The sequence below is a fragment of the Schistocerca nitens genome, chromosome 1 (genome assembly GCF_023898315.1).
Source record: "Schistocerca nitens isolate TAMUIC-IGC-003100 chromosome 1, iqSchNite1.1, whole genome shotgun sequence".
NCBI lineage: Eukaryota > Metazoa > Arthropoda > Insecta > Orthoptera > Acrididae > Schistocerca > Schistocerca nitens.
In genome coordinates, this window is record NC_064614.1 from 712219046 (window position 1) to 712347218 (window position 128173).

The following is a 128173-nucleotide window of genomic DNA, read 5'->3' on the forward strand; positions in this document are numbered from 1 at the left end:
AGGAAGATGGCGGTTTGATGGGAGTTGAGCTGTTCGGAGAGGAGACGAGTGAGGTGAAGGAAAAGGTCGTCGGCAGAGAAGGACGGTCGAAAGCCACACCGGGTAGCAGGAAGGAGGTGGTGCTGGCGAAGATGCTGATGGATGCGTCGGGTAAGGATGGATTCCAGGACCTTGTTGAAGAGCAATGTAAGGCTGATGAGACGGTAGGAGGAGACAGCGGATGGCGGTTTGTCGGGTTGCAACGGACGCGTGCCAGGGCCGCTATATGTCTCGGGATTTAGTCGGCCGTGTGCGGTCGTGGTCGCTCAGCCTCACTGTCTCTGGAGATTCGAGCCTCGAGCACAGGAGGGGGAGTCACTCAGGACCTGGGCAAGAATCTGAGACGCACGGCGCACAGCGGGCGCTGCACTACCGAGACGGAGATGCGCTCCAGCTCCTGCCTGGAGGATACCGGCAGCACCTGGAAGCGCCGCAGCAGCGTGGCGAGCAGCGCAGACATCAGCAGCAGCGCGTAGCGGCCTCCGGGGCAGTTGCGGCGGCCCGCGCCGAACGGCACGTAGCTGTAAGGGTGGCGCTCGGCGGCGAGGAAGCGGTCCGGGTCGAAGTGGTGCGGCCGCGGGAAGTGGCGGGCGAGCCGGTGCGTCAGGTAGGGCACCACCACCACAGAGCTGCCGCGGGGCGCCAGCAGCCGGCCGCCCGACAGACGCACCCCCTCGTCCAGCGCCCGCGGCAGCGCGAAGATCACCGGGAACAGGCGCATCGTCTCCTGCAAGCACACACACACAGACTCTCAGTCTTGCACAGTGACTCTACCTGTGAAGGAGACAGTGAAATATCTAGGGGTAACCTTGGATGAGAGGCTAACTTGGACCCCTCATATTAAGAGTATCTGCTCCAAGGCAAAAAGCACTTTAATGAGTACTAGGAGGGCTTGTGGCCTAAGCCCCAGGGGTATGCACTGGATATACACCACAGTGGTTAGACCTAGGATTTCCTATGGGGCGTAGTGTGGTGGAAGAAGGTAGAACAGCGGGTTGCTGCTAAAGAGCTTGCTAAGGTGCAGAGATTGGCCTGCTTGGCCATAAAGGGCGGAATTAGCAGCACACCAACCGCTGGAATGGGAGCCATGCTGGATATACCTCCACTTCACCTTTGGGTGAAGATGGAGGCAGCAGTTGGGGCATACAGACTTAAAACTGACCAAAACTGGGTCTCATTTGGATATCCAGAATCACACACTAACATAGTGAATGAGGTAAATACAGGTATGGTGGGGAAATGCCTGTCGACTATGTAATAACTCCGAACTGCTTCTACAAGCCTTACAACATAATAATTGGAAGTAAGGAGCAGTGGGAGAAAACAGTTCGACACGGTACGGGGGACATCGTTTGGTTCACCGATGAGTCGAAAACAGATCGAGGCGTTGGGGCAGGGTTGTACGGGGTTCAGCCAAGAATGGAGAGCAGTATCTCTATAGGGAAACTGGCCTCTGTATTCCAAGCCGAAATTACTGCAATCAGGGCATGTGTGCAGGAGAATATCAGTAGGTGCTACAATGACCGTAGCATCTACATCTATTCAGACAGCCAGACAGCCCTGAAATCATTGGCAGCTCCTGCAACAAGATCTAAGATTGATGCAGATTGCCACAGGGCTCTGGTGGAGCTACGGGGAAGCAATAGGGTGTACCTAGTGTGGGTCCCTGGCCATTCAGGGATCTGTGGCAATGAACAAACCGATAGATTGGCTTAATGGGGGCAACAACTCCATTTATTGGACCGGAACCTGTCTTGACAATCACCAAGGCTATTATCAAATTAGAACTACGGAACTGGCTTAGGAAACAGCACGTAGGATATTGGACCAAGGTCCATAAACAAAAACATGGTAAGGTAATTATCCCCACGCCATGTTTTAAAAGAAGCTCTGTAATCCTGAGATTGAGCAGGAAAGAGATTAAACTCATGACTGGACTGATGACTAGCCATGAGAATTTCAAAAAACACCTACAGACAATGGGTATAATGGAAGAGGACCCTAAATGTAGGATCTCTGATGAGGGTGAAGAAACTGCATCACATCTTATCTTTGAATGCATGGCGTTGGAGAGTAAAAGATACAGAATCTTCGGGACAACTAGACCTGAAGAAATTGTGTATAACAAAAAACTGGTAGAGGGACTCCTTGCACTATTTAAGGGCACTGGTTGGTTTTACTAGGTATACAGGGAGCGATACCGCACAATAAACCTAGTTTCGGTGCGCGCAGTGGCGGGTTAGCTCTCCTGTTAGAATCAAATAAATCAAATCAAATCTTGCACAGTGGCGGTGAGTTCAAAATTTTCCCATTTTGGTACAATGTGATGGCCTACAGCCGTTTGACTTATAGGTGTAGTAATCATAACTAAATTGAATTTATTACTTACACATGGTGAATCACCAACTATTGCCACCTACAATAACTCCGAAAGTATGATAGTAGTTGAAACGTTTGTGGGACAAATGTTGCATGGGACAAATGTTGCATGGGGCAAATGTTGCATGGGACAAATGTTGCATGGGACAAATGTTGCATGGGACAAATGTTGCATGGGACAACGAGGGCCATAATATGGCGTTCGTTTTTTGTTGCTAGGTGGGGTCGCGTCAGAGATATGAAGGAAAACTTTGTTATTTTAAATGGCATGCTATAGTTTGGTACATATTGTCTGATAGCAGCTATCGAGAAGAATCAAATGGTTCAAATGGCTCTGAGCACTATGGGACTTAACATCTGAGGTCATCAGTCCTCTAGAACTTAGAACTACTTAAACCTAACTAACCTAAGGACATCACACACATCCATGCCCGAGGCACGATTCGAACCTGCGACCGTAGCGGTCGCGCGGTTCCAGACTGTAGCGCCTAGAACTGCTCGGCCACCCTGGCCGGCAGAGAAGAATCCAATGATGTGTAACAGTCAGGTCTTTGAAGGTCAACAAAGGTCAAAAAGGTGGCATGAACGTCCGTGTACAGAAGGTGTTCGAAGTAATGACCAACTGGTATCAATGCTGTCTTGCAATCTTATTATCACGGATTAAGTAGCATTCCTTATCACTTCAGCACTTATCGAAGCACATGCTCCGACAATTCTCTCTCGTATATAGAGAAAATAGTAAATATTCGCCGAATACAGCGTATCCGTCTAACGTGCCATTGACATGTAAACACCCATTCGACGGTTTCGCAATACAACACTAATAAGAACGGTAAGACTAGTATCGCCGAATCAAGCGAATGTGAATGATGCATTTCTTTGAAGAACAAGTCAATATGCTTCTCATTTACAGAGAATGCCAACGAAATTCAGTGAGAGCTAGAGACTTATACCCTGAAATTTATCCTTAACGTACTCACCCTTCACGTCGTACATTTAAATGTGTGTATGATAAATTGAGAACAGCTGTATCTTTAACGCATCGGAAACATATCCGGCAAAGGAAAGCTACTAACGAACAAATGTAAATTGGTACTCTTACCACTGTGGTTCGAGATCCTTGTGTTACTTCGTGTCAAATCACAAGGGAATCTGGCATGAGCCAGAGTAGTGCTGTTCGTGTTCTACATCGCCATAAATATCATTCTTACCATATCAGTCTCCACCAAGTATTAACTGGTACGGATTGTATGCATTGAATTCTCCCGATGGGCTCAACTTCAGATTCAGAGAGATGACACATTTATTAATTTGATTTTATTAACTGACGAGGCTACATTCACGAACCATGGAAATGTTAATTTGCATAACATGCATTATTGGGCAACTGAAAATCCATGTTGGCTGCGGCAAGTTGCACACCAAAAACTGTGGTCGGTCAATGTATGGTGAGGGATTCTGGGGTCAGAGTTATAGGCCCCTATTTCATCGAAGGAAATCTTAATGCTAGGAAGTACACGACATTCCTAAAAGAAACATTAGGTATGTTACTGGAAGAAATACCTTTAGGAACAAGGAACAGAATGTGGTGTGAACACGATGGGTGTCAGGCACATTTTTCGCTGATGACTAGAAATGAGTTGCAGAGACAATTCCCAAATCGTTGGATTGGATGCGAAGGAGCTGCGTCGTGGCCGGCTCGTTCGACAGACTTGACGCCTCAGGATTCTTTCATGTGGGGATTCGTAAAAGACATTGTTTATAAAGATGTTCCAAGTACTCCTGAAGACATGCGAGAGAGAATTGTTAGAGCATGCGCTTCGATAAGTACCGATGTGATAAGGGACAATACTCAATCCAAGATGAGAAGATTGCACCACTGCGTTGATACCAATGGTCATCACTTCGAACACCTTCTGTAAATGGACGTTCATGCCCCCTTTGTGAACTTCGTTGACCTTCAGAGACCTTACTGTTACACATCATTGGATCCGTCTCGATAGCCGCTATAAGTAAATAAGTACCAAACAATAGCATCCCATTTACAAAACAAAGTTGACCTTCATATCTCTAAAGCCACCCCAACCAGCAACAAAAAACCAACGTCATAATATGACCCCCGTTGTCCCATGCAACGTTTGTCTCACAGACTTTTCAGCTCCTATCATACTTTCGGAATTATTCTTGGTGGCAGTGGTTAGTGACTCACCCTGTATAAATGCAATTGTTTGAATATATTTAAATTTTGTAACTGATTGTTTGACATTGAGAGGAAAACAACAAACTGAAGGGAAAAAACAACGCTAGTAGGAGGATTCAACCTGCGTCATAGAATTGGCAGTCAGTACACTTGACCACTTTTTATTTTTTATTGATCTGATTTTATTCTGTATTGTTCGTTGTATTTGTTCGGGGCGGACGTCTCATGACACCCGTTCAGGTTCTTCGTTGATCCGTTCACTCGTTTTCTTTTATTACAGAGGGCAGCTAACCCTCTGACCGAACACGATGAGCCACCGTGCCGGCAGACCATTTGGCTGTGGGACTCATTCGTGAACCACTGCTCGAAACTCACCCACACTCACCCATAGATCCATAGAGGATCCAAGCGCTACTGATATTTTTATGCCTCCCTTCCTGCTAACCCTCTGACTGCTGCGGACAAGTGTTTATCATATAACTTACGTGTCTCTTTGTGTGCTACCATTTGCAAAAAGTCTCGTTTTTATACAGGGTGTTACAAAAAGGTACGGCCAAACTTTCAGAAAACATTCCTCACACACAAATAAAGAAAAGATGTTATGTAGACATGTGTCCGGAAACGCTTAATTTCCATGTCAGAGCTCATTTTAGTTTCGTCAGTATGTACTGTACTTCCTCGATTCTGATGATCAAATTGTAAATTTTCACAATCAACATGCGTGGGCTGACGAGAATCCGCACACAATTGTGCAATCACGTCATCAACACAGATTTTCTGTTAACGTTTGGGCAGGCATTGTTGGTGATGTCTTGATTGGGCCCCATGTTCTTCCACCTACGCTCAATGGAGCACGTTATCATGATTTCATACGGGCTACTCTGCCTGTGCTGCTAGAACATGTGCCTTTACAAGTACGACACAACATGTGGTTCATGCACGATGGAGCTCCTGCACATTTCAGTCGAAGAATTCGTACGCTTCTCAACAACAGATTCGGTGACCGATGGATTGGTAGAGGCGGGCCAATTCCATGGCCTCCACGCTCTCCTGACCTCAACCCTCTTGACTTTCATTTATGGGGGCATTTGAAAGCTCTTGTCTAAGCAACCCCGGTACCAAATGTAGAGACTCTTCGTGCTCGTATTGTGAACGGCTGTGATACAATACGCCATTCTCCAGGGCTGCATCAGCGCATCAGGGATTCCATGCGACGGAGGGTGGATGCATGTATCCTCGCTAACGGAGGACATTTTGAACATTTCCTGTAACAAAGTGTTTGAAGTCACGCTGGTACGTTCTGTTGCTGTGTGTTTCCATTCCATGATTAATGTGATTTGAAGAGAAGTAACAAAATGAGCTCTAACACGGAAAGTAAGCGTTTCCGGACACATGTCCACATAACATATTTTCTTTCTTTGTGTGTGAGGAATGTTTCCTGAAAGTTTGGCCGTTCCTTTTTGTAACACCTTGTATATTTAACTGTTTATGGAATGTGACGACTGGTAAGACCACATGATTTCCGATGCTCAAGGATGGAGACGGGCACATCGCACGTGACCATCCACCAAAGATAAAAACCAATAAAGTGAGAACGAAATAGATATTGTTCTGCTCTCAATTTTGAATAAAATTTCGATATCTTATCTACATTTCATAAGCAACAAAGTTCGAAAAATGCTCAAATGTGTTTGAAATCTTATGGGACTTAACTGCTAAGGTCATCAGTCCCTAAGCTTACACACTACTTAACCTAAATTATCCTAATGACAAACACACACACCCATGCCCGAAGGAGGACTCTAACCTCCGCCGGGACCAGCCGCACAGTCCATGACTGCAGCGCCTCAGACCGCTCGGTTAATCCCACGCAGCAGCAACAAAGTAAGGAAAAAAAAAAAAAAAAACGTACGCAAAGTTTACTGAGCCGTGTATCGAATCGTGCTACACCTTGTGTTTAGATTGCATTGGTTTTCCTTTCTTCCCCTGACATGTCTGTTTGATATGCTGTATGTCATTAAGTGGCTGGTTGGTTGTCTTTTCCCTCTGCTATCGATATCTGCGTTTTTGCTTCTGGGAAACTGCTATGGAGGAAGTGAGATCTTCGACCGGTTGTAACCTCGTGTGGTGGCGCGGAAGTAGGGGCGTGGCGCGCAGGCAGAGAGTGTGGTGGACACGGGAGGGCAGTGTGGCTCTCCAGCGCGAAGCCGGCGTGGTCGGTTGTACCGAGTCATCACGTGATGTATTTCGGTTGTGTGTAACGAGCGGGTCGAGTTGACGGAAGAGCTCCCCGCGTGTTGGTTGTATACAGAATCGCCCCACGAGTAGTTGCTGTTCATTTCGCCTTGGTGGGACGTTAACAAGCTTCTTTAAATCCTCCGTTTCAACACTGGAGTTTAAAAGGAGACACCTAACATGAAGGAGCGGTCACTACCCGTCAGCGTTGCAGAGAAGACGTGAACTCCGGTGACAGAGCATGTTGTCGCGTGACCGTGGCGTGTTGGGTACGCTGGCGACGCGTGCGCGGTCGGATGTGTGGATCCTTGCCATCGGAGGTCGTGTACTGCCTGTTCGAGCATAATTGCAAGTTAAGTTCGTGGAAGATTTAATCATTTAGTAATAATTTTGTGTAACCAGCGTCTCTACTGCCTTGTGGCCTCCGGTGACCAGGTTTCCTGTCCCTGGTACCGGTGTAATTGAAGACAGTGATCTTTCCTCCTCCTCTCGTTACTGTCCGATGGGAGGTGTAGTTTAGGCAGTTTAATGATTTCGCTATTCTGTCGCGGGTTCTGAGTAAATTCATGCTTCTTGTTAGTTGATCATGTGGTCGCTCATTCAGGACTGTGTGGTGTAATGTTTCCTTGCACGAGGTTAGCTCTAATTCTGTCAGCAAGTTAAGCCATCTTATAACAAATTTTTGCTGGCTAAAAGTCGGTTCAGTAACCAGCCTAAGAGTGACAATTGTGTTTACGGGCGTATTTAAATTTGCCAGTATTCTATCTAGCTTGAGCATCCCTAAGGGGGTGATTTGTGGCCGCCTTACACGGGTCCGTCATATCTGTTATGTTCTAATGGTATTCCAGGACACTTCTGTTTAATTTTTTTTTAAATTTCTCCAAGTTTGTAGATTCCTTTTATTGCCATTAATCGTGTGTTTGCTGAGACCTGTTAAATTTTTTTTTTAATGCCGATGTTGGTAGCTTCACTACCTCACCTTACCTTACTAACAAAGTTCTGTATTTACTTTAGTAGCCGGTTTACTAATGTTCTTTAATTTTTTTAAATTACAAAATTGTTAAGGCTTTCGTGGCCACTTGTTGACAAACTGCCTATTGGCTTCTGTATCGGGTTCTTCGGCCGACGTTCATCTAATGATTTTTCTGACGTTTCGCCAGCACGAGTGGCTGGCATTGTCAAAGCTTCACCCTCCATTGCCGGTGGTGAACTGGAGCCGAGCTCGCGGGCGCAGACTATATGTACCTGGCGCGCCAACGTCCGAGGGCTTCTCCGCGGTCATTTCCGGTGCGGTTCTCCTCTTGCTACCTGCGGCGGTCGTTCGCTGCAGTACGGGAAGCCAGGATCCGTTGACCTTAAGGCTTTCCTCTTTCTTGTTCAAACTGTTCGCTTGTTTTTGTATTTCTACAGCTTCTCTGAACAAGCGCGTGTGATAGTGGTTCTCTACAGCCAGAACTTCGGGTCGGCGAAATTTATTACGTGGTCGGTCTCATTCAGTGCGTGCTCTGCCACGGCCGATTTCTCCACCTGCCGCAACCTGCAATGTCGCTTATGCTCTTTGATCCTGGTGTTGATGGATCGTCCAGTCATTCCGACATAAACTTTTCCGCATGTGCATGGTATACGGTATATTCCCGACATTGCAAGTGGGTCTCTTTTTCTCCTTCGCCGATCTAAGACACTCTTTGATCTTCCTTGTCGGTTTGAAAATCGTCTTTACGCCATGTTTGCGCAATATACGGCCGATTCTGTCCGTCACTCTGGGAATGTATGGCAGAAAGGCCGTACCCGACATTTCTTTTTCTGGTTCCTTACTTCGCAGAGTGTTTGGCTCTGTTAAACTTCTAATATAATTTGTGGAGTACCCATTGCTCCTCAGGACAGTTTCCAGGTGTTACATTTCTCGTTTGAGGTGTTGCGGCTCACATATTCGTCCTGCTCTCGTTACGAGCGTACTAATCATGCCTCTTTTCTGGCTCGGGTGGTGGTTTGACAGTTTGTGCAGGTATCGGTCCGTGTGTTTCGGTTTTCGATACACGCTGTGTCCCAGGGTTTCGCCGTCCCTTGTGACCAGCACATATAGAAAAGGCAGTTTCTTGTCCTTTTCTACTTCCATGGTAAATATTATGTTGGCATGGAGGCTGTTCAAGTGTCTTAGGAAGTTACCGAGCTGTTCTTCACCATGGCTCCACACCACGAAAGTATCATCGACGTACCTGTACCACACCTTAGGTTTGCAAGTCGCCGAGTCCAGTGCGTGTGCTTCGAATTGTTCCATGAAGAAGTTGGCCACCACTGGGCTGAGAGGACTACCCATGGCGACGCCTTCCAGCTGTTCGTAGAAATCGCCATTCCACGTGAAATAGCTCGTGGTGGGACATGCATGGAAGAGCTTTCTGATGTCCTGCGGGAAAATGGAACTGATGTGCTCCAGAGCGTCACTGAGTGGCACTTTCGTAAATAACGAAACAACATCAAAGCTGACCAAGATGTCGTTTGGTGCAAGTTTGTTTCTTCAACTTCTCAGTGAAATGTCCTGAGTCCTTAATGTATGTGTCGGTCTTCACCACGTGTGGCTGGAGCAGAGAGGCCAAGTGTTTTGCCAGTTTATATGTCGGTGATCCAGGAGCGCTAACGATCGGTCTCAGTGGAACGTTGTTCTTATGGATCTTGGGTAATCCATACAGCCGAGGTGGTAGGGCTTCTGTGTTGCGCAGGTTTCTCTGTATGTCCGCCGGCAGAGAAGACGCCTTGATTAATCGATTCGTATTCCGTGTGATACGCTGCGTCGGATCTGCGCTTAGTTTTCGGTACGTCGTCGGATCTAATAGGTCTCGGATCTTTTGCTCATACTCTCCGGTCTTCATTACGACGGTCGCATTCCCCTTATCGGCAGGCAGTACCAATATACTGTTGTCGGCGTTGAGATTCTTAATGGCTTGTACCTCTTCTTTCTTTAGGTTGCAAGCTGGTCGTTTCGCTCGGCGCAGTATCCTGGCTGTTTCCGTGCGTATTTCCTCTGCCCTTTCACAAGGAAGGGTCCGAATGGCTGCTTCGGTGTTGGCAATGATATCCTCCATAGGTATAGTTCTCGGGGTCATAGCGAAATTCCCTCCTTTTTGAAGAACAGACACTTCCTCTTCGGTCAATTGTCGTTCGGTGAGGTTGACCACTGTGTGTGACATGTCGGGAATCGCCTTGTCGGTCTGCTTCCGGCATCTTTCAAACTTTTTCTTCTGTCGCTTTAAAATTGTTGTATTGCCATAAATTACTTTGACTGGCGTTAGCGGCGTGTTTTAAAAGGTAGTTTATTGCCGTACTGCTAGCTTCTGTGTTTTCTTTAAAAAAATTTAAATTTTTGTATTGCTATAAATTACTTGATTGCCGTTAGCGGCGTGTTTTGAAAGGTTGTTTATTGCCGTACTGCTAGCTTTCTTTGTTTTCTTAAAAAAAATTTAAATTGTTGTATTGCTATAAATTACTTGATTGCCGTTAGCGGCGTGTTTAAAAGGCTGTTTATTGCCGTACTGCTAGTTTCTGTAAGATACGAATAAAACATTTGTGAAAATCTCAACTCGACAGTGAACTACTAGAAATTTGGCCCCGTTTCCCAACTTGTGGTGTGGCTTGTAGTAACCGTAACCACTGTGTGTGTCATTTACAAAGTGCATTTTTACCTCTGTAAACTTTTGAAAATTTCGTGCAGCGTTTAACTTCATGGCCGGCTAAGGCGTGCCAAACACCACTGGTGCGTCGTGTGCGGGCCGCATGTGGGCCACGGTTCACACTGCCCCGCCTTTGCTCGACCCTCTTCGGAAGTACGCGGGACAGCGCGAAACTTTAGTGAGTATTGCGGTGTGGCACTTTCCAGTCGGTACAACCTCATTTTGGCAGAATCGTGGTGTCAGCGCTGTTTGCTCTTCGCTATTTGTTCGTGATATGAAGAAAGTGCACACGTCCAGTGACTGTTTGCAGAAAAAGAGGCGATCTAGTGTCACAAACCTTTAAAAATGAATGGGAATGACAGAAGAGAGGGATGAGAATTCTCAATATACTCGGTGGCGCACGATAAGTCACCGGATTTGTTTCATGTTGACAAGATCTGTAATTTATTGATGTAGAAGTAAAGAATACAGCTTGGAATTCAATATGACTTCCGTTTTGGTTTTACAACTTCAAGTCGCACTCGTGCATTTGTGACGATTCTCCGACACAAATCTTCTGGAATGGTGCGGCATAACTCCACAATGATGGCCCTAAGTTGCTCTGCATTTTCGGGTTTTCTGTGGTACACCTTCTCTTTAAGGAACTCCCAAAGGAAGAAGTCACGTGGGTTAATGTCTGGACTGTGGAGCAGCCACATCGCTCTTCCTGCACAAAGGTCTGGAAATCTGTTTGTCAATACCCTAGGGCCAAGTCTTCCGTGTAGGAAATCAAACTCAACGTTGGCAGCATGGGGGCGTGCTCCATCCTACATGAACCATTGTGTCTGCAATGGAAGACATGAAGTCATGAGTTGACTAAAGAACTGGTTTCGCAGCGTGTAAATAGCGTTCACAAGTAACTGTAGCATCAAAGAAGAATGAACCGATGATTCCATGGCTTGACATCGCGACCCACACACTCTCTGCCCGTAGGTGACTTTCATGTTGATTATTCGCAGAGGTTCACGTGCCCAGAATTGAACGTTCTCTTTGTTCACAACACCGAACACGTAAAATAAACTTCGTCAGAAAACCATGTGTTGTGTAGCACTGCTTCTTGGTTTTGCTTGATTGCCCACCTTGCAAACTGCAGTCTCCACTCCTTATCTCTCGCAGTAAGCTTACGTGCCACAGTCATCTTGTATGGATATAATCGAAGGTCGGATTGAAAAATTCTTTGTACAGATCGGAGTGAAATTCCCAACTCGGCAATGGCTCTTCTTGTTGATTTTGTCGGACTACGGGTCAAAGTCACTCGAACTGCTTCAATGTTTTGCGGCGAACGTACGGTACGTGCATGTGGCCGCTGACACTCCAAAGCAGATCCAGTACCTTCAAATTTTTGATGTAATCTGCGTATTGTCTATGGGCTGGGAGCCCACCGTGTGCCGAAATGAGCACGAAACCTTCTCTGTGTCAATGTAACGTTGTTCGTCGCCGCGAACAGTAACACAATCTTCGTCTTTTGTGCGACGGTCAACCGTCCTTTGCGCGCCATCGCGGCAAACAAAAATGGTGGACTCACAACGGAAGCGATGAACTCGCAACGACATGTTGCGTAATTTCCATGAACTGCACGAAGTTGAGCGCACAATTTGAGCGCTATTGCCCCAATAGTATACCTGTAGGATCAAAATTCAATCGGGTGACTTAACGTGCACCACCCTGTAAATTACACAGCGGCATAAAAGACGAGCACTGCACATTTATTATGAAGCGTCGTTACAACACCATGCAGAAAGAATTTAAAGGCGTTGTTGGCAATCAGAGCAAAAAATTGCAACGATCGTCGGGTGGAAATCTTTGTCTGTACATAAAGAAGCAGTTTGTGTTAAATTTGCAGGCATTAAGTACTGAAGACATTGGTGGTATGGATAGTGAAATTTCTGCAGTCGCACGCATTATTCCACTGTCAGTTGCAACAGTTTTCGATGGAACTAAACGAAGAGTATGGAGACTTTATACACTGAAGAGCCAGAAAAACTGCTGCACCTGCCTAGTATCGTGTAGGACCCCCTAGAGCACGCATAAGTGCCGCAACACGTGACACCATGAATCCTGCAGGGCTATCTCGGGGTGGACATCTCCTTTGAGCCGCGCGCGGAGTAACCGCGCGCTTTGAGGCGCGATGTCATGGATTGCGCGGCCCTTCCTGCCGGAGTTTCAAGTCCTCCCTCGGGCATGGGTGTGTGTGTTGTTCTTAGCATAAGTCAGTTTAAGTTAGTGTAAGTAGTGTATACGTCTAGGGACCGATGACCTCAGCAGTTTGGTCCCTTAGGAATTCACACACGGGACACAGGGTCTCCTCTGAACAGCAGGTTGCAAGCATCCCAGATATGTTCAATAATGTTCATGTCTGGGGCGTTTGGTGGCCAGAGGAAGTGTTTAAACTCACAAGAGTGTTCCTGAACCCACTCTGTAGCAATTAGGGACATGTGTGGTGTCACATTGTCCTGATGGAATTGCCCAAGTCCGTCGGAATGCACAATGGACATGAATGGATGCAAGTGATCAGACAGGATGCTTACGTACGTGTGACCTGTCAGATTCGTGTCTACACGTATCAGGTGTCCCACATCACTCCAACTGCACATGCCCCAAACCATTACAGAGCCTCCGCCAGCTTGAACAGTCCCCTACTGACATGCAGGGTCCATGAATTCATGAGGTTGACTCCATAGCCGTACACGTCCATCCACTCAATACAATCTTACATGAGACTTGTCCGAACAGACAACATGTTTCCAGTCATCAACAGTCAACGTCGGTGTTGACTGGCCCAGGCGAGGCGTAAAGCTTCGTATCGTGCAGTCATAAAGGGTACACGAGTTGGCCTTCGGCTCCGATGATGTATCGTTGAGTGGTTCGCACGCTGACACTTGTTGATTGCCCATCATTTAAATTTGCAGCAATTTGCGGAAGTGTTGCACTTCTGTCACATTGAACGATTCTCGACAGTCGTAGTTGGCCCTGTTCTTGCAGGATATTTTTCCGGCAGCAGCGATGTCGGAGATTTGATGTTTTACCGGATTCCTGATATTCACAGTACATTCGTGAAATGGTCGTAAGGGAATATCCCACTTCTTCGCTACCTCGGAGTTGCAGTATCCCATCGCTCGTGCGCCGACTATAAGCCAACGTCCAAACTCACATAAATCTTGACATTATAGCAGCAGTAACCGGTCTAACAACTGCGCCAGACACTCCTTGTCTTATATGGGCGTTGCTGACCGCAGCGCCGTATTCTGGCTGTTTACATATCTCCGTATTTGAATACGCATGCCTATATCAGTTTCCTCGACGCTTTGGTGTATTATGAAACGACGTACAATACGATGCAGAAAGAATTTAAAGACGTGGTGGCAATGAATGAGCAAAAAATTACAAAGATCCTCAGACGGAACTCATTGTCTAAACATAAAGAAACAGTTTGCGCTATATTTGCAGGCATGAAGTGCTGAAGACATTGGTGGTATAGATAGCGAAGTTTCTGCAGTCGCACGCATTATTCCACTGTCATACAAAATTGTTAAGGCTTTTGTGGCCACTTGTTGACAAACTGCCTATTGGCTTCTGTCTCGGGTTCTTCGGCCGACGTTCATCTAATGATTTTTCTGACGTTTCGCCAGCACGAGTGGCTGGCATTGTCAAAACTTCACCCTCCCCACCGGCAATGGAGGGTGAAGCTTTGACAATTCCAGCGACTCGTGCTGGCGAAACGTCAGAAAAATCATTAGATGAACGTCGGCCGAAGAACCCGAGACAGAAGCCAATAGGCAGTTTGTCATTCCACTGTCAGTTGCAACAGTTTTCGATGGAATTAAACGAAGAGTATGGAGCCTTTATATATTACTGAAAGTTACATTGATTACATCAACGGGCATGCCTGGAACGATTTTTCGATTTAAAACCAGCTGTCGTTGAATTTATGAAGGAAAAAGGAGTGCAGGAAGGAAAATAAGAACATACAAAGGGATTGCATTTTAAGTGGACTTGACTGAACACTGTCCATGGTAAGACATTGCAAACTGAGAAACAACTAATTTCTGATGTGATATGGATGCATTTAAAAAGAAAATAGCAATGTAGTAGGCACAAATTCTGACAAACAACACCGTCCGTTTCCCTAAGCTCACTGCCATTAAAGAAAATGCGAGGTGCGAAGCACTCATTGTGACTCCCAATGGTATTTTCCTAAACGTTTGGAGGACACTGCCAATCTTACATTTGTTTTCGAACTGTTGTTGAGACCGTTTGCTGTTTCAGCTGAAAGTGCCCCCGTGCATGTACAGACGTAATTGACTGATTTGCGAGGTAATTTGTCGTTTAAGGCCTAGTCCTTTTACGTTTTAACTGTCCAAGATGTCTACGTTACTTTTCTCATTTAGGATTTCCAAGTCATCATAATGAAATTGTAAAAGTGCTACAATATTTCGTCAAACATGTGTGTGTGTGAAAGACATTTTTTTTTGTTATGAAGCTAAATAAGCCCAGATAACGTGGTAACGTGAGTGCGAGCATCTATGAAATTATCTGTGTCACCTGTGTTGACAATTTGTACCAGATAAATATTATGTGTCTTCAGTACGCTAAAAATAATGAAATAAAACTTAAAACGTGGTTTTTTTAATCTATGTTGTTGAGAAATGTGAATTATTAAGCCAATTATATGCAGTGCACCGGCGCTCCAGTTTAAATTCAGCGCATGTGTTCTCCCCTTCTCCCCATCCTCTCGCCCATTCAGCGTGGCGTGGCGGTGGGGGAAATGAGCCAGCCAAGACGAGCACTGTGGCGCTCGCGCCAGGCACGGACCGCGACCCGAATTTTTCAAATGATTCAAATGGCTGTAAGCACTACGGGACTTAACATCTGAGGTCATCAGTCGCCTAGACCTAGAACTACTTAAACCTAACTAACATAAGGACACCATGCACATCCATGCCCGAGGCAGGATTCGAACCTGCGACCGTAGCAGCCGTGTGGTTCCGGACTGAAGCACCTAGAACCGCTCGGCCACCGAGGCCGGCCCGAATTCTTCACCATCCCTGGTTAACTTACTTTTAATGCAGCACAGGAATATGGTAAATAACAAAACGAAATTCAGTGTTTTATCGAGCGAATACGTCAGACTGTAAGACACCCCAAATTAAAGACTTTCGCGTAATAGTTTTCTTAAAATCGAATAATGGTATTTGGTAGTGTCCGGCAAGTTTTAGTGGACAGAACTGGGTACACTGTGGACGACTGCCCGATGGCTACGAAAATAAATAGCTTGAGAACGAAATGAGATATCCTTATTCTCTCAATTTTAAATAAAATGTCGATACCTTGTCTACATTTCACACACAAAGTTTACGCAAAGCGTTTTTTTACTCTGCGAACTCCAAAAGTTCGTGCAATGATTCACTTAATTTTGTGCAACACAGTAACTATTACGAATAACGAAAAGAAATTGAGTCCTTCATAGAGTGAATATATCAGACTGTAGGGTTAGAAACTTTTTTCACTTGATAGTTTTCTCTTAACTGAATGATAACTATTTCATACCGGCCATCTCTCAGCACAGGTAGCAGCTCAAAGAAACATACTGGCCTGATGCTGTAAACAACGTAACATCCTCAGTATTGGCATGAATGAAATCACGTCAGGACATGCGCAGTCGAAAAAAGAAAGCTGCATCCGTTCTTTGAGTTTATCGTTATGGTTTCTAGCTATCGCGGAAAGAGCGCTATAAAATATGATTTAGTCCATTTTATTTGCAAACTGGTACACATTCGAAGACAAATGGCGTAATTTTAATGCCATTTCCGGCTTGTATTGAAAGAGAAATGATATAATTTTAGCGTGATATTTACAGTGTCGCTGTAGCACATTAGCACAAGATCGCCAGCCACCACTGCTCTTTAAGCATATTTTCATCTGCAGAATTCGCGACAAACACTCATTCCCTGTTACAGCTGGCTCAGGTCGTCCATCAGACGGCTTCTGGACCAAGGGAGCGTTTATATTCTCCGTACACAGCCGGAAAAAAATGAAACGCCATCAAGAACGTGTCTATTTTATTGACAAGTGATGTGAGATGTAGTTAATTATTGTAGGAATATATAATAAATTCTGACCAAACAAAACACACATGTCTCGGTAATGGCTACCCAAACGGTCTGATAAACAGTACAGGCCTACCTCCTTCTTCCGTCAACACAGACGTGTATTCTCGCATGCAAATGATCTTAAAGGAGCCGAATGGCATCCTACGAGAGATTGATCCAAGCACCTTACACCTTCTGTTCCAATTCGTCAAAGATTCTTTGACACTCTGGAGAACGAATAAGTTCCGGCATCGCCATATCCCGTACGTGTTCAATTGGCGAGAGCTATGGTGACCGTGGTGGTCGCAGCAGTTGTTTAACTCCATGAAGAGCACGTTGTGTTACAGCAACCGTATGTGGATGAGCACTGTTCAGCTGAAGAAGCACGTCACCCTCCTATCGAAGAAGTGGCAGTAACACAGGGATAACAACCTGTGAAATGTAGAACACCATGAAGCTTGTTGTGGGGCCTTTGTGTCATGGGGGAATCCACACTGAAAACAACCGACACTGTCGGTTCTTTCACGACAGCAGAGTATCCATGCTTGGCAGTGGGTAAGTAGTAGTTTGCCCAGAGGTATGCATGTAAGCAAATAATTGTCAGGGGTCCTTGGTAACACATCAGGTGCAGCTTGTACCCAGATTTCTTCCCTGGGTTATGTTCGGTGGACCACTGCCGGTCTCACAATGGGTCGATCTTGATGTACTTCTGTATTACACTGAAGAACCAAAGAAAGTAGTACACCTGCCTAATATCTTATAAGGCCACGCGAGCACGCAGAAGCGCGGCAACACGACGTGCATGGACTCGACTAGTGTCTGAACTAGTGCTGGATGGAATTGACACCACGAATCCGGGAGGATTCTCAATAGTATTCATGTCTGGGGAGTATTCATGTCTAGCCAGCGGAAGTGTTTAAACTCACAATAGTGTTCCTGAACCCACTCTGTAGCAAATCTGGACGTGTGTGGTGTCGCACTGTGCTGCTGAAATGGAACACGTCCGTCGAATTGCACAATGGACACGAATGGATGCAGGTGATGAGACAGGATGCTTACGTACGTGTTAACTGTCAGTCATGCAGGGTCCATGAATTCATGAGATTGTCTCCATACCCGTACACGTCCATCCGCTCGATACTATCTGAAACGAGACTTGTCCGAGCAGGCAACATGTTTCTAGTCATCAACAGTCCAATGTCGTTGTTGACGGGCCCAGACGAGACGTAAAGCTTTGTGTAGTGTAGTCATCAAGGTACATGAGTTGGCATTCGGCTCCGAAAGCCCACATCGATGATGTTCTGTTGAATGTTTCGCACGCTGACACTAGTTGATGGCCCAGCACTGAAATCTGCAGCAATTTGCGGAAGGGTTGCACTTCTATCACGTTGAACGATTCTCTTCAGTCGTCGTTGGTCCCGTTCTGGCAGAAACTTTTTCCGGCAGCAGTGATGTCGGAGATTTGATGCTTTACCGGATTCCTGACATTCACGGTACAATCGTGAAATGGTCGTACGGGAATATCTCCACTTCATCGCTACCTCGGGGATGCTGTGACCCTTCCTTCATGCAACGACTATAACACCACGTTCAAACACACTTAAGTCTTGGTAACCTGCCATTGTAGCAGCAGTAACCGATCTAACAATTGTGCCAGACTCCTGGTGTCTTATACACGCGTTGCCGTATTCTGCCTGTTTACATATCTCCGTCTTTGAAAACGCAAGCCTACACCAGTTTCTCTGGCGCTTCAGTGTACGTAGGCGTGCAGAATCTGGCCTACAGGTGTAGAACGTTCCACATATCACGGGTGAAAGCAACGACACACCACAGATAGATTGTGCCCAACACGGGCAGCAACACGGCGATATGTTCACTGAGCTTGCCGCAAGCCCATAATGTGTCCTTGTTCATATGGATGAAGCCTTTCAATAAGAGTCCGTACTCATCGAATGGCATGGTTGTACCCTAGAACGAATGTTGCACACAGTGTGCACCTCTGAGCTCAGCATAGTTACTACCTGCAGAATCGAAACAGAAGGAGCACAGGCAGAACTCCAAAGCGTCATCTGATCGAAGATGACAAATAAATCACTAACGCTACATCCCCTCAAGTATGCACCCTTGTACCGCTGAACACAGTCCTTGTGGGTGTTGTATTTTTTTCTGGCGGTGTATATCGGTCTTCAAATTTCTCGACTAACTTTCAGGGAATAAAGTAGAATAAAGAGTGAGTCTTCTGAGGGCTTCCCCACGTGGACGGACTGGCGGTCTGACACGCTGCAAAGAGCGTTCCAGCGAAGGTAAAGGTGGACCTTACTTGCTGCTACCAAAAGATTGGACATCATTCGCGAGTCCACAGGTAGAAGTGGCAAGCCACAAGAAATCGAGTGAGGCAGGACAAAAATGAAAATACCCTCCACTCCGGGCGTATTCGAGAACATTTTTCCATACAAGCGACATATAATTCGGCAATTCTCTGCCTGTCCTCGGGCTCTTGATAAGAACTTTGAAAATAAATGTGACGGTAGTTATCGTGAAAAGTGGTTGTTTTTCCTTGTAAAACAAGTACCACGGAGACATTCCTATGTAACAAAAATATAATTTTGAAACTGCTGCTGAATATTAAAAGAAGAAACAATTTCTATTAAGGTAATTCGTGACGTCTTTGAAAGCTTTTTATAAAAGCAGAAAAATCTAGACCTTTTGTATTGTTCTACTTTTAATGAAAATATATTAGCTATTAATCTGAGCGTGACATATGAAAATATAAAATGTATGTAATTTTGTAGTTAATAACTTACAAAGTAATTGATGTTCCACTGGAATAAGTGAGACACGATCACAAAAATATCATACCATTTAACGTAAGGCACTGTATAACTGCGTATGTTCTATGTTATATGTAAAGAAAACTGACCATTAAATGTGTGTATGTAAGAGTATGGGTGAAATTAGATCCCATTTAGGTGGGAACAGAATCGAAACGTTTACATACCAAATACATGTTTAATAACACGAATTATATTTTATACTGAAGTCTTTGCCAGTTCTTTACCAAAAATTTAATGTTCTGAAGCAGCATTGAGCACTGCATTTCTTGTTAAGATAGAGTATGGGTGAAATTTGAGCCCATTTAGGTGGGAACAGAATCGAAAAGTTTACGTACCAAATACGTGTTTAATAACCCGAACTATAATTGATACTGAAGTCTTTGCCAGTTCTTTACCAAACATTCAGTTATCTCGCAAAAGATAAGTTTTCATCTGCTTGTTTACTGGAATGTTATCGCTTCTGTTTTCGTATACTTTCACCAGCGTCAGTGTTCTCTAGTAATAATGATTCACCCTGCATGCAAATTTTGCACTTGAACCTCTGACGCTCCCTCTCATCTTTGCGCCCCAAGTGGCCGCTTGTGTCACTTGGGCATTAAAGTGACCCTGTCTCCATTTAGAGAAGAAAATAACGGACACTGACTTCCCTGACGTTTGAAAGAAACATTATTTCGCTCATTTACACGCACACATAAGCGTAGACTGCAGGTCTGTCATCACAGTCGTAGTGCTAAGTGAAATACTGATAGCGGTGAATGCACACTACGATTTTGTTTCATGTAAATTATCATAGTTGTAAGCTATCCAAAAGAGACATGCTAAGCATTAATCTTGCCAAGTTACTATCACATTAAAACTTTTTATGTATGCTACTGTTATCGTCAAATCCTAGGCAACTGTGGGACATTAGAAGTGTGAGTGACAACAAATTACGTTTGTTTAAGGATTTTGATAAAGAAGATGAGACCATTCTAATAGATGGAGCAGGAAACAGCCTGGCTAAGGAGAGAAACTACAGTATTAGGGGTGACGTGGGTGGAACAGGAGTAGCAACTTCACACAAAAGTGTGAGTTTTGAGGTCCTACAGCGCCACGACCAGCCCTGAATTAACACTACTGTGAACTGTGTGAAGACAGAGCTGAGCAGCCTACTGCTAACTGAAATGAAATCTCGTATGGCTGCTGTGCCTATCGCTTCAGTTAAGAGATGGGAATATACTAGACATGGCATAAACCAGAACAAGAGGGGGAAAGATACGTAGGCTGAACTTCTTACAGAAATAGTATGGTGGCCACCGTCACGCAAAGTAAGTCCCTGTGGTTAGTGGTGACAGGGGCGTATCTTCTTCTACATTAGAGTCAGAAGTCAGGCACAACGTTGTGAAAAAAGGTAAAACAGCAGAAGAGCCCACAAAATGCTTAGGAATGCGCAGGAAAATCAGGTTAGCTTATTTCATCGGAATATGAGAGGCTAGAGTAACAAGGTAAAAGACCTTGTTTGTTTGTAAAATTCAGAGAGCTCTGAAAAGACGTACATCCTGTGTCTATCTCAACAGCACAGAGCCACAGAATTGGGGAGTTTACATATAAAAGACTGCACTCTAACATCTTATTCATGTAGAACTAACATGGGAAAAGGAGGAGTTGTTACACATATTAAGACAACACAAATTATAAAAGACTGAACAAGCAGATTTTGTAGCCATTAGCACATAGAGATGTGTGATTTTGAATTAGTGCTGAAAAATAGTTCCCTTTTAATTTTAATTGTGTACAGATCGCCACCGGAAATTTTTGAACTGTATATGAGGAGTATGGAGTCCTTACCATGCTGTCAGACAGCAGCAAGTAACTGATAGTCTATTGTGATTTCAATGTAGATTTTCTAATGGATTCTGATAGGAAAAATGATCTTGAAATCTTACTTGGATTCTACAATTAGATCACAATAATTTACTTTTCAAAACTTTTGGATAAAGACCGTAGGACCCTTAATGATAAGCTCAAAACAAGAAAATAACAGTACACCCCGTAACAAATGTTCTTTCTGATCATGATGCACAGTTAGCATAAATGTGATAGTGCTTACAGTGTAGATGCTCCTCAGTAGGAGTAAGAATAATTAGTGATTCTAGCAAACATTTTTAAGAATAGTTAAGAAGAGACGAGCTTGGATGAAATTTATAATGAATCAAAAACTGACATAAAATTTAATGTATTCTATGATAAATTCGTATATTTATTCGAAAATAGCTTTCCACATAAGGTAATCAGAAAGGGCATTAAATATTCATCTCGAAAAACATGGGTCAATAGATGGATTAAAGTAGATTGTGAAAGGAAAAGGGTGTTGTCTCTATTGGCAAGAAAAAATAAGGATCCTGTAGTAGTCGCTCTCTACAAAAACTGTTCAAAACTACTGAGAAAAGTTATTAAAAAATCAAGGAACATGCACATAATGTCGGAAATCAGTAATTCCGAAACAAACTTAAGGCTATACAAAACTAGTAAACCATGAGACAGGACAATAAGTCAGAGAACAGGATAACATCACTGTAGTTTAAATGTAATTGCTACAAATGATCAGTCACAGGTATCATATATGTTTAACAATTATTTCGTAAGTGTTGTAGAAAATATAGGGACAAACAGTTCAATCGAAAAATCAGGAGTATGTTGGACAAGCAACTTGCACAAAATTCAGTCACATAAATGTCTCTATCACTTCTCCTTCCGAAATTAAGAAAATTATACATTCTCTCACAAATAAGAGCGGTTCTGCATTTGATGGGGTTTCCAAAAGAGTACTAAAGACTAGTTTCCGTACAATAAGCACTGACTTTCTGAAATACGTGATGGGTGATGCGTCTCTAACTCAAGAGCCGCGCGGGGTAGCCGCACGGTCTTCGGCATCTTGTCACGGTTCGCGCGGCTCCCCCTGTTGGAGGTTCGAGTCCTCCCTCGAGCATGGGTGTTTGTGTTGTCCTTGGCGTAAGCTAGTTTAAGTTAGATTAAGTAGAGTGTAAGCTTAGGGACCGATTATCTCTGCAGTTCGGTCCCGTAAGACCTTACCACAAATTTTCAATTTCTGACTCAAGACATTTCTCCAGAGAGATTGAAATATGCCTTTGTTAAACCCACCTATAAGGAATGTGACAGGAGAGATGTCAGTAACTACTGACTCGTTTCACTACCGATTTAATTTTCCAAAATTATCGAGAGGGTCTCACCCCTACTGAGCAATAATAACAACCTAGGTAAATAACAGAATTTCAGAAGGTATGCTCAACTCTGAGCACCATTTACACATTCACTCTGCAAATTTTTCAAGCATTAATAACAAAATAGCTCTATTTGGTATTTTGTGACCTACATAAGGTATTTGATTGTGTGAAACACAATATTCTCCTGGATAAACTGAGGTTTTGTGGAATTCATGGTATAGCAAACCAACGGATAGTGAAAAGACTGTAAGGCCCTAGGGGAGATTCTTCTGACTGGTAAGAAATCACTTATGGACTCCATAAGGCTCAGTCTTAGATCCACTATTGTTTCTCATATACGTAAACTTTCTTCCGTATAACATTCTCGTAACCCGATGTGGGTCGCGACATATTTACTTTAGAAGCTCACGCTCGGATCAGAGACGAAGCGAGTTGTTTGGTTATCTATTTTACAATACACGATCAAAGTGAAAAAGCAGTAGGGTCGAGCTGAGATTTTTCAGGTCTCTGTGGTTGGAGACAACACAGAATAACTCGGAGAGATAGATAGGAGATAGGAGATAGATATGGTGATGGAATCGGAAATGATAGTCTGGGTTGGCTTACTGGTCCGTCTTTCATTACTTCTTCTCGTGTTAGCAAAGAACGGGCAGAAGAGCACAGACACTCGTTCACGTCATCGGCAAGTACACAAGGCTTACAATCAGTCAGCCGAACAAATGGGCACCCAGGCCTATAACTTGATTAACATTCGGGTATATGCAGTTATGTATGGCAATACGGACCAAGAACCATCGGAGCGCCAGATTCTATTGTTCTAACCAAACCATTAAGCTCAAGTACTCCTTACAACGTAAGCGACATACGGATTCCTGATATTCACGCTACACTCGTGAAATAGTCGTAAGGGCAAATCCCGACTTTATCGCTACTTCGGAGATGCAGTGTCCCATCGCTCGTGCGCCGACTATAACACCACGTTCAAACCCACTTAAATCTTGATAACCTGCCATTGTAGCAACAGTAACCGATGTAACAACTGTGCAAGGCACTTGTCTTATACAGGCGTAGCCGACCGCAGCGCCGTGTTCTGCCTGTTTACATACCACTGTACTTGAATACGCAAGCCTATACCAGTTTCTTTGCCTCTTCGGCTCGTCTATCAGAGGCAGCTGTCGTTGGATCTTTCGAAATCTCGAATTCTACCGAACTCTTTAACTTTGCCTGGCTTACAGTTAAGGGCCATTATATACGACGTTTGGTGCTGTTTGCTTACAGTTGTTACGTAACTGTGTCGCTTTTTACCTCCAATCCGCAATCGGTGCGCATGAAATCAGTGTATGACCTCTTAATAGACCGACTTAAGTGGCCTGCACTGTCGGCCTCTACCTAAGTTACAAGACTTACAGCCAATATTCATACTTCGATTCTTTTTTCTTTTCTTCTGGCAACCTTTCATGATTCGGTCATTATAATACACAATAAGCAGAGTTAATTATTTTTAAGGACGATGCAAATGGTGGCCGATTGGCCGAGCGGCTCTAGGCGCTACAGTCCAGAACCGCGCGACCGCTACGGTCGCAGGTTCGAATCCTGCCTCGGGCATGGATGTGTGTGATGTTCTTAGGTTAGTTAGGTTTCGTAAGTTCTAAGTTCTAGGGGACTGATGGCCTCAGAAGTTAAGTCCCATAGTGCTCAGAGCCATTTTTATGATGCTAGTATTGCAGTCCGTCCATACATACATACATCAACATAAGAAATGGTAAATAATTAAAAGTATTATTAAATGATTTTTTGCGCATGGTCTCACTTTCAGTTTAAAAAAACGCATCATATGAAGTTCTCCACTACATCAATTGTAAGTGTAACACATGGTCAAGAAACAATAACCTGGGTAAAAGTGTCAAAAATTTTAAGTGTCTATACCGATGAGAATTTAAATTCGAAAAATACATTTTAGAACAGTAACCACAACTTACTGCAGCCACATTTGCGCTTCGAATCATTGCAAATGGCACATAGCCAAATGAGTAAATTGACGTATTTTGGGTATTTTCTATCGATAATGTTTATGGAATAATGTTCTGGGATAATACGACGTTGAGGAAGGAAGTGTTCTTTGCTCAAAACACTTGGTGCTCAGCCACGATCATCCTGTAGACATCTGTCTGACGAGTTAGGCATTTTGATAGCTGCCTCACAGTATTTTTCCCCTTCACGAACTTTGCTGTAAATAATCCACTGCACTTCAAAAGGAACATTTATGTACATAATTACAATACCAAAAGAAAAATAACAAATGGTTCAAATGGCTCTGAGCACTATGGGACTTAACTTCTGAGGTCATCAGTCCCCTAGAACTTAGAACTACTTAAACCTAACTAACCTAAGGACATCACACACATCCATGCCCGAGGCAGGATTCGAATCTGCGACCGTAGCAGTCGCGCGGTTCCAGACTGTAGCGCCTAGAACCGCTCAGCCACTCCGGCCGGCAGAAAAATAACATTCGTTACTCCCCATTAAACCATTATTTAGTACAAAAAAGTGTACAATGTTGCTAGCAAAATTTTTGATCATTTACCCAATGACAGAAAGAGTCTAACGGAAAGCGAAGTTAAATTTGAAAACGAACTGAAAAAGTTGACAACTCTTTCTATTCTACAGAAGAATTTCTATTGTTGTAAAGTGAAAACGTGGTGGTTAGGAACTATTAACTTACAACGGAACTAAAAAAATACTAGATGATCAGCATGTAGCCATATTTTGTTATGAATGTGTACTGTGAAAGTAAAATGACTCGTTAGGTCGAAAGTAAGGAACTTTGACCTATCCCAGAATCCTACCCTGGATCCATGCGCGTGACGATACGATTGTCTATAGGAGGGATGTAACACCATAAGACGACTGATGCAGGTGCAGTCACTTGATCGTGAACATAAATAAATGAAACGTATTCTGGATAAACAGACGAAGAAATCCAGTACTGTTTGTATACATAATTGGCAACAAATCTCTGGAAACAGTAACTCCCTTAAAATACCTAAGAGTAACCATTCGGAGGGACTCCGAAGTAGAATTATCACATAAAACTGTTGTAGGAAATAAAATACCTGGGTGCCACACATCGGAAAAGTCTTAAGCAAATTTGATTCATTCATGAGAGATGTCACCGTAAAAACTCTTATGCGGACAATTCTTGAGTTTTACTTATCACTTTGGGATCCTTAGCAGGTTCGATAAAAGTTTTAGAGAAATTACAACGAAGAGCCGTGCGTATCGTCGTTCAGTCGTTACGGAGATGCTCGGCTAACTCCATTGGCAGAACTACAAGAGAGGCATTTTGCATCGCGGGGAGGTTTGCTATTGAAATTCCGAGAAGCTAATTTCCAAGGTGAGTTGGGCAACACGTTACTTCCTGCCACATATGTTTCGAAAAGCGACCACAACGAGAAAATCAAACAAATTAGAACTCACTGTCAATCACTCTTCCCACGTGCCATCCTCGAATGGAACAAAAATTTCAGAGTTAATCGTTACAACCGTTTACTAATGGAATTCATGAGAGAAGCAACATTATAAAGAAAGACGAGACGCTCTGATAAAGAAAGTGAAATGAATAAAGGTTTTACTTTAAAATCGGCGTAGCTGGTTTTCGTGGTCAGTGATTCATAGGGTGATGACAGGCTGTGTATCGCTAATAAAGGTTTGGATCGCCAATACCGGTGTGCATAAAAATGCGTACAACAAATTGTTATCGGACTTCGTAAATCATGAAAAGATAATGAAGGTAGTTTATGATTGATCATGCAAATTTGCGGATAGGCTGCTACAATGGCGGCCGATCAGCTGCAACACCTTATCAAAACTTCCACGTCGCCTCGTCTCAAATTAATGCTGAAACGGATGAATACGTGTTAGGACAAGGTAGATACAATGATTCATTTTAAATAAGAACATTTCAATGTTTAAATGCTATATTGACATAAAATACGCAGACATTAAAAATATCGCATCTCCTCTACATCGGAAGGTAAGACAGAAGAGAGTGAGGGAGACAATATTTCTCAGTAAAGAGACTAAAATCATTTGATTCAACGGACGTTAGTTCACATTTGAATCACAGATTACGTTTACATAATTTTCTTACTACTTCGCGTCATTCCACACGTGCAGCGGTCGGTTATCTAATTAATTCAGTAAAAAGGGTATCACAAAACCTACGAGAAACTGGGTCTTTACTGCTACAGACAGTTGGTCAAGGTTCTCTGCAAACAATTGATTGCACAATAGAATTAAGAAGATAACTTTGAATCTTGTGGGAGAAATTCATTAAAATCCTCTGAAAAAGATAGGACTATACTACAGGGAGAAACAGTAATATACAATACTAGCGTCTTTTTCACAGCTACGGGGAGACTTTAATTTATCATAGTATAGCTAATTTGCAAGAAAAATTTATAAATTATACACACAAACCTTCCTCATGTGTCACTCTATCTATTAGTGAAAAGTGCACCAAAAGCCCTAAAACTGTTCCTGAGATTACCCCGAACACACAGACAAATCGTAGAGGGTACTATAGAAGACAAGAAGAAAAAGAAATGTATAGATTGATGTATAAGAACCAAAACGGAACAGTAAGAACTGAAAACAGAGAGAAGTTCTCGGATTAAAATGGACAAGCGACAAGAATGCAATTCTTTCTTCCCTACTGTTCAGATCGCATGTTGAGGAAATAGCGTTTCAGAAGTGGAATTAAATTTGTGAGTTTGTTTTGTTTTTTGGTCGCAAAATGAAGCAGAAGGGGCAGTTGACAGTAGGGGGTGAGGGATGGAGAGGCAGAACTATGTGGAAAGTCTCTTCAATCCAGTTCCTGAGAAGCTAGTATGATTACGTTCCATGTAATTCGCTTTTTCAACCCACAAAATGCATATCATCATCTTTCGTTTACAGACATTTCACTACACAGTTATGCTGGTTTTTCAGCTCTGATACATTTTATTCATCATACTTTTTATTCAGAATGAAAAATAGTAAATGCGAATGTTCGACATTATTCACTGATCAATAAGAGATTCCTAAATGAGCATCCGCAATTTTTTCGATCTTTTACTTACATCGTTCTGCACACGATCGTCGGAGAGTTTTTTTATCTTGCCCGTCGAAAGTCAGTGTCACATCATGGATGGACAAATTCTGTGCGACATATCTGCTAATTACCAGATTGAATGATATGAAGAAAATGCATTAAAGTGTTTCGAATTCCTTTACCAAACATAGATGGTCTAACTGATTATAATAAATCATACAGTTTGAAGCAGCTATCGTTGACACAAAAGAATCGTGTTTTGTCCAGCTTCTCCAACAAAGTTCTCCTTGTACACGACATTAAATCATGTAGCACGCCTTTGCTCCTCTACAAAACAAAAATAAGAATGCATCTACTTAAACGAAAATTTGACGGAAAAAAATTCATGCAGAAAGCATTTGAAATTTGTGTGTTATTGCGTAAGACGTGTTTGAGATGATCAAACGCATCACTAGTTGAAAGGAAGGATAAACAACGCTCACCGAAAAGTGCACCAAAAGCCCTAAAACTGTTCCTGAGATTACCCCGAACAACAAATACCGAACTACAATAAATGTTAAAGTATTGGTAAATCTGATAATCTTATACTTAGTTTCCGAAAATCTGTCTAAGTGGGACTTTTAAATGAATTGAAGAGAAGTTCTGTGGAAAACTAAGGCAATGAGAACGAGCTAACAAGCGAGTGAATTGAATACAGAAATATATGATACATAAAATATTGATGTGCTGTACCTGAAATCTGTGTACATTGTATGGGTATAGAAAATTAATTTCTGAGGATGCTCTCGCGTATGTGAAATTCGTCTCAATGTATAAAAAGGACAACACAAACGCAGTCGAAGGCACGCACAAAATAAATTCTCTCTGTGTAGAATTATAGCGTGCCACAGGCATTTGGAGTGACCGCGGCACACTTGTGCAGCTGTGTGTTGCTACACAATCGCCTGCGCTCAGCAGTTGAGTATACTGCGCAATGTTTTTTAATTAAATCATGGAGCTAGCTAAGTGGATCAGTTTATTAATAATAATAATAATAATAATAATAATATGTCACATCTCCTATTAGTCGCAAGTCTTCTGTTGTACCATATCCTTACATCCAAACACACACACGTTCTGCTCGACCCAGTAGATTGGTTTGGGCAGTTCCTCTGATAACTTTGTTTATCCTCAAAGGGCCCGATGTTAAATGAGGTCTCTCTCTCTGTCTGTCTGTCTGTCTGTGTGTGTGTGTGTGTGTGTGTGTGTGTGTGTGTGTGTGTGTGTGTGTGTCTCTCTCTCTCTCACACACACACACACACACACACACACACACAGGCGCGCGCGCGCGCGCGCGCGCGCGCGCACACGCACACGCACATCCGCGCCTTCCCAAGCTTCGCGCGGCTTCCCCCGTCGGGGGTTCGAGTCCTCCCTAGCGCATGGGTGTGTGTGTTGTCTTTAGTGTTAGTTAGTTTAAGTTGGATTAAGTAGTAAGTAGTGTGTAAGCCTAGGGACGTATGACTTTAGCAGTCTGGTCCCATAGGAACTTACCACCACCACAGTACCACCACCCCCGCCCACCCACCCACCCACCCACACGAAATTATGTAATTTTATATGGAATTAAAGCAAAAGGAAAAGACAGAAGTTTCCAATAATTTCAGTCACTCAATGACAAAAAACAAGTAAAAAATAATTACTTATAAATGAAGGAAAATTTTATGCGACAGTGCACAATTTTGTCCTGAAAATAAATTAAAAATACTTCCCTGGTCCCAACCGAGCTTTTCGCGAGGTTTCTCTTGTTTGTATGCCAAATGTCGCAACTGGAAATTCGCTCCCAGTTATTATTCGAAATTGAAACCCAATGCGCCACAACGAGTACGCCTTGCATTTGACTGAAAAGTGCAAGACGCTACAACGGGCCGCACCTAAACAGTCCGCTCTACCAGCTGGAGTAGAGAATAGCAATCACAAAAAAATAATTTAAAAAACTAGTAGTAGGTTCTCTGGCCATTAATAGTTTCGGTACAATCCTTCTCACTATGAGGTCGTATCCTGTTGTAAGGACAAACGTTTCGACCACTAGGCCTTCACAGGGTTGTGTTATTACGACATAGTCGTGGACGAGAGTCCAAGAGCACGCCGATCGGAGAAAAGCTTCCACAGCAACAGCAAAAACTCCACAGCGTACAGAAACAAATTACTGCATCGTTAGCACCGACAGCTTGAGGGCCACGAGAAAGTCGGGCCTTGGCGCGTACGTCACGAAGGTAGGACTGCGCTCGCTCGCTCGCTCGCTCGCTCAACTCAGCACACAAAACTACGTTTCTACACCTGTTAACTCGTAACAAGGTGTGTACGTACAAAATGGCTCAAATGGCTCTGAGCACTATGGGACTTAACATCTGAGGTCATCAGTCCCCTAGAACTTAGAACTACTTAAACCGAACTAACCTAAGGACATCACACACATCCATGCCCGAGGCAGGATTCGAACCTGCGACCGTAGCTGTCGTAGACTGAAGCGCCTAGATCCGCTCGGCCACACCGGCCGGCCTGTGTACGTCCAAGCAAGAATTGCATCTTCTACTGTAATCCGTTACTATGATGTCTTACTGTTATTAGTCCTACAATGATCGGAATTCCGTAGGCCTAGTTACAATTTGTTACGGCTGTACTGGTTACAATAAAAATGGTTCAAATGGCTCTGAGAACTATGGTACTTAACATCTGTGGTCATCGGTCCCCTAGAACTTAGAACTACTTAAACCTAACTAACCTAAGGACATCACACACATCCACGCCCGAGGTAGGATTCGAACCTGCGACGGTAGCGGTCACGCGGTTCCAGACTGAAGCGCCTCGAACCGCACGGCCACACCGGCCGGCGGGTACAATAAGATTAAAATCATGGCAAAATGATTATCAGTTGCATAAGGCACCACTTCTTGTATGAAATGAAGACTGTTAAGCATAAGAGACTAAATACTAAAAACAAGCCGTTATACCATTTACATCGAGTATTGATCTTAAATTAAATTTTGTTGGCAGACTTCATAATGGCAAATTCCAGTAGAAGATGTAATTCTCGTTAGTACGTACACGTCCAACTGAGAGTTAACAGGTGTAGGAATGCATTTCGTCTGCTGAGCTGAACGAGCGAGCGAGTTCAGGCCTACCTTCGAGAAGTACGCGCCGCGGCCTGTCTTTCTCGTGGGCCTCGCGGATAGCTACTGTGACGTAACACTCCAACTAGCTTCCGCTCGCGTGTACCGCTAGCTTACATCACTGACTTTTTCACCCCCTTCGGCAAGATCCATTTCCCTGTCCGAAGTGTACGTCTTCGAAATTGGTATCCAGTGGATGAAATAGAAAACTGGAAACACTCACTTCTTGGCGGTTAGCGTGCACGGAAAATGAACTAGACGTGACGTTGTCCACGTAACAGCTGCATTTGCCGCTACTCGACTCTGCGCCTGTCTCAGCGGTTTCGGTGCAAAGTCTGTGCCTCGTAAAGCGGAAGGTGTGCAATCGAACCCTGTCCCGGAAACAGGTGAGAGTTTTAAATGTACTGCATTTTTCCTGGAATGATAAACAGAGAATGAATAAAATACGAAAACTCCACAAACACAACACATTACCATGTTTATCACGGTATAGGAAAGACGTTGCCATTCAAAACATTCCCCCTGCAAAATAGTAGCAAGTTACGATACCGGTGATGGATGTGGATGGCAATCATGCACCCTTCTCTCTGAAGTAGAACACAATGTCCCAGCCGGCCGAATTGGCCGTGCGGTTCTAGCCGCTGCAGTCTGGAACCGCGAGACCGCTACGGTCGCAGGTTCCCATTTGAACACTGTCCCAACAATGTTGAGATCGGTGACTATGGTGGACAGAGGAGATGCAACAGTTTGTCCTCGTGCTCACAAATCCAGTCCCAAGCAATGCGAGCTGTGTGAACAGGCGCCCTTGTCGTTTTGGAGGACAGCGTCACCATTCCGGAAAGAATGTTGTACCTAGCGATGGATCTGGTCAGTCAAAATAATCAGATAACTCTCAGCAGTAACACGATCTTGCAGAGTAACCTTAGGGCCCACGGAATACCACGATATGGCTACCCAAATCATAAGCTAATCCCCGCCATATTCCACTCTTGGGGCTTGGCCAGAAGTTGGAAACAGTGTGAAACAAGACTCATCCGACCAAATGACATCTGCCATTGCTACAGGGTCCAAGCTTTATGGCTTCGGCACTATGTTTAGCTGTGAAGAGCGGTTGCATCACTGATGTGTGATTTTCGAATTCCAGATCGCCCTGCAATTCCCTGATAATGGAGCTCCCTTCGTGTTGGTTTGGCGCTTACAGGATTCAAGAGTGCGTCATACAGTTCTGGAGTGACTTTTGAAGCTGTCGTTTGCTTACTTTTCGTCGTAATCCTCTTCAATGCCGTCTGTCACGACCTCCCCACACGCATTTTCGTCCTTGCCGTGAGCGGATTGTGTTTTTCCGCTTCCCTGTCTGCGGTATAAATCTTCTATACGGTGCCTCTGGGATCACCAAGCGCTTTGGCCACATTCGTTACGAAAGCTCCCACCATACGAGCACCGACAATTTATCCACTTTTGAATTCACTTAGCTCCGACATTACGCACTTAGCTACACAGAACACTGTTCTGACCACGACTGACACTTGCATAGTGCTGAGGACGCTGCACAGATGCTCTTCGTGGTCAAAGACAAAAGCGCAACCTGCAGCTTGGCTACCATCTGCATTTATGTTCGAGTGGCCTTTTTCCCGGTATTTCCATGTTTTTGTCCGAGCCCTGTACACTTATGAACAATCACCTGGTAACGTGTGAAAGCTGTCGATTAGAAAACGTCTTTCCAGGTCGAGTCTCGGCCCGGCACACAGTTTTAATCTGCCAGGAAGTTTCATATCAGCGCACACTCCGCTGCAGAGTGAAAATCTCATCCTGTCTTTCCAGTCGTTCAACTTTACACGAGATATTAGTCGCTGGCGAGGTATAACGAAACACTATGCAAAGGTTTCGTCTGTCACAAATTCCACACTCTTTGGCTACACAGCGAACGTACATCTATACGCTATACTTTCTAGGAGCAGCTATCTGACCACTTCGGTGTTAGTGCGACATGTTTGACCTGCGACATGTTACACGGCCGGACAAAGACTCTTGTATATATGGATGCACAAAGAGTGCCCGAACTCTTACGGGAATCGGCAAAAAGTGCGAGTAATGACTATAATGGGCAGGGGCACTATGAATATAGTGCGGGACAATAAGTTGCGAATGTGGGTCTCACGGGAGGCGTGCCAGAGATAAGTCCCTGCAGTCACACTGCCATCTGTGTCCTCGGTAGCTCAGATGGATAGAGCGTCTACCACGTAAGCAGGAGATCCCGGGTAAGAGTCCCGGTCGGGGCACACATTTTCAACTATCCCCGTTGACTTATATTAACGCCTGTATGCAGATAGGGGTATTCATTACATTGTAAAGCACTATTCTGTTTCCGGGAACGCTGGGGCTAGATGTATTATGAAGACGCTGTCTGAATTATTTCGATGACTGATTTTTCACATCAAAGGCATTTTTATATGCTGGAACTCACACGAATTTATGGTGATATTGTGGCTAGCACGTGCGCATTTGTGTAATATTTCATTTGCAGAGTTTTCAGCTTTATAGAGGTACCGTGTTTGCGAGTTTCAATCCAATATTCAAAGCGGAAGGCTTTGTTCTATGTTCAAGGATCAATATCGGTATTTCATTTATTCTTCCGTGCATGTAACCAATGTCACACTTGTTACTACGGGAGTTTAAGATTACACGGGGTTCCTTTTTGTACTAATACAAATGCTTAATGGAATTTCTGTCCACGTGTTCCATCAGAGGATAAATGTGACCTTCCTACAGCAACTTCTCACTTCTTCATTGAATAATAACAAGAAATTATTCTAAACTGCTCCTCAAATATTTTGATCCCACAGTCATTTTTGAAAATTAACGTATTTAGCTGGGACGCTTGCCTGTGTACATGTATTCTTACTTAAATCGGTAGCTGGCGCAAACACAGTTCACTAGACAAAATCCTTCTTCAGACAAGTTGCCATCAGCAGAAGTATTTTCAGATTCTCTACATGTATTTTACAGCAAGTAAAAGGTAGATTTGTGTTGCTGAGAACATTGAGAATTTCTGTTAATTCTGAATATGTTCGGAGTGGTTAATCCACTTCTTGTTCGTTGTGAATAGGTGACGGATGTACAAAGTGAGGTTTTACATCCTCATTGCATGTAACCTCTCTGTACGTAAGAGTCAAATACACTTGCAGATGTTATCAGTGGATTAAAGTGTGTGATTGTAATTTTGCACTCATCTGAATACATTTCCAAACTCATTTTAAATTACTGTTTGCGCAATGAAGGTCTTTCCCACTTCCAAGTACATCAGTTAGGTAGCAGTCAGACAGCGTTACTTTTCTTTCATACGTCAAAATTTTGTTTAAAAAGGGGACTATTTTGTGGGCATTGTCACTGAAGTCGACCAATTATGTACTCAATTTACTTCAAGCCCGCAGTTCGTGGGCTAGCGATGCTGCCTCTAGATCACGGAGTCCCGGATTCGATTCCCGGCCGGGTTGGGTGTTCGTGTTGTCCACATCATTTCATCGGCATCATTCGGGTCAGTCGCTAGACTGGATTGTGTAAAAATGGACTAGCTAAAACTTGGGGCTTTGTACAGGCTCTGATGACCGCGCAGTTGAACGCCTCAGAAACCAAACATCATCATCATCGTCACCTTAGTTCAAAAATTGAAATGAAAGGCTTTCAAGTGTAGGAAACTTTTTCGTTCGATTAGCCCACCTGCTGTAGCGTGGATTCTACGAGACAGCAAATTTATTTGGGTACTACCTCAGACACGACAGCCTGACAGCTGCCCGCAACTCAGATGTTTGATGGGTCCTGGCATTAAGAGTGGGCCCATCTTTCTCAGTGACGTAGCAGATGTCAGGCTATGTCATCTGAGAGACACAATAGAATCCTCATGTCCGTGGACTATTTCTTAGACCACTATGACATATTTCGAGAGCGATGGGCTGATGGACTGATTCCCACAACCACATATACATGTATGCTCTGCAAACTATTGTGAAGTGGATGGCAAGGGTACGTCACATTGTACCAGATTACATTCACGCAAGAAGTGCAGGAAGAATGTTTAAATTCATCTGTGAAAGCTGTCATTACTCAGACTAATAAAATCTGAGATTACTATTAATACGGACTGCAAGGTCATTAATACACAAGGGGAACAGCAAGGGTCCCAACACACTTCCCTGGGGCACACCCATAGTTGCTTCTACGTCTGTCGATGACTCTCCATCCAAGATGACTTGCTACGACCTCGCTAGCGAAAACTCCTCAATTCAGTGAAAACCTTATTGTGGTGTGCGTACTGTAAGACCTTCGGTACACACACCATCAGATTATTTGACTTGTCGCTCTAACGAAGTAGGCGAGTGTCAGCAATATGTCTCGTGGTCTTATCGTGGCGTGTTCATCTTCTGCCGTTAGGTCAGACGATAGAAATGCCACTTGCACGCTTAGAGTAGCAGATTGACGGTGACCAACTTTAAACAGAACTTGATTAATTTTCACACACATTTATTAAAGTAATAACAAGTATAAAAATAACAACTTGATTCTGGATGCTATTTACAATTGACAATCTGAAGTTCCTTTGGTCTTGGTACGTTAATCTTATTCTCACATATCTCTCATACTTGACAAAAGTGTCTATACATTTATCTTCATGGCTATGTACAGGAATATGGTAATCTTATTAGGCGCAGACTGAAACTTGACTATAGACTAATGCAGACTGGTGCAGACTAATGCAGATTGACTAATCGGAGGTCTGTACACTCGTTATAATACCTCGAGCGTTCAGGTATCACTGTGCGAGTGTGATCCGCGAGGAGAAAAGGTTATACGTTAGCAGCAATCTCATTGGCTGCGTTACATATTAATACGCAGATCGGCGGAAGCAGAATTTGGCCCGTCTTTATGGCAGCGCCATCTCGTAGAGCGGAGACGGACGAACGCTGCGCCTGCGCTGTTGTGCTTAGCGGGGCGCGCTCTAGTGGGAAAGTTGTGTACGCGCTGACTACGCGGGACTATGTACACAACACTTATATCGATATCTTATACCATTATACTTTTGATAGTAAGTGTAAATGTGGTACTGAGTCAAATGCTTTTCAGAAACAGATGTACTACATTTACGTGACTGCCTTGATCCAAGGTTTTTAGTATGTCATGTGACACAAATGCGAGCTGGGATTCACATGATTGATGTTTTCGGAAGCCATGCTGGTTGGCAGGGAGGAGGTCATTCTGTTTGAGATACCTTATTACGTTTGTGCTCAGAATATGTTCTAAGATTCTACAACAAACCGATATCAAGGATACTTGACAGTAGGTTTGTGGTTCACTTCTGCTACTCTTCTTGTAGATGGGTGGAGCCTGTCGTTTCTTCCAACTACTGGACATGGTTTTTTGTTCGAGGGATCTACGATAGATTACGATTAAAAGAGAGGATAACTCAGCCGCAAATTACGTACAAGTTCTGATAGGGATTTCATCGGGCCATGGAGCTCCGTTAAATTTTAACGATTTCAGCTATTTCTCGAAGCCACTGGCACTAGTACCTATTTTACTCTTCTTTTCAGTGGTACGATGATTGAAATGAGGCAGTTCTCCTTAGTTTTTCTTTGTAAAGGAACGTTTGAAAACGGAGTTAAGCATTTTCGCTTTCGCTTTGCTAGCCTCATTTTGAGTTCCTGTCGTGTCCGTGAGTGACTTGGCACTAACGTTGGTGCCATAAAAGCGTTTACATGCAGCCAAAATTTCTTCGAGTTTTGTGAAAGATCGTACGATAGTATTTGCTACGGTAGTCACTGAACTCTTCGCGCATTGCTCTCTTGATAGCTAAGTACGTTTCCTTCATCAGTTGTCCGACTGTAGCCCTATGCTTTGTTTTACACCCAGTATGCAGTGATATCTGTTTCGTTAGAAGTTTCTTTATAGTGACTATATACCATGGAGCGTCCCTCCCACCATGAACTGTTCTACTGGCCACATATCTAACAAGTGGATAGTCAATTATTCTTTTAAACTAGAGCTACAATTCCTCTACATGCTCCTTTCCTGAGCTAAAACTTTCAGGTTCCTCGTTTAGATATAACACTACTTTTCTTTATCCAGTTTACTGAAGACACAAATTTAGTTTTCCTTTGTACTGTGGCAACCTTTGTTACTATAACTGTCTCACGGTAACTCATACCACGTCCTCAATGGGATTTTGCTAAGACAGATCGCCTGCGTGAAGCTGTAGATGGCGAATGCATATGGTCAACCAGTAGATTCCTGTATCGTTCGCGGTTGTGAGACGATGACATATATTAGAGGTCCCATTTCCTAGTATGTCAACATCCAACACAGGAGGAAATCTCAACCGATTGCCTTAACGTAGCCCAGAAGACAAGCGGGTTACGTCGCCTTACGTAGTTTCCGACGGTCTCTTGCACTGTTTGGCGTACGTGCTCCGCGATTCATCAGTCCAGTGCAGGCGATCTTTTTCCGTGTTTTAGAGCGTCCAGCAGTGATAATCCCTCGCCTGTCTTATCTCTGCACCTATTCTCTCGCGAGGTGGGTACTTCCGTGTCGAATAGCGTGGGGCGTGTGACTGGGTGATGGTAGGTGGGGGGAGGGGGGGGGGCTAGATGGTATGACAGCTCACCGCTTCTTGTTAATGAGCACTAAACTCGCGAGCGGTTTGTTGCACTGTGCCTCGTCCATTCGCTGTAATAATCCACCATAATAAGTGGCGACCGCTATCGGTAATATCTTGATGACTTTGCCAGTTCACTCTGGCGGCGAAAAGGTTTCTGAGATCGAAGTAGTCACGTTGCTCCTTTCACACGGTGCCAGATGAAAATATAAGTGTGTAGCCTACCTAAGAGAAGGAGTGGCGCCCACGATACAATCATGACAATGAAACGTTCCTTTCGTTCGTCCTTGGAGGTTACAGGGCGTGAGCGAAATTCCACTTGTGGACCCTGGCAGTAATCTTGAACTCTTGAACGATGTGGCACGCGCGAGACAAATTAGTGCCTCGCGGATTTCATCTGAAACGTTCTCTGGTGCACCCAGATTAATGCGCTGCACTGCTACACTCATACAGTCAGTCTAAATAAAGATCGACAACTTAATTTCGACCCGCTGGACAGGGTGAAACTTCTCACTACTCCAATGTAAACTATTAGAGCCTTAAAACCACTTAGCAAGATTCAGACTCCAATTAGTGGACTGGAATGGAACCCCACCAAGGACTCATAAATTAAGACACAGAGGAATCACGGACGTTGTCTGCGAGTGGGCATTGTTTTAAATCAATGGGGAATGTTGAAAGTTGGTGCCACACCTAGATTCAAACCCTTGTCCCCTGCTTACTAGGCGGATTGTGGCACCACTAAGCCATCAGGACACAGTGGTCGTCGCATCTGCGTGGACTGCCCTAGCTCGCCTCCCGTCAGACCCATATTCTCAACTTGTCCGCCTACTACTAACGTAGTGCGCCTTGCCCATTATCCTCATTACTCGCAGCATTTCGTCGATTCCCGCAAGAAGTAGAGTAATAAAGGTAACGGTCAAGGGGAACTACTTAAGTAGTGTGTGGATAAGTTGAGAATTTGAGTCTGACGGGAGGCGTACTAGGGTAGTCCGACCAGTTTCGATGACTACTGTATCCAGATGGCTTAGTGGTGAGAGCATCTGCCCAGTAAGCATGAGACAGGTTCCAATCCCGGCTCGGCACAAATTATCAACTTTCCCATTGATTTAAACCAATTCCCACTCGCAGTCAATGTCTGTATTTCCTTTGCGTCATAATTCCTAGTGGCTGCTGGATCAAAATGGTGTCTTTCTTTCGGATACGTCGAAAGAACGGACACCCCACTGTATAATTCATAAATTGCCTACAGATTCTAACAGTCCAATTACATATGGCTTTTTTTTAATTCTCTGGTAAAATATGAATTTCAAATTAAGTTAGGAAAATATTAATTTCAGATTGGTGCTGAGTGACGAGAGTGGGGAAAACTTTTTTATGGAAAAATTTATTACGTATCATCGTCCAAGACGCCTCCCTGATTCGATTTTCGGAGAATGCAGTAGCCGAATGACTCAAATAAAAGCGACAGATGCGAGGAACAGTCATCTAAGAGGCTGCGCCAACAACCAGCCATTGTCACGGGAGTAACTGCCTCAACACCGTATTTATTTAGCGATTGACGTGTGTTATATTTGCATCAGGCTAGGGGTATTGAGGATATCTGATTCAGGTTTAAAAAAGACAGGAAGTTTATTATTTTCAGAATACAATTAGACATTTACATTTACATCGATGCTCTGCAATCCATTGTATGGCGCGTAGCGGAGGGTACACCGTACCATTACTAGACATTTACTTCCTTGTTCCACTTACAAATAGAGCGAGGGAAAAACGACTATCTATATGCCTCCATATGAGCAACAGTTTCACCTATATTACCTTCGTGGTCATTACGTGCAATGTATGTCGGAGGCAGCAGACAGCTTCAAATGCCAGTTCCCTTAACTTTCTCAACAGTGCTCCTCGAAAAGACTGTCGCCTTCCCTCCAAGGTCCCATTTGAGTTCCTGAATCAAGTCCGTAACACTTGCTTGTTGTTCTAACCTACCAGTATAAATCTAGCAACCCCCTGCTGAATTGCTTCGATGTCTTGCTTGAATCAGATTTGGTACGGATCCCACACATTCTAGCACTACTCAAGAATAGGTCGCACTAGCGTCTTATATGCATACTCCATTTCAGATGAACCACATTTTTCCAGAATTCTCCCAATAAACCGAAGACGACCATTCGCAGTCCTATGCTCGTTCCACGTCTACCGCTTTGCCACGTCACGGTTCATCGCACCAACTAGAAATTTTGTCTAAGTCATCTTGCATCCTACTACAGTCACAATCTCGACACCTTCCCGTACACCACGTCATCAGCCAACAACCGCAGATTGCTGCCCACCCTGGCCGCCAAATCATTTATGTATATTCATAACAACAGCGGTCCTATCACACTTCCCTGGGGCACTCCTGACGATACCCTTCTCTCTGATGAACACTCGTCGTCTAGGACAGCATACTGGTTTCTATTATTTAAGAAGTCTTCGAGCACTCACATATCTGTGAACTTATTCCATATGCTCGTACCTTCGTTCACAACCTGCAATGGGGCACTGTGTCAAATGCTTTCCGGAAATCTTGAAATATGGCATCTGCCTGTTGCCCTTCATCCATAGTTCGCAGATATCATGGGAGAAAAGGGCAATGTAAATTTCACACCATGCTGATTCGTGAACACAAGAATCTCCGTCTTAAGAAAACGTATTATGTTCGAACTGAGAATGTGTTCAAGAATTCTGCAGCAAACTGATGTTTGTAATTTTGCGGATCCGTTCTTTTGCCCTTCTTATACACAGGAGCGCTTTTTTCCAGTCGCCTGGTACTTTGCGCTGGGCGAGAGATTTGCGATAAATGCAGTGGGACCAGTGCTGTAGAGTACTCTTTGAAAACCCGAACTGGGGTTCCATTCGTAACGGGTGACATTTGTTTTCAACTCTCAGTTTTTTCTCTACGCCAGGGATGATTATTACTAATGTCGTCCGTACGGGAGTCTGTTCGATGGTCAAACGACGGTATGTTTGTACGATTCTCCTGCGTGAACGATTTCTTGAAAGCGAAATTTAAAACTTTGGCTTTCTTTTTGCTATCTTCAACTGCTACACCAGATTGATTAACAAGTGACTGGTTGGAGGCCTTAGACTGACTTAGCGATTTTACATAGGACCAGAATTTTTTCGGATTCTCTGACAGCTCTTTTGCTGATGTATGATGGTGGTAGTTGTATTATTCGGATATACAGCTTTTCACAGAGGCATGAATCTCTACGAATCTTTGCTTGTCGTCATTTGCGCGTTTCTTTTGAACCGAGGGTGGGATAGCATCCAATTCCTCAGCATTTTGCGAGTCGGGTTATTAAACCATGCTGGATCTTTTCCGGCCTTAATCCACTTACTAGGCTCATAATTCTCCAGACTACGATTTGCAGTCTGCTTAAACTTTGCCCACAATTCCTCTATGTCCATGTTACTGGAACCAAGTGAAGTCAGTTCAGTGTCTAAGTGAGATGCTACCAACTGTTTATTTGCTCTTTCTGGCAGAAACACTCTCCTAGCCTTCTTAACTGATTAATTCACTTTCGTAACCATAGTCGCTATAATGACATCATGATCGCTAATTCCCGTTTCTATACTGAGGTTGCCGATAAAGTACGGCCTATTTGCAGCTACGAGATCTAAGATATTTCGACTGCGTGTGGGCTGCCGAAGTAGCTGGTCAAGAGAGTTTTCAGAAAACGCGTTCAAATGTGCTTCGCACGTATATCTGTCTGGACCCCCTGCAAAGAATCCATAGACATTCAAGTCTATACTCGGTAGGTTAAAGTCGCCTCCAACTAATACTGCATGATCTGCGTATTTACACTCTGCTGACCGTAGATTTTATTTGAATGGCTCTAGAACTGTCGCAGTAGAATCGGGTGGTCGGTAAAAATATCTCACAGTTAACATGGTTTCACCGGGACCTGTAATATACAACCAGATAAGTTCAAAGTCACACTGAACTTCAACCTCTACAGAGACAATATTTTTGTCAACTACAATGAACACTCTCCCTCCTATGGCCTCTAATCTTTCTTTCCGATATACGTTCCTTGACGCGCTAAATATCTCAGAACTTTCCAGTTCGGGTTCCAGCCAACTCTCGTTTTCGACAATAACTTGAGCGAGTGACCTTTACTGGAGGGTAGTAAATTCGGGAACTTTGTTACGAATACTCCTACCTGACAAAATTTTGACAGTCTAAGTGTCTTTTCTCTCAACGTAGTCTGACTTTCCTTGCTGCGTATCGACTGGCGAGTGTTTATCAGAGTACCTTTAACTAACACCTAGCATAAAAAACCTCATGTGCACTCCGCACATGCTGTGCTATCTGAGCAGCTGTTCCCTTCGTGTAGGGCACCCCTGAGCTATCAAGGGAAGTCTACAAATCCCCAACAGATGACACATGTCTAGATATCTGCAGCCAAGACCGTCACAGGGTCGATGAATCCTTGGGCTGAGATCCTCGTCTCCAAACCAAAGGATTCCGATTAACTCTGGGAACAATGCTGAAAATTGCGAGCTTTGCTTCTACCCGCTGCGTGATGCCAGCAGCCTTCAACACTTCCGCTAGTAGCCTGTATGAACTGAGGGTGACCTCAGAGCCCATGCGACAGGTGTCGTTGGTACCAACGTGACCCAGAACTTGCATATGAGTGCACCCTGTACGCTCGACAGCTGCAGGCAAGGCCACCTCCACATTTCGGATGAGGCCCCCCAGCAGACATCTCGAGTGCACATTGCCTTCCTTTGCAGCCTATCTAAGGGGCTCCCTAACTGGCCTAACATGGGAACTACCGATAACTAGTAAATCCCTCCCGCCAGCTCGGACCCTGCTGAAAGAGCGGCCACCTGTCCACTCACAGCGTGAATGGGTGACACCAGACGGTCTGTCTTCGCATTGGCCGCTTCGAGCGATGCGAACGCTGTACCACCCGTCACTTATCTGCTCGGAAGGCGGATCCAGGAGGTGCCTAGGCAGCAGAGCCAGCGGCGAAATAAGCGACACCTGAGGTGTTCCATGCGACGCGGCAGATTCTCCGCCACCGCTACACCCCGAGGCAGCAGCTCGAAGGTGATTGACAGTAGCATTAAGCAGTTCGCAAATTGTGGCCAGCCCCTCCTGCGGCCGCACACAGCAAACACACATCCTATCCATTCTAGAAAGACTAACTGAAGAAGTTAACTATAAAAGCAAACAAAATCTTAAATATGCAGCTTGCTACCCTTCTGATGTGTCACCAACGGTCGTTGATGCCTCAGTGAGTTACGTAGCTGCCGTTCAGGAAAAATGAAAACTGCGCTACCGATTGCCTTGTAAGTAGGCTGTTTAGGTTTTTATGTTGGTAATGCCACGTAGTGCTGTGTATGAAAATCGCTGACTCACTGTGTGCAGTCTGTGGATGGTTGGACTCATTGTCGGAATATTCGCTTGTGTAGTGTTGGGCAGTTGGATGTGAACAGCGCGTGGCGTCGGGCAGTTGGAGGTGAGCCGCCAGCAGTGGTGGATGCGGAGAGAGAGATGCCAGAGTTTTGAGAGCGGACGACCTGGACGTGTGTCCGTGAGAAAAAGGAAATTTGTAGGACTGGATGTCATTAACTGATTATATATTAAGACTTTTGAACACTATTAAGGTAAATACATTGTTCTCTATCAAAATCTTTCATTTGATAACTATACCTATCAGTAGTTAGTGCCTTCAGTAGTTAGAATCTTTTATTTAGCTGGCATCATTGGCGCTCGCTGTACTGCAGTAGTTAGAGTAACGAAGATTTTTGTGAGGTAAGGGATTCATGAAAGGTGTAGGTATAGTCAGAGCCATTCTTTTGTAGGGGTTATTGAAAGTCAGACTGCGATGCGCTAAAAAATATCGTGTGTCAGTTTAGTGATGATCAAAATGAGTAAAGAGAGAAATGTCTGAGTACGTTCAGTTTTGCTCAGCTGTTTGAAAATCAAATAACGTAAGAGTTTTTCCAGCACTGTCATTCTTAATTTTCAAAGGGGAAGTTTCAGCCTGAATTTACACTTACAAAATCGAGCTTATACAGAAAAAAACGACCTAAATTTAAGAAATACACTGTGAGGAAAGTACAGAAAAAAGTAAACACTTAACTTGCCGCTCTGGAGATGTGTATCTGCCGAGAGCTGGAGCTTCGCTGACAGTCTTACTAAACGAACGGACGCTTGTCTTCAAAACAAAACAAATGAGTAACTGCTGCGTTACAAATTGAATGAATTTAGATCAACAAACAGCGAGATTAAACCTCTCGAACAGAAAAAACACCCCCGAAATTTAAGAAATATGCTGCGATGAAAACGCAGGAAAAGATAAACACTTAACTAGCTGCTCTGTAGATGCGTATCAGCCGAGAGCTGGAGTCTCATTCATTTTACCGAATGAGTAGGTATGGCGGTGTGGTTATTTGATTTGAATGAAAGGTAGAGCGTGGAGTTCCTTTTTATAAGGGGCGATCAGAAAGTTCCCGTTTGAGGGTGTCGCTGCTGCGTATACGTAACATAACGCGACTTCGAGATTCGGATATATAAGCACGACATGTAGCGAACGGATCAAGGTGGCATCCGTGCCTCTCCGACAAGCGTGCGATAACTGCGGAAAAGTGAACTACCGCGATGTTATTTCCAAATGCGTCCAAAGAGGACCAACGTGTTGTTAATATGGGGCAGCATGCCTGTCGATAACCGCCGTTGTGGAATGGTGCGTGACAAGGGGTGCTGTTGCTCCGTGATAACACACGTGCTCGTATCGCAAATGTCGTAACGCAGAAGTTACGCCAACCCAAGTGGGAAACATTCGAGTACCCGCCCTAGAGCCCTGATCTCTCCCCACGCGATTATCACGGCTTCGGTTTCCTAGAAAGGGCCTCGTAGGGTCGGCGATTCCTGTCAGAAGAGGATGTGCAGCAGGCAGTTACGGACTTCTTCACGCAGCGGAGCACGGTGTTTTATCACATGGATATCTTCAAACTGGTGCGTCGGTGGTACGACTGCCTCAATGCTCCCGGTGATTTTGCCTGATCGGCATACCAATTCCGGTCTGTACGACTTTCGAACAGAATCTTTTTGATCGCCCCTCGTATTGTTAGCTGCTGCGTGAAGCTGGGATTAGTTTTGCCGTTTGGTATTCTTTGGAACGTAGCGACGATAGGTGCGGCGGAACATTATTAACAGAACTGATCTGTGAGACGCGTGTTCTAAGGCCCCGGTAACGATTTCCAGCGGATATTGATTTTAGGTCCGTTATAGGTTCGGTTCACCCCAGGAGAGCTATAAAAACAAACTCGGGTCGCAATACTTATCCAGTTTATTAGTAAAGGTAGCTGCCGAAAGCAGGCTAACTACAGCCGTCTATAATTTTCACAAAGACAGAACAGCGTAAGAGTTTAAAATCAGACCAGTAGTATTTATTGACATCAACTAAACCTCGGCAAGCTCACTTCGTTCGCTGAACACTAGCTCCAACTAGGTACTGGATGCACTTATTGTATTCGATAGAGAACTCTGCCTACCGAGCCCGTGCACGTTCATAGAACTGAAACAGCCGCCCAGATGACCGGAAAACACTGTGAGAACTCTAAACCCGAGCAAGGTAATGCACGCACATGCTAATTCTTTCAAGGCCTTCTGCTCTCGAAGAAATACTTTGTGGGTCATTCCATTTCATGTGTTCCAGACCGTTTTGAAATTGAAGCCTTTCGGCCAGTCAGACTCAGTAGCCCCATGCAGGCAATTTCATTGACTCTTTCCCGATCGCGGTAACGTCACTCCACTGCAAAATGTTGATTCCAATCTGGGCTTCCCCAGCAGTTTATTCCCAACAAGCGCTGGGAACATCTTCCATCCTGACAAAATGAGTCACACTTTTTGAACCAGCGCCATAGGCCTCCACCATCGTTCATTTAGGAAGATTAGGGGAAGACTGGTCCATCCTCTCCAGACCAGAGAAAGCCTCCATCCCCCTGGATACCGTAAACTAATAATATTTGATAAACATTTCCAATGTAAATAGTTCTATTGAAGATTATTGGTGATTACACTGATAAGCTGTTTGCATCGTCTACTTTTGAGATAATACGTCAAAACATTTTTCGACATCGCGTTACTAATCTTTAATTTGTTTCTTTTTAGTTTTCAGTTTAATTTTATTGCAACTTGACTAGAAGAAGGGACCGGTTGGTAGGACATGTTCTGAGGCAGCAAGGGATCACAAATTTAGTATTGGAAGGTAGCGTGGTGGGTAAAAATCGTAGAGGGAGACCAAGAGATGAATACACTAAGCAGATTCAGAAGGATGTAGGTTGCAGTAAGTACTGGGAGATGAAGAAACTTGCACAGGATAGAGTAGCATGGAGAGCTGCATCAAACCAGTCTCACGACTGAAGACAACAACAACAATTTTATTGCAGCCAGAGGTTGCATAAATTCGCCAGATCTATTTCGCTACGTGTGCTGCCATCTAACAGACAAATCCCATGGGAAGTCTTTTACACCGTTTCTGAAGAAAGCATACGAACTACACTTCTTTTGAAATATAACTACTTGTAAATCGTGGGCACCATAGTTCATCTGTTTGAATATGTACATGCAGCTTGCGCGGTTCGGTAAGAAAGGCGAAGAAGAATAATCATCTGGCATTCGGAGTTCTATGACGGAGTGAATCAACCATCCACACCACAGACGTTATTTCTATTTAGCAAATTTTACCGAATTTTCCTGCAAAACTCGTGCATCTGTAAAGTATTCAGACCTTCCCTCAGTTTCTAAACCAATTCCATACCATCCCGTCGCTTGTCCAACACCAGTATCACTTACAGTATATACAGTTGACAAAGAAACGCAAGAAGAAAGTTCTCTTCCATTTTCCAGCAACGTATCAGACCCTGACTTCCAATCTTCAGTTTATCTAATGAACAATGCTGATCTTTGTGACCACGTACGGGACCTGCCACTAACAAAACATCAAACTGAACTACTCGGTTCAAGCCTTAAGAAATTTAATTTTCTTGCACCTGGTTCAATAACATATTTTCGTCACAGACACAAAGTACTTGTGAAACTCTTCGAAAGGAGTGATTTGCTATCACACGGACGTTCAAGGTCTCATGTCTAGAATCGAGGTGGAACTCAATATTGAAGCATGGCGATTGCTCATCGACTCATCTAAAACAAGTCTGAAAGTAGCATTATTGCACAGTGGAAAAAATACGCAACGATACCGGCTGCATATTCCACCCACCTGAAAAAGACATATTAAACTATGTCGCTACTTCTTGAAAAAGTACGCTATCATGAGTACATACGGGGTTTCGGTGCTGATTTAAAAGTCATCACCGTTCTCGTGGGAATGCAGAAATGGTACGCCAAGTACTGCTGATATATATGTGAATGGGACAGTGGAGATAGAAAGCACCACTACACAAAGAAAAAATGGGCAAAGAGAAACACAATGCAGGCAGGAAATATAAATGTCCTTCATGTGCCGTGCCAAATTTATCATGTGACCGCTTCACCTCAAGCTGGGGCTCATGCAGAATTTCATAAGGACACTAGACAACGACTCAGATGCTTTTCGGTACCTGCGCAACAAGTTGCCAGGATTGAGTTACGCGAAAGTGAAAGAAGGTGTGTTCATAGGTCCACGAATAAGGAAGCTAATTGCTGACACCCACTTCCAAGACATACTGAATGAAAATGAAAGAAATACATCGATGGCATTCAGATCATTTATAGCCAATTTGCTTGGAAATTATAAATCTGCTGATCATGTAAATGTTGCAAAGAACTGTAGCAGTGCGCAGAAAAAGGTGGGTGGCAACATGTCCCTCAAAATTCATCTCCTCAATTTCTTCTCCGAAAATCTAGGTTCAGTCAGTGAGGAACATGGTTAACGTTTCCACCAGGACATCTCGGCGATGGAGAGACAGTATCAGAGCCGGTGGAGTGCAGCAATGTTGGCTGACTACTGCTGCACACTTCAGCGTAACACGCCGAATGCTCAGCACGAATGCAAGTCTACAACCAGGAAATTCAAAACAAACACAGTTTAAGGAGTATTCCTCATTGTGTAAGGGTTTTATGTGTATAATATATCTTTAACTAAATATTACTATACACTGTATGTGTCACGTAACTCGCCATTTTCTTAGCTAATGCCATGTTCATTAGTACGCCATGTAACAACAATTGTTCTAGGGAGATATAAATGGTTGAAGGAGTATATCGAAAAATGGTGAGTGATAGAGACAAATGGTGCATATTTTGAATCAGCATGTACCAAGATATTCACCAATTTTTGTCATTTGTTTTTCAGTGCTATAGAAAGGTAAGGCGACTGTCTGAGATCGGTAAATCAATAGAACATGAGACAGAAGGGATTTATTGTGAGCGTGGCGGTCGAGTAGGAGGAGGGAGGGGGGGGGGGGGGGGAGCCAGTATATGGAACGAACTCTCAACCCAGTTTTAGCAAACCTAGTTCCATCGCATTAACAGCACGCAGTTGCTCGCTAGCGTGCCGCAGTAGTACTTGATGAAACTTTCTCGATGATAGCCATACGACGAGCACACATGTGTTCCTGGAAATGACACGTTCCAGTATGGCGCGCCTCACCCAATACTCGTCTCTTCCACAGACGGCCGTACAATCACGTGATACTCCCAACTGTTAACTTTTTGGTGTCGGCAGCACCAGTATCTCCCCAGCATAGCAACTATCTCTGATACAACTACTCGTAAGAGTAGAATGAGAGGCGAAAAATGCGAAAATCAAAATTAATTAGTAAGTATAAGCATGATGGGACTATCCAAGGAACTAAGTTTGAAATCCAACGTGTTGACCTTTGTGCAATAGGCCGCTGTTGAATGTGTTACTGGTTTGGGCCATGAACGCACATTCGTCTCTTTTCTTAATTGACTTTCTTCTTTATAATCCTTCATTAATAAATCTAAACATATTTGGATACACTTATTAAACTTATAGTTGCTTATTCATTTCGACTTCCACTTTTTCATTTCTTTTATCTCTGTTTTTCCTCTGCCATATCACTTCTTGAGTACACATACATGTTCGTTCTCTTGTTGTTTAGCAGTCCCGATGAGCCTATATTAATAACATTGCCATATAGATATGATATGATATGATAATTAATATATGAACTTTTATAATGTAGTGGTGGTTTTCAACCGAAATCGGTACCGTAGTGATAATAAAGGACACACAGACAGCTGCATGTCATGCATTTCATAAAATGGCGAGGCACAGACATTCGAAGACCTTTCACAGCTACAGTCACTGCAAAATAGACTACGGCGAAAATTTCTGTTTTGGAGGAATGCAGCTATTATCCAAGCATCAAAAAAGCCTTATTACAGCTACAGAATAAAGTAATGCATGTATTCTCCATGTGTAAAAAGAAAGCCTTATTTCACTTTCAGAATAAGGAAATAACAGAGTTTACATAAAATGAACAGTCAAGAACAGAATTAATTAAATTTATGAACTAGAATACCATGTATGAGTTATCTTTTGACTCCCATTACATCACCATATAACCCTAAGTGAAACAACCAGTAAAAAAATCGCGACTAAATACAGAAGTTGTCCACATCAACATTCTTTTTAATGTAAATTACTTGCGTTGACGCCTGAGGACAGCAGCGTACTTCCGAAACTAATCTTGCTAATCTCACTTGATAATTAATAAAGACTCATACAAACAGTGTAGTCATGATTTAGTGAAACTTTTACGTACAACTGTGCAGAGACAATAATGTCCTTTTCTTTTACAGAAAAAAATGAAACTGCTATTTTGTCATCATGTTTACCGTCTTACAGCAGCACAGTACTGTCCACGGATATAGTAATTTTGAAAAATTGTGCCAGTGCTGTTGTCATATGTATGATATTCGTACTTCGACTTCAGATCGCTAACAGTTAAAGATATTCGATCGCTTTAGCCAAGTAATATCAGATACTTCTTTGTACCAGGACTTAGACAAGACGTGCGCAATAGTCAAGCTCACTCAGATCAATAGGTTCACAAACGAAACACATTTCCTCGACCTGATATGCCTCCAAAACAATTTGGGGTAGGAACGAGTAAATTTAACAAACGGTCCCTCAAAAACTGAGGACCTGGAAGAAAAAGAAATTCTTAACGAATGGAACAAAAATCAAAGGGACACAAAATACATACTGATACGCTGCTGCAGTTAACCTTAGACGAAATGAATGACTTAATGCATTTCTGATCTTCTTACATATTTTATGTGAAACTCTTCAAAACAACACATTTTAACATTTACATTATGCTCCTTCAGGAACGTGTGTAGTCTGATGTCGAATTTTAAAAGACCTTGAATTAAGGTTCAAATGGCTCTGAGCACTATGGGACTTAACATCTGAGGTCATCAGTCTCCTAGAACTTAGAACTACTTAAACCTAACTAACCTAAGGACATCACAGACATCCATGCCCGAGGCAGGATTCGAACCTGCGACCGTAGCGGCCGCGCGGTTCCAGACTGAAGCGCCTAGAACCACTCGGTCACACCGGCCGGTCCTTGAATTAAGTTCTCGATCGGAGTGCAAGGATGTGGCGGGTACAGATGAACTGCTCTTTTCGCATCTGCGTCGAGGTTTACGCCTTGCATGATCTTCCTAAGCCGCTCCTGGCAAATGTCAGGATGGGTCCCTTGAAAAGGACGTGGCTAATTTCCTTCCCCATCCAAGAAACAACCCGAACTTGTGCTCCACCTCTAAACATCTCGACATCGAAGTGATGGTAAACCATAATCTTCTTTCCTTGTTTCTTATCGCAATGTACGAAGACATGTGGCGGAAAGAAAAATAAAAAGTATGTTTCCAGATTTTAGCTTTAATTCTCTCAACATCCAGTTAGATGCAATCTAGATTTCCCCAACCTTCAAAATTCCCGCATTCGCCTGAAAAATATCAACTGAAAGGACGTAAGACGTTCCTCTCGACGCAGTGTGTGCTCTATATTTTCTGTTGTGGTTCAAATGGCTCTGAGCACTGTGGGACTTAACATCTGAGACCATCAGTTCGCTAGAACTTACAACTAATTAAACCTAACTAACCTAAGGAGATGACACACATCCATGCCCGAGGCAGGATTCTAATCTGCGACCGTAGCGGTCACGCGGTTCCAGACTGAAACGCCTAGAACCGTTCGGCCACAACGGCCGGCTTTTCTGTTGTGATTTTGTGTCTTTCTCACTATTTGTCGTACGGCGCCGTGACTTACCTTGAGGATCCTGTCCAGAACGTTGAGCCGGGCGATGTCTTCGACGGTGACCTCCCGGTGGTAGTCCCGACTGCCCCTGCCGAACACCTGGTCCAGTTCCTGGTGGGCTGCGCGCTGCCACTCCTGGTTGAGGCTGAGCAGCGCCAGCGCCGACACCGCCGTATTGGCCGTCGTATCCGTCCCGGACACCACCAGCGTCCTCATCTGAGCAGCCCACGAGCAAATGCGACGCCATAAAGTTTCAAACGTATCGAGTAGGGTAATTCACGCACGGAGGAGGCAGTTCTCAAAACAAGCGTTGCTCATTTACCACTGATACTAAATACGATTAACAAGGCGATAAAGAAAGCAGTTACAAAATTTAAGAAGAGAATCCAGAAAGACATAAAAATAAATGAATCAAACATTACACAAATCCAGGAGTCTACAACACTCATTGCATACACGCATACGGACAACACCAGCACTAGACAACAAGGAAACAACGCCGAAACTCAACAGACAAGCTGCTCACACGGAAACAAACTGACACATACAATTGGTGACATCAAGAAACAGGGGAAAAAAAACTAGCTTATCAAAACAGTAACTCAATACAGAAGCGTGTAAAGAAGGAAGATAACAGTGACAACCTTAAAAAACGTGGCACTTGCTAACTCCGTGGTAACGGTTGTGATTCTCTATACTTAGGACAGACCAGCGAAGCATTTAGAACAAGGTACAAAGAACAGAAAATAGCATGCAAATATGACACCAGCCTCACAAAATCTGCAGAATAACTGCTATAAAAACATTACCAAACTACCACAATAGAAACAAAAATGAAAACAGCCAGATTCAGTAACAAGAAACCGCTCCTAAACCTACAAGAAATATTCTAAATCCAAAAAACCATCACAGAAAAGAAACACATATTAAATGGCAAAACAAACGTTAGCAAGCAAACGTTATTTAAACTAATGAAACATGCAGTACATAAATAACATCCCCTTTAGATACCACAAAGATAGAATCACACAAAGAGGACACCCTAGATCACCCAGTACCATACCATAGTGAAGTAAAAATTCACACACACAAAAACATATATATATATATATATATATATATATATATGTTAGGATATAATATCTACCCCTTAAATATACACACACAGAAAGAGAGCGATAGCAGTCGCTCTCACAACCACCAGACAAAACGAAAGACGATCGATCGAATCCTGTAATACAAAAACAAACGAGACGGCAGAGAACGCACATACTAAAAAATGTACATATACACTGCACAGTCAAAGAAACTGGTACACCTGCCTAATATCGCGTAGGTCCCTCGCGAGCACGCAAAAGTGCCGCAACATGATGTGACACCATGAATCCTGCAGGGCTGCCCATACATCCGTAAGAGTACATATGCTCAAGAATGTATGAACATTATTGGTGACCAAAGGAAGTGTTTAAACTCAGAAGTGTGTTCCTGGAGCCACTCTGTAGCAATTCGGGACATGTGGGGTGTCGCAATGCCCTACTGGAATTGCCCATGTCCGGCGGAATGCACAATAGACACGAATGATGCAGGTGATCACACAGGACGCTTACGTGTCACCTGTTAGAACCTTATCTAGACGTATCAGAAGCCCCATATCACTCCAACTGCCCACGGCCCACACTATTACAGAGCTTCCGCTAGCTTATAAAGTCCCCTGCTGACATGGAGGATCCGTGGATTCATAAGGTTTTCTCCATACCCGTACACGTCCATCCGCTCGATACAATTTGAAACGAGAGTCGTCCGACCAGACAACATCTTTCCAGTCATCAATAGTCCAATGTCGGTGTTGACGAGCCCAGGCGAGGCGTAAAGCTTTGTGTCGTACAGTTATCAAGGGTACACGAGCGGGCCTTCGGCTCCGAAAGCCTATATCGATGACGTTTCGTTGAATGGTTCGCATGCTAACACTTCTTGATAGCCCAGCACTGAAATCTGCAGCAATCTGCGGAAGTGTTGCACTTCTGTCACATTGAACGATTCTATGCAATCGTCGTTGGTCCCGTTCTTGAAGGATCTTGCCGCAGCGATGTCGGAGATTTGATGTTTTACCGGAGTCCTGATATTCACGGTACATTCGTGAAATGGTCCTAAGGGAATATCCCCACTTCATCGCTACCTCGGAGATGCAGTGTCCCATCGCTCGTGCGCCGACTGTAAGACAACGTTCTAACTCACTTAAATCTTGACATTGTAGCAGCGCTAACCGATCTAATAACTGCGCCAGACATTTGTTGTCTTACATAGGCGTTTCCGACCGCAGCGCCCTATTCTGGCCGTTTACATATCTCTGTATTTGAATATGCATGCCCATACCAGTTTTATTGACGTTTCAGTGCATTTACGTTCGTGGAAGAGCTGTGTAGAAAAATCTAGCACATATGCGAAGAAGAACCTCAGGAATGAAGTAAGAAACAAAAAAGGGAGTAATGATAATAATTTAATAATTATTATAGTAATACGTTAAAGCATGAGAAATGTTCATGATCCTACAAAAGAGAATTGTAAGGGAAAAAAATGGTTCAAATGGCTCTGAGCACTATGCGACTTAACTTCTGAGGTCATCAGTCGCCTAGAACTTAGAACTAATTAAACTTAACTAACCTAAGGACATCACACACATCCATGCCCGAGGCAGGATTCGAACTTGCGTCCGTAGCGGTCGCGCGGTTCCAGACTGTAGCGCCTAGAACCGCTAGGCCACTTCCGCCGGCGGTTGGGCAGAATTTGACACGATGTCCCCCAGTAGGACACGAAAAAACTCTATGAATCATTGCGAAGGCGAATAACTGCTTGCATAATGGAGGGGCCTGAAGTAGCGGTTGGGCTAGAGGTTCCTTTACTTCGCAGAAACTTAGCGAAAACACTTTCTGGCGGGCTACCAGCGAGGCGTGGGAATGACTTGTGTTCCCAAGCAGCCTTGGCGCGCAAATTCCCGCGTTTTCTGCCGTATAGTAACTGTGATTGGCTTGCTCAGGGCATAGCTCCGTGACGTAGCGAAATCGGCGCAGAAATTGGCGCCAAGAATCTCCATTGGTGGAATGGTAGTGCTCCGGCAATAGAATGGAACTTTCCGCCGGTTTTGAGTTGCTGATTGGAACGGTTAACCACGGCCACTGTCGTGGGGGCGGGAATGTTCTGTGTTCGGTTTGTACGGGTGCTCTTGTGAGGGGTCGGCTCTCGCCTTTCGGTCGGAGTAGGTTACAAGACTGAGCTCTCGCTGCTCTGGACAGCCCGCCTTCCGTTGGCTGTCTAATATACTTTTTTTTAATTGTAACTGTTTGACGGAGTTGCTGAAGTTTCGACTTCAACGTAACTTCCCGGGTACAGTTGGCAATTGAGCGTTCTGCGTACAAGCGGCCTATGTTTTCTGTCTTGAGCAGTTTTGGCTAAAGTTGACTGTATAGGAGTTACAGTGTGACTTCGCTTGTTAAAATCAATCACTGTACCGTCAGTGATTGTGTGGCGAGCGTTCTTCGTCTCCCTCAGAGGCGCATTTGTATTGCGAGGAAGTCTTTAGTCTGAAACAACCAGACCAGGATAATTAGTTTCGGGCTATACTCGCGACATTATCACCACGACGGGACGTCGAAGCAACCAGCCATCGCCTCCGGTACGCCAGATCGTGTTCTTGCAGTTAAGAAGACAGTTTGGTAATGTATGTCCGCAGCACCGGCAGATAGGGATTTTCCTTGGTTATAATCAGAGCTAAGCAGAGCCCGCCTGTTCGTCTTTCTCTAACTTTGTTCTGTCTTGGGTGTTCATTGTCTGAATTCTCACTACTGTAGCAGCAATTAATGTTGGGTTGGCTGTGTGTCTCTCTTAAGACTTGAGTTGCAAGGAATTGGCTCCACATACCACTTCGTCATAAATGTCACAATCTAGTTTAGGGACAACTTCACCTTCACAGCATTTATTTGAGTATCCAATTTGAGCCAATGTGATGTATTGTAAATGTTTCATGTGTTTTTGTTTATTATTTTGAGTTATAATAAATCATATTGTTATTGTGGACAGAACTTTCATTCTGTTAATCGGTAGAGCAACCCTATCATTTCTCACTACGTTAATGAAGCTTTCCTTTATTTAACTTATTTATCAAATGAAATTATTGCAGGTGCCAAACTCTTTTCTACTCCACTTGCAGGGTCGATTACAGTCAGTTCGCGTTTCTTTTTAATCCATGTGCAACAGCAAAAGTCGGAGTTAGAATAGGGGGGGGGGGGGCTTAGAGCATCATTTACATATGTAGATTCTAGAAGAATTTAGTATTAAATACACTGCTAGCCCCGGCACCTCACACATTGCAGATACTGTAAAATAAAGCGAAGACGGTATTCTCTAAATAAGACTTTTATTACAGTCGCTAAAGTCGGTAGTAACTTATGTAACGTCAGATAAAGAAGATGTAAATAAGAGTAGTACGTTTCAGCAAGGGTTCGTTCAACATGGCTGGGAGAATCACACAAATTCTCGTCCATCTCCAGATACAGACGCTAGGAAGAGGCATTATGCATGGCGCAGAGAGTACTCTCCGAAATGAGTCAAGTAATATAACCGATGCTTCCTATCACACATAATTCGCAAAATGGACGTGACTATAGTGCCTCCGAAATTCGAGCTTGCCCTTGTGGTGGGAAACTGCCCCTAAAAGCGGAAGAATCAGCAATGACCAATGGCATGAGGATACAGAAGGCAAAGGAAACCACACGACGTGAGGCCTGTAATTGACAAAAGCGCCATGATGATCTCTCCATTGGCAAAAGATTCCGGAATAGTTCTCCATTCGTATCTCTGGGAGGGGACTGCCAAGGAGGAGGTGAGAATGAGAAAAGGGTTGAATAACCAACGAAAGGATAACGTTCTACGAGTCGGGGTGTGGAATGTCAGAAGCTTGAACGTGGTAGGGAAGCTAGAAAATCTGAAAATGGAAATGCAAAGGCTCAGTCTAGATGTAGAAGGTCTCTGTGAAGGTAAACGGAGAGAAAAAATGGATTTCTGGTCACATGAGTATTTGGTAATATCAACAGCAGCAAAAATGGTATAAACGGGGTAGGATTCGTTATGAATAGGAAGGTAGGGTGGAGAATGTGCTACTGTGAACAGCTCAGTGATAGGGTTGTTCTTTTCAGTATCGACAGCAAATCAAAACTGACAACGATAGTTCAGTTATACATCCGACGTCGCAAGCCGAAAATAAAGCGATAGATCAAGTATATGAGGATATTGAAAGGATAATACAGAAGGTAAGAGATGAAAATGTAATAGTCATAGGAGAGTGGAATGCAGTTGTAGAAGAAGGAGTAGAGGAAATGGTTACAGTAAAATATGGGCTTCCGATAAGAAATGAAGAGGAGAAAGATTAATCGAGTTCTGTAATAAATTTCAGCTAGTAATAGCAAATACTCTGTTCAAGAATCACAAGAGGAGGAGGTATAGTTAGAAAAGACCGGGTGATACGGGAATATTTCAGTTAGATTACATCATGGTAAGACAGTGATTCCAAAATCAGATACTGGATTGTAAGGCGTACCCAGGAGCAGATGTAGACTCAGATCACAATATAGTAGTGATTAAGAGTAGGCTGAAGTTCAAGACATTAGTCAGGAAGAATCAATACGCAAAGAAGTGGGATCCGAAATACTAAGGAATGACAAGATCCGCTTAAAGTTCTCCAAGGCTATAGATACAGCAATAATGAATAGCTCAGTAGGCAGTACAGTTGAAGAGGAATGGACATCTCTAAAAAGGGCAATCTTAAAAGCTGGAAAGAAAAACATAGGTACGAAGAAGGTAGCTGCGAAGAAAATTCTGGTGTATCTAAATGAATGATTGGCGCAAAGAGGCTAACCAGTCGAGGAGACACTGCTCCAGAGAAGTACCAACCTTCTGGTTGAACCTTGTGTTTGATTATTTTATTTTTATTTCTGGTAAGTATCTATGGGACCAAACTGCTGAGGACATCGGTCCCTAGGCTTACACGCTACTTAATCTAACTTAAACTAACTTACGCTAAAGACAACACACACATCCATGCCGGAGGAAGAACTCCAACCTCCGACAGGGGAAGCCGCGCGCACCGTAATAAGACGCCCAGACCGCGCAGCTATCCCGCGCGGCCTGTGTTTGTTAACGTGTGTTTTGTACACCAAGAGTGGGATATTTCTGCCACATACCCCTTTTTTCCTAAATTGGCAACAACGTGACTCATCCCCTCCAAGGAGAGTTTTATTTATTGAGTGGGCAGTTGAGAGCTCTGAACTGAGATACTGGGTGATTCGTGTCCCAGGTGCTCATTTTTTGTGGAAAAACTAGTGTCACAACTGCAGTAGCACAATCCATATTGTGAGCGGTTCGCTATTTACTTTGCCACCCAACGTCTGTAGCTTAGTTAGTTATGATTTGTGATCTCGTTCCTCTTGTACACTCCTGGAAATGGAAAAAAGAACACATTGACACCGGTGTGTCAGACCCACCATACTTGCTCCGGACACTGCGAGAGGGCTGTACAAGCAATGATCACACGCACGGCACAGCGGACACACCAGGAACCGCGGTGTTGGCCGTCGAATGGCGCTAGCTGTGCAGCATTTGTGCACCGCCGCCGTCAGTGTCAGCCAGTTTGCCGTGGCATACGGAGCTCCATCGCAGTCTTTAACACTGGTAGCATGCCGCGACAGCGTGGACGTGAACCGTATGTGCAGTTGACGGACTTTGAGCGGGGGCGTATAGTGGGCATGCGGGAGGCCGGGTGGACGTACCGCCGAATTGCTCAACACGTGGGGCGTGAGGTCTCCACAGTACATCGATGTTGTCGCCAGTGGTCGGCGGAAGGTGCACGTGCCCGTCGACCTGGGACCGGACCGCAGCGACGCACGGATGCACGCCAAGACCGTAGGATCCTACGCAGTGCCGTAGGGGACCGCACCGCCACTTCCCAGCAAATTAGGGACACTGTTGCTCCTGGGGTATCGGCGAGGACCATTTGCAACCGTTTACATGAAGCTGGGCTACGGTCCCGCACATCGTTAGGCCGTCTTCCGCTCACGCCCCAACATCGTGCAGCCCGCCTCCAGTGGTGTCGCGACAGGCGTGAATGGAGGGACGAATGGAGACGTGTCGTCTTCAGCGATGAGAGTCGCTTCTGCCTTGGTGCCAATGATGGTCGTATGCGTGTTTGGCGCCGTGCAGGTGAGCGCCACAATCAGGACTGCATACGACCGAGGCACACAGGGCCAACACCCGGCATCATGGTGTGGGGAGCGATCTCCTACACTGGCCGTACACCACTGGTGATCGTCGAGGGGACACTGAATAGTGCACGGTACATCCAAACCGTCATCGAACCCATCGTTCTACCATTCCTAGACCGGCAAGGGAACTTGCTGTTCCAACAGGACAATGCACGTCCGCATGTATCCCGTGCCACCCAACGTGCTCTAGAAGGTGTAAGTCAACTACCCTGGCCAGCAAGATCTCCGGATCTGTCCCCCATTGAGCATGTTTGGGACTGGATGAACCGTCGTCTCACGCGGTCTGCACGTCCAGCACGAACGCTGGTCCAACTGAGGCGCCAGGTGGAAATGGCATGGCAAGCCGTTCCACAGGACTACATCCAGCATCTCTACGATCGTCTCCATGGGAGAATGGCAGCCTGCATTGCTGCGAAAGGTGGATATACACTGTACTAGTGCCGACATTGTGCATGCTCTGTTGCCTGTGTCTATGTGCCTGTGGTTCTGTCAGTGTGATCATGTGATGTATCTGACCCCAGGAATGTGTCAATAAAGTTTCCCCTTCCTGGGACAATGAATTCACGGTGTTCTTATTTCAATTTCCAGGAGTGTATGATTGTAGATTTGCTTATCGACCAGAGAGAATGGCTTCAATTTCCCCTTGGTCTATAATTTGGTTTTGCATGGTTTCATGATACTGCGGCTAACATACACTACTGGCCATTAAAAATGCTACACCAAGAAGAACTGCAAATGATAAACGGGTATTCATTGGACAAATATATTATACTAGAACTGACATGTGATTACATTTTCACGCAATTTGGGTGCATAGATCCTGACAAATCAGTACCCAGAACAACCACCTCTGGTCGTAATAATGGCCTTGATACGCCTGGGCATTGAGTCATACAGAGCTTGGATGGCGTGTACAGGTACAGCTGCCCATGCAGCTTCAACACGATACCACAGTTCATCAAGAGTAGTGACCGGCGTATTGTGACGAGCCTGTTGCTCGGCCACCAATGACCAGACGTTTTCAATTGGTGAGAGATCTGAAGAATGTGCTGGCCAGGGCAGCAGTCGAACATTTTCTGTATCCAGAAAGGCCCGTACAGGACCTGGAACATGCGATCGTGCATTATCCTGTTGAAATGTAGGGTTTCGCAGGGATCGAATGAAGGGTAGAGCCACGGGTCGTAACACATCTCAAATGTAACGTCCACTGTTCAAAGTGCCGTCAATTCGAACAAGAGGTGACCGAGACTTGTAACTAATGGCACCCCATAGCATCACGCCGGGTCATACGCCAGTATGGAGATGACGAATTCACGCTTCCAATGTGCGTTCACCGCGATGTCGTCAAATACGGATGCGACCATCATGATGCTGTAAACAGAACCTGGATTAATCCGTAAAATGACGTTTTGCCATTCGTGCAACCAGGTTCGTCGTTGAGTACATCATCGCAGCCGCTGCTGTCTGTGATGCAGCGTCAAGGGTAACCGCAGCCATGGTCTCCGAGCTGATAGTCCATGCGCTGCAAACGTCGTCGGACTGTTCGTGCAGATGGTTGTTGTCTTGCAAACGTCCCCATCTGTTGACTCAGGGATCGAGACGTGGCTACACGATCCGTTACAGCCACGCGGATAAGATGCCTGTCCATATCGACTGGTAGTTATAGGAGACCGTTGGGATCCAGTACGGCGTTCCGTATTACCCTCATGAACCCACCGACTCCGTATTCTGCTAACAGTCATTGGATCTCGTCCAACGCGAGCAGCAATGTCGCGATACGATAAACCGCAATCGCGATAGGCTACAATCCGACCTTTATCAAAGTCGGAAACGTGATGGTACGCATTTCTCCTCCTTACACGAGGCATCACAACAACGTTTCACCAGGCAACGCCTGTCAGCTGCTGTTTATCTATGAGAAATCGGTTGGAAACTTTCCTCATGTCAGCACGTTGTAGGTGTCGCCACCGGCGCCAACACTGTGTGAATGCTCTGAAAAGCTAATCATTTGCATATCACAGCATCTTCTTCCTGTCGGTTACATTTCGCGTCTTTAGCAGGTCAACTTCGTGGTGTAGCAATTTTAATGGCCAGTATTGTACATTAAGAAGGAGGCCACAAGTTTCAACTTTATGACTACTCCTTGTCTAGTTCGGTACACACAGGCGCCGCTAACCTCGTCAAAGACCTCCTGGTGAGACAGAGTGTGTGCACGCAGCGACCGCGTGAGTGCCGCCACGAGGGGCGTCTGCCCTACTGCCAGCGGGTCTTCCTTGAGCGATCCGTCCTCCTGCTGCGGGCTGGCCTTCGACCGCTCGTGGTCTCCAGCGGAGTCCGCGGCGAAGAGCGGCGTCGTTAACGTGGACATGACGCTGGAGATGAGGCGCACCACCTGGCCCTGGTCGCGGCCCGCCCTGGTCAGCGCCAGCACCCAGCCCAGCTGCAGCCACGGCTGGAAGATGCGCTCCTGTCAACAACAGGCGCCGGCGTCACCCCGCGCAAATGCAGGCAAAGAAAAGAGAGGTGGAAGAAAGGACAGGGCTCAACAGCTCGCTGTGTAGTGCGATAGAATTTATAACCACACTACTCTCTTTACTATCACAGAGACATTAGGTAATTATTTCTATACGTATTATATAATTAATGTGTTTTTACCCATTGTTATTTGCAAAATAATTACAAAACTTTTATTTTTTATGTTTCATGTAATATTAGATGGGTAAATCATGTAACTAATGAAGAGGTACTGAATAGAATTGGAGGGAAGAAGAATTTGAGGCACGACTTGACTAGATGACGGAATCGCTTGGTAGGACACGTTCTGAGGCATCAAGAAATCATCAGTTTAGTACTGGAGGGAAGCGTGAATGGTAAAAATTGTAGAGGGAGACCAAGAGGTGCATGCACTAAGCAGAGTCAGTAGGATGTAGATTGCAGTAGTTATTCGGAGATGAAGAGGCTTGCACAGGATAGAGTAGCATGGAGAGCTGCATCAAACCAGTCTTTGCACTGAAGACCACAACAACAAGAAAATGACATTGCCCCGTTTGTTCTCCTTTCCTGCAACCATTATTATTCCAATAGCAACTGAAAAACAAAGACAAACGACATGAAAAACTGTACGAATTTAACGTTTGTTTTAAGCAGTCCCATATTGTATATGATTCAACCTTAATCAAGATAGTTACACTCAGAAACTGTAGTTTGCAACAATGGGCAAATACTAAAAGTGATTTATCAGTGTAGAGAAATAAAATTATAATTTCGCCATTTGAATAAGATAATTTGGCAAAGTGTTCAAACTTGGACTAAGTTTAAAATGATAAGAGATATTAAAGAATTATTCAAACTATGAAACACTGTCTTGGCAAGGATTATATTATAAATTAGTCGTCTTAATAACGTTGAAATTTTATCAGCGAAAATGATAACCAGTTTACGAGAGTTATGAAGTTTATTGCTAACTAGACAAAAAAAGATATCCAAATACAACACACATCAATTACTGCAATAGTATATAATGTAACTAGTGAACATGGCAATGCTACGTGTTTGTTAAATATCTGTGGAAATGGCATATGCATCCTAATCACTCTTCCCCATCTCTCTGTCTATAACCTCCTCCTCAATTTATTTGTCCACTCCTCCTTTCCTTCCTTCCTCCCCTTCTCTCTTTCTCTCCATTACCTCCTCCCCCTCTCTCTATTCATATCCTCCTCCTCTTCTCTCTGTGAATCTCCTAGTCCCTCACTCTATTTATCTCTGTCTTTCCTCTCTCTAAGTCCATTATTACCCCACAACTCTTCTGTCTGTCCATTTCATTCCTCCCCTTTCTCAGTCCTTCAGTCTCGTTTATTGGTACTGCAAGGCAAACCATGATTTTGAATTCAAGTAGCTTAAAATTAGTAGGTAAATTAGTTTGGATCATTGTTATATGTGGTATGATAGAGAACCCTTGAGTTGATGGATCCATGAGGATAGTACCTACAGTGACAGTCTTTTGATTACTTTTAATCTGTAAATGTGAAGGATTACAAAGTTTCAGATGATTCAGATTCTATAATAGTATTCTAATTATAAGCCAACAAGCCATAAATACAACTTTCCTGTTTTCTGTTAAAACCAACTACAAGAAGAAAAAACACTGCTATAATAGTGAAAACCGACTGCGTGAAAGAAAACGAAACCTCACCACAAAAAATATGTAGCCTATATCTGTCTGAAAGTTTATTAGAAAAACATGTAAAAATTTAAAGTAAACTGGTGAAAAAATTTGAGATTTCTGCAAAAAAATTACCCCTGTACATATTATATACAGGGTGTTACAAAAAGGTACGACCAAACTTTCAGGAAACATTCCTCACACACAGAAAGAAAATATGTTATGTGGACATGTGTCCGGAAACGCTTACTTTCCATGTTAGAGCTCATTTTATTACTTCTCTTCAAATCACATTAATCATGGAATGGAAACACACAGCAACAGAGCTTACCAGCGTGACTTCAAACACTCCGTTACAGGAAATGTTCAAAATGTCCTCCGTTAACGAGGATACATGCATCCACCCTCCGTCACATGGAATCCCTGATGCGCTGATGCAGCCCTGGAGAATGGCGTATTGTATAACAGCAGTCCACAATACGAGCACGAAGAGTCTCTACATTTGGTACCGGGGTTGCATAGACAAGAGCTTTCAAATGCCCCCATAAATGAAAGTCAAGAGGGTTGAGGTCAGGAGAGCGTGGAGGCCATGGAACTGGTCCGCCTCTACCAATCCATCGGTCACCGAATCTGTTGTTGAGAAGCATACGAACACTTCGACTGAAATGTGCAGGAGCTCCATCGTGCATGAACCACATGTTGTGTCGTACTTGTAAAGGCACATGTTCTAGCAGCACAGGTAGAGTATCCCGTATGAAATCATGATAACGTGCTCCATTGAGCGTAGGTGGAAGAACATGGAGCCCAATCAAGACATAACCAACAATGCCTGCCCAAACGTTCACAGAAAATCTGTGTTGATGGCGTGATTGCACAATTGCGTGCGGATTCTTGTCAGTCCACACATGTTGATTGTGAAAATTTACAATTTGATCACGTTGGAATGAAGCCTCATCCGTAAAGAGAACATTTGCACTGAAATGAGGATTGACACATTGTTGGATGAACCATTCGCAGAAGTGTACCCGTGGAGGCCAATCAGCTGCTGATAGTGCCTGCACACGCTGTACATGGTGTACATGGTACGGAAACAACTGGTTCTCCCGTAGCACTCTCCATACAGTGACGTGGTCAACGTTACCTTGTACAGCAGCAACTTCTCTGAAGTTGACATTAGGGTTATCGCCAACTGCACGAAGAATTGCCTCGTCCATTGCAGGTGTCCTCGTCGCTCTAGGTCATCCCCATTCGCGAGTCATAGGCTGGAATGTTCCGTGCTCCCTAAGACGCCGATCAATTGCTTCGAACGTCTTCCTGTCGGGACACCATCGTTCTGGAAATCTGTCTCTATACAAACGTACCGCGCCACGGCTATTGCCCCGTGGTAATCCATACATGAAATGGGCATTTGCCAACTCCGCATTTGTAAACATTGCACCGACGGTAAAACCACGTTCGTGATTAACACTAACCTGTTGATGCTACGTACTGATGTGCTTGATGCTAGTACTGTAGAGCAATGAGTCACATGTTAACACAAGCACCGAAGTCAACATTACCTTCCTTCAATTGGGGCAACTGGTGGTGAATCGAGGAAATACAGTACATACTGACAAAACTAAAATGAGCTCTAACATGGAAATCAAGCGTTTGCGGACGCATGTCCACATAACATCTTTTCTTTATTTGTGTGTGAGGAATGTTTCCTGAAAGTTTGGCCGTACCTTTTTGTAACACCCTTTAGATTCATATACTACACATAGTAAAGAAATATGGCCATCTGAATGTTTATTAGAGTGTCATTTAAGACTTTGCAGTAAATTAGTCAAGAACTACTCAAAATTTTCGTTAACATTTCCTCTTTACATATTATAATGTGTATTTATATATCATATATATAAAAATACCTAACCTATATCCATCCCAATATTTATTACTACTGTGTATAAATTTGAAGTAAACCATTCAAGAACTAGCAAGATTTTTGCTAACAACATTTCCACCTTACATTCATTACAGAAACACACACACACACACACACATTTAAATATGTAGGGTATGCCCATTTGAATACATAATACTGTGTCATGTAAAAATTAGACACAAATCGGTCAAGATACTTTTCACAATTTTTGCTAGTAATAATTCATCCTTATGAATTACATAAGTTCATATACTTTATATGTATTAAAATTGGTAGCCTATGTCTATGTGAGTGTAGAGTATCATGTAAATATTGTAAGTGCATCAATCAAGCACCTTTCGAGATTTTGTTAAGAATGTTCCTGCTATGTGTATAATTTCTATATTATATACATTTTAAAAGGTATATAGCCTATGACAAACCAAATGTTTATTAGTGGATCCTGCTAACAGCGTTTCTCTATTAAAAATGTTTTCTAGAGCATCGAGTAAAATTTTAGTTTTGCTAACAGTGTAGCTTCTATTTATATTATTTTTGTATTTATACGCCACACATATTAAAAACAATGTCCGTCGCTGTAGCGCAGCGGTAGCGTTGCCGCCTACCACGCAAGGGTGCCTGGGTTCGATCCCCTGGGTGTTGTATGTCCATCATTTTCATCATCATTGACAAGCAAGTCGCCGAAGTGGCGTCAACTAAAAAGACTTGCAATACAGCGGTCGAACCCCGAACGGGATATCCCGGCCAATAAATGCCATTCGGTCGTTTCATTTTCATTAAAAACAGTATGTTTCCTATATCTGTCTTAACATTTATTAGAGTATTTACAAAAATTTTAAGGAACTCCGACATCTTTTCCAGATTGTTGCAAACAACGTCGCATTAATGTTTGTTGGACTATGATTTAAAAATTTAAACTAAATCGATCAAGAAATTTTCTAGACTTTTGCTAACAATGTTACCCCTTTATGTATTATGTATGTTCACATATTATATATATTATAGAAATAAATAGACTGTCTCTGGTTGTTCATGAGAGTATCATGTAATAATTTGAAGTAAATGGGTGAAAAACTTTTGGAGATTTTTAGTAATGACTTTAAACTACGTCGTGTCTGTATCTCGTAGTAATAAGTAATGTAACAAAATTTTCTTTCTGAAAGCAGGTTGGTTTTATTCAGGACTCCAATACACTGTGCTATTCTCCGCTCTTCTGGCTAAAAAACCCTATTTTTGCCTTCATCTCCGCTTAATGCAACGGCTTTACACCACCTTACTGGGAGGGCCTATTTGCCCAAATGGTACCACCCTATCAGTCGACGTATGTACCAAAGTCTGGCGACATCAGTAACCTCCCCGTCATCCACGTACTGCTTTCTGTGTAGTGCATCCTTCATTGGACCAAGCAGATGGAAATCGGAAGGGGGGCGAGATCCGGGCTGATAGATGACGAAGAACAGTACAATGAAGTTTTGTAAGCTCTTCTCGGATGCGCAGACTTATGCGAGGTTTTACGTTGTCACGCATAAGGAGAAGATCGTTTGCGTTTTCGTGGTGACAAACACATTGCAGCCGCGCGGGATTAGCCGGGCGGTCTGTGGTGCTGCAGTCATGGACTGTGCGGCTGATCCCGGCGGAGGTTCGAGCCCTCCCTCGGGCATGGGTGTGTGTGTGTTTGTCCTTAGGATGATTTAGGTTAAGTAGTGTGTAAGTTTAGGGACTTATGACCTTAGCAGTTAAGTCCTATAAGATTTCACACAATTTTTTTCACACACATTGGAGTCGTTTCTTCAGTTTCCCGAGGTAGCATAATACACGTCAGAGTTGATCGATGGACCATGAGGGAGGACATTAAACAGAATAACCCCTTCAGGGTCCCAGAGACCATCGCCATGACTTTACCAACTGCGGGTACGCCTTTGAACTTTCTTCTTCGGAAGAGAGATCGTGTGGCGCCACTCCATGGATTGCCGTTTTGTTTCCGGTTCGAAGTGACGAGCCCCTATTTCATCGCCTGTGACGATGTTCGACAAAAATTGTCTCGATCAGCCTCGTAACGCGCAAGAGATTCCGCACGGCTGGTCCTTCCTTGTTCTTTACGGTCCCCCGTTAGGCGGCGAGAAGCCCAATGATCGTACACCTTTGTGTACCCCAGTTGGTGTGTAAGCACTACCAACTGAGACGTGCAGTTGTCCAGTTAGGTGTTTAGCTATGATAAGTCGTCACCTCGAATGAGAGTGCTTACACGTTCCAACATTGCAGTAGTCACAGATGTGTGCGGTCGACCAGAACGTGGAGGATCGTACAGGTTGGCACGACCTTGCTGCGATGATGGCAGACGCCTCGTCCATCGACTCACAGTGCTGTTTTTCACTGACAAGTCTCCATGGACATTCCGCAAGAGCCTGTCAATATCTGAGACACTCTGGTTTTCCGCCGAAAGAAACTCAATGACAGCTCTCTGCCTCGAACGCATTTCCGTTACAGGCGCCATTTCGGAGACTATGTTTAGCGCCGCCACCATCAACCACCGCCCATTACATGAAACTAAAGGGACTGAGGTGAGAAAATTCCATGACTTCCAGCAACAAACTCCGCATTGTTTTAACGGGAATTGGCAAAGAAAAAAAATGTGTTACATTACTTTTTGAACGCCCCGTGTATTAATTGGTTACTGTATCTGAGATTCTCTATAGCGTCGAGTAAAATGGTCGTCTCTGGTTAACGTTATATCAGTGGAGTAAATAACTACAACAGAACTGATATACTGTGTTGCTGTGCCAACTGCCCCAATATCTTGATACTAATAAAAATGTTCTTAGATACAACCCTCGAGTAAAGAGAAAACAGGCAAATATACTGCTGTTTATTTACATATTTAACTCCATGAAATATGATGTTCAGGGTTTGCAAGCATATGGTGAGGTAACAGCGAGACGTATCACGGTAGCTGACATTGATCTCTTTGTAGTGCTGTTCAAGTAAAGCGTCCTTCAGACGATCGATATTATTGCCCAATATTTCCAGACGCGCAATAATATTGAAGGTTTGTACGTTAGGATGAATGGCTGTGAAACAATACTAAGCTGACCAAAAACTTTTGGAATTTATTGCGCTACGTATAAATATTATTACGTCTGTGCGCTCTACTGACGGTATCCTCAAGTAGTCTTAGTGTTCGCTGCTTGTTGTTGTGCTTCTTTACTAAAATTGGTTCAAAATAAAAAGAAAGATCATTCATATCAGAGCGCATCGAAATATGTAAAACATTTCCAGCGTTATGGGATATTAGAGCAGATTAATATAAAAAACAGAAAATTAAGAACGATTCTTAACAGTTGTTGCTAACTAAATACAGAGTGGTACAACCCTACAGCTACAAGGAAACATTCTTTAATAAAAATAATAGTTGGTGTTTAAGAACAAACTTCAGTTAAGAACTTACTTCGTGGAACTGCAAATCTCATTACAGTGTTTTGTTTATTGATTATAGTCGGCCCATTTCCATCTGTGTGTCAAATGTTGGAACCATCAGTGCAAAAAACGTTCTGATGATAATTTTTTCGATTCAGTCTCAGTTTTCTCAACAAGGTTCCGTGAGTGAATTATTGACGCTTCTTATTTCGATTTTTCATTTACTATCTCTTTTTCTTCTGCTTGCAGCAAAATAGAGCAATTACTGCAGCAGCAGTGTTTTTATTATTGTGCAATAGTATTCTACAGCAATACTGACCACCTAGGGTCCGCTTAAAGAAGGTGGTTGCTAAATGCTTTATGAATACAGAGAGACATAGAATATTTTTCAGCTACGCCAGTGTGTTCTCTATCTCTGTTCTACGCTACATACCAAAGACGTTGGAAACATAAATAGACTCTCCGAGGGCCCTGTAGACCCGGGATATTTTGAACCTTCGGCTGGACGCCATTGTGTTGGGAAGAGTCTAGCGAGTTGAAGTGTATTGTGGCTTATGGGGACACTGATCGAACAATATATACTTATTGGTGCATACGCATAGCATTTGTTAGTCGTACCTGTACTGTCTACACATTCCAATTTAGAAAAGAAAAATGGTAACGAGTTGTGGAACGCTTCATTGCACGAATAAATTTGAGAAAGGAACGAATATAACTTTCCACAGATAGGTGGATATATTTGGATGTTTTGTATTAGGGACTTTCAGCCAGTGCACTGAGATTTTCAGAAGGGATATATCATTGATTTTAATTTTTTTGACTGTAGATGCCATTTTTGACAGTACTGGCGGACATGAGGCTGGACACGTTTCATTTTGTACTGCTGTGAATTAGAACAGTTGGTGAGAACACCACACAGCCAGGTACAGGATTCACCTGCATTCTGCATATGGCACGAAGGGGTATTAATGTGGTGTACTAGATACCGGAATAATCATCTGATGCTAAATACATTTCACTTCAAAAATTTGGAGCATTGAACACCGACGTAAAAAGCTGCATTTAGTTGTAAACAAACAGTTGTGGCAATTTACTTTAACAGTGCCATTTGTTCATAAATTAAACTGCTGCTTATAGTTACGTAGATAAGTGAGACGTAATGTCGGTAAGATAACTCGAAGGAATATGTGTTGTAAGCTAAAACGTGTAACATTACCACCAAAACAGCAGCCGAGGCGCCGTTCAAGCTGTCTGTTGTTCACAATGGACCGTTAACGAGATTGTGGGGCCTTGCTGTACACCGTTGCCTACCATGGTAACTGGCAACACTGGCGTAAGTGCCACATTGGGCCACTTCTTCTGCTTCTGACCGACACACCATAAAAAATTACATGCCTAGAAAACTATCGCTGCCTCTTCCTAACGTAATACTCGTTGTGTTTGCATTATCTCATCCTCAACGCACACTACAATGGTTAAGTAATTTTACCACACCTAAACAAACATAAAATTAAATACCCTACGCGTACCCTGAAGCTTACGCTTCTGCAACACTCGCATCGCCACAGCGCCAGCCTTCTTACATGCACACTGCTCTAGAAACGGAGCACTGAGGTCATCAGTCGCCTAGAACTTAGAACTAATTAAACCTAACTAACCTAAGGACATCACACACATCCATGCCCGAGGTAGGATTCGAACCTGCGACCGAAGCGGTCGCTCGGTTCCAGACTGTAGCGCCTAGAACCGCACGACCACTCCGGCCGGCCACTGGCTGAGTTGCACGTGGATGAGGAAGACAGTAAGCCGTTTTCCATTTAAAGGAACTATCCAAAAATTACATTGAAGTGGTTCAGAGAAACAAGTTAAAACCCATAACTGAAAGTCCACATGGAGATTTGAACTCTGCTCTTCCCGAACACGAGTCCACTGTCAAATAACTGTCCCAGGAGAGGCACACAAAATTTCGCTGCACAAACTTGAGTTTAATCCCGTACAATACGGATTATTTTTTGGGTTAACTAACAAGCCTAGCTAAAGTTTTCTGGTTCCAAAAACTTTGAATAACAATTATTAATGGTGTGAACTCAAGAACATGCCTATTTAGGGGACTACAGATACTAACAACTGCTTCCCAGTATATTTATTCTTGACGAAATTCGTCGATAAAAAAATATCTCTCTTTCACGCCAATAGCTCAGTTCATGGAATCAGTAGGAGAAATAAGAATAATTTTCACAAAGATCTGAAGTCACTTTCTACGGTCATGAAAGGTGTCCATGAGGCAGGAGCGCTCATTTTCAGTAACGCGCAAGCAGCCATACAAAATTCATCTACAAATAAAGTTCAGTTTAAGAGAAGCCTAAGAGATTTAGTGATGGCCAGCTCCTTCTACTCCACTGACAAATTTCTTAGTAGACCCAGCTGATGCATATATGTTACTGATAATGCGAGTATTAGTACAACCTGACTTCTGTGAAACTTCGGTGAAATTGTGCGATCATTCGAAATAACTGTTGTAAAATGATTTTTCTCTTTGATGGTGTATGGCTGCGATAACCCAAGAATTACAATATCCACCTCAGTGTACCAAACATTTGTATGTTTTTGATAAGTTATATATGGCCTTTTAGAGGAAAACACGATTTTTTTACTTATTCCACTTGGTGATGGTGGAAGGTAAATTAATACATTTGTTTTTCTTTTTAATATTTATTGTGTATTCTTTTTTGGGGGGCTATATCCTGGAGGATCTCCACACTATTGATCAACTGAAATGAAAAGTATGTCTAACTACTCTCTGATTTTATCTGAAGTATGTCTATGCTTCTAACTGGGAAGAATACACAAGAACCGATGGATGATTTGCCAATAGCGAATCTGGAGGAAGATAAAACGAACATTATTGAAAAGCGGTAGCTGTAAACGTTCAAAACCCAGGGTAGCGTTTAAATGAATGGCCCTGAAGGAAACATTTGTCACATTCAGCTGTAAAAGGAAATCACATGATCCATCGATATTTTATAACAAACATTTCGAGTGATGGGACGAAACGCGGTTCCTAGTTGAAACCTCTGAGGCAGGGTCGCTCCAAAAGACATATTAAAATATGTTTTCAACAATTTATTACAGAATTCAAACAATCAGGGAGCATCTGGAATGTTTTCCTTAAAGGTTTCTACGATGAAATTCAACTTTCTTTAGATTTTTGACATCGACTAATGTTTTTCGAACACGTTGTAGCTAATCTGAAGCTGTGCCTTGAAATTTTGGTTAGGTACACGTAGCAAAGGTTACGGGAGATGGCTTCTACATAGTACAGATGTTACGTCCTTTAGAAGACTCAACTATATGAGCCTAAGGGGATCGTACCAACCTCCGCATGATTTCTATCGTCTGTTACAACAACAAACGGGAATCAACAGTGTCGCTGAATCTCGAATCCCTGTCCCTGTATATGTCTATTACGCTTTGATGCATCATTAGACTACATTTTACATTAATATTTTGGTAGTGTTAAATATACTCATTTCGTTTGTCGCATCGACAGTTCTAGCCACTGTGGTGAAGACGTTCTAAATTTGTAAATATATCGCCAGTGTGCAAGAATGTTATATGTGTCACCAGCAAGCAACAGTTTCACCAATTATCAGATGAAATAATGATGCGAACATAAGTCGTCACTTTCAGTTGACAGGACGTTCCTTACTTGTTAACGGCGTTTGCTAATAGACTGCGTTATTTGCAAGTTTCTTTTTGTAGCTTGACGTGCATTTTGAGGACTTTGGCAACCTGTGCGTTAGACAAAACAGCCAAGGAATGAAAAATATCGGTAAGACTCTCCGACACTGGAGAATTTCATCTCACTGGTATCAGACTGACAGTCTTCCCCAGTACGGAAACCATGAAACCAAGAGCCGCCTCTCTGCGGCACTTTTAGCTATCCCTGGAAAGATTTGTATTGGGAACTGGGTGAAACCAGAGTCGATCACTTCGAGGAAAGTGACCTCTACATTTGAAAACTTCTACGATAAAAGTCAACTTCGACGATGAGCTTCAAGGCCACTGCAATGAACGTTAGGTATTCCAGGGACTTGTGTTGGATAATTTTCGGACGCATCTAGACGCTAACCCCTGATCCACTAGCGCCACCCTGAAGACATCCACCGCCATTGCTCCTCAATGTATGCCAAGTCGCATCACCAAACACAAATAACTCACCTGCCAAATTCCGAAAATACTAATGTCCCTTATAAATATATAGCAGTACGCTTAGGAGATGAAATATCGAAGAAAGAAATAAGCTTGTCCCCCCTGCACGCTCTTCACATTGTGGAATATTCTGTCCACCAGGGAAACTTCACTTAATACAATTCTTTTCTTGTTGTTCCATGAACCTGAATGTTCAGAGAACGCGGACACTTCTCATTCAGCGATCGATGATATTCTTGTCAGGTCTCCGTTTCTGCACAACTCGAAAAGATTACTGAGCAGGACTCCATGATATGTTATAAATCGGTTAGAGACATGAATATCATTCTTGTTAAATTCTCTGTGTACTGAACCGGATAAAGAAAATGGTTACATCTCATTAAACTATATACTCATTGCCTGACAAAAAAAGTGAAGCATCCAGCAGACTTGGTCGGGTGTCAATGTGACTTCGTACACGTACACGCCATCGGCGGAACCGTAAATGATAAGGCTTCCAATTCTCTGTTACAGACAGAACAGCCACTAGAGTGCATTGCTGTTGTTGCTGCTTTGTGTTGTCGATGTAGAATGGGTGTGAACAGCAGCGACAGATTTTGATTGGTGACTGAAGGTCACGGAGATGCCGCGTAGTCCTGTGTGAAAGGATTACCAGCACCTGACAGTTTGAAAGGGGCCTCATTGGGGGTCTCCACTGGCCGGCTTGTCGAATAGTGCAATATCTAGACTTTTGGGGTATTCCGCGTGTGACAGTGGTCCGGTGTTGAACTGCATGTGAACGTGAGGGCAAGCACACTCGTCTTACCATCACAAGGGAGTATCGACGTATTGTGCACATCGTAACCTCTTCATATGTACGCGTGCAGTCCAACATTCTGTGTCATCTTGCATCAACGGTCAGAGACTAGAACCGGCCGTACTAGGCAATTACAGTTGCATACGTAGGCTGCTGTTAAAACCACAACACAAACGGCTGCGTTTGGGGTGATGCCCCGACGGGGAACCGTGTGCTGCTCGTGGCTGACGCCACATTGTGGTCAGTTATGAATCACTGTTCTGCACCCCGGATGACCATCGTCGGAGAGTAGGTGACCTGGGAAGAGATCCCACTCTTCCATTGCTTTGGAGAGGCACAGTGATGTTACACGTGGCGTCAAGGTGTGGAGAGCCATGGAGTATGACTTCAGGTCACGGCTGATTGTGATTAACGGAACTGTGGCGACACAACGGTTCGTCACGAACATCCAGCGTACTCGTATGTAACCTCGTGCGACGGTATTGTGGTGTCATTTTTCAGCAGGACAATATTCGTCCACACACAGCATGTGTTCTCTATGGACTGTCTTCGTAATGTTGAGGTATGGCCGTTGCCAGCGAACTTCCCAAATCTCTCCTCGACAGAATATATGTGGGTCTAGCTCGGATGTCAACTCTATTCAGCTCCAGTATCCAGGATATCAACGACCAGACAGTCAGCTTGGCTCAGGAGAGGATACAAAGGCTTTATGATACCCTTGCCAAATGAATCAGTGCATGCATCCTGGCCAGGGGTGGTGCAATGTCATACCGATTAGTGGGCTCTTGCTGCCAAGAGATGAATTTGACTCATTTTGTAGTGACTGAAATAGCATCACATACCCTGTCACCCGCCGGCCGCGGTGGTCTAGCGGTTATGGCGCTGCAGTCCGGAACCGCGGGACTGCTACGGTCGCAGGTTCGAATCCTGCCTCGGGCATGGGTGTGTGTGATGTCCTTAGGTTAGTTAGGTTTAAGTAGTTCTAAGTTCTAGGGGACTTATGACCTAAGATGTTGAGTCCCATATTGCTCAGAGCCATTTGAACCATTTTTGAACCCTGTCAACCCGTGAAGTTTAGTTTTTTCCTCCTCTTCTGGCTGTTTCACATTTTTGTCAGGCAGTGTCTGATGCACGGGTGAGATAAATTACTTCATTAGTTGAAATTATTATGCTTCAACCGAAATGAAAGGTCGCACAAGACAGGAAAACAGAGGATGCAGTGGTACTAGTGGGAGACCGATGAGCGGTTCGGGGACTTACCTGCATGATCTCCATGGCGCGGGTCATGGCGCTGACGAAGGCCGCCCTGCGCATCGGACACGGCTCCACGGTGTCCAGCGTGGTGCCGGCGAAGTTGGACAGCCCCAGGTCCAGCGACCCCAGGAACAGCTCCGGGAAGGGCTCCGTCTCGGCGCCCGCCGTCGCGGCCAGCCGTTCGCAGACTCGCACCGCGTTCTGGTTGAACGACGCCATGAAGCTCTTCAGCGCCTGCACAGACACTGCTGTCACCGTCCGTCACAGTCGAAGGCACACACTGATGACCCAAAACATTATGACCACTGCCCACCACGACACTGAATGCCGCCTGATCGTGTTGTGGGCAGGAAATCATGTGAGCGAGAAAAAAAAGGGTGGGGGGGAGGGGGGGAATCATTGCAGCGACGATACGGGACGCAAAATGGGGAAATTCACTGACATAAGTGACTTCGACTAATGGCAGATTGTTATGGCCCGGGGTATCGAACGAGCCCATCAGAAATGGCGAAGCTGGTCGACTGTAGGCGTGTTGCTGTTATTGTCATGTACAGGAGTTTGACAAAAATATGGAACACCGCGAGAAGTGCATGCCTGGAAATAAATGCAGATGCTAGCCAAGCTTGCAGGTAGTGCTGTTTTACAAAGGGCGCTCAAAAAGTTAAGGGCAGTCGCCTCTAATTTTTTTATTTTTTGCAGGAGGAAAATGAAATTTTTTGTGAACATACTTGGAATATTTAGCTATAAGATGGTATGGCACAAATGACTCTGAGCACTATGGAACTTAATTTCTGAGGTCATCAGTCCCCTAGAACTTAGAACTACTTAAACCTAACTAACCTAAGGACATCACACACATCCATGCCCGAGGCAGGATTCGAACCTGCGACCGTAGCGGTCGCGCGGTTCCAGACTGTAGCACCTAGAACCGCTTGTCCACCCCGGCCGGTTATAAGATGGTATATAAAAGTATTTTCTTTTATTTGCAGGTGAGCCATAATGGACCGTGAAGCAGGTGTCAGGTTGGGACAACAATCGGTGGTGGAGTTCCTCTTCAAGACACATCGATTCATAGGAAGTTGCTCCCTGTTTATGGGGAGGACACAGTTTATCGCAGCAGTATCCAGTGGTGGTTGCAGAGGTTTAAAGAAGGTGATTTCCCTCTACTGGACAATCCACGATGGGGTAGATCATCGACGGCAGTGACTGGTGTGAATAAGCAGACCATTGATCAAATAATCCAAAATGACAGATGTGTGACGTCACGACAGCTTGCTGAAATGATTCATTCGTCATTGGGTAGTGCGCTATTACTGGGACAGTCTCTAGGGTACAGGAAAATCTGTGAACGTTGGGTGCCTAGATTATTGACTAGAGAAATGAAAACAATGAGGAAGAATGTGTTGCGAGGGTCTCATGAAGACCTTTAATGAAGTGTTGAAACAGTGTTTTGACGGCGTCATTACCCAGGATGAAACATGGTTGTTTTTGTCCAAATCTGAGAGCAAAATCCAATCCATGGAGTGGGGACATCTGAGTTCCCCTCGGAAGAAGAAACCAAGAATTTCACGAACAGTAGCCCGAAATTTGATAGCCTCCTTCTTCTGGGATCAGTGTGGTGTCATTTTGACTTTTTTGGAATCTGGCTAAACAATTAACCGGGACCGTTACTATTTGTCACTGGACAAGCTACGACGTGCCATCAAGACCCACAGACCACAGCTTCAGGGTCAGCTCATCAGACTACACAGTGACAATGCCACACCCTGTACAGCCCTTATGACGCAGTAGAAAATCAGGAAAATGGGTTGGAAAATTGTTTATCATCCTCCCTACAGTCCGGACTTTGCTCCGGCTGGTTTTTACCTCTTTGGTAGTCTGAAGGCCCACTTGCGCGGCAAAACATTTGGTAGCGAGAAAGACCTTATTTCCTGTGTCAAGCGATGGTGTAAAAGTCAATCCCCAGAATTTTATCAAAGTGCATTTACATCATGGAAAGAACGTTGGGCCAGATGCGTCGCAGCTGATGGAGGCTACATTGAGGAGGCTCAATGTATATAGCTAAATGCTCCAAGTATGTTCACAAAAAGTTTCATTCTCCTCCGGAAAAAAATTAAAAAAAATAGAGACGACTGTGCAAAACTTTTTGTCACAATTGATGGAGGCTACATTGAGGAGTATGTTCACAAAAAGTTTCATTCTCCTCCGGAAAAAAATTAAAAAAATAGAGACGACTCTGCAAAACTTTTTGAACGCCCTTTGTATTTGACCATGAACGACAGTAGTGCATTGTCCTAAACATGTTGCAAGTGTCAGTAGTTGTGATGCAGTATGCCGGAGCTGAGTGAAATCGAGCGTAGTAGATTGTCAGAGCTCGTATGGTGGGTGCTCCCGTAACCAAGGCAGCCGAAGTGTTTGGTGTTTCAAGAGGCTCCGTATCGAAAATTAAAAGCGCATAGAGGAAAAGTGGAGTAACGTCATCCGTTAAGCCACAGTGGTGACGAAAGTGTGGATTGAGTGTTCGTGACAGTCAGTCATTGGAGAGGATTGTGACAAAAAATAAGACAGTGACAGTTGCAAAAGTCACTGCAGAACAGAATGTTACACTCGCGAAGCCTGTCAGCACGAAAATAACAAGTAGGGACCTCCACAAGCTGGGAACTGCAGGGCGAGCTGGAATTACAAAACCACTCATCAGTGATGCAAATGGCCGTAACAGGGAAACATGGTCTCGGAGCCATTGTCGGGTAATGAAAGGAAGTCATTCGGTCGTTCCAAACTTTTTACAGCTTCTGGGCGAGTTTACGTCCCAAGAGTGAAACACCTGACGGAGGTTCAGTGATGATTTGGGCAGATATATCGTGGTATTTCATGGGCCATATGGAATCTCCTCAAGATCGCATTATTGCCAAGGGCTGTGTGTCGTTTTCGACTGATTAGAGCCGGCCGCGGTGGTCTAGCGGTTCTGGCGCTGCAGTCCGGAACCGCGGGACTGCTACGGTCGCAGGTTCGAATCCTGCCTCGGGCATGGGTGTGTGTGTGATGTCCTTAGGTTAGTTAGGTTTAAGTAGTTCTAAGTTCTAGGGGACTTATGACCTAAGATGTTGAGTCCCATAGTGCTCAGAGCCATTTGACTGATTAGATCCGTCCTGTGCCTACATCTACATCTACATGGTTACTCTGCAATTCACACTTAAGTGCCTGGCAGAGGGTTCATCGAATCATTTTCATACTACTTCTCTACCATTCCACTCTCGAATGGCGCGTGGGAAAAAGGAGCACCTACATCTTTCCGTTCGAGCTCGAATTTCTCTTGTTTTATTGTGATGATCATTCCTCCATACGTAGGTGGGTGTCAACAAAATATTTTCGCATTCGGAAGAGAAAGTTCGTGATTGAAATTTCGTCAATAGATCTATCCGCAAAGAAAACCGCCTTTGTTTCAGTGACTGCCACCCCAACTCATTTATCATATCAGTGACACTCTCACCCACACTGCGCGATAACACGAAACGAGCTGCCCTTCCTTACACTTATTCGATGTCCTCCGTCAGTCCTACCAGGCAAGGATCCCATACTGCGCAGCAATATTCCAGCAGAGGACGGACAAGTGTAATGTAGGCTGTCTCTTTAGTGGGTTTGTCGCATCTTCTAAGTGTTCTGCCAACAAAGCGCAGTCTTTGTTTCGCCTTCCCCACAGTATTATCTATGTGATCTTTCCAATTTAAGTTGCTCTTAATTGTAATTCCTAGGTATTTAGTCGAATTGACAATCCTTAGATTTGTGTGATTTATCGTATACCCAAAATTTATCGGATTTCTTTTAGTATCCTTGTGGATGACCTCGCACTTTTCTTTGTTTAGTGCCAATTGCCACTTTTCGCACCATACAGAAATTCTCTCTAGATCATTTTGTAATTGGAATTGATCGGCTCTGGCTCTGAGCACTATGGGACTCAACGTCTGAGGTCATCAGTCCTCTATAACTTAGAACTACTTAAAGCTAACTAACCTAAGGGCATCACACACATCCATGCCCGAGGCAGGATTCGAACCTGCGACCGTAGCAGTCGCGCGGTTCCAGACTGAAGCGCCTAGAACCGCTCGGCCACACCTGCCGGCGGAATTGATCGTCTGATGATTTTACTAGACGGTAAATTACAGCGTCATCTGCAAACAATCTAAGGGGGCTGCTCAGATTATCACCTAGATCATTTATGTAAATCAGGAACAGCAGAGGGCCTATGACACTACCTTGCGGAACGCCAGATATAACTTCTGTTCTACTCGATGATTAACCGTCTATCACTACGAACTGTGACCTCTCTGAGAGGAAATCACGAATCCAGCCACACAACTGAGACCATACTCCATATGCATGCAATTTGATTAATAGTCGCTTGTGAGGAACGGTATCAAAAGCCTTCTGGAAATCTAGGAATATGGTATCGATCTGAGATCCCTTGTCGACAGCACTCATTACTTCATGGGAGCCGGCCGGAGTGGCCAGCGGTTCTAGGCGCTGCAGTCTGGAGCCGAGCGACCGCTACGGTCGCAGGTTCGAATCCTGCTTCGGGCTTGGATGTGTGTGATGTCCTTAGGTTAGTTAGGTTTAATTAGTTCTAAGTTCTAGGCGACTGATGACCTCAGAAGTTAAGTCGCATAGTGCTCAGAGCCAGTTGAACCAACCACTTCATGGGAACAAAGAGTTAGCTGTGTTGCGCAAGAATGATATTTTCTGAATTCGTGTTGGTTATGTATCAACAAGTCATTTTCTTCAAGGTGATTCATAATGTTCGAGTACAGCATATGCTCCAAAATCCTACTGCAAATTGATGTCAGTGATACGGGTCTGTAATTCAATGGATTACTCCTATTTCCTTTCTTGAATATTGGTGTGACCTGTGCTACTTTCCAGTCTTTAGGAACAGACCTTTCGTCAAGTGAGCGGTTGTATACCATTGCTAAGAAAGGCGCTATTGTGTCTGCATACTCTGAAAGGAACCTGATTGGTATACCATCTGGACCGGAAGGTTTGCGTTGTGCACGCGACGTCCTTAGCGCTCGCTTAACGGTAGTATCTGCCTTGAGCATATCTCTGCGCCGTTGCTGGGAAACTGGGGCGCATGAGCAGCGGCAAGCAGAGAAAAATGACTTACTGGCAGCAGTGTGGGGAGTTGGAGGTTCTGTTTTACCTAGGACGTTTGAGCGCTCTGTTGGACTGAACATAGTCGGAAGGCCTAGCCTGTTGAATGCTGCTGGCGCCATCACGGCTGTTGGAGTTGAACTGTCAGCTACTCCATCACTGAAGGAAGTGACCTTTGTGACCCACTGCGTCCTGGTTCCTTTCGGATACAGCTGCTGTTTGTGGTCATTCCTCCTGTATTCTGTTGCGAGCGAAGGCGCTTGGTTGTACTTATCTACCATACTGTGTTTAGCCGATTTTCTGGACAGATATTCGCGACTTGTGGAAAACGTGGATTGTAATTTGGATTTTGATTCCTGCTTACCGTATTAGTGGGAAGCATGGTTAGTTATTGTGTACACAAGCCCACACTTATTGTTAAAAATTTTCTGTAAGCTACTTGTCTGGTATATTGCCTATTCAGTGGTTGCCAGCCTTCTTTTATTTATTAATGTTTTGTATTTTATTAGAACAGTGTTTAATTTTGCTTATGGATGTGTGTTACAGGACAGATAAGACATAATTTAATGCCTTGTTTATTGAATACAAGAGCTAATCCAGAAACGGAGCCTCACTGTAGGTCTTAGTTGATCTTGTGGCTTTGATTGGATTATTTTTGGTAATGTAAATTTCTCGTACATCTGTGGAAAAGGTATCTATTTAGTAAGATAGCTGTCCAGCTGATCCTAGTACATCCACGTTACTTGTTATTGGCTGTTTGCCGAATTAGCCACCTCTGCAGCAACATATTGTGATTTGCTTCCCTGTAACCTTCTGAGATTAAGTTTTGCCTTATTTTGGCGTTCTTTGTTTCAGCTGCATATGATACCGGCCAAGGTTGCTTTACACTTATAATTACTCCCAGTTTTCGTATGGGTTACAACGGCTGATTTCTTCTAAATCCTGCGTAAGTAAATTTAAGCAATACCGTCTAGAGGCGGCTTTTAGTATAAGTTTGCTTTGGCCTTTTGTGGTACCATGTATGTTCTAGGCAGCTTGTCATGAAGATGTCACGAAGTTCACAACTTGTATCTGGGGTTTTTGATCGGTCATTGCACCGTAACGCTCACTGTGTTTTTCCGTCGGAGGTTCGAGTCCTCCCTCGGGCACGGGTGTTGTCCTTAGTTTAAGTTAGATTAAGTAGTGTGTAAGCTTAGAGACCGATGACCTCAGCAGTTTGGTCCCATAAGACTTACCACAAATTTCCAAAATTTTTCGGTTTTTATAAGCTTGACAGCCTGCCTACCCGAAGAGGTGCACTTAGACGTATGTTTTAAAGACGCTTAAAATAATTACTACAACGCATCTTGTTTTCTTAACCTTGTCCTCTCCCTGCCTTAAATGTTGTTAAAGTTTTTTTGAATAGTGAAATTTTCATCACTTAAGATTGGTCAGTGTTGCCTTAAGCTGGTCTTTACGGGTGAGTTACATTGTTCCTTAATGAAATTTGTATGTAAAATTTAACTTCTTAAAAGGGCTTTGTCATGGTAGACATTTGTCGTTGGGCCTTAAGTCGTTCGTGCGGTTGCCAAGTATAGTTATTGTTAACAAACGACGCCTTATGGCAATTAACAAGTCTTGCCCCAACTGCTCAATACTTTAAATTATTCTAATAAGAAAAGGAAGGAGATTTTATTGTGGGCCCGCCAATGTGCGGTGATCTTTGTATATTTTAAAATATCACTTTGCACCTAAGCATTTTAATAATCGAATTTACCGATTTGGTGAGCCTTGGGTTTAATTGCCTTATTTAGTAAGCATCAGTGCTCCCACTAATAAATTGTGTACTTTACTAATTGTAAAATGTTGAGTTTTTTTTATGACAAATTACTTTTTAATTATATGCAGTTTTGTTAACTCAGCACCTTACCAGTTCCCAACCTGCTCCCTACTGCCTCACATCCCATGGTACGATGTCTATTACCCAATGGGCAGGGCCGCTGTTCACACAGCTCGCATCGTCCAATGTTGCTCTTGCGAGCACGAGGACGGCTTGTCACATCGCTGGCTACCACAGTCAGGAGATGTCAATATTATTGAGTCTTTGTGGTACACTTTGCAGAGAACGGCGCGTGACTGCAGTCCACCTCCATCATCGTTGTCTGAACTTTCCACTATTTTACAGAACGAATGATATAAGATTCGCTTAGTAACCATGGGCAATCAGTATTTATCCCGAGTCGACTGGGAGCTATTTCGGATGCCAACGGTTTATCTACGCCATAGTAGACATTGTAACGTATAGTGTTTTTCGTGTTTCCATATTTTTGCCCACACGCTATGTGAATAGTGGTTTAAGGGCTGTGAAACCACGAGTAGGCGACAAGTTGTTGGACGCTCCTACCTCCTCGCAGAACGTGGAGGCTGGAGTCGTGTCCGTTCTGTTAAGCAGGGAAGGCGGCATTCTGTAGCAGACCTGGCGACACACCAAAAATATGGCGCAGGCACGAGTGTTTCAGAGCACGCCGTTCAACATCGGCCTCTGCAGAAGAAGACCACTACTTGTCCCCATGTTGATCCAACAACATCGTCAATGATGACTACAGTGAGCACAGGAGATTTGGCGTTGTATCAGTGGAAGCGTGTCACCTGGTCGGATAAAGCACGTTTATTGTTACGCCAGATAGTTGGTGGCGCAGTTTAAGCACACTGGACTTATTTTCGGAGGACGACGGTTCAAACCTGCATCCGCCCATCCTGATTTAGGTTTTTTGTTATTTCCCTAAATCACTTCCAGCAAGTTCCTTCCTCACTCTTTCCTAATCTGATGGGACGGGTGACCTCGCTGCTTGGTTCCCTCCCCCAAATCAACCAACCAGATACATGGTCATGTTCGGATACACCGTCATCCAGGAGAACAACTGCTGGTAACATGCGTCACCCCACGGATGCAGGCTATGGCGGATATTCACCTGGGTCCCCGCGACATCTTGGTAGTAATCGAAGACATCATGGTAGCTTTGGACTACGCCTTCATTACTGGGGACCACGTGCATCTCTTCTAGTGTATCTCCCCTGTCGGCGACAGCATGTTCCAGCAGGGTAACTGTGTGTCAAAAGGCCTGAATCTTTTAACAGCGGTTTCAAGAACATGACAGTGAACTCCGCATCGCTATGAATATTTAATCATACAACCACCAGTATTAGGCACGTAATCCACAACAATTCGTTTCGTAATCAAGCTCATTCATCTGGCTAAATTAATCCTTCAAAAGTGTACATCCAAAGTACTCAGGGTCAAAATACATAAACAAATAACATTATTTGGGTATGAAGTCCTCGTCTTACTTTAAAAATGGCAACATCAGACTCTGTGCCGTTAATTCATACTGCCGCACATTCTCCAAAGCGTTGTCTCCGTAAGGCGGTAAACATCGGTCGCATCAGCTTACTCTCAGTGCACCACTAGTTCGTAAATATGTGTATGGCTTTGACAGACTGCTCTGGGCCATCAGCACTGAGCTATCAGCAAATCCGCTAAATTCCAGAGATGTTGCAAAAGGAGTCGGGGGGCGAGAGACACCACACTAATGGTTATCTGTGCCAGATCGTTCACATTTGTCGTACTGACACCAATCTTAACAAAGATCTAAAAAACCATCGGAGAAGGCATTACCAAGGTCCATGACCGAAACCGGTAGAGATATAGATTTTTAAAATACTCAGCTGATGATATTTCTACAGGTGCAATCTTTTCATTTTCAAGGCAAAACTGAAGCAAGTAAGCGATGTGCAAAGGAATTTCAAATGACAGTGTATGCATCTAATCGAAATATCGGCTATTGTCGATGACGTCACCTTACTGCCTTGTCCCCAGACATAGTACAACACCTATGCTCATGACGCAGAATGATATGATAATTAACAAAATGCTGTAAATAGTGTTCACGGGTTTGCCGCCGGATGGTAATGTGCAGATTCCACAATATTTCCTCGGAGTAAGTGTCCGACATCTTCTGGTGGTTGAACTTTGCTAGTGGCTACGTACAACTGACAGCATCCGCGTGTCGACACGCCGAATATAGAACAAAAGCGCAAATAATGCGCAGTTGCGGATATCACGCATGCGCAATGATTTGCAGATAGATGGTGCCACATTTAAACGCCCTCTGCCGAAAATCGCAGAGCAATCATTGCGCATGCTTGATTTACGCGCCTGCGCATTCTTCGCGCGTATGTTCTACACTGAAGAGTCAAGGACTGGTACATTTGCCTAATATCGTGTAGGGCCCACGCGAGCACGCAGAAGTGCCATAACACGACGTGGCATGGACTCGACTAATGTCTGAAATAGTGCTGGAGGGAATTGACACTATGAATCCTACAGGGCTCTCCATAAATCCGTAAGAGTACGAGGGGTGGAGATCTCTTCTGAGCAGCACGTTGCAAGGCATCTCAGATACGCTCAATAATATTCATGTCTAGGAAGTTTGATGACCAACGGAAGTGTTTAAACTCAGAAGAGTGTTTCTGGAGCCACTCTCTGGCAATTCTGGACGTGTGGGGTGTCGCATTGTCCTGCTGGAATTGCCCATGGATGGCGGAATGTACAATACACACGAATGAATCCAGGTGATCACACAGGACGCTTACGTACGTGTCACCTGTCAGAATCGTATCTAGACGTATCAGGGGCCCCATATCAATCCAACTGCACACGCTCAACATCATTACAGAGCCTCCACCAGCTTGAACAAGTCCCCTGCTGACATGCAGGGTCCATGGATTCGTGAGGTTGTCTCCATACCCCTACACGTCCATCCGCTCGATACAATTTGAAACGAGACTTGTCCGACCAGGCAACATGTTTCCAGTCATCAATAGTCCAATGTCGGTGTTGACAGGCCCAGGCGAGGCGTAAAGCTTTGTGTCATGCAGTCATCAAAGTTACACGAGTGGGCCTTCGGCTCCGAAAGCCCATATTGATAATGTTTCCGTGAATGGTTCGCACGCTGACACATGTTGATATCCCAGCATTGAAATCTGCAGCAGTTTGCGAAAGGGTTGCACTTCTGTCACGCTGAACGATTCTCTTCAGTAGTCGTCGGTCCCGTTCTTGCAGGATCTTTTTCCAGCCGTGACGATGTCGGAGAATTGATGTTTTACTGGATTCCTCATATTCACGGTACACTCGTGAAATGGTCGTACGGGAAAATACCCACTTCATCGCTACCTCGGAGATGCTGTGTCGCATCCCTCGTGCGCCGATATCACCACGTGCAAATTCACTTAAATCTTAATAACGTCCACTGTAGCAGCAGTAACCGATCTAACAACTGCGACAGACACTTGCTGTCTTATATAGGCGTTGCCGACCGCGGCGCCCTATTCTGCCTGTTTACATATTGTAAGTAGGTTGTTTAGGTTTTTATGTTGGTAACGCCACGTAGCGCTCTGTATGAAAATCACTGACTGTGCTGTGTGCAATCAGTGGCTGATTGGCATTGTTGGAATATTTGCTATTGTAGTGTTGGGCAGTTGGATGTGAACAGCGCGTAGCGTTGTGCAGTTGGAGGTGAGCTGCCAGCAGTGGTGGATGTGGGAAGAAAGATGGCAGAGTTTTGAGAGCGGATGATTTGGACGTGTGTCCGTCAGAAAAATGAAATTCGTAAGACTGGATGTCATGAACTGATATACATATTATGACTTTTGAACACTATTAAGGTAAATACATTGTTTGTTCTATATCAAAATATTTCATTTGCTAACTATGCCTATCAGTAGTTAGTGCGTTCAGTAGTTAGAATCTTTTATTTAGATGGCAGTATTTGCGCTTGCTGTATTGCAGTAGTTCGAGTAACGAAGATTTTTGTGAGGTAAGTGATTTATGAAAGGTATAGGTTATTGTTAGTCAGGGCCATTCTTTTGTAGAGATTATTGAAAGTCAGACTGCGTTGCACTAAAAAATATTGTGTCAGTTTAGTGGTGATCAGAATAAGTAAAGAGATAAATGTCTGAGTACATTCTGTTCTGCTCACCTGTTTGAAAATCAAATAACGTAAGAGGTTTATCAGCACGTTAATTCATTAATTTTTCTAAGGGGAGGTTTCATATAGCGACCCTGCCAGGATACGAACCTGAAATTCCGTGTACATTATCTTTTACTGCTTAGACTTTGAAAAAAGAACTGCAATTACTACTGTGATGAATGTCAGGACTGTCTTTATGGAGTGTGAGAAAATCTTTTTTTTTACCAACAGTGTATCAATAAGTGTGTGAATTTGATATCTTTGTTATTGTAATTATGAAAAAAAATTTCAAATCTGTATTGGCCACTGCCCAAAACAATTTGTAAAATTTTTGTGTGGAGCATGGGGGCTATGTAAGTAGGCTGTTTAGGTTTTTATGTTGGTAATGCCACATAGCGCTCTGTATGAAAATCAGTGACTGTGCTGTGTGCAATCTGTGGCTGGTTGGCATTGTTGGAATATTTGCTATCGTAGTGTTGGGCAGTTGGGTGTGAACAGCACGTAACGTTGTGCAGTTGGAGGTGAGCCGCCAGCAGTGGTGGATGTGGGGAGAGAGATGGCGGAGTTTGAGAGCGGATGATCTGGACGTGTGTCCATCAGAGACAGAGAGATGGCATAGTTTTGAGAGCGGACGATCTGGACGTGTGTCCGTCAGAAAAACGAAATTTGTAAGATTGGATGTCATGAACTGATATACATATTATGACTTTTGAACACTATTAAGGTAAATACATTGTTTGTTCTCTATCAAAATCTTTCATTCGCTAACTATGCCTATCAGTAGTTAGTGCCTTCAGTAGTTTGAATCTTTTATTTAGCTGGCAGTATTGGTGCTCGCTGTATTGTAGTAGTTCGAGTAACGAAGATTTTTGTGAAGTAAGTGGTTTATGAAAGGTATAGGTTATTGTTAGTCAGGGCCATTCTTTTGTAGAGATTATTGAAAGTCAGATTGCGTTGCGCTAAAAAATATTGTGTGCCAGTTTAATGCCGATCAGAATAAGTAAAGAGAAATGTGTGCGTACGTTCAGTTCTGCTCACCTATTTGAAAATCAAATAACGTAAGAGGTTTATCAGCACAGTAATCCATTAATTTTTCAAAGGGGAGGTTTCAATATCTCTGTATTTGAATACACATACCTACGTCAGTTTCTTTTGCGCTTCGGTGTACATAAGGGGCGTCGACGTGCAGATACCGTCAGTCTTACCTAGCCACCAGCAAAGTTCAACCACATGAAGTAGTCGGACAGTTGCTCCGAGGAACTATTGTGAAATTTGCACGTCATCCGGCGGCAAACCCGTGAACACTGTTTACAACAAAGCCGATGGGAAAGCTTGAAGAGTAACAAAATGCTGTTTCACCGGTTGACATAATAGGTATGGAAGTAGGACTGCTGCCTCCTGGGAAAGGTCTGAATGTAAGGACGAAATGCAAGCAAACTGCTGCAATTGTATAGGAGAGGCATATCTATGAGTATCATCAACCAGTACGCCCTAACGCCGCGCATAAAACAGTTGTTTGGTGAAGAGAAAGGAAATATTACGGCCTACAAGAACTTGGCCCTTCTTGCTCTGAAACGTTCCTTTCGTCTGCCCACTGAGTTACCGTGGCGTCATGCGTAGCCGCAATGGCGGTCGGTGGCAGAATCAGTACACTCTTGCTCTGAATACCGGAAGATATTCTGAATTTTTCTTGCGTTAATGAATAGCAGTCAGCATGGGTGCATGAATCACGCATCTGCTGCAGATTTCCACGCGCAGCAACGATCGTGGAACGGTCGTTGAAGAGACGCCGTTGGTAGCCCCTTAGTTCACCTGGGCCGTCAGTAGCTCAACAGTTGCACGTCTATTCGTTCGTTCACATCTCTGCAGCCGCCGTTCCCCCCATGTCGTCTATCGGCCCAGGTAAATCAAGGTTGCCTAGGCGCCGGTTTTGGATAGTGTCATTTTGCCGCGGGCTGCATACTTCAGCCACGGCGGCACAGGAACAGATTAAAAACTTACCCGTTTCGAAAATTCTTCCGGGCTTAGCCCGAACATCAATGATTATGGCCTTTCAGATGTCATATAAATCGCTCCGTTTCCGCATCACGACAACGACAGCATTGTGAGCTCCACATGTGTGAGACTTCTTTATTGATACTCGTGAGGTGGCGGATAGGTTTGAGTATAGCTGTATACAATGTTGATGATATCCTGTATATTAGCTGTATTACTCCATTGGCGTTGGTTTTCCCTATCAACGAACAATTCGTGTCCTACTCATTTTAATGCAAATAACACTAGTCAACAGCCACTTTGCATGTGGGATATGATACATCAACTAGTATGTATTTTTGTGTGTAGAATTCGAATATACCTTTCAAAATGTTCTAGCACGTACCATTTTTGAGTTTTTAAAGGTTTTTTTTATTTTTCTTATTCAGTATTTCGCTTTTTGCTGTTCTTCTGTTTTGATGTTTCATTGTTTGTTTTTGATTTGCAAAAAATGGCTCTAAGCACTATGGGACGTAACATCTGAGGTCATCAGTCCCCTAAACTTAGAGGTACTTAAACCTAACTAACCTAATGGCATCATACACATCCATGCCCGAGGCAGGATTCGAACCTGCGACCGTAGCAGCAGCGCGGTTCCGAACTGAAGCGCCTAGAACCACTCGGTCACAGATGCCAGCAGAGGAAAGTGTGTGTGCTTTTTCTCGTCCAGTTGTGTTGATGTTTCCGAAGCTTCCCAATAGACGAATTTGCTTTTGTACATAGTTACTTGCTTGCTCTTAGCTTGTTTCTCGGGTTGCTGTTATGGCATTATCTGTAAGTTGTTGACAGTTCTCGGTGTTCACGTTCTGGATCACTCTGTTTGTCCCTTCGGATATATTCATAATTTTTCCACTGACTAGTCGGTCCTTTCTGCTACTCACTGTTTCCTCGGAAACAGAATTGTGACCCTCCCACATCTGGGTAGTACGATATGAAACAGCTATTTACACCCAGGTGTTGTCCTCAGTTACAGGGTAGCAATCAGCAAAACTCCTCTCGGTCGATTTTTGACACAGCTCTGTTATTATAATACTGATTTTTTAGTCTAAGTTTCTTAAACCCATTCTCGGGATAATATGTTGACACGTTTTGAGTTAAACAAATATTTTGTCTGTGATGCCTGATGTTAATTGCGTTTCATAAATGTTGTGAAACATAGTGCACGTAATCATACCTGTGCTAAAATTCCCCTACCACTCCGCAAAAGCAGAAAAGCCAAAATGTTCATCTCTTGTAAGCTGACCCATTCCAGATCATCACAACGTGTCGTGTACTTGATGTATCCAAGGGAGTACCCCACCCTCGGGGGCATGGGTGTGTGCTTAGCATTAGTTAGCTCAAATAGTGGGTAAGTCTAGGAAATGATGACCTCAGCTGTTTGGTCCCACGCACACAAGTGGGTACCTCGGTCCGGAAGGCGGGCATGACGGCTCGACGGTGCTGCCGCCACTGGCGGCCGCCGGTAGTGAGCAGGCCGTCGCCCACGAAGGCAGTCACCGCGTTCACGAAGAAGTTGTCGCGGTGCGTCAGCGACTTCGCCATCAGCACGCGCTGCACGTCCTCCGGTTCCGTCGCGAAGATCAGCAGCTTCGGACCCACGTACACCCTGTGGGGAGGATCACGAGACTTACGTATGCAACGGTACAATCACAACCAAAATATGAGACCAGTTATTTCTACACGGTTGGTGCAACTACGTTCACTTACTAGTCGTACATCGACACTAATGAAAGGAAACTGCTCTTATTGCTGAGAAACTGTTTGCCGTTGCATATTAGCGATTGTTTTCCGAGCTTGAACTGTTCCCTTCTTTTGTGATAAGCTTCATGAAGATTGATCAACAAAGTTTCAATGGACTCGCAGTTTACGACAGACGTGTTCCTGCACACCGACAGAAGACAAAACTGGCCGCACTCTTGAATGACCTCGCAGAAAATTACGTGTAGAAATTCAGTGGAAGCAATGAAAGCAGACATGTATTGACTCTGAAGATACAACAGGTGAATGGAATCCGAAGAACGTTTGTTACTACTGTGCCACGCAATGAATTTAGTGTACAGACGTCGATGTTAAAAATTACCTTACGAATAAGACCTACACTTGATTCCATGCTGAAAATGTAAACTCTAAGGAAGTTAAACGGTGACTTGTGGTATCAGACACCTCATTTCAGTTACTACAGTCTACAAATAACTCGACATCGCATTGCTTATTTACTCAGACTTCTCCTAAATTTGTTTCACAAAGCTTTGACGACCTTAATGTCAAGTCCATGCCTCGAAAGACTGAAAAGGTCATTGTGACTCAAGCCTGTGTAATACCAAAATTTATTAGTTTGTGCAGACACGTCTAGCTATTGCAGGACTTCGGGTGGCTAGCACCACTCAAGTTCTGTAGTAGGATACCCTTAGCATCTACATCTACATCTACATCTACATTTATACTCCGCAAGCCACCCAGTTGTGTGTGGCGGAGGACACTTTACATGCCAGTCATTACCTCTCTTACCTGTTCAAGTCGCGTATGGTTCGCGGGAAGAACGACTGCCGGAAAGCCTCCGTGCGCGCTCGAATCTCTCTAATTTTACATTCGTGATCTCCTCTGGAGGTATAAGTAGGGGGAAGCAATATATTCGATACCTCATCCAGAAACGCACCCTCTCGAAACCTGGACAGCAAGCTACACCGCGATGCAGAGCGCCTCTCTTTTTGCAGAGTCTGCCACTTGAGTTTACTAAACATCTCCGTAACGCTATCACGCTTACCAAATAACCCTGTGACGAAACGCCCCGCTCTTCTTTGGATCTTCTCTATTTCCTCTGTCATCCCGACCTGGTACGGACCCAACACTAATGAGCAATACTCAAGTATAGGTCGAACGAGTGTTTTGTAAGCCACCTCCTTTGTTGATGCTCACTTATACTACGTTCAGACGCAGCCAACGACATTTTATGTAGTATACTCGTTAGCTGTTTCTTTCATTTTTTACTATAAATTTGATAGGTGTTTTTAGTCATTCTTTCTTTTTTCACAGCGCTATTAAAACGACTAAAGTGTCGAAACCGGTTCAGCCAATAAACAATATTTCTGTGAGCACTGACTTATAACCTCTATTGTAAAACTTAGCGACCTCCCTGACCCCCGATGCCAACAACATGGCAAATATTACTGTGTAATATCGAATATTCCTTTAACTACCTTAACATGCTGCCAGCAGGCTAACCTTATGCAGCAAACAGTAAGCCAATGAGACTTTGAGCCTGTGTCACCGTCACGTCTAAATCAGAATCCTGCAATCGCTGCGTCTGGTGTGTCAAAACACGCAAAACTGAAATCAAGTTGGTCAGAATATGCTACGAGTGCAACTCCTCCCAAATATGATATCTACTGTGTCATCTACACTGACGGAAAAAAAACCGCAATACCAAAAAGTAATTAATGTAGAGTACTGAAAATTGGAACTACATTTGCCTAGATAATACATTTAAGTGATTAACATTTCAAGGTCACAAGTTAATATAAGCGCCAGATAGGCCATAGAAAATGTGAAATGCTGGTACATTAAGAACCAGTGTTACCACCAGAATGCTGAGCAAGCATGTAAACGTGCAAGCACTGTGTTGTACACGTGCCGGATGTCAGTTTGCGGGGTGGTTCCAAACCTGTTGCACTTGGTCGGTCACTGCAGGGACGGTTTGTGGACAAGCTGGTGCTATCGTCCGATGATATCCCATATGTGCTCGATTGGAGACAGATCTGGTGATTAAGCGGGCCAAGGGATATGTCGACACTCTGTAGAGCATATTGTGTTACAACAGCGGTACGTGGGCGAGCGATATCCTGTTGGAAAACACCCCTCCCTAGAATGCTGTTCATGAATGGCAGCATAACCGGTTGAATCACCGGATTTCGCACACCAGACCGTTACTCCAGGCGTAGGTCCAGTATGTCTAACACGCAGACAGTTTGGTTGCAGGCCCTCAAGTGGCCTCCCTCTACTCGACACGCGACCATCACGGGCACCGAGGCAGAACCAGCTTTCATCAGAAAACACCACAGACCTCCAATGAGCTCTCGCTTAACACCACTGAAACCCGATCTTCTTGCGACAGTACATTCTCGTGACCACCGCTGTCAGCAATCATGTACAGAGACTACATTCCTGCCAAGTCTTTATGTAGACTCGCAGAAGGAACAGCTTCTCGTAGCCCTACTATACGACCTCGCTCAAACTCAGTGAGGTGTTGATAATTGCGATTTTGTCGCCCTGAAAGGCATTCTTGACTAACATCAACTCACCACGTCCAATCTCGAAGGTAACTAGGGTTCACGGCCGTTACAGCATGCATATATTTAAGGCAAACCTGATTTGCGTCCTCACAGTGGCGCTATTGGTGCCACCCTTATGCGACTGGCGTGAAGTTTGGAAAGACATCACCTTTCGGATTTAGAAACACACCTACCAACTTTCGAGGAGATAGGGTTTAAGTGCTACTCTTGGGTGAAAAGGCTGGCACAAGAAAAAAGGTGAAGTTTATTTAGTCAATAATGAAATTACAATGAAATCAATACGATTAGCTGCTGACGTACGTTGATATACACCAACGGGGACAGTTCAGAATGTGCGCCCCGACCGGGTCTCGAAACCGGGATCTCCTGCTTACATGGCAGACGCTCTATTCAGCTGAGCCACCGTGAGCCACCGAGGGCACAGAGGATCGTGCTACTGCAGGGACTTATCGCCGGCATGCTCCCCGTGAGACCCACATTCTCAACTTACAGTCCACACACTACATTCGTAGTAACAGGCACAGACTCCATGGGGCCTGAGGGGTCCGAGACCCTTCAAAAATTCGTTTGTGGGGGGGGGGGGGGGGCGGAGACCCCCAATAACTTAAGAAAATTATTTGTTATATTATGCTTTGTAAAATCACAAAATTATGTTGGAATTTTTTATTTTCCTTGTTTGACGATAATTACCTTTTAAAATACATTCAGTAATGAGTTGAAACAATAATTATTACGTTAGTAAGCAGGTTAACTGAAAACGAGTGGTGTGAATCATGATAGTGTTACGGTGCTGGGGTCACACTTAGAATTTGTCCCGGTGCGCGAACCTGTGGGTGAAGTCTGGCGCCGGCGGGCCAGCGCTGCGGCCTCGGCGGCATCAAAAGGACTGGAGCAGAAGCGCCTGGAACCCTCCGCCTCGCATTGCCTTGACGTTTCGAGACACCATGACGCCGCCATAGCTATAAAAAGCCCACCCTGCTGTCGCAGTCATTCAGTGTGGATAGTTTCGTTCAGTGCATGCTGCAGACGTGTTTAGTGTTCCGACTTCAGCGTCTAGTGGACTATTTTATATCACTATATTTTATTCGTTTACTTTAGTCTCTTAGTTATTGTGAATTAAGTTTTCAGTGGATAAATTTGTTACCAAAAAGGCGCGCTTGGAAGTTGATCATACTGCAAGTCAACCTCCAAGAATTATTGTGTTGTCAATTGCTTCGTCATCAGGCGAGAACCGTTCACAGCCGAAACCTGGACAATTCGGTAAGGGAAGATCATTACAGAAGTCTTGGTTGATCAAATATACACGGCTGGAATATGAAACATCTATCGAAAAAAATTTTCGCAAAATGTGCAAAGAGGCAGATGCTAAAAATCTTTTACAATTTTCTTGAAAAAAATAAGATGCATTTACTTCTGTAGGGTTTTCTAACTGGCAAAAGGCTTTGGAAAAAAATCCGTCATCATGAAAATACGTCTATGCATAAATGAGGTGTTCTGAAACTAAATTCTATCACTAACCGAAGTGTGGCCTCCCAATTGAATGATATGAGGAAAGGCCATTTAGCTCTTGAGACAATTTTTACTACCGTGCAATTGCTATGTCGACAAGGACTAGCAATTAGAGGGCACGAAGATGTAAACTCAAATTTTTTTCAATTGTTGGAACTCCGAAAGAATGACATAGCTGAGTTTAAAGATTGGTTAGGGCCTTCGAGGTATAAGTGGACGTCCAACGATATTCAAAACGAGATCATTGATCTACTAGGAAAGTCTGTGTTGAGAAAGGTATTGGATTCAGTCAAGAAGACTGAACACTCTTCTAATATGGTTGACGAAACAAATGATTCTTCGATTCACGAACAAGTGTCATTTTGTATTAGTACTGTCGATGATTCCTTAATCATCAACGAAGATTTTATTGGCTTATACGAAACCCCCAACACTGAATCACAAACTCTTTTTAGTATTTTAAAAGACATTTTTGCCCATCTTGATTTGTCAATGGATAACTTAAAAGGACAGTGCTATGATTGTGCCTCGAATATGAGAGGTAAGATCAAAGGACTAAAAAAGTTAGTTTTGGATATACAACCAAAAGCACGTTATGTGCACTGCATTGCTCACAGCTTAAACTTGGCAGTTGTAGACAGTCTCCGCCATCTTGTGTCTATAAGGTATATTATGGCTTTAGCCAAGTACTTAATAAACACCGTAAGGGGATCCAACAAAAGGATGGGACTTTTCAGAAGCACATGCTGTGAAAGCGCCAATGGACAAGCTGGTCTACAACCGCTTTGCCCGACTCGATGGACTATTCGAGCTTCTTGTATCTTGAGAATATTTACAAACATTGAAGAAATTCTAGAGTTTTTTGAAACATTTTCTGCAGAGGACAAAACAGAAGAAGGTTACAAATGTGCAGGCTACCTTGAGTCAATGTTACAATTCAAGACTTATTTCTTTTTACGTCTTTATTGCCATGCAATGAACCCAGTAGAGAATGTGAATGAAAAAAAATCAGTGCCCTCATCTAACTGCTGATCTGGAAAAACATGAGGGCTTGATTTGTATATTGAATGGAAGGCGTGATAGTTTTGAACACTTTTGGGAACTGCGTTTAAAATAAAAACCTTCACAAGTTGATGATCCTGCGCTTCCTCGGAATCGAAGTATACGAAAGAAGTAGGAAAACAATGAAGTCAGCTCACTGCACACTTTCAAAACCCCAAAGGAATACTACAAGGCAATTTACATTGAAGTTTATGAAATGATGCAATCTTGCATTACTGAGTGGTTTGCTTCAACTGGACTCACACAGGTCATTGCAGTTGAAAAAGAGTGCCTGCTTTTAGTGAACAGAGGTGAAACAAATTTGGAAATATCAACTGAGTTTTTCAAAAATGACCTAGACATTGAGAGACTGCGCTTACACTTGAATGTGTTAGCCGATATCGCTAGTAAAAAACAACTGGTCTTAAAAAACATGCGTGATGTAAGAAAGTACATTACACAAGAGCCTGCAGTTTGAGAAATGTTATGTGACGCAGTGAACTGCATTAAGCTACTGCAAGTAGTTCCAATCACGACAGCAACAGCAAAACTGTCATTTAGCGCCCTTAGACGTCTGAAATCATATCTCCGATCAACAGTGGTACAGAAGCGATTGAACAACTTGGCTGTTCCTCATGCCCAAAGAGATATTTTGGATGAATTGGATATCTGACCAGTCATCAATGACTTCATATTCAGTAATCCAGTCAGACAGTCGACATTTGCACCTTTCTAAAGACACTCTAGCCCTAATAATGACATTTAGAACAATATTAAAAAGCTTTATAAAATAGAGAATTAAATATACACATAATTTTAAATTTTCAGTATCGAAATATTAGTACTAGTCTAGTACTTTATTATTATATTACTATAGTACTGTATTAGTTATTTTCAAATACTTAAATTTTTTAGGTTGTAAGAACCAATTAAAACTCGCTATTTACATACTTTTTGACTGAAAGTATTAGGCATACTGTATTAACTTTATTAACTGCAGTAAAGAATTAACTTTGAGATGTTTAATGAACCCTGAGCCTTATTCAAAGTAAGCTTAAATTAGCTATTTCACTTATTCATCAAAGTGCTATTACTGTACAACAACAATATTTTATGTTTTATTCTTTTAATGATAGTTTAGGATTTATTTCAATATAATTTCAGTCTTTGCAGAGCTATATATTCAGTTCTCTGTAATAATGGCTCTGAGCACTATGGGACTCAACTGCTGAGGTTATTAGTCCCCTAGAACTTAGAACTAGCTAAACCTAACTAACCTAAGGACATCACAAACATCCATGCCCGAGGCAGGATTCAAACCTGCGACCGTAGCGGTCTTGCGGTTCCAGACTGCAGCGCCTTTAACCGCACGGCCACTTCGGCCGGCGCTCTGTAATAGTCTATAAGCATGATTGTTACTGTAAATTAAATTACCTTTTTACGAAAATATCGTGCTTGTTTATGTTTTGTTTCTTTTTTTCGAAGCCAAAAAAGTGTCAGGCTTGTCGAGTTTCCCGGAGTTTCGGGTTATCGAGAGTCCAGTTTTCGTGGTTCTAATGTTGACCATATGACTCTAAAATGCTTAAAAAACTCTAAAATTCATTATTTTCCATCCAAAATTTAGAAAAAGACCCCCAGTATGCCCCCCCCCCCAATATTTTTCATAAGTCGGCGCCCCTGCCTTTATTATCGTACTTGACGGTACTCGAGACATCTTGGCTGTAGTCCCACGTGAAACGGAAATCCAATGATGTTCCAGCAAACGCGGAAGAATACTCAGTGGAATGTTTACATCAGGTTTATTCTTATGATGAACGGATTATAAATCATGCCATTCATCAGCACCCTCTCTCACATATTCTCTTTTCTTTGGATTAAGCTGTTATAAAGAACATTAAGATACTCGAATATTATCTTAAGCTCGAAACCGGCTGCGCATAAACAGTTTATCAGCAGTTCGTAGCGGCTGAAATGTGATGTTCCTTGAAATATGAGTTGTGAATTACGGGACATCAACTACACAAAATTTATTCTTAAATCCCGCACGTCATTCTTCAGACAGCTTCCTCAACATTCAGTTAGAAGCATCACTCATCACTATATTCGGCAATCACCACCTGGTCATCACTGAGTAGGAGAGAGTTATCATACCCCACTGACGTCCCAATCCAGCTACATTGACTTCTCCATGTCTGTAATATTTGTTTGAGGTAAATTTTTACCATGGAGCCAGTGGACAACCCTGTCGAAGTCCTTTGCTAATTTGGAAATCCTCTGACAGCATATCACCCACTTTGACTGTACCGGTGCATCCAGGGCCCTACTGAGGTGATTCCGCACTCCTGACAGAACTGCAACACCCACCCTCCCTTTCCCCTCTCTATAACATTTGCTTCCTGCGATTTTTCCTACGCAGATTTATCAGAATTTATAATTCTGAAGTAGGTTCAATAAAAAATTAAGCATCATTGAAAAATATTACCTGAATAAACTATACAGGGTGAACATTAATAAAACTGACAAATTGAAGGGTTAGATTCCTGACTGAAAATGGAGGAAAAAAGGTCCTACAAAAATGTGACCGAAAAAGGACGGTCCGCGTGCATTGACAACAAATCGTCCCGGAACACAGCACAGTGCGGCATCGCATCTACGTCACCACAACAGATGTTCAAAGTGGCCACCATGGGGTGCAATGCACGCATTCACACTCGCATCACGGACTGCCGCGTTCTTTCGCACATTCCGAATAGCGTCAGACGCGTGGTGATCACGCTGCTGAAGGGCCAATAACTGGTTCAGCATATACAACGCTTTTCAGATAGCCCCAGAGGTAAAAATTCAGGGGGTTTAAGTCCACTGATCTATCAGGCCATGCTGTAGGGCCTTCGCGTTCCAAATGAGCCCTTCATTCCCGTAAAGTGTGAACCAACCACTTAATTTCAACGAACTGGTAGTAAAAGCATTTCACCATTCTCACATATCTTTACATTTCCAACTCGTTCGATTTGGCTGTGGCTTGCTCACCCGCTGTCTTTCCCTCTACGTCTACATCGGCGCTGTGTCCCTCATACCCATTTCACTTCACGATCCTATCCTATCTGTCAGATGTGGTCTCACACAATCAAAGCTACAAATGAACACACACCCACACACACACATACACACAGTCGCTTTATTGCAGGTTTTTTCAAGTACTGACTGTCGTTCAGACCATCACTGAAGCCTTGCCTCTGTAGTAGGGATTCTCGCAAATAAACTGTGAATTAAACTTTCCCTGAATGAAATTTACACTCTGCAGAGGAGTGTGCAACGATATGAAACTTCCTGGCAGATTAAAACTGTGTTCCGGACCGAGACTCGAACTCGGTATATTTACTTTCGCAGGCAAGTGCTCCACCAACTGAACTACCCAAACACGACTCGCAGCCCGTCCCCACAGCTTCAATTCTGCCAGTACCTCGTTTCCTACCTTCCAAACTTCACAGAAGCTCTTCTGTAAACCTTGCAGAACTAGCACTGCTGGAAGAAAGGGTATTGCGGAGACATGACTTCCACAGCCTGGGGAACGTTCCGGAATGAAATTTCCACTCTGTAGCGCAGTGTGCGCTGATATGAAACTTTCTGACAGTTAAATGTGTGTGCCGGACCGAGACTCGAAAGCGGGACCTTTGCCTTTCGCGGACAAGTACTCTACAACCTTTTTTCTTTAATCTAATTTTGTTCTACAGTGTTCGTTGTATTTGTTCAAGGCGGACGTCCCATGACACTCGTTCAGGTTCTTCGTTGATCCGTTCACTCAGTTTATTTTGTTACAGAGTGCTGCTAAGCCTCCGACCGAACACGCTGAGCTACCGTGCCGCCGACCAGCTAAGCTATCCAAGCACGACTCACGACCCTCCTTCATAGCTTCAGTTCTACCAGTACCTCGTCTTCTGCCTTTCAGACTTCACAGAAGCTCTTCTGCGGACATTGCAGATCTAGCACTCCTGGAAGCAAAGATATTGCGGAGACAAATTTGGACGGTAGGAAAAGAGGTACTGGCAGAATTGAAGCTGTGAGGAGGGGTCGTGAAGTGGGCTTCGGCAACTCAGTTGGTAGAGCACTTCCCCGCGAAAGGCAAAGGTCTCGAGTTCGAGTCTCCTTCCGGCACACTGTTTTAATCTCCTAAGAAGTTTAATATCAACGCATACTCCACCGCAGAGCGAAAATTTCATTCTGGAACAACCTCCAGGCTGTGGCTAACCCCTGCCTCCATAATATCCTTTCTTCCAGGAGTGCTGGTTCTGTAATGTTCGCAGAAGAGCTTCTGTGAAGTCTGGAGGGTAAGAGACGAGGTACTCGCAGAATTGAAGCTGTGAGGACGGGTCGTGAGTCATGCTTGGGTGACTCAGCTGGTGGAGCATTTGCCCGCGATAGGCGAAGGTCCTGTAACATCCACGAGATAAATTTTAGCTACAGTGCGACGAGAGGAAATTATGCCTCCAACAGTTATAAACATTATGTATTCGACGTATGAAAAAACAGTGAAAACTTATAAATATTAATTATTTATATAATATTCTATGATGTAATTAGACATATCGATGTGTATCATATAAAGACAATGATAATTGTAAATTGCTTTTATGATCTGCGTTTGTCTTTCTTTGTTTTTACCTTTTGTTGGTTGGCTTTTGTAAGTTGCGGACGCAAGAAATTGTAATTATTTAATTATTACTTGAAAATAGAGTTCATTATTATTATAAATATGAGTGAATAATTATTTGTAACTTTAATTCCTCTCTCAGTAAGCATTATCTGTGTTAATTATTGCCGGCCGAAGTGGCCGTGCGGTTAAAGGCGCTGCAGTCTGGAACCGCAAGACCGCTACGGTCGCAGGTTCGAATCCTGCCTCGGGCATGGATGTTTGTGATGTCCTTAGGTTAGTTAGGTTTAACTAGTTCTAAGTTCTAGGGGACTAATGACCCCAGCAGTTGAGTCCCATAGTGCTCAGAGCCATTTGAGCCATTTGTTAATTATTTCTGTCCTCTGCAACGAGCGCAGCCATTGATGATAGAGATTTGTATTGCGTTTTTGTCTGTGTTTTCCTTAGAAACAAATCAAATGTTTGCTTGATGAGGTCTAAATAGTGCACAATATGAAAGTATACTTTCTGTAAAGTTTAATAATCATTTCAAATACTTACTTATTTGGTCTAACAATAGAAAGTCTCTATCATTTGTCTGCCGCCATCTGAACAATTATCTCAGCGGCAAATTCAAATTTAAATTACGCAATTCTGCAGAATAAATGCCGAAGGTAATACAAATGTGTAAAAATAAATGTGCACCGGTGCTCCTGAACTCATTTTACTGAAAATAATTCTAATCAGATTGGTTCTTTAAAAACAGTGCTCATAGTACGATCGTTATAACAAACTTTTCTAGCTGATGTATGAAGCCGAAATTAATTACACACGAGTTGCGAAGAATATTGTTTCAGGTAACATACGTCAGTGTTGTGCGCGGCTGATATTCTGTGGTTTTAATGATCATTTTGCTGAAGATAACTGTTTCCATCATAATCCATAGTTGTATAGAATCTGTTGTATGAACTGTGATTTAGTGACACTTACACAACTTACAGACAACACTTTAACACGACGTTAACTTGGAGTTCTTTAGCAACTTGATCAAATCTTTAGCCGGGAGAAAAATTATTTAGTAATTACTCAGTGTAATAAAATAAGATTATCATTTCCATTTACAAATTAGCTAAATACCAAACCACTGAATAACACAGCGAACGCCACAGTCTCGTGTTTGACTCTCGGTCCAGCAAACAGTTTTAGTCTGCCAGGAAGTTTCAAACTTTCCCTATTTAACACCCTATAAGACGGAAACTAATTACCATACGAGTGGCAGACTTGGTAGCGTTAATGGCCAGAGTATGGGGTACATGCTTTTCATGCGTCGCAGCGCCACAGTCCAGTTCCAACTATGGCCACCAGGCGCCGTGGTCAGTCATCGTTATTAATAGTCTCACACACCTGACCAGTCGCAGTGCACTTGTTGACACTAGCTTGGACAAAAGTAGCAGAGCATTATTGGTGAAGCTCTAATATCAAAACAACAGTAATGCTGCAGCTGCACTTCGAGAATATCGCCGGCTGAAAAGATTCCGGAAGTGTCCTCTTTCTCCACCCGCTGTGCAGAGCGTGATGAAGAAGTTCGAATCAACTGGAAAACTGGGCGTCGGTGCGGGAAGAGGCCAACGACCGGTTGCACCACAGGTGGTTGATGAAATCGCGGTTGCTATGGCAAACAACGCTGGGCGCAATTCCCGGTCGTCAGGTAGTGCGCGTGCTGTGTCACGACAGTTGAACATCCCATGGTCCACTATAAGGAAGGAGCTTCGAACTACTCTCAAATAGTATCCATACAAGACCCATATTGTACAGCAGCTTGTACCTCAGGTCGCACAACAACGTATTGGCGTCGGTCTCCGCTTCATCGCAAGAACTGAAGTTGACAAGGGCTGGCCCTGAACCATCCTATGGACAGACGAAGTTCATTTTCTCCGACAAGTGATGTGAACACACAGAATTATCGAGTGTGGGGATCTTCCCCTCCAGTCAGTATGCATGAAGTTCCTCTGTATGGTGAACGTGTCACCGTATTGTGTGGCTTCATGGCTACATTCTTCACTGACCCAGTCTTTTTTGAACAGGTTGGCACTCAAGGACTAAAGACGTGCAGTGTGACTGGCCAGCGTTTTTGCGATATGCTTTTCCAGCATCTCATACCCACCCTACAGGAGAGAGACGCACTGAACTCAACAGTTTTCATGTAGATGGGTCCCCACGGCATATCGCTCGTTAAGTTCATCTGCTTCTCCAAAACACATTTGGAAACGATCGGATTATCAGCCGGTCGTTTCCAAATGCTTGGCCGGCGCGATCATCTGATCTCACTCCCTGTGATTTCTGGTTGTGGGGCTACGAGGTCATCGGTCCCTAGGCTTACACACTACTTACTCTAACTTAAACTACCTTACTCTAATGACAACACACACACCCATGCCCGAGGGAGGACTCGAACCTCTCCGACGGGGGCAGCCGCGCGAACAGTGGCAAGGCAGAAACAACGAAACAAACATGCCAAATTTAAACAGACGCAAAATCCCCAAGATTGGTGATCCTTTACAGAAGCTCGAAACTTAGCGCGGAGTTCAATGCGAGACGCCTGTAAAAGTTTGCACAACGAAACTTTGTCTCGAAGCCTGGCAGAAGATCCAAAGAGATTTTGGTCGTATGTGAAGTATGTTAGCGGCAAGCAACAATCAATGACTTCTCTGTGGGATAACAATGGAGATACTATCGAAGACAGTGCTCCCAAAGCAGAGTTACTAAACACAGCTTTCCGAAATGCCTTCACAAAAGAAGACGAAGTAAATATTCCAGAATTCGAATCGAGAACAGCTGCCAACATGAGTGACGTAGAAGTAAATATCCTCGGATTAGTGAAGCAACTCAAATCATTTAATAAAAGCAAGTCTTCTGGTCCACACTGTATACCAATTAGGTTCCTTTCGGAGTATGCTGATGCATTAGCTCCATACTTAACCATCATATACAACTGTTCGCTCGACGAAAGATCCGTACCCAAAGAGTGGAAAGTTGCACAGGTTACACTAATATTCAAGAAAGGTAGTAGGAGTAATCCACTAAATTACTGGCCCATATCGTTAACGTTGATTTGCAGCAGGATTTTAGAACATACATTGTGTTCGAACATTATGAATTACCTTGAAGGAAACGGTCTATTGACACACGGTCAACATGGGTTTAGAAAACATCGTTCCTGTGGAACACAACTAGCTCTTTATTCACATGAAGTGCTGAGTGCTATTGACAAGGGATTTCAGATCGATTGCGTATTCCTGGATTTCCGGATGGCTTTTGACACTGTACCACACAAGATGCTCGTAGTAAAATTGCGTGCTTATGGATTATCGTCTCAGTTATGTGACTGGATTTGCGATTTCCTGTCAGAGAGGTCACAGTTCGTAGTAATTGACGCAAAGTCATCGAGTAAAACAGAAGTGATTTCAGGCGTTCCGCAAGATAGTGTTATAGGCCCTTTGCTGTTCCTTATCGGAGAGTGGAATGTCAGATCCCTTAATCGAGCAGATAGATTAGAAAATGTAAAAGGGGAAATGGATAGGTTAAAGTTAGATATAGTAGGAATTAGTGAAGTTCGGTGGCAGGAGGAACAAGACTTTTGGTCAGGTGAATACAGGGTTATAAATACAAAATCAAATAGAGGTAATGCAGGAGTAGGTTTAATAATGAATAAAAAAATAGGCGCGCGGGTAAGCTACTACAAACGCATTATTGTGGCCAAGATAGACACGAAGCCCACGCCTACTACAGTAGTACAAGTTTATATGCCAACTAGCTCTGCAGATGACGAAGAAATTGATGAAATGTATGAGATAAAAGAAATTATTCAGATAGTGAAGGGAGACGAAAATTTAATAGTCATGGGTGACTGGAATTCGAGCGTAGGAAAAGGGAGAGAAGGAAACATAGTAGGTGAATATGGATTGGGGGGAAGAAATGAAAGAGGAAGCTGTCTGGTAGAATTTTGCACAGAGCATAACTTAATCATAGCTAACACTTGGTTCAAGAATCATAATAGAAGGTTGTATACATGGAAGAATCCCGGAGATACTAAAAGGTATCAGATAGAATATATAATGGTAAGACAGAGATTTATGAACCAGGTTTTAAATTGTAAAACTTTTCCAGGGGCAGATGTGAACTCTGACCACAATCTATTATGAACTGTAGATTAAAACTGAAGAAACTACAAAAAGGTGCTAATTTAAGGAGATGGGACCTGGATAAACTGACTAAACCAGAGGTTGTAGAGAGTTTCAGGGAGAGCATAAGGGAACAATTGACAGGAATGGGGGATAGAAATACAGTAGAAGAAGAATGGGTAGCTTTGAGACATGAAGTAGTGAAGGCAGCAGACGATCAAGTAGGTAAAAAGATGAGGGCTAGTAGAAATCCTTGGGTAACAGAAGAAATATTGAATTTAATTCATGAAAGGAGAAAATATAAAAATGCAGTAAATGAAGCAGGCAAAAAGGAATACAAACGTCTCAAAAATGAGATAGACAGGAAGTGCAAAATGGCTAAGCAGGGATGGCTAGAGGACAAATGTAAGGATGTAGAGGCTTGTCTCACTAGGAGTTAGTAGATACTACCTACAGGAAAATTAAAGAGACCTTTGGAGAAAAGAGAACCACTTGTATGAATATCAAGAGCTCAGATGGAAACCCAATTCTAACTACAGAAGGGAAAACAGAAAGGTGGAAGGAGTATATAGAGGGACTATACAAGGCCGATGCACTTGAGGACAATATTATAGAAATGGAAGAGAATGTAGATGAAGATGAAATGGGAGATACGATACTGTGTGAAGAGTCTGACAGAGCACTGAAAGACCTGAGCCGAAACAAGGCCCCAGGAGTAGACAACATTCCATTAGAACTACTGACGGCCTTGTGAGAGCCAGTCCTGACAAAACTCTACCATCTGGTGAGCAAGATGTATGAGACAGGCGAAGTACCCTCAGATTTCAAGAAGAATATAATAATTCCAATCCCAAAGAAAGCAGGTGTTGACAGATGTGAAAATTACCGAACTATCAGTTTAATAAGTCACAGCTGCAAAATACTAAGAATGGAAAAACTGGTAGAAGTCGACCTCGGGGAAGATCAGTTTGGATTCCGTTGAAATATTGGAACACGAGAGGCAATACTGACCCTACGACTTATCTTAGAAGAAATATTAAGGAAAGACAAACCTATGTTTCTAGCATTTATAGATTTAGAGAAAGCTTTTGACAATATTGACTGGAATACTCTCTTTCAAATTCTGAAGGTGGCAGGGAAAAAATACAGGGAGCGAAAGGCTATTTACAATTTGTATAGAAACCAGATAACAGTTATAAGAGTCGAGGGGCATGAAAGGGAAGCAGTGGTTGGGAAGGGAGTGAGACAGGGTTGTAGCCTCTCCCCGATGTTATTCAATCTGTATATTGAGCAAGCAGTAAAGGAAACAAAAGAAAAATTCGGAGTAGGTATTAAAATCCATGGAGAAGAAATAAAAACTTTGAGGTTCGCCGATGACATTGTAATTCTGTCAGAGACGGCAAAGGACTTGGAAGAGCAATTGAACGGAATGGACAGTGTCTTGAAAGGAGGATATATGATGAACATCAATAAAAGCAAAACGAGGATAATGGAATGTAGTCGAATTAAGTCGGGTGATGCTGAGGGAATTAGATTAGGAAATGAGACACTTAAAATAGTAAAGGAGTTGTGCTATTTGGGGAGCAAAATAACTGATGATGGTCGAAGTAGAGAAGATATAAAACGTAGACTAGCAATGGCAAGGAAAGCATTTCTGAAGAAGAGAAATTTGTTAACATCGAGTCTAGATTTAAGTGTCAGGAAGTCGTTTCTGAAAGTATTTGTATGGAGTGTAGCCATGTATGGAAGTGAAACATGGACGATAAATAGTTTGGACAGGAAGAGAATAGAAGCTTTCGAAATGTGGTGCTACAGAAGAACGCTGAAGATTAGATGGGTAGATCACATAACTAATGCGGAGGTATTGAATAGAATTGGGGAGAAGAGGAGTTTGTGGCACAACTTGACGGAAGGGACCGGTTGGTAGCACATGTTCTGAGGCATCAAGGGATCACAAATTTAGCATTGGAGGGCAGCGTGGAGGGTAAAAATCGTAGAGGGAGACCAAGAGATGAATACACTAAGCAGATTCAGAAGGATGTAGGTTGCAGTAGGTACTGGGAGGTGAAGAAACTTGCACAGGATAGGGTACCATGGAGAGCTGCATCAAACCAGTCTCAGGACTGAAGACCACAACAACAACAACATCTATATAAAGGATTTGGGAGACAATCTGAGCAGCCGTCTTCAGTTGTTTGCAGATGACTCTGTCGTTTATCGACTAATAAAGTCATTAGAAGATCAAAACAAACTGCAAAACGATTTAGAAAAAATATCTGAATAGTGCGAAAAGTGGCAGTTGACCCCAAATAACGAAAAGTGTGAGGTCATCCACATGAGTGCGAAAAGGAACTCGTTAAACTTCGGTTACACGATAAATCAGTCTAATCTAAACGCCGTAAATTCAACTAAATACCTAGGTATTACAATTACGAACAACTTAAATTGGAAGGAACACATAGAAAATGTTGTGGGGAAGGTTAACCAAATGCTGCGTTTTATTGGCAGGACACTTAGAAAATGTAACAGACCTACTAAGGAGACTGCCTACACTACGCTTGACCGTTCTCTTTTAGAGTACTGCTGCGCGGTGTGGGATCCTTACCAGGTAGGACTGACGGAGTACATCGAAAAAGTTCGAAGAAAGACAGCACTTTTTGTATTATCGCGAAATATGGGAGAGAGTGTCACAGAAAATATAGGATTTGGGCTGGGAATCATTAAAAGAAAGGCGTTTTTCGTTGCGACGAATCTTCTCACGAAATTCCAATCACCAACTTTCTCCTCCGAATGCGAAAATATTTTGTTGACACCGACCTACATAGGGCAGAACGATCACCACGATAAAATAAGGGAAATCAGAGCTCGTACGGAAAGATATAGGTGTTCATTCTTTCCGCGAGCTATACGAGATTGGAATAATAGAGAACTGTGAAAGTGGTTCGATGAACCCTCTGCCAGGCACTTAAATGTGATTTGTAGAGTATCCATGTAGATGTAGATGTAGATGTAGAGGCGCCTCAGAGAGCGCGGCGGTGGGCGCCGTATTGAGCCCCTTTTATAGCAGTAGTGGTACCGATACGTAATGGAATGATGTACCGTAGCAACATATTAAAAGTGTTTCAATTTGCGCCGGCCGGAGTGGCCGTGCGGTTCTAGGCGCTACAGTCTGGAACCGCGCTGGCGCTACGGTCGCAGGTTCGAATCCTGCCTCGGGCATGGATGTGTGATGTCCTTTGGTTAGTTAGGTTTAAGTAGTTCTAAGTTCTAAGGGACTGATGACCTCAGAAGTTAAGTCCCATAGTGCTCAGAGCCATTTGAACCATTTTTTTGTTTCAGTTGAATTGACTCTGCATTACTTCTCTTCCCCGTGTCCTTGACGTTAATAGTACCAAGTTTGGTACCCGCGCAGTAATTGGTTTCCGTGTTATAACGTGTTAAATAGGGAAAGTTTAATTATAAGCACCCGGTATTTGTCCACTTCCGCTATTGCAGCAGCTCTCAGGTGAGGATTACTCTGCAGCTTGGTAAACCTCATCAAATTCAATTAAGAGACAAGAAGTAGTTTTGTTTATTGGAAATGTGATTTTTATACAGAATTGTATGTGTCTGTCATGTCTTTCTTACAGGTTTAATTTAACTTTCACATCAGAATTTTTATTAGGAAGTCCGTATAATTTGATCCGGGGATCCAAAAAGTTCTTTCTGCGCAAACTGAATTTTTCTTTGTACCGTGAAATCGTCGGAGTAGCTCTTCGACTAACTTCTCGGCCATCTGCTGCTCATCGCTAAGAATTTCGGTGTTATTGAAAAACTTGTGTCACCATCTTATCAACGACCGACTGAGGAGCAAGATTAAATGTATTTCCTTCTTTATACGAAACAGGCATCTCTGTTTATTTTTTCTTGTCCATTTCAACCATGATCCATTTAAATTAGATCGGATGCTTTACGTAAATCATTAGGTGCCCATTATTACACAGTTAGGCCATTTGTTGATAATATTATTAAATGTTACAAAGCTTTATTGAGTGAGTGTGTGAGTGAGACGTAATGAATGAAGTCGCTGCTGATTGACAAACTAAGCAGCTTTGTCAGGCTTCAGTACTTCAAGAACGAACTACTTCATTTGAACGCTTCGCAGTAAGGAGAGTAAATTAGTGAAATATGTCACAGGAATGCACTGGTTTGATCCATCGCTAGCATTGCTACCTCCATCGTAGCGCCTCGTTCCAGTCCTCAGCGGCAAAAATCGTCACAAATCGGAAGCCTTCGGCTTTTCTCGCCGACCGTTTGGTACCGTACAATACCGCAGCAAAAACTACATTGTTGAACATGAACGAACTGTGTGGGTGCCAGTAGCGTGAAACAATCATAGTTTCCACAGGAATCATGTTAGCGACAGACATCTTTCCGGTACTAGTCGTTTCTTTAGTTTCCTACTTGGACGAAATGACACTGTAGATATAACAGTAGGACAACAGCGCGTGTTTACCGTGGCGGGCGGTGGGAAGGCCAGTTTCGCAGGTAGATCACAAAAACAAGAGGGAGGGGAGGAGGGGGCATAGGAGAACTCACGTCCCTCTCCCGTTTAATATTCTTAAACTTTCTTTGTTTTTTTTCATTTTGTTTCTCTCTCTCTCAGTTTTTGCGTCCGCTTTGTGCCTGTGCCGTTGGTAGTGAACTATCTCACTGCCCCGTCGTTAGGGGGTTTTCAGGTCTAGAGTACCGAGTTTTATCTTTTTTTTAAGGTGAAATCAAAAGGTACAGTAAGTCAAACAATATTTTATTCATCCGTCTTTTAGCTGCATCAAAAATTTTTTTGTCCAAAACTATTAAGAGGCTATTAAGCAAAATGGCGCCGAAGATCGTAATGCAGGCGGATGGACTTGGTTCAGGCAATTGGGTGGTCTGAAAGAGACCAGACCAAAAAATTATTAAAGTATACGAGTGTAGTTATGATCAGAATCTATGAAAAGTAAAAATGTCATTTTTTCACAAAATGGCGGCTATTTGAAAAAAGTACAAAAAAACGACTTTTCTGGGCTTTCAAAGGTTCATAAAAATCAATATTTTGAAAATTGTTTAGCTTTTAGAGGTTCCGACCATAGTAAGTTCAATTCGCTACAAAAGCGGCATGAAAAACGGGAGAGTCGTTTCTCGACAATCCAAACACCCAACAAAAAATGTGACTTTTAGGAAGCTTTGGAAAAGGTTTTCGTCCTTTTTTATATATACACTCCTGGAAATGGAAAAAAGAACACATTGACACCGGTGTGTGAGACCCACCATACTTGCTCCGGACACTGCGAGAGGGCTGTACAAGCAATGATCACACGCACGGCACAGCGGACACACCAGGAACCGCGGTGTTGGCCGTCGAATGGCGCTAGCTGCGCAGCATTTGTGCACCGCCGCCGTCAGTGTCAGCCAGTTTGCCGTGGCATACGGAGCTCCATCGCAGTCTTTAACACTGGTAGCATGCCGCGACAGCGTGGACGTGAACCGTATGTGCAGTTGACGGACTTTGAGCGAGGGCGTATAGTGGGCATGCGGGAGGCCGGGTGGACGTACCGCCGAATTGCTCAACACGTGGGGCGTGAGGTCTCCACAGTACATCGATGTTGTCGCCAGTGGTCGGCGGAAGGTGCACGTGCCCGTCGACCTGGGACCGGACCGCAGCGACGCACGGATGCACGCCAAGACCGTAGGATCCTACGCGTAGGGGACCGCACCGCCACTTCCCAGCAAATTAGGGACACTGTTGCTCCTGGGGTATCGGCGAGGACCATTCGCAACCGTCTCCATGAAGCTGGGCTACGGTCCCGCACACCGTTAGGCCGTCTTCCGCTCACGCCCCAACATCGTGCAGCCCGCCTCCAGTGGTGTCGCGACAGGCGTGAATGGAGGGACGAATGGAGACGTGTCGTCTTCAGCGATGAGAGTCGCTTCTGCCTTGGTGCCAATGAGGGTCGTATGCGTGTTTGGCGCCGTGCAGGTGAGCGCCACAATCAGGACTGCATACGACCGAGGCACACAGGGCCAACACCCGGCATCATGGTGTGGGGAGCGATCTCCTACACTGGCCGTACACCTCTGGTGATCGTCGAGGGGACACTGAATAGTGCACGGTACATCCAAACCGTCATCGAACCCATCGGTCTACCATTCCTAGACCGGCAAGGGAACTTGCTGTTCCAACAGCACAATGCACGTCCGCATGTATCCCGTGCCACCCAACGTGCTCTAGAAGGTGTAAGTCAACTACCCTGGCCAGCAAGATCTCCGGATCTGTCCCCCATTGAGCATGTTTGGGACTGGATGAAGCGTCGTCTCACGCGGTCTGCACGTCCAGCACGAACGCTGGTCCAACTGAGGCGCCAGGTGGAAATGGCATGGCAAGCCGTTCCACAGGACTACATCCAGCATCTCTACGATCGTCTCCATGGGAGAATAGCAGCCTGCATTGCTGCGAAAGGTGGATATACACTGTACTAGTGCCGACATTGTGCATGCTCTGTTGCCTGTGTCTATGTGCCTGTGGTTCTGTCAGTGTGATCATGTGATGTATCTGACCCCAGGAATGTGTCAATAAAGTTTCCCCTTCCTGGGACAATGAATTCATGGTGTTCTTATTTCAATTTCCAGGAGTGTATATACTGACGACCAGTCTGCGATGCCTGGAGCATACAGGCGCTTTCCTCGACCTTGTAAATCTCATTTGATAGCACCGCTTCCTCCCGGGCCACAGATCTGGCTTGTTTACTAGCCGCAGATGTGCGGTGCTGTGAACGTACAAAGCGGTCCGCGATTCGCGCCTTCTGCAAAGTTCGAACGCCATGCTGCCAAGTTGAATGCCCGTGATAGTCGTCTGTGCGATTATCATGAAGCAGTCGTTGAAGATAACTGTAGCCAAATTGTCTGCAGTTCCGACTAGTTCTTTACCAGAATATATATGTTTTGGGGAAAACATACAAACCAGCGAATTTATCGACTCTTTAGAGTTTAAGAGTTTTGACGTCAACACGTCTTTCCAGTAAATTATCAATCGATAGGTCTTCGTATACATGTCTGACTGCCGGTCCGATGATCAGGTATTCAACTATATGAAACAGTTTACTGGCAAAGCTGTTTCGACCACATGTCCTCCATAATGTATGGTATCGAAATATGCAATAAAAATCGATTTTTTTAAACTTCTAGACCAGAAAACCCCCTTACAGCCCTGGATGGAACAGCATTGTCAGGCGCAGTTCACACAGAAGTGGCTGGCGCGAACGCCTGGCGCGGTCGTGACGCGTCGTTTCGTGGTCCGCGCCACACTCATTTGTCGCCACGAGTGCAGCACCGAAGTGACGCGGGGCGGAGACGACGAAGTGGCGCACTGCTGTTCTCACACCGTCATGTGGCAGTTTTCCCGGAGGAAGACCATTTCTACTGCCCCTCAGTGCCTTGCCTTTTTTGTCCTTCCACTCACAAATGTGAACTTCACGTTTCCTTAGTCGACTTACGAGCTTTTGCGGTTCGCTGCAACAAGGGATTTTGTAGTGAATAATTCCAGGTAAGCTGCTAATAGTTCTATCAGTGATGTTTCTTCTTTAGTAAACCTTCGTTCGGCTATAGCGCCATTCTCAAGTAAACCTGTATATGTTACTTTTGGCGAGTCTACTTACGTTTATAAAAGTTGTACATAAAGACCAGTTTACATAATACGAGGTTTGTCCAGAAAGTAAGTTCCGATCGGTCGCGAAATGAAACCACAGTGAAAACCAGAAACGTTTTCTTTTCAATAATTATGTACATCTTCTACCTACTCCTCTACATAGTCGCCACACCAACTTCGAGTGTTGTTCTAGTGTTGTATCAACTTTCCGATATCATCGTCATTGAAAGCAGCCGCCTGTGCTTTCGGCCAGTTATCTACACTGGTCTGCAGCTCGTTGTCTGTGGAAAATTTTGCCTTCATAGCCAGCGATTCTTGTGAGCAGAGATGAGACCCAGGGGGAACCAATTACGGACTGTTTTGTGGGTGATCAAACACTTCTCATCGGAAACGCTGCAGGAGCATTTTCAGTGCCCCTGCAGTGTGCGGCCGAGAATTGTCATGAAGAAGGAACTGCTCGACAGTTGTGTTATGTGGGCTGCATGACACAGGCGAAATCTCTAACCAGGCCCTCATACTTGGCGGGAGACGCTATTCCCTACGCATCGTTACGTGCTCACTGTTCACTCAAAACTGAAAAAAGGAACGCGACACGATCGACGCGCATACTAGAGACACTGCCCAACATATCTATGCGAAGCTTAACCGGATTTTCCCAGTGATTTCCATTTCGCGACTGATCGTAACTTTTTTTCTGGACAACCCTTGTATATACTTACATCTACTTGGAACAGATCCCACATTGCCTCAATTAGTAAACTGTCGACTGACTATTTGTTTCTAGATTATTATAGTCACGTAAGCTCTATTTGCATAAAATATTTTCGTGAAATACTTTTGACAGCCAGCATGACACTTTATTCTCGTTATTGCTTTATGTTTATAGTGCAATCTTTGCTAGTCAGTGATGTTAGTTGTGATTCATTACTATTATAATTTTCTTATGATCTGCAACTATAGTTATGTTATGTTTTGTTTTTCTTTTACTTTGTTTCTTAACCGTACTCGTTTTCCAAAATTTCAATAAAATTTTCTAGATAATTTTTATGTTTGAGATCGATTTGTAATTACAATCATCCGAACGATATCCTTAATGAATAAATCAACCTCAGAGGTAAAAATTACCTAGAAAATATTATTGACGTTTTGGAAAGTCGGCACAGATAAAAAACACAGTTAAGAAAAAGCAGACGATAACTGTAGACGCAAATGATAAAATCAGAATAGCAATGAAACAACTAACGTCACTGGCTAGCCGGCTGGGGTGGCCGAGCGGTTCTAGGCGCTACAGTCTGGAACCGCGCGACCGCTCTAGTCGCGGGTTCGAATCCCGCCTCGGGCATGGATGTGTGTGATGTCCTTAGGTTAGTTAGGTTTAAGTAGTTCTAAGTTCTAGGGGACTGATGACCTCAGAAGTTAAGTCCCATAGTGCTCAGAACCATTTGAATTATCACTGGCTAGCGAAGATTACACTGTAAACATAAAGCAATAAGGAGAATTAACTGTCAGACTAGCCGTCAAAAATATTTCGCTAAAATGTTATACACAAATAAACTTACATAACTATAACAATCTAGAAACAAATAGCCAGTCGACACTTTACTCACTGAGGTAATATGGGCATCTGTTCCAAGCAGATGTAAGTATATACTATATAAACTGCTCTTTATGTACAACTTTTTTAGACGTAAGTAGACTCACCAAAAGTAAGATCCTCATGTTAAACTGAAAATCGAGCTATAGCCGAAAAAGCCTTGTAGTAAAGAAGAAACATTACTAATTGAACTGCTAGCAGCTTATCTGGAATTATTTATAATAAAATGGCATTATGACGCATTCTATGCTTAGAGTGCGGCCGAAAGGAAGAGGGAGAATTTTGTGGTTCGACAATAGAAGCACGACCGTCCTCCGTCTCTTCGACAGTGCTGTTCCAGTGTGCATTGTTCACGTCTCGTCCGCGCCACGTCCCTTCCCCTTCGCCGCCAGGCGACCGCGTCACACCACTTGCATATGAATTGGGCCTAAGACTCCAAGTGCATTAAGCCGGGTGCACACACGCAACAAAAGTGTCGCCACAGCTAGTGGCATATTGTAGTTGCATGTGTGAACTCCCAATTTTTAGTGCCGCGACTTTACTTTTGTCACCCCATAAAAAGTTCAGCTTGGTTGTACGTTGTTGCGCCACTTTCCTATCTCCATTGCTCCCTGGTGGTAGTATTTCGGAACACGACCGTTTTGTCGGAGTTATCGTTGTGTAATTGCTGCTGTACGCCATCCGATTTCAGTGGTTCTTTTTTTAATTTTATTTGCGAAAAAAGTGAAAACAATGGTCGGCAGGTACTCTTTCGCAGCTGCTGAAACTACAAAAACAGCAACCCATGTTTGATTTTCTACAGCAGTATGTTTGTAAGTGAAATACTTCCAAACTTATGACGTATCCCACTGTTTTCGGAATTTCTTGAATGTGCAAAGAAACTTAATGTATTTCACCAAAAAAGCGACTCATATAACGTTAATAATTTGTGAGACCAAGCATTGTGTAAATTGTGGCTTAGACATAGGAAATAGTTTCAGAGTGTGATGTGGCAGCTGTTAAACTAGAAATTGGTTACTCTAAATACTCTGTATCAACGAGTATAATAGGAGTCTAAAATCTTGGAAGATGGCGTGTCTGCCGATAATATTTTCAGGCCAGCTGTTACTTTGTCACTGTACACAGCATTTTTGTCTCTGAGTGTTATTTCTTTTATAAATGTGTCGGTTTCTCCTGATTTATCCCTATGCGAAATCTATTTTTGGATCCGACATTTGTGTTTCGTCTTGCTTGTATCGAACTCTTGTCACAGTTCTAAGGTCAGAACCTGCATTATAACATTCATACCCTCCCATATGATTTCAGCTGACGCCATATTGAAAGCAGTACAAGTACGTAGAATTTGTGGCGTCCTGTGTGAACGGTAACTCACGATGCCAATACACCAAGCCACAAGATGTGTCGCCACATTAGATGCGTGTGTGAACCCGGCTTTAATGTAGGGTATTCATAACGCTACGTCACAATTTATTTTACAGGGGCTAAAAGCTAAAACGGACCTGAAAGTGTTACCGTAGCGAGCGCGCAGCTGAGAGAAGGTCTCCATGAGCACGGGCAGCCGCCAGAAGAGGTGAGCGTTGCCGATGAGTGGCAGCGTGGGCGGACCCGGGACGTCCGTGCGCGGCCGGCGGGCCCACAGCAGGCAGAGAACGCCCGCCATGGCGACAGGCGCCAGAGATACTAGCAGCAGCAGCAGCACCAGAGGCAGCATCCACATGGCAGCCGGTAGTCAGTGCCGCGCCGCCGCCGCCCCCCTATATGTAGCGTGCTGGATGCGCCACACCGTGGATCGCCCCCAGCGGGCCGCTGTGTTTTGCTTCTTTTCTGTTCCCCACATACCACGGCTTGCGTGCAGCCCTCAGCTGTGGCTAGGTACTCTCCAGCACTCCAGTGTACACACATAAGGCGAGAAACGTCCGCAAGACGTAATTATATCACGCCTAGCCAGTAGCGGATAGCGTTCCCAGATAGGAACTCTACGAGACGTGGCCGTATCAATGCGGAACAGACGCTGTTTCTGAAATACCTGTCTGTTACAACAACTGGGTTACGTTGCTGTCTTCAGTCGGTAGACTGATTTGATGTAACGGAGTAGTCATAAACCTTTATTTATCACCTCGAAAAATTCAAGCTGTGACAATGAAATATGGTCATCTACATCTCCACCTATACACCGCACGTCAACTTATAATGTGTGGCGTGGTGTACTTTTGATACCACATTCTTTTCTCCTGTTTGCTGTTACATATACGAACGACACGTTAATCAAAATGTTACTAGAGAAAGCTCCGTAAGACATTAAATGTCCCTAATTTTCTCCTCGTGACCATTTCGCGAGACGTGAGTGGGAGGAAGTAATGTACTGATCGACTCTTCTTGGAATGTAAGCTCTCGAAATTTCACAAGCAAACCTCTCCCTGAGGTAAAATGTCTCATTGTAGCGGCTGCCACTGGAGCTTTTTGAGCGTCTCCGTAACCGAATAAACGATCCCGTCGCGAAACGCTCTGCTCTGCTTTGGATCTTCTCTCTCTTTTCTACTAATCCTACGTGGTAAAGGTCGGAACTGTTGTGAACAATACTCATTAACTATTCAAACAAATGCTTTATAAGCTACTTTTTTTTGGTGGATGAATTATATTTTCGTTATATTCTCCTTACGAATCTCAATCTGGCACATGATATTCCTACACTGTTTTATGTGGTCATCCTACTTAACCCTTTATGATCTGACAGGTCTTCGGAGTATGTAATATTCATTGTTATTTGAGACCTGATGGGAATACAGCGCCCCATTAACGCTTACTTTGGTACATTATTAACACACCACAGAATTTTCTGTAGTGGCAAAGTAATTTGAATTTAAGCGCGCGCCGTCCTCGCGCTATTTGATTGCGTGCACGTGCAAGGTGGTCATTCTGTTCTTGTTTCCGTACGTTTCCTTTGATAATCCAGTCTTCATACTTTTTTCTGCTTCGTGGTAAGTCTATTTATGCTAATAAAAGCAAAAAGTATTTTAGATTCATAGAACATTTTCGTATAGAAGTTTCTGTACTTGCAAGTTCCATCGGAGCTATAGCTGTATACTTTTGCATGACAGGCTATAGCAAGAAAGTTGAAAGATGAAGAAATATTGGAGTTTCTCCAGGAGGATTTTCCGTTTGACATTGATACGCCACACGGGGAAAGTACTGAGTCTGAACCAGAACACATTACAGAAGAATTCGTACGCAACAATTTTACAGGTACAACGAACACTAAATTATGCCTCGCCATCCGCCAGTTGACTACAGAATATTTCCACTTATTTCCGAGAACTTGAAGAATACAATTTGAAGACAGCAGTGATTTTGAAACTGATGTGATAGCCTAAGAACCAGAAAACGATAATGGACAAATGAAACAAGAGAAAAATATCAGAAAATTGAAGTTCACTGCCCCAATACTGGTTAGAGATTATATTTGGATATAGCTGAAGACGATAAAGCCGAAATGTTTTGGTCTATTTATGACATGGATTGTAAAGAAAAGAAATGATGGCATCAGCTGTTTGTCACTGCTATTCTAACATAATATTTCAATGGGCAAATATCTTTACTTGATTACAAATGTATGGCAACTCAGTGAATTGTAATAAAAGGTAAAATAGTCCTGAGGGAGAAATGTGACCAAAGCAAGAAGCATGTCTCAGCTCATTTCAGAACGAAAGAAGAAAGCAGTAATTAACTTTCTAATTAAATTCGAAACCAAAATCTTGGAGCTCATTGGCCAGATTGTGTTGCTAGTCGCGGGAGATGTTAAAATAGTACTACTCATAGTACAGTACAGTGGTTGTCGAACGATTTTCCAGAAGAGCCAATACTGACATCGTGGAGCGGCATGTCGGGCTGAATATATACCGATCTTATTATTAATTGGTAAGCTACATAAATTAGTTGTTATGAGTACCCAATAGACTAGATATACTAAGGGCGCGATAAGTTGACTTGGCATCAAATACGGATCAGTACAGTCGGTACGATTCGGAACACTTCGTGCTGACTATTCTCTGTTTCAAATTGATGCCATACTCAGCGATTCCAAAGCTGTGACACTATAATTGCCTGATGACATGTTGTGTTGTCCATGTGAGCGAATGATTAATTGATTAATAACAGTAATAGTACTTATACTTCAATACATTATGCAATGTGAATCACGATTAAAGATGTGTTTCTGTTTATAGCAGAACGAATTCGATGGTGGACGCGAATTCTATTCCTTACATTGCGTCTCTTTGCCATGATCTGCTGAGCTCGCGGTTCCAACTAGCTTTTCCGTAACAAATACTACAAAATCATAATTCATGTATCACTTAATAATTTCGGAGATTACTTTGATTTTAAAATGAAACATGAATATAACCCAATTTGTTGTTGTTGTTGTGGTCTTCAGTCCTGAGACTGGTTTGTTGCAGCTCTCCATGCTACTCTATCCTGTGCAAGCTTCTTCGTCTCCCAGTACCTACTGCAACCTACATCCTTCTGAATCTGCTTAGTGTATTCATCTCTTGGTCTCCCTCTACGATTTTTACCCTCCACGCTGCCCTCCAATACTAAATTGGTGATCCGTTGATGCCTCAGAACATGTCCTACCAACCGATCCCTTCTTCTAGTCAAGTTGTGCCACAAACTCCTCTTCTCCCCAATCCTATTCAAGACCTCCTCATTAGATATGTGATCTTCCCATCTAATCTTCAGCATTCTTCTGTAGCACCACATTTCGAAAGCTACTATTCTCTTCTTGTCCAAACTGTTTATCGTCCATGTTTCACTTCCATACATGGCTACACTCCATACAAATACTTTCAGAAACGACTTCCTGACACTTAAATCTAGACTCGACGTTAACAAATTTCTCTTCTTCAGAAACGCTTTCCTTGCCATTGCCAGTCTCCATTTTATATCCTCTATTTCGACCATCATCAGTTATTTTGCTCCCTAAATAGCACAACTCCTTTACTATTTTAAGTGTCTCATTTTCTAATCTAATTCCCTCGGCATCACCCGACTTAATTCGACTACATTCAATTATCCTCGTTTTGCTTTTGTTGATGTTCATCTTATATTCTCCCTTCAAGACACTGTCCATTCCGTTCAACTGTTCTTCCAAGTCCTTTGCTGTCTCTGACAGAATTACAATGTCATCGGCGAACCTCAAAGTTTTTATTTCTTCTCCATGGATTTTAATACCTACTCCGAATTTTTCTTTTGTTTCCTTCACTGCTTGCTCAATATACAGATTGAATAACATCGGGGAGAGGCTACAACCCTGTCTCACTCCCTTCCCAACCACTGCTTCCCTTTCATGTCCCTCGACTCTTATAACTGCCATCTGGTTTCCATACAAATTGTAAATATCCTTTCGCTCCCTGTATTTTACCCCTGCCACCTTCAGAATTTGAAAGAGAGTATTCCACTCAACATTGTCAAACGCTTTCTCCAAGTCTACGAATGCTAGAAACGTAGGTTTGCCTTTTCTTAGTCTAGCTTCTAAGATAAGTCGTAGGGTCAGTATTGCCTCACGTGTTCCCATATTTCTACGGAATCCAAATTGATCTTCCCCGAGGTCGGCTTCTACCAGTTTTTCCATTCGTCTGTAAAGAATTCGTGTTAGTATTTTGCAGCCGTGACTTATTAAACTGATAATTCGGTAATTTTCACATCTGCCAACGCCTCCTTTCTTTGGCATTGGAATTATTATATTCTTCTTGAAGTCTGAGGGTATTTCGCCTGTCTCATACATTTTGCTCACCAGATGGTTGAGTTTTGTCAGGACTGGCTCTCCCAAAGCCGTCAGTAGTTCTAATGGAATGTTGTCTACTCCTGGGGCCTTGTTTCGACCCAGGTCTTTCAGTGCTCTGTCAAACTCTTCACACAGTATCGTATCTCCCATTTATAACCCAATTTAAACATATTTAATTATAATTTAGAAGCTTCTACACACACAAACAGACACTTAAAAATATTACGTCTGTTCTGAACGAAGGCAAGAAACAAAGTATACCAGTTCACTGAGAGGAGCCCCGCTCTACATCTCTGCAAACCACCGTGAGGTGCATGGCAGAGGGTACGTCCCATTGTGAATGTTATTAGGGTTTCTTCCTGTTCCATTCTCGTATGGAGCGTAGGAAGAATGACTGTTTGAATACTCCTGTGCGTGCAGTATGATCCCTATTTGAGCGATGTGTAGAGTGTTGTAGTATATTCCTAGAGCTATCATTTAAAGCCGGTTCTTGAAACTTTGTTAATAGACTTTCTCGGGATGGTTTACGTCTGCTTCAAGAGTCTTCCAGTTCAGTTTCTTCAGTATCTCTGTGACACTCTCCCACAGATTAAACAAAGGTGTGAATACTTTCATTATCCCCTGTTAGTGCTATCTGGAATTGGTTCCACACACTTGACCAGTATTCTAGAACTGGCCGCACGAGTAATTTGTAAGCAGTCTCCTTTGTAGATTGATAGCACTTCCCCAGCATTCCACCAATAAACCAAAGTCTGCCACCTGCTTTACCCGTGACTGAACTTAAGTGATCACTCCATTTCATATCCCTACTAAACGTTACACCCAGACATTTTGTAACGTCCTTTATAAAATATGTAATGTTCTTTACCAAATGCCTAATGTTCTTTATAAAATTTATATGTTTGTTTGTCAATGAATATGAAATGCGTAATGTTTGTGTTACGCAAATTTACAGTGTGATGTGTTGTTGATCAAATGACTTAATCTGCAGAACCAAAACGCAATGCCCATAATGAAATCAATCCCTCTGAAATTTACCCAGTTTCGTGAGCACCGAGTTCCATGGCCCTGTACAATAACTGACAAAATTCCCTCTGCAAATAAACAATGAAATAAATTTTTCTTAGCTCTAGAGTCGCAACGAACCTGATCTTGGTATTCGGTCCTCTCTACAGTAGGCATAGAAAATATTCAATCTTGGCACAGCGAAATGCAATGCCGCGCGTAAAATAGCTTCATACAAACAATATCAGAAGACTGGCTGATAAATGAATAACCTTGCATGTGTTCAGTGAAAATACTGGATATTAAGTCAGCGCTGTGCAATGCTGCCCGCACTCAAACTGATACAAACATTTATACTTATCTGATTCTGGCACATTAATATTTTTTTCTGATTCTGATTGAAAAATGACTTCTTTTAGAAAATATTCCTTGGATTGAAATAAGTTCACATGGAAGAGGACGAGGCACTGATAAGGGAATATGCTAAGACCGAACAGTTTGAAAATTGTATTGAAAATATTGAAAATAAGATTTCACCTTCACATCTGGTATTGAAATTTTACATTATCTTCAAAATGAGTTAACTTCTCAACTGCTCTACAATTCTCACTTACTGTCATAATTAAAAACACTTGGATTTTTAAATGAGAGAAGGCCTGACATCGTTTAACAAAACAGATTCCAAAATTTAACTTCTCTATGTCACGGTTACAAAACACACAAAATATTACATATCGGGTATACCTAATCAACCTAACATTAAATCTGATAGAAAATATTTGGTTCCTACATTCAGGGGTCATTACTGCGAAATTTAGCGAAATCCACAAATTGTGATGCTGCGTACCTAAAACTAAATACACAGAATTTCATTACCTTACAAATTTGTTCCAGTTGCTCTCCCTTTGAGACTTTCTTTTAGCATCAATTCACTGCTTTTCTCTGATTGCCATGGACAATGGTCAATATTTGTTAACAATCAGTATTTCTTCAATTCTTGATAATCTTATAGCCTTAGAAATTAATAATACACACTTTACACTTTTATAGAAATAACCACGACCGTACATTTACTGGCTCTGTGTGAGCACAGACAGTATCATTCATCACTTCATTTTATAAAAATTGTATTACACTGCATCCATAGACCGACAACTAAATTTGGACAGATAGCCACTACCTTTAAGTCTAGCATCCCACTTATAACAGAGTGTAATGGCAACTGCCACTGCGCTTCGCGCGCTCCTACTTACAATCGATTCTGCTACTCAGGCAACATCTTTGGTTCAGTGGTGTCAAAGATACAATCTCTTCTACATATGACAACCATTTCAGGCCATTTTCATGAATTATATTGCAAAATCGAGCTCCACATACAAGTGGACACCACACAATTCGTATAGTTGACCGATTCCAGCAGTGACTCACTGATATGATAGTCATCGGATACTACGTTTTCTCATTTCGTGAAGTGCAAAATTTTACATTTCTGAACATTTAGAGCGAGTTGCCAATCTCTGCATCACCTTGAAATCTTATCAAGATCTGAATGAACTTTTCTACAGCTTCTATCAGATAGTAAGTACTTCATTACAGATACATCATCTGCAAAAAGAGGGATTTTACTATTAATATTGTCTGCAAGGTCATTAATATACAACATGAACAGCAAGAGTGTTTGATTCATTTTGTTTTAAATCCATAAAAAAAGGCTCATACTTCCGATTCACTTCAGCCACAGGCTGATTTATCTGAGATCTCTGATCTGATTTCATAGTTCATACACGTTTTATTACACATTTTTACGGACAACATCAAACATTTCTTTAAGAAACGAACGCGCATTCGTGCAAGAAAATCGTTCTGAATGTTTTTTGTATTTAAAAAGAGATTTCTTTCTTCAGGTAATACTTCACTGTGCAGGTCTTCCTTCTAGTTATGAATGCTAATGCGAAGAGCGTATGTCGGCGGACGCGGCTTCGATCGCGCTCGCAGACGACATGATCCGTAACTCAGTGAGTGTGGTGGGCGGAGCTTGCTCCCAATCACAGTAGCACGAGATTTAGACCTAGGGAGGCGGCCACTGATGTACCCGGTGGTACCTGCCCCCTGCGCCGTCAGTGCGAGCGAAAGCTGCGTCGCGGACGAGACACCTGTCTCGCACGCGAATGGCGCAGCTGCAAGCTGCAAGCTGCACTGGCGTCTCAGAAGCTTCTACGGCCACAGCGGTGGTCAGTGAAAGTCTGGCGTTCCTGAAGGGGTTTATCCGGGCCGGGAACCAGACAGATTTGGAGGTGGATGTCACAGCGAGGGGACAACCTGACGCGGACGCATCCACGAGGAAACACCCAGTGGCGTCTTTCGAAGAGACCTCGCCAAAGAAACCTGCTGCCTCAAAAAGTAAGGTGCCTAAGGTGCGCACGAAGAAGAAGTCCTCCGCCGCGGGCACGAACGCCGCCAAGGGCGCAGAGGACGGTTTCCAAGTGCCGAGCAGAAAGCACACTGTCAGGGCAACTGCACTCACTCAGGGACAGCCGTTACCAACTGAATACAGGTACGCTACATTCACTGACGTGCCAACCGATAACGCCACAGAACAATCGAGTAGACCAAAGACAGCCGGTCCTCCTCCCATTGTTATATAATGGTCTAATGATTTTAAGAGCTTCCAACAACTCTTAAATAGTGCGGTCCAGTATAACTCGCCTGTCGCGATTAAAACAGCGGGGCGCGAAACTTTCAAGGTCATAGTAAAATGGCGTGAGGATTACGATGCGGTAATGGGCGTGGCTAAGACCAAAGGTCTGCCATACTATACCCACGCGTCTGAACCGCTCAAGCTGCTCAAGGTAGTCTTCCGCAAACTACCTTTTCAAATGGACCCTTCCAACCTCAAAGAGGAGCTGGTTTCGGCGTCCGAGTGGTCTCCCAAACTAAAATGACGTAAACTGCGGCAGCTTACAGTGGACACTCTCCGGGCTGTAGACGCTGCCACACCCAGGGGTACACAAAAGTCTCCTAAAATATCACGCTCCCCCCCCCCCCTCCCCCTGAGATATTGCAGGCCATCTCGGACAAAAACGGCTCTTCCGCGAATGGCACATTATGCGCCATCCTGCCATCTAAACCGACTGCGCCGTGAGATGAAGGTGGCCGTGGAGAACCACAGGAACCAAAACTGGGCAGCCAAAATAGCCATGCTTCGGGTTGAAGATGGCTCTGCCTAGCACGTAACCAAGCAGTTTTTAAGAAAAGCGCACTGTCTTCCTCCTCTACAAGTTGGCAGAGGGGTTGTCTGCGAGCCTCACGCCAAGGCCAATGTCTTGGCTGACGGCTTTGCGGATGGCTTCACGCCGATAGAGGACAGCATCAATAAAGAGAGTATACAAACTGTGCAACGACGCCTGCCCACTTTCCTCGCAGAAGATGCAGGCGACGCTATAGAACTCATTACTGAGGAAGAAGTAGAGGCCCAACTTCGCTCCTTAAATACCAGGAATGCTTGCGGGCTTTCGCTGACACGTGCTCTACCATCTCCCTGATAGTAGAGCACTTGCTCGAGAACGACAAAGGTCCCGAGTTCGACTCTCAGTCCGCACACAGTTTTAATCTGGCAGTAAGTTCCATATCAGCGCACACTCCGCTGCAGAGTGAAAATCTTATTCTGGAAACATCCCCCAGGATGTGGCTAAGCCATTTCTCCGCAATATCCTTTCTTCCAGGAGTGCTAGTTCTGCATGGTTCGCAGAAGAGCTTCTGTAATGTTTGGAGGGTAGGAGACGAGGTACTGGCAGAATTGAAGCCGTGAGAACGGGTCGTGAGTCGTGCTTGGGTACCTCTGTTGGTAGAGCATTTGCCCGCGAAAGGCAAAGGTCCCGAGTTCGAGTCTCGGGTTGGAACACAGTTTTAATCCGTCAGAAAGTTTCAACCCCAACCCTGTCGGCCATGCCCCAGCGTCTCCATCTCATGCAACCACTCTTCTGGCACTTTCGACCACACCACATTACACACAGGTTAGTATGGCGCCTTCTGTCTTGGTTACCAGTGCATTCCCCATGCCAGTGCATTGCCCCACATTACAAGTAAACACTCATCAATGCGATGCACCTCATTCCCAAGACCCCTGGCCCACCAGTATGGCAAATAGCATGCCACCAGGTCCTGGTTTTTCTACGCACTGCAAAAGCGGCGGTCGACAAACTGCTATAATCAAGTATACTTCGTCCCTCAGACAGCTCCTGGGCCTCACCCATAGAAGTAGTGCCAATACAGGACGGTTCTGCTAGAGGCTGTGATAATTACAGAGCTCTCAATGCTCGAACAATACAAGACATTTGCCCCATCCCCGACATTCAAGAATTCAAACATACCCTCATGGGTGCAACTGTGTGTAGTGTCATTGACTGCAGAGAGGCCTACCTTCAAATACCTATGCAGTGAACGAAGCATTTAAGACTGCTATCATTACAGCTTTCGGCCGGCCTCTTCAAGTTTGTTTACATGCCCTACGGATTGAAAAACGCAGTCCAAAGCTGGCAACGATTTATTGACGGCGTTCTCCTCAGATCTGACTGTTGCTATGCGTACCTTGCGATAGTCTAATCTTTTTGCCAACCAACAGGATCATGAGGGCATTTTGAACTAGTTCTCAATGCCCATCAAGATGTGGGCTTTGTCGTAAATGAAGATAAATCTCAGTTGGGGAAACTGAAGTGACCTTTCTTGGACACGTCCTTGATGCCGATGGCATCAAACCAACACCCAAATGAACAGAGTTCATCCAATCAGGTATCACCTCGACAGACTTATCGTGACCAACGACATTTTCTAGGCACCATCATTATTTCCTAATGTCACCTGCTGCACGAAGTGGCGATTCATTCTCCCCTCACTGGTGCCCTCACCAGGCCAAATATACAAGGGAATGGGAAACTTGTGTGGACTCCTGACATGCAAGCTGCATTCAACGGTACCAAAGGCTGCCTCACGAAAGCAACTCCTCTGGCATGTCCAACAGCAGACACTCAGATCATTGTCACAAAGGATGCTAGCGATTCGACCATCAGTGCGGTCCTATAACATTTTGTGACAGGTGAAACACAACCACTTTACTTCTCTTCTGAAAACTTACGGCTTCACAATCAAAATTATCTGCGTTCAATTGTAAGTTACTTGCTGTCCACAAAGCAGTTAGATATTTCAGGGAGGATATTGGATGTGGACATGTCGTGATCTACACAGACCACAAAGCGCCCGCTATGCAATACATCACCCATTGAAGGATGTGAGCCCTCGACGCTTTTGTCACCTTGACCTCACTGTGAAATACATGCAGCAAACCGGTGTGGCCGAGCGGTTCTAGTCCGGAACCGCGCGACCGCTACGGTAGCAGGTTCGAATCCTGCCGCGAGCATGGATGTGTTTGATGTCCTTAGGTTAGTTAGGTTTAAGTAGTTCTAAGTCTAGAGGACTGATGACCTCAGATGTTAAGTCCCATAGTGCTCAGAGCCATTTGAACCATTTCATTATCTGTCTTGTTATTCCAATAACTACAGACTTTTTCAATGAAAGAATGTAATTTTTAAGGGCCATCGATAGCTTTTGAAACGAGAAATGCAATAGGTTTTGGAACAACATAAGTTATGACATTACACGTTTATTTTCTATAGAGGATCTGCTTTTTCATAAGCTAATGACCTCCAAACTTAATAAACCAACGTTTCAGAATTTTCTCGCAATTGTGTTTGCAAAACATGTTAGTGAGGCGAGACAGTGTAAACTCCGCTGTGTTTCGGCAACCACAGAAATGTGTAGGTTTTACTCAAAATTCGCCACTCATGACGCTTCTCTGAAAGTTACAAATGGTTAACAAGCCAGGCGAAAATAAATCGCTGCATTTTCGGCGAATTCTTTTTAGACACTAACGAAAGCAGAGATGGCAGTAGATCTTTTTGAATGGTCACCATACAAGTGTAGGTGTGGAGCGGCCCCACTTAATACTTCCAAAAATATTTGAGTGCAGGTTTCAGTTTAGAACTGCACTTTCCCCACCAGCGCTAGGCAATTCCCCTATAGCGCATGAGCGACTCCACACCACTGCTGCTCTCCCCACACTTCCACATCCGGCTGTGCATCTAGCGGCCACGGCATTTTGCGTGCGCTATACCTGATGACATTATATACTACAATCTGTCCGGAGTTAAACCACCCTGTTCTGGTCCATTTCCCATTGTGAAGCTGGGCCCCCATACCTTTGACATCTTGTTCAAGAAGAAAACAGCATTGGTTCCTTGCACAGGCTCAAACAGGTATGGGTCCTTTGTTACCCCACTGCTCTATGCCCCACGAATTCTGATGCTACATATGACGATCAGGACGATCAGTCACCCTCTGAAATGCCACCAGACAGTTCAATGGGCTGGCTACGAAGCAATCACCACCATGACTTCCACTCTGATGACATCAGTGTCAAACTCATCAATAACAACCTCATAGCAGATGTATTCCACTTACTGCACCAATCACCTACTGCCTCGTGAACCTAGAAACAATGGAGAGGCTTTGTCCTGCTGTAGCCCTCCGTGGTTCACAACCCCACAACAGGCCACAGCAGTCCACCCACCCCACCACCAACCCACACCGAACCCAGAGTTATTGTACAGTTCGGCCCTCAGTGGATCACCTCCCCCCCCCCCCCTCTCGGGAACGTCTCATACCAGACGAGTGTAGCCCCAAATGTTTGCATGTTAGAGTAACGATGGAATGATGGTGTGCGCATATGTGGAGACAGTGTTTGCGCAGCAATCACCAACATAATGTAACTGAGGCGGAATAAGGGGAACAAGCCCGCATTCGCCAAGGTAGATTGAAAACCGCCTTAAAAACCATCCACAGGCTGGGTGGCACACCGGATCTTGGATCTTGACACTAATCCGACGGGGGGATTTGTGATGGGGACCAGCACACCTTCCCATTCGGGAAGCTGTGCATTAGACCACGCAGCTAGCTGGGTAGGCGATTATGCAGGTACTCCACTGATCAGCCAGAAAATTATAACCACCGACCTACTATTGGTATAAACCCATCCACGTGATAGCTTTGTCACCTGGTGAGGAATGACTGCTAGTCACACACATGCTTGTTGCATATGGTATCAGTGAGCGTGCTGTCTGGTGTAGAATGAGGAAAGCATGATCTATCTTAATTTCACCGAAGTCTGACTGTGATTACATGCAGGCTCAGCATGAGCATTTCAGAACTGTAGTACTTGTCAGGTGTTCGAGGAGTGCTGTGGCAATTGTCTTCAACACGTGGCGAAAGAAAGGTAAAACCACCTCCAGAAATCGTGGAGTTGGTTGGCCATCTCTCATTATAGATGTTGGACATCCAAGTCTTGGCAAACTGGCAACACAGGACAGGGGGGGGGGGGGGGGAAACTACGGTGGAACTATCATCAGACTTTAATGCTGACCAGATACAAGTGTGGCTGAACACACAATGCACCAAACACTCCTAACGACTAGCCTCCACAGCCAATGACCCATGCCAACATTCACAATGCAATATCGGCAAATACGACTGAAATGGGCACATGACCATCGGCACAGCACGTTGGTGCAGTGGCAGGATATTGTTTGGTCTAATGAATCTCAATACTTTCTTAATCATGTCAATGGGAGGGCTCGGATCTGTCGCCTCCCAAGGAACAGCTCCTTGACACATGTACTACAGGACGGAGACAAGCTTGTGGCGGCTCCTTTATGCTATTGGGAACATTCACTGGGCATCCATGGGTTCAACGGTGCTCGTGCAAGGCAACATGATGGCGAAGGAGTATCATAAACTGCTTGCAGACCGCGTACACAACTTCATGATCATCTTGTTTCACAATGGCAGTGGCATTTTTCAGGAAGATAATGCGCGATGTCAAAAGTGTGATGGAGCAGTTCGAGGAACACAACAGGGAGTTCCAATTGATGTGTTGGTCTCTGCCAGATCTGAACCCGGTGGAACACATCTGGGATGTAATTGAACATGGCCTCAGAGCTCATCGCTCCTCTCCCCAGAATTTATGGGAATTAGGTGTGTGTGCAGATGTGGTGTCAACTCCCTCCAGAGACCTACCAAGGCCTCTTTGCTTCCATCCCATGATGTGTCACTGCTGTTATCCATGCGAAAAATGGACATACCGGCTATTAGGTAGGTGGTCATAATGTTCTGGCTAATCAGGATATATCCTCACAGTTTTCAGCAGAGGATGTATTCATAAATACCGTGCAGCACGGGCTTCTCTTCGGTTGTTGCTTCATGCCACACTGTCGACTCCACCTCAGCCACCCTCCGAGCAGGGCCCACTCCTGCTGGTTTGTCCAGAGTCGCCACCTGTGCCCAATGATCCTGCTTCAACCACTTCCATCAGACTCCTTCTCACTTGACGCCTTACCATCTCTACATCACAATCAGACATCAGATGCTGAGAAACGGTCCAGCCCTGTCCTGCTTCGCAATTGGCCATGACATGGCTTATGATGTACATGCTTCCCACAACCAACAACACTTATCAATCATCACTTCTTCTAGTGCCCTGCACTATGGATGGGGGTGTGGGCTCTGTTGGGACATCAGTGCTAGCAACACCGCATTCCCACGGTGGTGTGGAGTATCTGTGAGCAGTGTGAGGAAGACAGTTTAATGTGGCTGGGCTGTAGTGCTCCCTGTGTCAATGAAGGCGTTTCACACTATACTGAGTCAGGTACATTAATGGTACATCTACCTATACCAGTTAGGGATATCTACCACATACAAAAAACCCAACTAACACAATATTACAAGTTTACATGTCAACTATCTACCCAGATGATAATGAAATTGAAAGAATATATGAGAAACAGGAAATTATTTAGAGAGTTAAGGGCGAGGAAAATTGAATTGTGATGTTGAGTGGAATTAGACAGTAGGAAAAGGAAGAAAAGGAAAAATACTTGGAGAAAATGCACTAAGGGAAAGGAATGAAAGAGGGAGCTGCCTGGTAGAATTTTACACAGAGCATAATTTAATCGTCGCCAAAACTTGGTTTAAGAATCACAAAAGTAAGCTGTATCTGTGGTTGAGTAGTGGAGATACTAGAAAGTTTCAAATTGATTACATTATGGTAAGGCAGAGATTTCGAAACCTGGATTTAAACTGTAAAAAATGTGCATGGCAGATGTGGACTATACCACAATTTATTGGTTATTAACTGTGGATAAAAACTGGAGAAATTGTAAAAAAGGTAGTAGCTGAAACAAATGAAAAACTGAAAGAACCATAGATTATTGAGAATTACAAAAGGAGC

The 128173-nt window shown here is 43.8% G+C and overlaps 1 protein-coding gene across 1 annotated transcript; it reads right to left on the minus strand.

The window, feature by feature from the left end:
• Window positions 1-358: 358 nt before the first annotated feature.
• LOC126196407 (cytochrome P450 4d2-like) lies at window positions 359-113769 on the minus strand. Its single transcript, XM_049934566.1, has 8 exons — window positions 113552-113769; window positions 88553-88754; window positions 73968-74195; window positions 60376-60666; window positions 50902-51105; window positions 729-766; window positions 498-668; window positions 359-440 (listed from the first exon to the last, which is right to left on the minus strand). The coding sequence occupies exons 1-8, from the start codon at window positions 113767-113769 to the stop codon at window positions 359-361; spliced, it is 1434 nt and encodes a 477-aa protein (XP_049790523.1).
• Between the last annotated feature and the right edge of the window lie 14404 nt (window positions 113770-128173).

Excerpts from the sequence above, each read along its gene's own strand:
- LOC126196407 (XM_049934566.1), bottom strand. The coding sequence starts at position 113,769 with ATGTGGATGCTGCCTCTGGTGCTGCTGCTGCTGCTAGTATCTCTGGCG. Across the intron at positions 74,196-88,552 it reads TGCCCGCCTTCCGGACCGAG|GCGCTGAAGAGCTTCATGGC; the intron begins GTACCCACTTGT and ends GTGTCTGTGCAG. Across the intron at positions 669-728 it reads CCGGTGATCTTCGCGCTGCC|CTCTGTGGTGGTGGTGCCCT; the intron begins GCGGGCGCTGGA and ends GCCCCGCGGCAG.